This window comes from Hemiscyllium ocellatum, chromosome 46 (assembly GCF_020745735.1).
Source record: "Hemiscyllium ocellatum isolate sHemOce1 chromosome 46, sHemOce1.pat.X.cur, whole genome shotgun sequence".
NCBI lineage: Eukaryota > Metazoa > Chordata > Chondrichthyes > Orectolobiformes > Hemiscylliidae > Hemiscyllium > Hemiscyllium ocellatum.
Window position 1 is genome coordinate 5,063,850 of NC_083446.1, and position 120,231 is coordinate 5,184,080.

The 120,231-nt window shown below is 50.6% G+C and overlaps 1 protein-coding gene across 1 annotated transcript; it reads left to right on the plus strand.

Moving 5' to 3' along the window:
• Positions 1 to 3,804: 3,804 nt before the first annotated feature.
• On the plus strand, positions 3,805 to 111,399 carry dnajc4 (DnaJ (Hsp40) homolog, subfamily C, member 4). Its single transcript, XM_060855509.1, has 8 exons — positions 3,805 to 3,958; positions 12,675 to 12,797; positions 13,004 to 13,130; positions 32,667 to 32,760; positions 50,812 to 51,038; positions 61,228 to 61,395; positions 91,675 to 91,761; positions 110,654 to 111,399. Exons 1-8 carry the CDS (start codon positions 3,805 to 3,807, stop codon positions 110,754 to 110,756), a joined length of 1,083 nt encoding a protein of 360 aa, XP_060711492.1. The 3' UTR covers positions 110,757 to 111,399.
• Positions 111,400 to 120,231: the final 8,832 nt, after the last annotated feature.

Consider the following 120,231-nt stretch of genomic DNA (forward strand, 5'->3'; position numbering starts at 1 on the left):
TGAAGCACCCCAGTGGACACACCATCCAAGGACACCGGAGAGCGGATGTAAGAGTGATAGGCAATTGAGTGTAATGACCTCCTGCAGAGTCTGCTGCCTTGATTAGTCAGTGGTCACCCTGGTTAGGCACCAAGGGCAGCTCCTTGAGGACATCCTCCAACTTGCTCCCCCCTCTCCACACCAGCTGCATCAAGTTTGAGAGCCTGGGACTGAAATGCAAATGAAATTTAAAGCTGAAAATGTGTTGCTGGAAAAGTGCAGCAGGTCAGGCAGTATCCAAGGAACAGGAAATTCGACGTTTTGGGCATAAGCCCTTCATCAGGAATCCTTGGATGCTGCCTGACCTGCTGCACTTTTCCAGCAACACATTTTCAGCTCTGATCTCCAGCATCTGCAGACCCACTTTCTCCTCAAATGAAATTTAAAGCCAGGCCCCCTCCAGAACAAAGCCGTAGGTTCAGGTACATAATTCTTTGAAGTTTGCATCACATATAGATAGGGCGGTTAAGTAGGCATTTAGCAGGCTTGCCTTTATTGCTCAGACCTTTGAGTATGGGAGTTGGGACGTCATCTTGAGCTTGTATACCACTGCCAACCACAGCAATATGCAGACCATTTTCTAAATTAAAATGCCACACCGTCCGAGAGGGAGATAAATGGGAATCTTGCACAAATCCAGCTCTAGGAGAGGCTACTCAGAACAGAGGAACCGAAGAAATAGATGCAGGTATAGGCCAGAAGGAAAGGGAGTTAATTGGTTGACAAGTCGACTTTGATTACCCGAGGCATTGCTATGGAGACAGCAAAAGGGAACTACAAGCACCTCTAGTTGCTCCTGTAGCATGATTTGTTGAGATCATTCAAAATTTGACTTTCTTGCATTTGTCCTGATGAATGTAAGGTAGAAAGCATCTTCGTTATTTTGGCAGATATGTAAACTAGCACATTACATATGGGTGCGCATCCCCTCCTCTGCATAGTTTTGACACGTGTCTTGATTTGGAGTCCAAGACAACAAAGGAAGACTCTGGCCAGTGCCATGTCTACAGCATCTCACCGGCTTCCAATCAAACTGAATCACTCTGAGCCAACAGTTGCTATGTAGCTTGCAAAATATCTTATTAAGTATAAAAATGAATTGCAAGCACTGACTTAGAAACAAAAGGAGGCTATATAGTCCCCCAAACCAGCCCTGCCATACAATTGGATTATAGTTGATTTACAGTCAAACACCCACTGACCCCCTCCTTTTCTTCATATCTATTGCCCCCTAACAAGTTGCCAGTCTGTCTCGAGAGCTTTCCAGCTTTGTGCAGAGTTCCTCCTGCCCTCCATTTCACAAATTCATGCCTCAATAGCCAAGATCTAGTTTTTAAAATTTATTTATGCTTTAATTTCTTAAGCTGGAGTACTGTGAAGATTTCTGGTCTTCTCACTTTGGGGGGAATACACTTGCATGAGAAGCAATATCCTTTCTCAGAGGCACGGCCGCCCATTTGGAGGATCTGTGCATGTGCTGGCGTTACGCAGACCCTTTCACGTCCAGATTCTCCACTCATATAGCTGGAAGAACCAGATAGTCGCTCGAGACGTTAAAGATTAGAAGCAGCTCAGAGAAGGTTCCTGAAATGAAGGAGTTTATCTTATGAGGAACAATTGAGGAGGTTGGGCCGGTAGCCATTGGAAGAACATGAGAGGCAATCTTATTGAGACATAAGATTTTGTCGGGGTTGACAGGGAAATGCTGAAAGGATGAAAACTAAGACTAGAACGGAGCGGACACAGCTTAAAAATAAGGAGTCTCTCATTTAAGATGGAACAAGGAGGAATTTCTTCTTTCAGAGTCTTGAATCTTTGAAATTCTCTTCCCTAGCGAGCAACAAAGGTGGGTCATTGTATGTATACAAGTTTGAATTTGGAGTTGGGGTTATTGGGAGTAGGGGTAACAGAGAGGAAAATGGAGTTGACACCAGAACTAGATCAGTCACTATCTTATCTGAAGGGCTTGATGGGCTGAATGGCCTCGTCTTGCTTATGATCCCCTCTAGACTAGAGTGGTGCTAGAAAAGCACAGCAGGTCAGGCAGCATCCGAGGAGCAGGAAAATCGACGTTTCAGGAAAAAGTCCTTCATCGGGAATAGCTATTCCCAATGAAGGGCTTTTGCCCGAAACGTCGATTTTCCTGCTCCTTTGATGCTCCCTACCTGCTGTGCTTTTCCAGCACCACTGTAATCTAGACTCTGGTTTCCTGCATCTGCAGTCCTTGTTTTTACCTCCTTATGATCCTATACTCAGTCAGATTACTGCTTGATATTCTGAACAAAATCTTGACTCATTCAGATACGAGAAATTCCTGACATTTACATCAAGGCCAGCTATCAGCAACTTCAAATCAGCCCAGTGATCTGAACCTGGATCAGAGAGTTCTTTATCAAAATCAGACAAACAAAACAAAAAAAAAGGTAAATCACTTGGATCTCTTCATCACTGTCTGAATTTTCATTAAAATGAAAGTAGGAAACCAATCTCTGAACAATGATACTATGGCAGAGGAGGGCATTCAGCCCATTGCACCCGTGGTAGTTCTTTGTGATTCAGTTATTCCCATTCCCACTGCTTTGAAAGTATATGCTTTTCCAGTATTTATTCAGCTCCTCCTCCTTTTTGAAAGTTCCGGTTGAATCTGCTCCTAACCATCCGTTCAGGCAGCGCATTCCAGATCACAACAACTCACTGCCTCAGATGAACCATTACACTCGCCTCCTTTTACCGATTCAGTTCATTTTGCAGCCCCGTTACTGACCATCCCTCCACTGAAGATGGTTTCTCCTCCTCCCCCCCCACTCGATCTGCATCGCATACATTATAACCCCTCCAAACATTGACAAAGGGCTAGAGTTTTGCAGAATCTGAAAGACTATACAAATGTTTAAGAATATTAAGAAAGAGCTTGTGAAACTTGAAAGAGTTCAGAAAAGATTTCCAAGGATGTTGCTGGGATTGGAGGGTTTGAGCGACAGGGAGAGGCTAAATAGGCTGGGGCTGTTTTCATCGAGGGTCAGAGGCCGAGGGGTGACCATATGGAGATTTATAAAATCCTGAGGGGCACGGATAAGGTGAATGGTTGAGGTACATGGAGTCCAAACTGGAAGGCACAGGTTTCAGATGAGAGGTGAAGGATTTAAAAGGGACCGGGGCAGTTTTTCATGCAGTGTGGAATGAGCTGCCAGAAGACATGGTGGAGGACGGTAGATTTACAGCATTTAAAAGGCATCTGGATGGGTACATGAATAGGAAGAGTTTAGAGGGATATGGGCCAAATGCTGACAAATGGGACTTGATTAGTTTAGGATATCTGGTCACCATGGAACAGTTGGACTGAAGGGACTGTTTCCATGTTGTACAACATTATGGATGGTGAGTGGGACCTTGCTGAAGATGCTTTACCCTCTGATCTACTACAGGCCACAGTATTTATGTGGCTGGGCTCCAGTTCAGCTGCTGGTCAGTAGTGATCAGACAGAATTACAAAGTGCCCTTGAACTGTGGGTTTGGAATGAATTCACTGGGTCACCAAGTGAATGCAGCAGCAAAATTCATAACCAGGGTAACGACATGGAAATCTAGTGTGCTAGTTTTTAAACATCTAATTCCGGGGAAAACAGGTTACAGACTGAGCCAGGGAACAGGAGGTGGGAATGCTGCTGATTGTGAGCAGGGCCCTCTTGAGTGCATTATTGTCCATGTCCCTTTGTGTGCTGGTTACCCAGGCTGTTGAAGCAGAAGTGGTAATACTGTCCAGCAATGTTGTATCAGAGCTTTGTGCATCGCAGACAGGCACGAGGGGCTCCAATGAAGTCCCCGACAGAAGACGGCTTGTGGTTTCCGCCGGCGGAGCATTGTATCGCCCTGCGGCCTCTCGCCAAGCCAATCGGATGCGAGGACGCGAGCCATTCTGGTCAGGCGAGCTGTTTACCAAACAGACTCCACCAGCCCTTTCGCTGCGGCTCTTTTGTCCTCCCTCTCCTTTCACCGGTCCCTCTCTCTCCTCCTGCACAATGGAAGAGGTCAGCCGTGACGTCAAGGGGAACTCAGAGGGCCGTTTTCCATTTGCAGCTCACGTCGGCAGGCAGGCTGGGGGGGGGGGGGAGGCAGGCTTGTGTTACCTCAACTAGCCCGGTTTCCCTTTCAGCTTTTCAAACCAAGAGTGACAGCTACACTATATAATCTCCCCCACAACTGCCTCCCAGAGTCAGTGACAGAGGACATGTTGGTATGGACCTCTGCTCCCTCGCCATAATTCATATATAATAGTGCTGTGTTAAAGCTGAATTCTGGCGTTCACCCACAACAGGAGATAGAATCAGAAAATGGCCTGAAGTTGGGACTTTTTGGCCCGTTGTGTGCTTTCTGACCCGTCGTATCTTATGCCAGTGCATCTCAGCTATTCCCACCAACCCACACCACTGCCATTCACCCTCCAAACATTCTTTTCTTCCCAGATAATTGTCCGAGTCCTTTTGAAAGGCAGAATTGTGGCTGCCTTCATCATAGTCCCATGCAGCTCCTGCGCGACTGAAGTTGCTGTGCACATAAAGTCTGTTCTGATTCTTTTATCAATCACTTCTAAATGGTTGCTGTTTGGCTACGGTAATCATTCCTGTTCATCCCCGATTTATCCAGATGCCTCATGGTTTTGAGCAACTCTATCAAAAAACAGAGGCATAGACACTAGGAGCAGGAGTAGGCCATTTGGCCCTTCAATATGATCATGGCTGAGCTTCTATCTGCAATGCCATTTTCCTGCTTTCTCTCCATACCCTTCGATGCCTTATACATCTCAAAAAAGATCAATCTCTTACTTGAATAAACTTAGTGAGCTGGCCTCCGTAGCCCTCTGCAGTGGAAGGTTTCACAGGTTTACCACCTTCTGAGTGAACCTGCTTTGTGTCAGTCCGGCCCCAGTTACAATTTTATACTTCCCAACTGGATCCCTGCTCATTTTTCTAACCACTAGTGAACACAGCACAGGCTCAGTGAAAGCAAATTCTCCTCATTCAACAGTCCTGGCCTCACTGATATCAGCCTTGTGAGCATTCACTGACAAGTCAAATCTCCTCTCAACCTTCTCTTCTCCCAAGGTACACCGTCCTGGCTTCTCCAATCTATGTTACTGAATGCCTTTATCCCTTGAACCCACTCTCCAGGACCTTTTCTGCAGTCCCATGAAAACCTTCACATCCCTCCCAAAGTGTGGTGCTCAGAATTGAAGATAATATTCCAGTTGGAGGCTGAATCAGTGTTTTATAAAAGCCCACCATACCTTCCTTGGGTTTTGCATCTAATACTCCCTATATTTAGAAAGCTCCAGAAAAAAAAAGATGAAAATATGATCAACTGTGTCAAGAGATATCAGCTCTCACACAGCTCAGTGGCTAGATCACCTGCTTCAGAGACAGAAGGTTGTATGGGCTCAAGTTACATTCTACAGGCTAGAGCTCAATAGCTTGCAGTGCAAGCAAGGAGGGAGGGGGCATATTGGAGATGAAACCCAGGCTCTCGTCAGCCCCCCCCCCCCCAGCTACTCTGACAGTGCATCATTTACTCAGAACTGACCCTCCAACAGTGCAGTGCTTCCTTAACAACTTACACTGGGTGTATCAGCCTGCATTTTTCTGCTCGAGTGAGGTCTCAGACACACAATCTCCTGACTTAAGGATGAGAGTCAGAAGTAGACCCCGTGGGAAACATGTAGCGAGAATGACATACACAGCGAGAGAAACAGACAGATACCAAAGTAACGCAAGGTTCTGTTGTGGAGCAGTGGAAACAAAAGGCCAAGATTGCTATTTAGGAAACAGAGGGGCCACACTGGCAGGGAAACATACAGTATCAGTGGGGCATTGAGGGAGAGAACAGCATCAAATGTGATGGACCCCAAAGCCAAATAGCTTGCTGACACCTGACGTCATTTGCAACTGTGTGTCAATTTGTAAACCCCGAACATTCTCAGTTCCTGAAACGCTCCAGAGGATTCCAATGACTTCCTACACAAAGGAACTGCACATGTGCAGAAAGAGAGCACACAATCAAAGCAGAGATAAGTGGGTGGAGGGGGTGGTGGGAGAAGTGAGGACAGTGATGAACAACAGGTGGATGGTGACAGAGGGGGGGAAAAGAGACCGCTGCCCCTTGCCCCTGTCCCTCACTTCACAGCCACAACCATGGACACAACCATGCCAAGTCTCAGGCTTCACCCCTTTGTGTTAGTTCATTTTTGTGCCGATTTGAATGCTGCCACTTTTCATACTGGCAGCAACCCCGTTTAATTGTGCACGCCAGTTCTGGCAAATACAAATTCTTAGGTGGCACATAGTTAACATGCATGGCGTGTCGACAGACACAGCCTTGTTTTTAATAGTTCTTCCATTGCTTCCGGGGCTACCTGGAATCCCCCAGCAAACCATGCTGTCCCACCCAGGACTGACCAACCGACTGATTTCAGGTGGAGAGAGCAAGGGACAGAAGCAGGTACTGGACAGGAGCCGTGAGAGATGGTCAGTTCAACGGTGCCTTCGACTCGGTTGGGCACACATTAAGGAATGGGTGGTGCCACATGTCCGTCTGTTCACTCAGCCTCTCCTGCCTCCAGCTATTACTGCAGGGTCAGAGAGGAGAAAGTGAGGACTGCAGATGCTGGAGATCAGAGCTGAAAATGTGTTGCTGAAAAAGCGCAGCAGGTCAGGCAGCATCCAGGGAACAGGAGATTCGACGTTTCGGGCATAAAGGCTCAGAGAGCCAACGACCTGATCCCACTCACCACCTCCACATCCAGTAGACAGGGGCTGATACTGCTTCTGGTCTCTCATACCCCAGATCGAATTGCTGCTCTCCCACTGCCGTCAGTGTTTGGGTTAAGACTGGGGTTGTTGTTTGTTTATCCTGCAGAATGAGTGATCTCTATCAGTGCTCAGCCAGCTCTGTTTGCCTCCCACTTCATCATTGGAACTGCAGAATCACATATCACCTTCCAAAGAACACATCCCCCCCCCCCTATAACAGATCCACCTGCTGATCCTCATTTTTTTTTTAAACAGAGCCCTGAATTTGCCCTCATCGAAGCACCTTTATCTCATGTACACAGAAATGTGATTAGATGCTGTGCCAGGTGAGATTCCACAGTTTCAGAACAATGTCTGACTGTGTATAGGACTCGAAGGCCTGCTGGAACAAGTATGCTGGGGGGAATGGATGTGGTCGGGGGGGGTGGGTGGGATCTCTGCTGGGGGTTATGTCGAATTTTCCAGCACAGAAACAGGCCCCTTCGACACATCAACTCCATGTCAATGCTTCTGCTTTCTCACAGGCTACACCCTTCCCTTTCATCGCCTCACGGTCACTCACGACACGCTGGCTCAGTGGTTAACACTGCAGACTCACAGCACCAGGGACCCGTGATTGATCTCACTCTCTGACAACTGTGCGTGTGGAGTTTGCACATTCTCCCCATGTCTGCGTGGATTTCCTCCCACAATCCAAAGATGTTCAGGCTAAGCGAATTAGCCATGGAAAATGCAGGGTTACAGAGGTAAGGGGGTGGACCTGGGGTGTGATGCTCTTTGCAGGGTTGGTGTGGACTGGATGGGCTGATTGGCCTGCTTCCACACTGTAGGGATTCTATCCTCTGTTCCTTTCTTCCTCACGCATTATCCATCTTCCCTCTTCGACACATCTGTAATGTGTCACACCTCAGCCACTCCATGGTGTGCAGCATTTCATATAAAAGGTGGTGACATACCAGAAATGTAACTGGGACCTCAGCTTGTGATGGGTTCACTTAGGTCACTATAGAATCATAGAATCTCAACAATGCGGGAAGAGGCCACTTAGCCCATCGAGTCTGCACTGACCCTTCAAAGACCATCCCACCCAGTTCCAGACCCCTACCCTAACCATGTAACCCTGCAATTACCATGACCAATCCACCTAACCCGTACACCTTTGGCCCGGAGCAACCAAATTCAAACTTCACCATCTGCCATGATGCTATTAGAACCCTTGTTGCCAGGATGACAGTCTGGGTCCATGAATTACTAGTCTAGGGAGATAGTGATAGAGTGGCAATCTCCCTCCCAAAAGTGAGGACCTGTCCTTTGTCAAATTCTTACTTTGCATCCTTCTCTTGTCTGGGAAAGAGTTGACACTTTTGACAGAACAGTTTCCCCTGCAGAGTGCACTTCACAGACTATTTACAGCACAGTAGGGTGGGGAATAGTTCACCAGGGTGTCCTTCTCAATTAGCCCAGGCTTACCATCTGATTCAGGGTGGCAGTCGGTGAGTCAAAGCTGCAGTGACGTACAAGTTAAGGCCTCAGAACTACCAGCCTCGCTGCATACCTGACAAAGGGTCATCTCAGCCTGATGTGGCTGTCTCCCAGTGGCCTGGTCTAGAGTCCCCTCAGCATGGCATGGTGGTCTCCCAGAGGTACATGGCAGTCTCTTGGCCTAGCATAGCCTCAGCATGCACCTGCAGTCTCAAGCTGATTCCAGAGTTCTCTCCTGGCCTCATGAACTCCGAGGTGAAACCTGGTGCAGCTTGGGGTCATAGCCCGGTGTGGACTGGATGGTAGGTGCCAGTGTGGACCAGGTTGGAAAATCGTTGTTCTGAACATTTTCTTCCTTCCTCCATTTTATAATTTATTCTGAAAATCTACAGTGCTGAACTTCTTACTGCCCTATTTGCCTAAGAATTGTAATTGAAAAAGCTGTACATAGAGACCTGCGTACCCGAGACGGCACCATAAACAGCGACTTGTACACTTTTCACAGTATTCATTTGAGTACATGTGACATTAAAGCTAATACAATTCAAGTAACCAAGGAGGTGTGCTTACAGGTAGGTTTTCTCTTTGGAAAGGTTAATGAGAAACTACCATCTTGTTTGGAGGGCTGGGGTGGAGGTGTGTGATGTCCTCCTCTAGGTCTGCTCTCCCACCCCAGCATATAGCCAGGCCTGCCCAGAGACCTGGCACACATCCTGCCACTAGGTCCCTATACCCTTGTCACTGGAAAGGTCAGGAATTGTTGCCCATCCTTAAGTATCCCTTGAAACGAGAGGCTCACTAACGCCATATCATAGGGCAGTAGGAGAGTCAACCACATTGCTGTGGGTCTGGAACCACGTGCAGAGCAGAGACCTGGCTCGCACAGCAGATTTCTTTCCCTAAAGAACGACAGTGAACAATTGACAATGGTGGTCACGGTCACCATTACAGTGATCAGCTTTACATTCCAGATTAACTAACTGAATTTAAATTCCACCAACTGCTGTCTTGGGGATTTTAATCTGTATCTCCAGAGCATTAGCAGAGCTTCTCAATGATTACTCCAGATTTTCCCCAGAAGGTAACTGGTAAAAGAGCCAAGGTGATTGTTTGCCACTGGACAGGCTATTTCAACCAAGGCTTTTAAAAGAGAATTGAAAAGGATCAGAAGATAAAATACTTGCAGGTCTACATTGCAAAGGCAAAAGATTGGGATGGACTAATTTGTTCTTGAATAAGGATGGGACAAAAATAGTTCCATCTACACTGTAGGCAATCTGTCTAAGCGCTGGGAGGTTAAAACTGAATAAAAGCAAACTAAATGTTCACTGACACCAGCTAAAATTCAATTGAGAAACGTCTGGGTCATCAAAAGCTCTTGCAAACCCTTTTGACTCAGTAAAGTGGATAGTACGTTGTGGTTTGTAGTCCAGCTCCAAATTTGGAATCATAACCCACACCAACAGATTCCCAATGCAGCGCAGAGGGAATGCTGCACACTGAGGTGCCATCTTTCAGTCGAGTTATAGTCAGATCCCCTGAGCAGGACCAATTCGAGAGATCTTTCAAGGAGCCACAACAGTTCACAATGTGCCACACAAGTGTACGAGTGGTGTAAAAGAAGCATTAATTCTTTTGGGTTGTCCTGAAGATTGTGCTAGGCATTAAATATGAAAATAGATTTGTAGATATACATAATATTTACATTCATTTATATTTGATAGAATTCCTCGTCTCCCTCTATCTGCCTCCGTCACCCAAACACAAGGTAATAATAACCAACACAAAGCCAGTGAGGTGAGGGGTGAGTGAGAGGGGGGGGTTAATGCTAGTGTTACATCAATACCAATATTGATGAAAATGGGTTGTAAAATTGTGTTGGGGGGAGAATACTGGTGTACTCCCCTACCTGGTTTTTGCCCCTTGGCAAACTGGATTAACACACAGGAACTGGAGTAGGCCATTCAGTCCCTCAAGCCTATTGCATCAGTCAATGAGTTACTTGGTGAAATCCATATAGCCTTTGGCCCATATCTCTTAATATCTTTGCTGAAAAAAAAAATCGCAGATCTGGCATCAACTGCCATTTGTGGAAGAGAGCTCCAAACATCTACCACACTTTTTGTGTGTGGAAGTGCTTCCTAACATCTGTCCTGAAAACTCTGGTCCTAATTCTCAGGCTATGCCCATAGTTCTAGAATCCCCAACTAGTGGAAATTGTTTATCCACCCTGTGTTTTTTTGCCAAGATCTCAAAAACTTTGATCAGATAACCCTTAACTTTCCAAACTCCAGAGAAAACAGGGTCCTGTGTTGCAGTGGCAGCGATCCTAACCCAGGGCCAGGAGACTTGGGTCTACGTCCGACCTGTTCCTGAGGTGTATAATAACATCTCTGAACAAGTTGATTAGAAACATTTGTATGATCTCTCCTCATAACTTAAGCCCTGAAGTCCAAGTATAATTCTTGTTGTACTCCTGCAGAGGCCAATATCTCCTTCTTAATGTGTGGTATCCAGATCTGCCCACATTACTCCAGTTTTTTAAAAAAATTCACTCATGGGATGTGGGTATTGCTGTCAGGGCCACCATTTATTGCCCATCCCTAATTGGCCAGAAGGCAGTTCAGAGTCAACCACGTTGTTGTATGCCTGGAGTCACATAAAGGCCAGACCAGGTAAGGATGGCAGTTTCTTTCCTGAAAGGGACATTAATGAACCAGATGAGTTTTTAATGACAATCGACAATGGTTTCACAATCATCAATAGATGATTAATTCCAGATTCTTTATTGAATTCAATCTCCACCAACTGCTACGGTGGGATTTGAACCTGGGTCCCCAGAACATTAGCTGAACTCTTGGATTAATAGTCTGGCGATGATTCCACTAGTTAGACCATTGACTCTAATCAGAGTTTTATAGAACTGCAGCGTGACTTTATTTCTTATTCATTCACAGGATGTGGACACCGCTAGCAAGAGCTGAAAATGTGGTGCTGGAAAAGCGCAGCAGGTCAGGCAGCATCCAAAGAGCAGGAGAATCGACGTTTCGGGCATGAGCCCTTCTTCAGGAAGGGCTATTTTACCTGAACCGCCATATTTCTTTGGACACCCACCTTATTTGATTTCAGAAAACCACCCTACATGCCTGTCCAAACTCATCCCTTTCACTTTCAAGAAGAAGGGCTCATGCCCGAAACGTCGATTCTCCTGCTCTTTGGATGCTGCCTGACCTGCTGCGCTTTTCCAGCAACACATTTTCAGCTCTGATCTCCAGCATCTGCAGTCCTCACTTTCTCCACATTGCTAGCAAGGCCATCATTATACTTCTAATCCCAGATTTTTATTGATTCAAATTCCACTACCTGCTGTGGCAGAATTTGAACTTGTATCCCTACAACATTACTTGGGTCTCTGATTAATGCCACTGGGCCATCACCTTCCCTTAAACTTCTGCGTAATTATACTCCAGTCGTTGAGCCATACAGCACAGATACAGACCCTTCGGTTCAACCAGTCCATGTTGGACATAATCCCAAACTAAACAAGTCCCAGCTGCCTGCTCCTGGCCCACATGCCTTCAATTCATGTACTTTCCTATTCATGTACTTATCCAAATGTCTTAAATATTCTAACTCTGCCTGCATCGACCACTTCCTCAGGATGCCCATTCTACCACACAAACCACCCTCTGTGTAAAAAAGGTTTGCCCCCTCATGTCATTATTACAATTTCTTTCCTCAACCATAAAAATGTGCCTAGTTTTGAAATCCCACTTCCTCAGGAAAAGAACACCTACCATTAACCCTATCCATATCCCCCGTGATTTTATAAGTTTCTCTAAGGTCACCTTTCCTAAGCTCCAGTGCAAAAATGCCCCAGCCTATCCTGGTAATTCAAATCCTCCATACGTAGCATTGTCCTGGTAAATCTCTTTTGAACCCTCTCCAGCTTCACAATATCCTTCCTATAACAGGGCAACCGGAACTGGATGCGGAATTCTGTACAACCTCAGCACAACGTCCCAACTCCGAGGTCTACACAATGAAGGCAAGCATACCAAACACCCTTTTAATCACCCTATCTATGTGCAACACAAACTTCCTCTTGATATAAAGGCCAGCACTCCATTACCTACCTTGACTACTTTACCTGAACCGCCATGTTTCTTTGGACACCCACCTTATTTGATTTCAGAAAACCACCCTACATGCCTGTCCAAACTCATCCCTTTCACTATTCCCCTCACCTTACCTCTCTCTGTCCTCAAAGTATTGAGTTTGAACGAGGAGGATTGCTGTTAGGGTTATTCCAGTTGAGAAGATGCTTCTGGCTTCGCCCACCCACTACAGCCGCTCCGCCTCACCACCTGGAGAACGCACCCATGAGCATGCGCAGTCACCGCGACGGGGGGGCAAGACGCATGCCCAGTCGTCGCATTCCGAACCCAACCGCCGGTGGCTTCGGGCGGGAAGGTGGTGGGGGCGGGGGAAAAGTTCGACGCTCCCACTTGAAGTCCAACGGTCGGCCTCCTGACGTCAACTGCGGGGCGGGGCAACTGAAGGGGGCGGGGAGCAGCTCCCGAGAGGGCCTTTTCCATAGGTTCGGCGTCACGGAGCGGGCGGGGCTCGTGGCGGTCGCGGCCCCGCCCCCCCTGATCTTTCCTCTCCGCCGGTTCCAGTTGAGGCCCCGGCCCCCATCCGTCACAAGCCCCGCCCTCAAACCCCAGTTTTCCGCGCATGCGCACGCACGGCGGCGGTTGGAGGACGGGAGGTCAACTGCCCTTTGAAACGGTCAAGCGCCAGAAGGTACCTCGAGCCGTGTCCGCGACTGTGGGGGAAGCGGTGCCGTTTCAATCCCAACTTCCACTTCCCGATGTTTACAAATGACCGCTCGCTTTTTTCAGTTGGAGTTTGGAAGTGTTGCTTATTTCCTCCTCCTTCAGGGATCTTCCTCCTTTGAAGAGAAGGCCCCTGTCTATTGGCCGCCATTTTGGTTCTGACTCCATCATGACCCCTGCCCCCTGTCCCCTTCCTGGGCTGGATCTAAAGGACATGGTTTGGGGGGGAGGTGGGGTGAGCGAACACCAAAATACACGCACACACACACATGGTCAGGTTGGTTGCCATTGCAGTGGGGTGGCATCCAAATACAAATTGAGCTTTAACAGCAACAGAAGTTGCTGGAAAAGCTCAACGGTTCTGGCAGCATCTGTGAAGAGAAACCAAAGTTAAAGTTTTTGGGTCCTGTCCGATGAAGGGTCACCAGAAAAGCTCAACGGTTCTGGCAGCACCTGTGATGAGAAATCAAAGTTAACGTGTTGGGTCCAATTCGATGAAGGGTCACCAGAAAAGCTCAACGGTTCTGGCAGCACCTGTGATGAGAAAGCAAAGTTAATGTTTTTGGGTCCACTTCGATGAAGGGTCATCAGAAAAGCTAAATGGTTCTGGCCAATTCTGCGATAAGAAAGCAAAGTTAAAGTTTTGATGAAGGTTCACCAGAAAAGCTCAACAGGTCTGGCAGCATCCGTGCCGAGAAAGCGAAGTTAACGTTTTGGGTCCGGTGACCCTTCATCAGCCCAGACCCAAAAACGTTAACTTTGGTTTCTCTTCATAGATGCTGCCAGAACCGTTGAGCTTTTCTGGTGACCCTTCATCAGAGCTTTTCTAGCCGCTTCTGTTTTTGTTTCTGATTTACGGTATCTGCAGTTCTTTTGGTTTTAACAAACTGAGTTTCTAATGACTGCCACCTTCCTGCTCCCAAGCATCTTTTTCTTTCTTGACCCATCCCCTGAGTGCCAGCTGGTGTGCCACAAGGATTGGTGCTGGGTCCCCTGCTTTTCATCATTTTTATCAATGATTTGGATGTGAGCATAGAAGGTACAGTTAGTAAGTTTTCAGATGAAACCAAAATTGGTGGTGTAGTGGACAGCGAAGAAGGTTTTTCTCAGTACAATAGGGATCTTGATCAGATGGGCTAATGAGCTGAGGAATGGCAGACAGAGTTTAATTTATGTAAATATGAGGTGCTGCATTTTGGTACAACTTATACACTTGATTGGTAAGGTGTTGCAATGACCTTGGACACAGGTTAATAGTTACTTCTAAGTGGTAGGAGAATTAAGAGACCATTGAGTTTAAGAGTTGGGAGGCCATGTTGCAGTTCTTCAGGATATTGATAAGGCCATTTTTGGAATATTGTGTGCAATTCTGGTCTCCCTACTGTAGAAAGGATGCTGTGAAACTCGAAAGGGTTCAGAAAAGATTTACAAGGATTTTGTTGGGTTTGAAGGGTTTGAGCTACAGGGAGAGGCTGGGGCAATTTTCCCTGGAGCAACAGAGGCTGAGGGGGTGACCTTATAGAGGTTTATAAAATCATGAGGGGCATGGATAGGGTGAATGCACAGGGTCTTCTCCCCAGGGTCAGGGAATCCAGAACTAGAGGGCATAGGTTTCAGATGAGAGGGGAAAGATAAAAAAGAGACCTAAGGGACAACTTTTTCACGCAGAGGGTGGTATGGAATGAGCTGCCAGAGGAAGTGATGGAGGCTGGTAGCATTACAATATTTAAAAGGTATCCAGATGGGTACATGAATAGGAAGGATTCAGAGGGATATGGGCCAAATGCTGGCAAACGGGACTAGACTAATTTAGGATATCTGGTCGGTATGGGTGAGTTGGTCTGAAGGGTCAGTTTCCAGGCTGTATATACTTATGACTCTGAGTTAGGGCTGGGGATTTGTGGGGATGTGCTGAACATGATTTTACTCCTTTTGTTTTAAGAGGAAAACAACAAAATGGTTGAAACAGTCCCTGCTGGAACACTGCATCAAAAATACAGACTAACAGTTCATGGAAACTTGCATTACAAAACTAAAACTTATTAAATTAAAATAATGTTGTCCGAGGTGGTGATGGACCTCAGCCCCTCCGGTGACCTCTGGTACTGGCAATCACCACATCTCTTGAATGCGATACAACCACACAACAGGGGCAATCAGTTGAGTGCAATGAACAGCTTCAGATCATGACCTCTGTTCACCATTTTGATTATGAACCCCCACCCCCCCCACCCCCAAATCCATCCCGCTGGACTCTGTTCTCTCTTTGTGGACGTAGCCAAAACAGCTGAGTATCTCTAGTATTTTTTGTTTTTATAGAAGATTCTTCCCTTTCAAGTCAAGGTAAAGGTTCCTACAACATGATTTTTGGAGCAGAGCAGAGTGGGAGGTCTCCCCAACCCTGGTGTCATTGGGCTGATTATTTATTCACCCATCAATCGCCACAGAAAGTGGGTGAACTGGTATTTTTTGCATTGCTGTTCATGGGAGCTAGCTTGGTCAAGCACTGCATTATGACAGTGCCTATCCTGATTTGATTTGGTTTATTATCGTCACATGTACCCAAGTACAGTGAAAAGTTTTGTTTTGCATACAACACAGGCAGATCATAACAAACAAGGACATGCAGATCACAGGGTGTTTAGACAGAGTGAGGCATACAAGGTTATGGAACAAGAGATGCGGGAAAGCAAGATCATCATTTGCTTTGAAATAAGAGGGTCCATTCAGCAGTTTAAAAGCAATGTGGAAGAAGCTGTTCTTGAACCTGTTGGTGCCTGTGTTTTAGTTTCTGTACCTTCTGCCCGACAGAAGAGGTTGGAAGAGAGCATTGCCAAGGTAGGAGGGATCTATGATGATGTTGGCTGCCTTTCTCTGGAAACTAGAAGGGTAGGTAGCATCCATGGATGAGAAGTTGGCTTCCATGATGCTCTGGGCTGTGCACACAACTTTCCGTAGTTTCTTACGATCCTGGGCAGAGCAGTTGCTGTGCCAGGCTGTTATACACCTGGGCCGAATACTTTCTATGCTGCGTCTGTCAAAGTTGGTGAGGATCCTTATCTGCCGAATTTCCTAAACTGCCTGAGGAAGAAGAGGCCTTGTTAGGCCTTCTTGACCATACTCTTCAAAGTTGTTCCACTTCATTGGCTGTAAAACACGTTGGGACATCTGGGGTGCTCTGGAAATGCAAGCCCTTTCTTCAACAGGAAATAACAGACACTGTGGGCCCTTTTCCATGCTTCAACAATCGATGCGGGTCACCCGTTCCTTCTATCGTTCGGTCAGTAAACAAATCAGATCAAAACTAATCAGCAAAAGCTCTAAAGGGAAGATCAGAAATAATTTCCCTCGAAGAGTTACTGGGATCGGGAAAATTCTGCCTGACAAGCTAGGGGAAGCTGACTTAACGGATAGCCTCAAGGTGGAGTTGGACAGGAAAATACCCTGAGATTTCTCAGGGTAGTGGACAAAATGCAGGCAATGTTGGACTCAGCATGACTGCCTGTTCTAGAAGCCTGGTTGGGCTGAATGGCTCCTCCTTTGTGTTGTCTTCATGAGCACTATAGCTCTTCAAAGACTGCCTTTGGATCATCTGTGCATCCGCCTAGGCAGGTTTGCTCCCTCATCTTGATGAGAAATGTTTGAAGGAATATGGGCTAAGCATAGGCCCATGGGGCTAGATCAGTTTGGCATTATGGTCAGCATGGATTGGTTGGACCAAAGGGTTTCTTTCTGTGCTGTATGTCTCAATGACTCAAAAAGACTCCTGGGCTGGCACTGGAAGGCCAGCCTTGTCTTGGGGTGGTGAGCATCACCATCTTGATTTTCCACAGTCCAGCAGAAGTGTACAAAGTCTGCCATGCCCAGCGACAGCAACTACTGCAGTGACAGGCTGCGAAAACACCATCGTTCCTTCTGATTGAGGGTCGAAGGTGCTAGCAGCAGATTGTCTGCAGCGCTGAGGAGGTGATAGAAGATCAACAATATTGTGAATACCCAAGATTCTTAAATCTCGGTTAGAACAGAGCTTCCACTAATGCCAGTAGGCCTTGATGGAAAACCTGCTCACACGGACACATTAAAGATGGAAGGGCAATCTTTGAAGAGCAGCCCAGTTCACAAGATGTTATAGAATTAGTGACTTCCAAACTGAACTGATAAGTGTTTGTGAGGACTGCAGTGTTTGGCTTGATGTTGCTTCCGAGCCTGTCGTACAATGCTGCTCCCAGACCGGCTCAGACTGCATCGACCATCTTCTATGGTCTACTGAGGGGTAAAATGAGAGAGAATGGTGCAGACCTAAAGTTTCAAGGGGTGTTCCTCAGGGAGAAAAGTGCAGTGTGCGGCCATATTCCTACTGCACGCAAAAGAAAGAAGTCAAATTGTCGGGCTTTGGGAAGAGGAGGAAGGGGAATGGGATGTCACTTTCGAAGGGTCCAGCCCAGACTGTGATGGACCAATGGGCCTGTGGCTGTGGGGGCTGGTCATCCACAGTTCAGTCCCAGTTCTGTGAATCTTCCTGAGCTCAGGGGTGGGGGGTCCAAACCATTCTGCTAATTCAGCTTCACCCTGTCCTCCCATTGACATCTGTTCAAAAGAAGTGGGAGGATGGCATTGCAGGACACAGGAGATGAAGCGGATTTGATTGTAAACTCCCGTTTCCACAAACACATGTCACAGCTCATATGGGGAGAGCCCACAGTTGAGAAGGTTGTGATGGTTAATTTTGAGGCTGTACCTCAGCAAAAACCACCCATTCAGGGAGGGAATGTTAAAAAGCCAATATTTCTTAAACAAAAACGCATTGGTGCCTATGTGGGATAAATATTTGGGTCATTTGACAGTTCCGAGGCCACTCTGCAGTTTGAAGGCAATAGCCTCTGTGTGAATGCCTCAAAGTTATGTCCTTCCGAAACTCCAGGTTGACATGGTTTCTGCCTTACAACATCAATCACTCTTGCTGTTTCAGGCAACCTTAGGCCAGGGAACAGTTTATAGGATTTCCCTGGTCGGACTTCACCATAAACAGAGCCCGTTATCATCTGTCACTTCAGTGAGTACATACGGTTCATGTCATTAACTCCCAACTGGGAGGAAGTGAGGGGGTCAGAAGTTCCATTGATTTAATTTGACGACTGTTTTGCTTTGCTTTCGCGAACACTCCTGTATGTTTTCAAAATTAATTGCGGGTCCCACAGTTGGCTGCAGGAAACCTGGAGGGCACAAGGGGAGACCCTGACATGAGTCAGATGGTCCAGGGGACAACAAGAAGTGAAAAAGACTCTGCGTAATGTGTCCGGCACAGAAACAGGCTGTTCTGTTGGACTGGTCCTGCTGCTGTCAAGCGGTCCCCGGGCTTTCCCCCTCTCAAACTGCTGACTTCAATTTATTTCTTCATTATCTTCACAAGGTTCCATGCATTTAACACCAATGGTATACTTTTTGAAGTATAGTCACTGCCCTTACTGTAAGAAAATGACAGTCAGTTTGTGAACGGCAATGTGCGAATGATTCAAATTAATAAATGTTTTTGTTAACAGTGTCGATGGAGGGATAAGTGTTGGCCTCTGGACACTGCAGTGAGTTCCCCACTGTCCTTCCTCTGATACTCCCACCCAAAGAGAGAAGACAGGGCCTCAGTTTATCAGCCCATCGAAAAGATGGTCACTTCCACAGGATGGAAATCACATGTATCAAATCTCAAACAATGCAGAATGCACATTGACCCTCTGACAATATAACATTCCCTTACTACTGACCTAAAGGCGCTCCTTTAATGCTGATCCTCTGTCGGTTCCCTCAGCATTGACCCTCTGACAGGGCCAACTATCTCAGTACTGACCCTCCGACAGTGCGATGCTCCCTCAGCATTGACCCTCCGACAGTGCAGTGCTCCCTCAGCACTGACCCTCCGACAATGCAGCGCTCCCTCAGCATTGATCCTCCGACAGTGCGGTGCTCCCTCAGCACTGACCCTCCGACAGTGCGGTGCTCCCTCAGCATTGACCCTCCGACAGTGCGGTGCTCCCTCAGCACTGACCCTCCGACAGGGCCCACTATCTCAGTACTGACCCTCCAACAGTGCGATGCTCCCTCAGCACTGACCCTCCGACAGTGCGGTGCTCCCTCAGCACTGACCCTATGACAGTGCGGTGCTCCCTCAGCACTGACCCTATGACAGTGCAGCACTCCCTCAGCACTGATCTTCCGACAGTGCGTTGCTCCCTCAGCACTGACCCTCTGACAGTGCAGTGCTCCCTCAGCACTGACTCTCCGACAGTGCAGTGCTCCCTCAGCACTGACCCTCCGATAGTACTGCGCCCCTTCAGCGCTGACCATCCCAACCGTGTGGCGCCCTCATAGTGCTGACCCTCTGACAGTGTGGCACTCGCTCAGTATTGGTACTGGGGCTGTGTCAGTATAGGTTTTAGTGCTGAGGTCTATCTGAGGCTGGACTCACCCAGGTTTTTTGCTGTCCAGAGCCACCACAACACAGTTCTGAGGTCAGGACCTGAGTTGAGATTAGCTGAATCAGGTGTGAATATGCATTTTCTGTTTCTCCGGTTGAATCAGGAATTGAGGAATGTTTGCAGCCTGCCTGCATTATTATTCTTAACTCTTTTCACGGGCTGCAGATTCAAGGGGTGGCGCAGTTAACTGATTGCCTTCCTGGACTGACATCCTGCCACACACAAGCTGAGCAAGCTATGTATGTTAGTGAGTTTTGAGATTTGTAGCTCAGGTTGAAGTTTTGGATGTAAGTTTGCTCGCTGAACTTGGAGGTTCATTTCCAGACCTTTTGTTACCTTACTAGGTAACATCGTCAGTGGACCTCATGCGAAGCAATGCTGAAAATTCCTGCTTTCTATTTATATGTTTGGGATTCTTTGGGATGGTGAAGTCACTTCCTGTTCCTTTTCTCAGAGGGTGGTAGATGGAGTCTAACTCGATGTGTTTGTTGATAGAGTTCCGGTTGGAATGCCATGATTCTAGGAATTCTCGTCCGTGTCCCCTGGGCCAGATTGGATCTATCCTAGGATCCTCTGGGAAGCAAGGGAAGAGATTGGCGAGCCTTTGGCATTGATCTTCAAATCATCATTGTCTACAGGAATAGTGCCTGAGGACTGGAGGATAGCAAATGTGGTTCCCTTGTTCAAAAAGGGTAGTGGAGACAACCCTGGTAATTACAGACCAGTGAGGCTCATTTCAGTTGTTGGTAAAGTGTTGGAAAAGGTTTTAAGAGATAGGATTTATAACCATCTAGAAAAGAATAATCTGATCAGGGACAGTTAGCACGGTTTGTGAAGGGTAGGTCGTGTCTAATGAATCTTATTGAGTTTTTTGACAAAGTGTACAAATAGGTAGATGAGAGTAAACCAGTTGATGTGGTGTATATGGATTTCAGCAAGGCGTTCAATAAGGTTCCCCACAGTAGGCTATTGTACAAAATGCAGAGGAATGGGATTGTGGGAGACATAGCAGTTTGGATCAGTAATTGGCTTGCTGAAAGGAAACAGAGGGTTGTAGTTGATGGAACATGTTCATCTTGGTGTCCAGTTACTAGCGGCGTACCACAAGGGTCGGTGTTGGGTCCACTGCTGTTCGTCATTTTTATAAATGACCTGGCTGAGGGCTTAGAAGGGTGGGTTAGTAAATTTGCAGATGACACTAAGGTCGGTGGAGTTGTGGATAGTGATGAAGGATGTAGTAGGTTGCAGAGAGACATAGGTAGGATGCAGAGCTGGGCTGAGAGGTGGCAAATGCAGTTTAATGTGGACAAGTATGAGGTGATACACTTTGGCCGGGGTAATCAGAATGCTAAGTACTGGGCTAATGGTAGGATGCTTGGGAGTGCAGTTGAGCAGAGAGATCTCGGTGTCCATGTACACAAATCCCTGAAAGTTGCCGCACAGATTGACAAGGTTGTTAAGAAGGCATTCAGTATTTTGGCCTTTATTAATAGAGGGATTGAGTTCCGGAACCAGGAGGTTATGCTGCAGCTGTACAAAGCTCTGGTACGGCCACACTTGGAGTATTGTGTACAGTTCTGGTCACCGCATTATAAGAAGGATGTGGAAGCTTTGGAAAGGGTGCAGAGGAGAGTTACTAGGATGTTGCCTGGTATGGAAGGAATGTCTTACGAGGAAAGGCTGAGGGCCTTGAGGCTGTTCTCATTAGAGAGAAGAAGGTTGAGAGGTGACTTAATAGAGACATACAACATAATCAGAGGGTTAGATAGGGTGGACAGGGAGAGCCTTTTTCCAAGTATGGGGACGGCAAACACGAGGGGACACAACTTTAAAGTGAGGGGAGATAGGTATAAGACAGCTGTCAGAGGTAGTTTCTTTACTCAGAGTAGTAAGGGGATGGAATGCTTTGCCTGCAACGGTAGTAGATTCGCCAAGTTTAAGTACATTTAAGTCGTCATTGGACAGGCATATGGACGTACATGGAATAGTGTAGGTGGGATGGGCTTCAGATTAGTATGACAGGGCGGCGCAGAATTAAACTGCACTGTAATGTTCTATGTGTCTTTGTTTGGCTTGTTCTAGGATGGATGTGTTGTCCCAGTCGAAGTGGTGTCCTTCCTCATCCATATGTATCACTGGGATCCTCACATACCAGTGAGGAAGGACACAACTTTGACTGGGACAACACATCTATCCTAGGACAAGCCAAACAAGGACACATACAAGAATTCCTAGAATCATGGCAATACAACTGGAACTCTTATCAACAAACCCATCAAGTTAGACCCCATCTCCTACCTTCTGAGAGAAGGAACAGGAAGTGACTTCACCACAGGAAATAACACCACCACAGGAAATGACATCACCAACCCAAACATATAAATAGAAGGCAGGAGTTTTCAGCATTGCTTCGCATGAGAACCACTGAAGATGTTACCTAGTAAGGTAACAAAACGTCTGGAAACGAACCTCCTAGTTCAGCGAGCAAACCTACATCCAAAGGTATGTATGTGTTGGCAGGCTGTTGAACTGCAGGAGGCTTCGCACTCATGATTCCAGATTCCATATATGAGCCATGTACTTCCTTCCCACTTGTCTCGCTCCTCCCCCAATCTAACTCACACACCCCCCACCCTCAACCAAACGCAACTTTCTCTTCATGAAAGGAATGGAAACTGAACCAAGCGATGCCTGTTTTGAAATTGGTGACTACCATGCTTTTGTCACAATAGGATTGCGGGGGGTGGGGTAGTGGCAGGGTTTACCTTGGATGTGTGCAGCTCAGACCTACATCGTGGGGAGTGCTCCCTTGCCCTGACCCAGCAGTCGCTGTGGGATTTCCTTTCTCAGAAGCACCTTTTCCCAAATCCATCACACACTGCAAAGGTCCTTCTACTCCTTTGGGATTCTTGTTCATCCGGCTGCGTCATCTGGTGTGTTCTTTAGCGTTTTACACTTCAGAGTTAATTCCAGGTATCCTGTAGTCTTTCTAAAAACATCCAAGATGCCAGTGTTGTTCTAAATCATCTTGAAATGTTGTCCTGTCCATGTAGAAAGTAGGTCGAGACACCTAAGTTATAAATATTAATTTTAAAATTGTTCATGGGATGTAGATATCGCTGGCTGCCCCATCCCCCCCAACCTTTCATTGCCCTCTCTAATTGCCCTCTCCTAGTGAGACACTGCCTTAAGCTGCCGCAGTCTGTGTTGTACTGTTCACTGTACCCAAAACACGTGGCTGCTGGGACATCACAGCAAGTTCCCCGCACTCTTGTGGCAAAACTATTGGTGTGGCTGTTGACTGTGTGGATGTCACAAAGATTGGGCGGAAAAGAAGCTGTGATGACGATATAGGGGGCTGCAAAGGGATAAAGATTGGTTAAGTGGTTGGGAGAACACTGAAAATCAAGCCCCGGGAGTTGTCCCAGAAATTGAAGCTTTTGAAAAGAATGCCCCAGATAATCAGTCTATCAGCTCCAGGTTCACAGAAACCATGGTCTCGGTTTCTCCACTTAACTGGAGTGATTGTTTCTGACAAATAGACTCTAACTGCGGCTAAACAGTTATGAAGTCGTGATGTATACCTCTACTAGTTGAAACTCAAATCTCTGGATAAACTCCCTCCTGTGTACAGACACACAAAGACAGACATAGATGGGGAAAGACAAAAACATGGGTATTGTGGATGGAGAGATAAGCCAGGATGCAGCTTAGTGGTCCCTGTTCACAGGATCTCCTGAGTTGAATCTTGTACTGATCAGAAAGCTGCTTCTCAATCCTCTTCCTCCTCCATGTGCTTCTAGGATGTGCTGGTTTACACTTAGAGGTCTCTGATACATCCGGTAAAAGTCATAGCTTAAACTAAGTGCTGAAGGGAAAGTAAACGGGTTTTAGTGGTTTTCACAACAGAGAACAGGGTGAATGCCTAAGCTTGCTGATATCTGAAGGCTCCTGTCTACCTGTTTACAGCTCCAAGCTGCATAAAGTTTAAAAGTAAGGAGGTAATGTTGGAATTGTACAGAGCATCGGTCAGGCTTCAGCTGGAGTACTGTGTGCAGTTCTGGTCACCTCACTACAGGAGGGAAATGATAGCATTGGAGGGGGTACAGAGGAGGTTCACCAGGATGTCGCCTGGAATGGAGACATTGAGCTATAAGGAGAGACAAGGCAGGCTTGGATTGTTTGCTTTAGAGTGGAGAAGACTGGGATGACAAGGTTAAAATGTATGAGATTATTAGAGTCATAGAGACGTACAGCACGGAAACAGAACCTTCGGTCCAACCCGTCCATGCCAACCAGTTATCTCAACCCAATCTAGTCCCACCTGCCAGCACCCGGCCCATATCCCTCCAAACCCTTCCTATTCATATACCCATCCAGATGCCTTTTAAATGTTGCAATTGTACCAGCCTCCACCACATCCTCTGGCAGCTCATTCCATACACATATCACCTGCTGTGTGAAAAAGTTGCCCCTTGGGTCTCTTTTATATCTTTCCCCTCTCACCCTAAACCTATGCCCTCGAGTTCTGGACTCCCCGACCCCAGGGAAAAGACTTTGTCTATTTATCCCATCCATGCCCCTTATAATTTTGTAAACCTCTATAAGGTATGCACAGGGAGGATAGAGAGCAATGGTTCCCCTTGGTTGAGAGGTCAGTCATGAGAGGGAAAAGGTTTAGGGTAAAGGGCAAGAGATTCAGAGAGGATTTAGGGGAGAAAGCTTATTCATTTAGAGGGTGGTAGGAATCTGGAATGTGCTGCCTGGGAAGGTAGTGAAGGCCAGAAACCTTACAACCTGCAAAAAGATATTTGGATGAGCGCTTCAGGGATCATAACATTCTAGGATATGGGACAGGTGCAGGAAATTGGGATTAGTGCGTCTTGTGGCAGATATGTCAGTGCAGACTCAATGGGCTGAAGGGCCTTTCTGTACTTCCTGTGTATGGATGTATGAATAAGCTGCTCCGCTATCCAGAACCAATCACATAGTTGTTTGTAATCAGATGTTGGAGCAGGAGTAAAGGGCTTAGTGGCCAACCTCTTGTCCTGTACGTTCCTGTATTAAATGGTCTATACTAAAAATGTGTTGCTGGAAAAGCGCAGCAGGTCAGGCAGCATCCAAGGAGCAGGAGAATTGACGTTTCGGGCATGAGTCCTTCTTCAAGAATGAGGAGAGTGTGCCAAGCAGGCTAAGATAAAAGGTAGGGAGGAGGGATTTAAGGGAGGGGTGTTGGAAATGCGATTGGTGGAAGGATCTCCAGCATCTGCAGTCCTCACTTTCTCCTAGAAGATTTTAACCTACTGTGAATCCTCTTGCAAGGATGCCTTCCTTGAAGAAGCGCTCTTCCTCTCTCTACAAGGACTATCACCCTCTCCTTAACCTCCTTCCACCTATTGCATTTCCAACGCCCCTTCCCCCAAGTCCCTCCTCCCTACCTTCTATCTTAGCCTGCTTGGCACACTCTCCTCATTCCTGAAGAAGGCCCATGCTCGAAACATCAATACTCCTGTTCCTTGGATACTGCCTGACCTGCTGCGCTTTTCCAGCAACAGATTTTCAGCTCTGATCTCCAGCATCTGCAGTCCTCACTTCCTCCTTAAATCGTCTATAGGCATAAATATGTGCACCCAAGGAGGTTCAGGCTCTGCACAGAGATCAACAAATGAATCTTGAGGCTCTTTGCATGCTCTAGACATCAGATCAGAGAGCAAAAGGTTCTCTTGCTCTCATGCTATCTTTCTGCTCTCTCGGGAAAGCTCCAAGGAGATCAGATCCCAGTTCACATCAAGCTCATAGACACTGAGTAAAGCTAAACCTGTTAAGACTCGACTTTATTTCATCGAATAACAAAGAAATTTTCTAGTCTCAGGCATTTTACACTGAGCTATGTATTTCTGAAGTACAGTTTCTATTGGAATATAGGAAGTACAATGCTCAATTTGAACACAGGAGGCTTCCATGACCAGCAATTGAGTAATGGCTGTGGTCGTCCTTTCTTTCAGCAATGGCCGATGTCACAGCAATGCTGGTTCTGGGACACCAGGGAGAGGTACCTCCAGTAGCAACCATCGGGGTAGATAAGGGTATGGCTGGAGTTCCTCTGTTGGTCATTGCCTCTGACAGTCTGCCTTGATAGGAAGGTGCTGAAATCTCCCAATGATTTGCGCTTTATTAAAACTTTTTTTTTGCTGTTTACTGCAGGCAAGGGCAGGAAGCTGTCGGGTGACAGAGTGACATGCTTCTGGGTGCCCAGACCTTAGCTGGCAAATACTGCCTGAGGTACAGCGTGTCTTCTCGGAGGATCTCCACAGCCTTATACAGGTGGGTGAACTGCCCTTGCTGCCATCTGGGGCCACTGCCCACAAGCCCAGAAAGTCTCTCAGCAAGATCCCAATGCATTCTCAACCCAGATTGTGTTCAATTTCTTTACACGTGGGATTTGAGCGTCGTTGGAGTGAGTGCCTCGCTGGCAAGGCTCATCCCCTAATTGCCCCTTGAACTGAGCGGCTCAGTCAGCCATTTCAAGAGCAGGTCAAAGTCAACCACATCAGTGTGGGTCGGGACTCACGTGTAGGCCTGACCAGATAAAGATGGCAGATTTCTGTCCCTAAAGGGCAAGAGTGCTTTCATACGCTACAAAACAAAACTGAAAGAAAGGCATGTGCAGAAAATCAGAAACAATGGGATTGTTTCTGACAATCGACAATGTTTTAATGGTAATCATTAGACCCTTCATTTCCAGAGTTTAATTTAATTCAAATTGCACCATCGGCCATGATGGCACTTAAGCATTGGTCCCCAGAATAATATCTAGGTCTCTGGATTAATAGTCTCGCGATAAGACCATGGTCTCCCCATTATTTTGGTAGTGATGTTGGTTGTCCCTGTTCCCTATGTTTTCTGTCCCAGGGTATGGATTCCATGGCCCTTACTCACCGATGGTCAGAACACCACACAGAAGCCGTGGTGCCAGCAACCGGGTGTTGGTGATAATGGACAGGAAGTCATCTCCCATCATCGTTGGGCGCTTGTTTTAAAGTCAAACAGCGCTAAATGACACCCATCCTTATTTCCTTAAAGTGCCCTGCCTGTTGGCTAGAACTTTGAATGTGCACTACATCCTGGTCTGTGGGACCCTGAATCCTCCTCCAACCGGTCGCGTGGCATCATCTATGTCCAAACACTCCAGAGTCTGTCTGAGCCGACTGTCGGAAGATTCATCACCCAGAAAACATTTGAAGTATGCACTGATGGAGCCTTCCAAACAATGAAGATCTGTGGAGACGGACAAGCCCAGCAGTGTGTCTTTGGGGAGACAGTTGCCTCCTTTCGAAGGAGCCAGGAGCCAGGGAGGCTCGGCTGAAATGCCCAGAGCAAGGAAAGACCTTTTACAGCCTGCATTCCTCAATCGGAATCTGACAGCTCAGACCGAAGTCGATGGGTTCTTTGTTGGACGATGAGTGTTTTCTGTCAGAGATGTTTGCAGCCCCCAGGGTGGCCATTCGGCCCGCTGCCTGTCCACACGCACTGTGACCGACAAGCAGCCACTTTCCACAGCACTTGGCCCGTCCCTGTTGGCTGCGGCTCTTTGAAGGCACCTCCTAGCACTTTGTGAACATTTATGAGGACTTTCAGGCAGTGAGTTCCCGATCCCTTCTGGATGAATCCACTCCTAAATTTATGCCCCTCCCCCCACCTCTGAAAAGGTGCACCTTTAAGCAAGTGGTACATTGCCTTCCTGTTCACTCAATCTAGGTCACTTGCAATTTTGCATACTTCAGTCAGATCTCCCTGCAGCCTTCTGTGTCACAGACTCAAAACCGGGTCCAAAATTGGCTGCTTGGCAGGAAACCGAAAATAATGGGCAATGGATGCTTTTCGGGCTGGAGGAAGGTTTGTAGTGAATTTCTCCAGGGATTGCTGCTTTTCCTGATGTGTATTAATGATCTGCATCTTGGTGTGCAAGGGACAATTTCAAAGTTTACAGATGACATGAAACTCAGGCAGGCTTGTAAGCGGTGAGGAGGACAGTGTAGAACTCCATTGACAAGTTGGTGGTGTGGGCAGATAGGCGGCAGATCGGGATCAGTGCAGAGAAGTGCGCAGTGATGCACTGTCAGAGGAAGAGAATTGAAAGACAATACAAAATAGCGGGTATGATTCTAAAGGAGCTGCAGGAGCAGAGGGAGATGGGTGTATACGTGCACTTATCCCTGAAGGTAGCAGGACAGCTCGAAACACCAGCTAATAAAGTAGAGAATGGCCTTGGCTTTATTAATGGAGGCAGAGTGCGAGAGTAAGGAGGTGATGTTGAATGCGTACGAGCCACTTGTTAGATTTCAGCAGGAGTGTCGTGTCCAGTTATGGGAAAGATGTGAATAGACTGCAGAGAATACAGAAGTGATTCACAAGAATGGTTCCAGCGATGAGAAACTAGGTTGAAGAGGTTGGGACTGTTCACCTTGGAGAGAAGACGACCAACAGGAGATCTGATGGAGGTTTTCAAATAGTAGCTGTTCCCGCCCCTGAATGGAATAAGACGGAGAAGACATAGATTTGGAGTGGTCTGCGAAAGAAACAAAGGCGAAGTGAGGAAAACTGTTTTCACTCAGTGAGTGGCTAGGATATTGTCTGGAAATGTGGAGGCAGGTTCAATTGAGGCAGTCGAGAGATGGCTGTTTGAGAAAACAAACTGTGCAAGGGTTTGGGGAAAAAGCAAGAGATTAGCACGAGGTAACAATGCTCATTTGAAGAGATGGTACACCCACGATGAACTGAATGGCCTCCCTCTGTCTCCTAACAATTGTGTAACTTTGTGAAAACATAGCTGCTCTCTTTTTCTTTCTCTCTGCAAATGCTGCCAGGCCTCCTGAGTTTCTCCAGCACTTTCTGTTCTTACCGTACAGTGTATGGTCTCTCCTCAGTGCTAATGTTCTCAGTTTAGACACCATCCTTGGAAACATCTGTATCCTCTCCAGTGTCATGACAAGGATTTGTATGGATCAGGACACAGCCCCTAAGCCACTCCCTATCCCTGTAACCTCCTCCAGTTCCTACACCTCTCCCTATCCCTGTAACCTCCTCCAGTTCCTACACCTCTCCCTATCCCTGTAACCTCCTCCAGTTCCTACACCTCTCCCTATCCCTGTAACCTCCTCCAGTTCCTACACCTCTCCCTATTCCTGTAACCTCCTCCAGTTCCTACACCTCTCCCTATTCCTGTAACCTCCTCCAGTTCCCACACCTCTCCCTATCCCTGTAACCTCCTCCAGTTCCTACACCTCTCCCTATCCCTGTAACCTCCTCCAATCCCTACACCTCTCCCTATCCCTGTAACCTCCTCCAGTTCCCACACCTCTCCCTATTCCTGTAACCTCCTCCAGTTCCTACACCTCTCCCTATCCCTGTAACCTCCTCCAGTTCCTACACCTCTCCCTATTCCTGTAACCTCCTCCAGTTCCCACACCTCTCCCTATCCCTGTAACCTCCTCCAGTTCCTACACCTCTCCCTATCCCTGTAACCTCCTCCAGTTCATACACCTCTCCCTATCCCTGTAACCTCCTCCAGTTCCTACACCTCTCCCTATCCCTGTAACCTCCTCCAATCCCTACACCTCTCCCTATCCCTGTAACCTCCTCCAGTTCCTACACCTCTCCCTATTCCTGTAACCTCCTCCAGTTCCTACACCTCTCCCTATTCCTGTAACCTCCTCCAGTTCCTACACCTCTCCCTATCCCTGTAACCTCCTCCAGTTCCCACACCTCTCCCTATCCCTGTAACCTCCTCCAGTTCCTACACCTCTCCCTATTCCTGTAACCTTCTCCAATCCCTACACCTCTCCCTATTCCTGTAACCTCCTCCAATCCCTACACCTCTCCCTATCCCTGTAACCTCCTCCAGTTCCTACACCTCTCCCTATCCCTGTAACCTCCTCCAATCCCTACACCTCTCCCTATCCCTGTAACCTCCTCCAGTTCCTACACCTCTCCCTATCCCTGTAACCTCCTCCAGTTCCCACACCTCTCCCTATCCCTGTAACCTCCTCCAGTTCCTACACCTCTCCCTATCCCTGTAACCTCCTCCAGTTCCTACACCTCTCCCTATCCCTGTAACCTCCTCCAGTTCCCACACCTCTCCCTATCCCTGTAACCTCCTCCAGTTCATACACCTCTCCCTATCCCTGTAACCTCCTCCAATCCCTACACCTCTCCCTATCCCTGTAACCTCCTCCAGTTCCCACACCTCTCCCTATCCCTGTAACCTCCTCCAGTTCCCACACCTCTCCCTATCCCTGTAACCTCCTCCAATCCCTACACCTCTCCCTATCCCTGTAACCTCCTCCAGTTCCCACACCTCTCCCTATCCCTGTAACCTCCTCCAGTTCCCACACCTCTCCCTATTCCTGTAACCTCCTCCAATCCCTACACCTCTCCCTATCCCTGTAACCTCCTCCAGTTCCTACACCTCTCCCTATTCCTGTAACCTCCTCCAGTTCCTACACCTCTCCCTATCCCTGTAACCTCCTCCAGTTCCCACACCTCTCCCTATCCCTGTAACCTCCTCCAATCCCTACACCACTCCCTATCCCTGTAACCTCCTCCAGTTCCCACACCTCTCCCTATCCCTGTAACCTCCTCCAGTTCATACACCTCTCCCTATCCCTGTAACCTCCTCCAGTTCATACACCTCTCCCTATCCCTGTAACCTCCTCCAGTTCCTACACCTCTCCCTATCCCTGTAACCTCCTCCAATCCCTACACCACTCCCTATCCCTGTAACCTCCTCCAGTTCCCACACCTCTCCCTATCCCTGTAACCTCCTCCAGTTCATACACCACTCCCTATCCCTGTAACCTCCTCCAGTTCCTACACCTCTCCCTATCCCTGTAACCTCCTCCAGTTCCTACACCTCTCCCTATCCCTGTAACCTCCTCCAGTTCCCACACCTCTCCCTATTCCTGTAACCTCCTCCAGTTCCTACACCTCTCCCTATTCCTGTAACCTCCTCCAGTTCCTACACCTCTCCCTATCCCTGTAACCTCCTCCAGTTCCCACACCTCTCCCTATCCCTGTAACCTCCTCCAATCCCTACACCTCTCCCTATCCCTGTAACCTCCTCCAGTTCCTACACCTCTCCCTATTCCTGTAACCTTCTCCAATCCCTACACCTCTCCCTATTCCTGTAACCTCCTCCAGTTCCTACACCTCTCCCTATCCCTGTAACCTCCTCCAATCCCTACACCTCTCCCTATCCCTGTAACCTCCTCCAATTCCTACACCTCTCCCTATCCCTGTAACCTCCTCCAGTTCCTACACCTCTCCCTATCCCTGTAACCTCCTCCAGTTCCTACACCTCTCCCTATTCCTGTAACCTCCTCCAATCCCTACACCTCTCCCTATCCCTGTAACCTCCTCCAGTTCCTACACCTCTCCCTATCCCTGTAACCTCCTCCAGTTCCTACACCTCTCCCTATTCCTGTAACCTCCTCCAATCCCTACACCACTCCCTATTTCTGCAACCTCCTCTAACCCAATACCCCTCTCTGTTTCTGCCACTCCCTCCATCCCTTACACTCCTCCCTATCTCTGTAACCACCTCCTATCTCTATATCCTCCTCCAGCCCTACACCCCTCCCTAGCTCGATAACCTCCAGCTTCTACACCCCTCCCTATATTAGCTTGTTTCTCTGGATTACTAGTCCGGTCACATCACCACTCATTCCCAAATTAGCCAAATTGTTCTCGAGCTGGCCTTTTAAGATGGTGAAGAGCTACCTGACCTTTCTTCGCCCTTTTCGGTCCCTGAGGAACACCGACTGATTCTTAGCCATGTTCAGGAGAAGACTTACCGTATGAGATTGGGGTGCAGTTTCATCGTTCCTTAAAAGCACAATTGCTAGTAGACAGGGTAGTGAAGAAAACATTTGGTACATTTGCCTGTATTGATCAGTGCCTTGGTGGATAGGAGTTAGGATTTCATACTGCAACTGTACAGGAAATTGCTGAGGCCACTTTTGGAGTACTGTGTTCAGTTCTGGATTCCCTCCTCAAGGTAGGATGTTGTTAAACTTGACAAGGTGTAGAAACGATTTACAACGATCTTGCCAGGGTTTGGAGGATTTGAGCTTTAGAGAGAGGCTAAATAGGCTGAGACTGTTTTCTCTGGAGCGCGGAGGCTGAAGGGAAACCTTATAGAGGTTTATAAAATCATGAGGGACACAGATAGGGCAAATAGTCAAGATCTTTTTCCTAGGGTATGGGAGTCCAAATCTAGAGAGCATATGTTTAAGGTGAGAGGGGAAAGAGTTAAAAAGGGGCAACTTTTTCACGCAGAGGGTGGTGCGTGTATGGAGTGAGCTGCCAGAGGAAGTGGTGGAGGCTGGTACAATGACAACATTTAAAAGGCATCTGGATGGGGACATGAACAGGAAGAGTTGAGAGGGATATGGGCCGAATGCTGGCAAATAGGGCGGCGCGGTGGCACAGTGGTTAGCACTGCTGCCTCACAGCGCCTGAGACCCGGGTTCAATTCCCGACTCAGGCGACAGACTGTGTGGAGTTTGCACGTTCTCCCCGTGTCTGCGTGGGTTTCCTCCGGGTGCTCCGGTTTCCTCCCACAGTCCAAAGATGTGCGGGTCAGGTGAATTGGCCATGCTAAATTGCCCATAGTGTTAGGTAAGGGGTAAATGTAGGGGTATGGGTGGGTTGCGCTTCGGCGGGTCGGTGTGGATTTGTTGCCGAAGGGCCTGTTTCCACACTGTAAATCTAATCTAATCTAAATGGGGCTAGATTAATTTTGGATATCTGGGTTGGCATGGACAAGTTGATCTGAAGGGTCTGTTTCCATGCTGTATATCTCAATGACTCTATATATTGATGGTAGTTGGGCAGAGGACTGTACTTTCTGTGTCTAAGGCCCTGGCCGTGTGGTCCTATTGAAATGCCCAGATCATTGTCCAACCCTTGTAGAATTGCATTACAACAACCCATGGGGATAAACATTGTGCTTTTGTGTTTTCTCTCTTGGCCAGGTCCAGTAGCGAGGATTATTACACCGTCCTTGGCATCAAACCTGACGCGACTCTTAAGCAGATCAAGCAGGCCTTCCTTGACCAGTCGAAGAAGGTAGGCACTGGTTGTTTAAATTTGTCTGGCGCACACCACGTGACTTTTACAGGCCACTGATGGCAATGGCAAAAGGTGACATCCCTCCAACCTGGAGTCAGAACCGTGCAAGCAACTTCCTGGGTTCCTCTCTGACTGCATGGTCCCTGTACCTCATGGGAGGGTGCATCAAATTGTCACTTGGTGGTGCAGAATTCCAGCACTGCTGAAAAAAAGAAGGCACTTTGTCTCTATCATTCCCTCGTTAACTCATCAGGACCGAATCACAAGAATGCCACATCACAAAGGGCTCAGCAATTTATACTGCGTGGGAAAAGGCTGTTGATTGGTTGACATGTGATTGGTAGAAAATGCTACAGGAAGCAGTTCACCACCAAAATTGGATTTAAATTCAAGGTTGGCGCTGATTGGGTAAGGCTGTCACCCAATCACGGTGTGGACATGGCCTTGTTGTTTGCCATGAGCAGTGATGATATGTAGCATGTATAACAGGTCAGCTTGGGGGGGGGAGATGGAAGGAGAGAGCTACAGGCCTGGTGGGGGGGGAGGGAGGCAAGCTACAGGCCTGGAAGGTGAGGTGGGGGGGGCGTTGTTAGCAGTGGGATTTGCTAACTGCAGAATTGCCCGTCTCTGACCTGCTTCAGTTACCATGGTATCCTTCCTCTGTCAAGGAGACCAAAACTGCAGACTGTGCTCTAGGCGTGACCTTACTGATTCAGCAGGTCCACCCTACCCAGCCATTCCATTCCCCTTTCAATAAGGTCATCATTCCATTTGCCTTCCCAGTCACTCGCTGTATCTGCATGTCAACACCTGCATGTGATTCAGGTACTAATACACCCTGACACAGGAGTGCCACCGCAGTGCTGAAGGAGTGCTGCACTGTCGGAGGGTCAGTGCTGAAGGAGTGCCGCATTGTCGGAGGGTCAATGCTGAGGGAGCGCCGCACTGTTGGTGGGTCAGCACTGAAGGAGTGGTCACTGTCGGAAGGTCAGTGCTGAGGGAGCGCCGCACTGTCGGAGGGTCAGTGCTGAGGGAGCACCGCACTGTCGGAGGGTCAGTGCTGAGGGAGTGGGCACTGTCGGAGGGTCAGTGCTGAGGGAGCGCCGCACTGTCGGAGGGTCAGTGCTGAGGGAGCGCCGCACTGTCGGAGGGTCAGTGCTGAGGGAGTGGGCACTGTCGGAGGGTCAGTGCTGAGGGAGCGCCGCACTGTCGGAGGGTCAGTGCTGAGGGAGCGCCGCACTGTCGGAGGGTCAGTGCTGAGGGAGCGCCGCACTGTTGAAGGGTCAGTGCTGAGGAAGTGGGCACTGTCGGAGGGTCAGTGCTGAGGGAGCGCCGCACTGTCGGGGGGTCAGTGCTGAGGGAGTGGGCACTGTCGGAGGGTCAGTGCTGAGGGAGTGGTCTCTGTCAGAGGGTCAGTGCTGAGGGAGTGGGCACTGTCGGAGGGTCAGTGCTGAGGGAGCGCCGCACTGTCAGAGGGTCAGTGCTGAGGGAGCGCCGCACTGTCGGAGGGTCAGTGCTGAAGGAGTGCCGCACTGTCGGAGGGTCAGTGCTGAGGGAGCGTCGCACTGTTGGTGGGTCAGCTCTGAAAGAGTGGACACTGTCGGAGGGTCAGTGCTGAGGGAGTGCCATAGTGTCGGAAGGTCAGTGTCGAGGGAGTGCCGCACTGTCGGAGGGTCAGCCCACTGTATGTGGTAATCTCTCAGTGGCCCCTTGCCCCTGAGGGAACCACATGTATAGTATGCCATCACCACCTCCTCCTTTCATGTCTCTCTAAACTTTTCTCTCGTTTATCCCGCTTTGTGACTGTGACCATCTTGAATTTCCTCCAAAATCACTTCTCAGTCTACATCTATTTCCCTTTCCCCATAATCACCAGAGCATCAATTGAGGCTTGCTCAAAGAATTCCTCTGTTTTAAAATGACCCCCACCTGCTTGTGGTCTGTATTTTTAACCATAACCTTTGTGTCATTGTTATTGGTCTCCAGCGATTCCAGGTAAACTCTTTGTTTTTATTTCACATACCTCAAAACGGATTGTGGTCTCCAGACAGTTTTCACTGTATCTCTCTACATATATGTGACAATAAAAAAAAGACGGACTCTCTGAATCTGCAGCCCAATTCCCGACACGCTTGGATTTTCCTCCTAAACTCAGCTCTAGCTGCCATCCTCCCACTCCCGGGCTTGCCGACCAAGGAAGGCGAAATCATATTGTGGCCCTTCAGATTATGAAGGTGGTGAGCAACTGCCTTTTTGAATTTCTTGAGGTGTAGGGACCCCCACACCGTGCTGTTAGGGAGGGAATTCCAAGGTTTTGACCCAATAACACTGAAGGAACGGCGATATATTTCCCGGTGAGGATGGTGAATGACTCTGACAGGAACTGGCAGGGTTTGGTGTTCCCTGTATCTGTTGCCCTCGTTCTTCTCGATATTCGAGGTCACGGGTTTGGAAGGCACTGTGGAAGAACCCTGTGTGAGTTGCTGCAGTGCATCTTGTGGATGGTATAGCTAGTGCTACTGAGCGTCGGTGGTGAAGGGAGTGGATGCTTTTGGGTGTGATGCCAATTACGCGGGCTGCTTTGTCCTGGATGGTGTCAAGCTTCTTGAGTGTTTTTGGAGCTGCACCTATCCAGGGCAAGTGGGGAATTTTCCATCACACTCCTGGCTTGTAGGTGGTGGACAGGCTTTGGGGAGTCAGGAGGGAATTACTCACTGCAGGATTCCCAGCTGCTCAGGGCTTGTGCTGGCAATCAGTGTGTGTATATGGCAAGTCTAGTTCAGTTTCTGATCAATGGTAACCCCCCCGAAGTGATGGTAATGACATTGAATGTCAAGGGTTGATGGTTAGCTTCGATCTTGTTGGAGATGGCCGTTGCCTAGTGCTAACATTGTACAAATGTCACTTGCTGTACATCAAGCCAGGTCCAGCTGCACATAGGCATAGGTTGGTTCAATGTTTGAGGGGTCAGGAATGATGCCGACCATTGTGCAGACCATCAGTGACCATCCCTATGTCAGACCTGACAGTGGAGAGAATGCTCTGTGCTTCCAGGGTCCAATAGGTTTGTGGTTCCTGACCCCTTTGACACGACCAAGGGAGGTCAGCCTGAGTTGGTGTATCCTGTTACTGCATAACCACGGGAACGTCAATGTTTCAGCATTTAATCCGGGCACGGCCTGCAAACTGGCTCTGCAAACACACACTGCTTCGAAGAGGGATCACTGGACTCCAAACATGAACACTGGTTCTCTCTCCACCAGTGCTGCCGGAGCCTGCTGAATTTCTCCAGGACTCTGCGTGGTCGATCTGTATTGTAACCCGCTGCTTGCTACTACTGTCATTAGGCCAGCAGATGGCTCCACAATGACTTGACTCTTCTGCGCGTTTTTGGAAAATAAGCCTTCATTTCCAGTGAATAATTATTTTTAAAAACTCCTTCCCCAATGGTTTGTTAGCACGCGCACTCCCCAGGGCAGTGCGTATTGAAGGATCAGGAACTCACCCAGTCTCCATGTCAAGAGTCCATAGAACGCAAGCAGGCCATTCAGCCCATCTGCCCTGTACTGGTCTTTCAGCTCCACACGAAACTCCTCCCAACCTTTACCCATCGCCCTTCACCAATTATCCACTGCCCCACATCTCCCCATCTCCTCCTCCACTCCCCAAGGGGGCCCGTTCCATATTCACCCCCCACCCTGTGGTTAAAGAGGGGTCTCCCAGTTGGATTGTTCATGTTGATGGAGGTTGAGTAGCACACAGCTTGGCTCCCAGTCTCCGACCTGCAGGTTCGATTCCCACTCCTGGGCTTGACCAAGGGAGGTGCACTCAGATTGCAGCCAGGCAAATGGGAGTGTCAACTTGTAACTCCCTCCCACATCACAATGGTGTCAGGCAAGAAGTGCAGGAGAGAGATTTCTGCTCAGCCAAGTATTGGAAAGCATTTACTTACAGTGTAGGACTACCACAGTGAATGGTAAGGCCTTGGGGAGTGTTATAGGACAAGGAGATCCAGTGGTACAGTTTCACAGCTCCTTGAAAGTGGCATCACAGGTAGACAGGATGGTAAAGAAGGCATTTCGCACTCTTACCTTCATTGAGGATAGGAGTGGGACATCTTGTTGCAACTGTACAAGAGATTGGTAACAGCACATTTAGAATATTGCATGCACTTGTCATTGTCCTAGTGTAGATAGGATGTTATTAAACTAGAAAGAATGCAGAAAAGATTCACCAGGATGCTGCCTGGACTGGCAGGGTTGAGTTGTAAGGAGAAGCTGATAGACTGGGTCTTCTTCCCTGGAACATAAGAGACTGAAGGGTGACCTTTATAGAGGCCTACACAGTCGTGAGAGGCACTGATAAGGTAGTTGGCAACAGCTTTCCCCAGGGTGGGGGAGTCTAAAGCTAGAGGGCAAAGGTTTAAGGAGAGAGGGGAAACATTTAAAAGGGACCTGAGCATCACCCTTTTCCTACAGAGGGTGGTGAGTCTGCCAGAGATAGTGGTGGAAGTCAGTACAATTCTGTTGTTGAAGAACCATTTGGACAGCTACGTGGATGGGGTAGGTATGGACCAAAGCAGGCAAGTGGGACTAGATTAATTGTGAAAACGTGGACAATTTGGGCTAAAGGGTCCTGCTGTTTCCAAGCTGAAGATTTCTGTGTCTCTATGGAAGTCTCCTCCATCCTTCTCCATAGCGCCAGGCTGCAACATTGAAGTAAAGGTGTATATTGTCCCAAGCTCCTGTCTCCTCCAGGGGTTTTCAACCCAAACAAACTCCATTCCCAATTTATCGAGACACTGCTCAGCTCAGTCTTCAGCTGCCTGTGTCCCACAGCCTGTTCCATTTCTGACTCTCCGACAGTGTTGTACTCCCTCAGCACTGACCATCCGACAGTGCGGCGCTCCCTCAGCACTGACCTTCCGACAGTGCGGCGCTCCCTCAGCACTGACCCTCCGACAGTGCGGCGCTCCCTCAGCACTGACCCTCCGACAGTGCGGCACTCCCTCAGCACTGACCCTCTGACAGTGCTGTACTCCCTCAGCACTGACCATCCGACAGTGTGACACTCCCTCAGCACTGACCTTCCGACAGTGCCAGGCACCCTCAGCACTGATCCTCTGACAGTGCGGCACTCCCTCAGCACTGACCCTCCAACAGTGCAGCGCTCCCTCAGCTCTGACCTTCCGACAGTGCGGCGCTCCCTCAGAGCTGACCCGCTGACAGTGCAGCGCTCCTTCAGCTCTGAGCCTCCGACAGTGCAGCACTCTCTCAGCACAGACTCTCTGACAGTGCGATGCTCCCCCAGAGCTGACCCTCCGATAGTGCGGCGCTTCCCCAAAGCTGACCCTACGGTAGTGCGGCGCTCCCTCTGCACTGACCCTCTGATAGTGCGGCGCTCCCTCAGCACCGACCCTCCGACAGTGCGGCACTCTCTCAGCACCAACCCTCCGACAGTGCGGCACTCTCTCTCAGCACCGACCCTCCAACAGTGTGGCACTCTATCAGCACTGACTCTGGAGCGGTGTGGCACTCCTTCAGTACTGACCCTCCAAATGTGCAGCACCCTCTCTGGTCTGACTCTGGCCCTGTCTGCTTCAGTTTTCGAGCTCAAGCCCTGGAGTGGGACTTGAATCTGGAACTTTCCCGTTCAGACACAAGTGAGCAGTGTGCAGATCCACAGCAGATGCTTAAGTGTTTCTATATTTAACAAAACTTTGGAGATACAGATGTCATAAAAGCAGGGAGAGCTGGTCAAACTCAGCAGATGTGGCAGCATCTGTGAACAGTCCACATTGTGAATCCAACATGAGGCATCTTCGAAGATCCGGAGAAGAATCACTGGACTCACAACATTGGATGTGTCTCTCTCCACAGATGCTGCCAGGGCTGCTGAGATTCTCCAGTTCTCCCCGTTCATGTCCCTAGAGTCGCTGTAACCCTTTACAATGAGAATGCAGCACAGAGAACTGTTCACAAAGGGAGGTGGTGGTGGTGGTGGACTTGTAATGTCACTGGTGTCCCAGTGCAGGGTCTGAGGCTAATATTCAGAAGGCATCAGATCAAATCCCACCCTGCTGATGGTCAAATTCAAACTGACCAAAATTAGAGTCTGGAATTTTTAAAAGATGGTCCAGTCACAGCGTGCTAACTGCTGCCGATTGTAATAGAAGCCTTTCTGGTTCACCAGTGTCCTCTCAGCGTAATAACTGCCATCCTCTAGGATCATGTTTTGACTCCAGATGGGCAGCAATGAGTATAACCACCTCCTGAAATGAAGCTGGCAAGTCGTTCAGTTCAAAGGCCAGCTCCCGACGTGGACACCCAATGTTACCTTCACTGGTGATGTGCATGCCCTACGGCACGCCCTACGATTTTTAAAGATGCACATCATGCTGTGATGCTTCGTGCCCTGTCAGGGCCAGGTGCCCAGTAAATGGCTGGCGCCAGAGCGATGCAGACTCCAGGCAGCCCTCGGTTGGCGCACTCTCGCCACGCAGGATGCCAGCTCAGCTCCTGCACTTGTGGCATGGTTACTGCAGGCTCGGTCCGAATGCATCTCTTAATCAGTTGGCTGAGCAGGGAGCTGCAAAATGTAAAAATCACTGTGTTTACACACTGTGTAATAACTCTGCTTGTTCCTGATAAAGGCCGAACTCATTTGCTGAGGAATGTTATGATTGGATCGGGTCTGCTGTTGAACCCCAGATAAAAAAAAACAACCAATTTGCAGCTCTCTCTCTCTCTCTCTCTCTCTCTCTCTCTCTGTTCCGTGCAGCATCACTCAGTGAAAACAGCAAATGTGCTCTCCAGCAAGTGAGTTTTTATATTTTTTGGTTTGTTTGGCATGAGGAGTCACGGGAATCCTCGTCAGGGTGAGAAGGATGGCTGAGGTGAGCTTCCGAATGGAAGCAAAACTGCCTGCAGGAATCAGGAATTCCACGCAGCCGGAATGAACCTAAAAGGCCTTGGGCTGCACTGGAAGTAAGAGCAAGGGAAGGCCATTCGACCCCCTCAATTCACTTGACCATAGCTGACCTACCTCACCTGTTTTCCTGCACTGTTCCTCGATATCTTCAACATTGAGAAACCTGTGATCACTGTGTCAGACATTCACAATGACTGAGCCTTCACGGCCCGCTGAGGGAGAGAATTTCGATGATACAGCACTCTCTTGAAGAAATTCCTCCACTTCTCAATCCAAAATGGCCGACCTACTGGCTGAGTGAATAAAGCTCTCCTCAACTCTCCTCTCGTCCTCCTTCCTCTGAGCTTCAATCTATTCCTGTTTTTTAAAAAATATTCGTTTGTGGGATGTGGACATCGCTGTCTGGCAAGCGTTTATTGCCTGTCCCTAGTTGTCCTTGAGAAAGTGGTGGTGAGCCACTTATTGACATATTGACTAATGGGAAAATGTGCCTTCATGTCCACCCTATTCAAGTACCTCACAATCTTATATATATCGCCAGGTTGGTTCACTGTTGATGAATGCTATATCTGGGATTCTGCATTAAAGAATCTCACTAATTTCTCCATCAGTTTCCACAGCTTCAGAACAGGAGGTGATGATAAACCCAGAATTAGAGGAGCACAGAGATCTCAAAGGGTCATAGAGTCATAGAGATGTACCATAGGAACTGGAGGGGGTTACAGAGATAGGGAGGGGGTGTAGGGGCTGGAGGGGGTGACAGAGATAGGGAGGGGGTGTAGGGGCTGGAGGGGGTGACAGAGATAGGGAGGAGGTGTAGTGGCTGGAGGGGGTTACAGAGATAGGGAGGGGGTGTAGGAGCTGGAGGGGGTTACAGAGATAGGGAGGGGGTGTAGGGGCTGGAGGGGGTTACAGAGATAGGGAGGGGGTGTAGGGGCTGGAGGGGATTACAGAGATAGGGAGGGGGTGTAGGGGCTGGAGGGGGTTACAGAGATAGGGAGGGGGGTGTAGGGGCTGGAGGGGGTTACAGAGATAGGGAGGGGGTGTAGGAGATGGAGGGGGTGACAGAGATAGGGAGGGGGTGTGTGGGCTGGAGGGGGTTACAGAGATAGGGAAGGGCTGTAGGAGCTGAAGGGGGTTACAGAGATAATCAGGGATATAGGGGCCAGAGAAGCTAACAGAGAGAAGGAAGGGATTTAGGGACTGAAGGAGGTTACGGAGTCAGGGAGGAATGTAGAGGCTGGAGGAGATCAGAGAGATTGGGAGGGCAGCATGCTGGCTGAATGTGTGTTGGAGAAATGAGGAAGGTGTGAGAATGTGGGGCCCTTCACTGAGGGCCAGGGTTATGAAGGAAGGGTTCGGGGATTCTGAAGGAGCTATAGGTGGGCCTGCCCATGAAGGTGCTATCAGAACCACCCCTCCTTCCTGTAGGTAAAGGGTGGGGCATGGCAGTTGGACCACTTTTGCCTTGGCAGGGGTGGAGGGGAGCACACATTTGTGTTGGCATGTCCGTGGCGCTGGCACACCTTGGTGTCCCCCCCCCCCGCATTTCCCTGCTGTGAGGGGCCATTGCGAGAGGTGCATGCAGCAAGTTCCCGAGTCCGGCACGACAGCTGATGAGCTCAGACTCCTTTCAAACGCTGTCTTCCCCAACCCCCCCTCCCCCCACCCAGTAGTCTGTCAGAGCAGGCTGGGCATGTTGTGAAACCTTATCTGAGGCTCCTTTGAAATGGTCATTTGGGTGATTCAGCGTGGGGATGGGGGACCATTGTTCCTGGCCCTGCCGCCTCCCTGTGGGCTCCTGATCAGCAGCCGCAGATAGCGGCACTCAGCGCTGCCTTGTCACTGCGCCAATCACCTTGGCTCCTTTCAAAAGGGCTGAGGCAGCAGCAAGTCTCTATTGTTCACCCAGCGACGGAGGGCAGAAACATGCTCACCGTCCGCACCCACCCCCCACTTCAGAAGCCACATTCCCCAGCCTTTTGTATGGGAGTGTAATGAGGTACATCCACAGTGTTGACACACCAACCCCAAACAACAGCAGAAGGGCTTTCACAGTCCACGTCGTGCTTCACATCCCTTCAACGGGATGGAATTCCTGCGCTGTGAAAGGATTGTTCTCCGATCAGACCAGGCGCTGTTTAACCCTTCGAGGGACTGAGCTTCAAGGGCAATCCAGGTTCCACAGGAACCTACTAGACCCAGCCATTGATCATCCCTGAGTCCTCACTACAAGACAGTCACCGGCAGGGTCACCGCTACCTGCCTGCCAGCAAGAAATCCACTTAAAAGAAACGTCACCCCCCCCCGCCCCCACCCAAATGAAAGGGAGCTCAGGGGTGTGGGAGGTGGGTATCTGGGATTCGCTCCCTCAAAGGGTGGTCAGGGTGAATGTGGAAAGCTAGATAAACACACAAGGGAGGAATGGAACCAGCCACTACATGAGCACGGTCAAACAGACTGGACTTAGAGAATCTTATAGAATCCCGACATGTGGAAACAGGCCCTTTGGCCCAACAAGTCCACACCGACCCTCCAAAGAGTAATCCGCCCAGACCCATTCCCCTACTATCCTATATTTACCCTTACTAATGCACCTAATCTACACATCCCTTAACACGATGGGCAATTTACCCTAACCTGCACATCTTTGGAATGTGGGAGGAAACCCACACAAATACGGGGAGAATGTGCAACTCCACCCAGTCAGTCGCCCCGTGGTGTTGTCGTGGTCGGTTCGCTGGACTCTGAACCCACCCAGGGTAATGCCGCGGGTTCGAATTCCACTTCAGTAATGGGAGGAATTTAAGTTCACGAAAGAACGTTGGCAAAAGCTTTGTGGTATTATCGCGAGACTATTAATCCAGAGACCCAGGTATTGTTCTGGGGACCCAGGTTAAAATCCCGCCACGGCAGGGTTGCCGTGAATTCAATATTGAACTGAATTTTTAAAATCTGGAATTTAAGAATGGAATGATGACCATGAAACCCTGTCGATTGTTAGAAACATTAGACTGAACCATCTGGTTCTGGTCTCCAAATTTGAGGAAAGACATTCTGGCTATTGAGGGAGTGCAGCCTAGGTTCACGAGGTCAATTCCTGGAATGGCGGGACTACCTTACACTGAAAGACTGAAGCGACTGGGCTTGTATACCCTTGAGTTTAGAAGGCTGAGAGGGGATCTGATTGTGACGTATAAGATTATTAAAGGATTGGACACTCTGGAGGCAGGAAGCATGTTTCCGCTGATGGATGAGTGCCGAACCAGAGGACACAGCTTAAAAATACAGGGTAGACCATTTAGGACAGAGTTAAGGAGAAACTTCTTCACCCAGAGAGTGGTGGATATATGGAATGCTCTGCCCCAGCAGGCTGTGGAGGCCCAGTCTCTGGATACTTTCAAGAAAGAGTTGGATAGAGCTCTTAAGGATAGTGGAATCAAGGGTTATGGGGATAAGGCAGGAAGAGGATACTGATTAAGGATGATCAGCCATGATTACAATGAATGGTGGTGCTAGCTCAAAGGCAGAATGGCCTACTCCTGCACCTATTGTCTATTGTCTGGCTAAAATGGGACTCCAGACCCACAACAGTGTGGTTGACTCTTAACTGCCCTCTGGGCAATTAGGGATGGGGCAATAAATTGCTGGCCTGGCCAGCGACGCCTCATCCTGTGAATAAATCAATCTGGAATTGAAAGCTAGTCTCAGTAAAGGTGACCAGGAAACTGTCATCGATTGTGTTAAGGTCTCATCTGACAAACTGCCCTTTAGGGAGGGAAATCTGCCATCCTTACCCGGTCTGGACCTACACATGGCTCCAGACCGCACAGCAGCGTGGTCTGCCCTGGGAACCGGCCCGATGAGCCACTCAGCCTCAAGGGCAGTTAGAGACGGGTGACACTACTGGGCCTTGTCCCCACCATCCACCTCCCATGAGAGATTCAAGAAGACCAAATCTCCCTCAGAGAGAATGGGCCAGACATGAAGAAAGACTTGCATTTCTCTAGCACCTTTCACCACCTCAGGACATCCCTGTAGCACCTGACCAGCTGATCGAGTGCTTCTGAAACTGGGAAGCCAACTTGTGCACAGCGGGCTCTCACAAGCAGCTGCGATATACGGACCCAGGTCATTGCTTTTGTAAAATCAGTTCAGCGAGAAGTCTCGGGAGAAGCGAGAGACACACACACACAGAGACAGACACAGGCACACGCGCACACAGACACATACACACACAGATGCACACACACACAAACAGGCACACGCACAGACACACTCAAACAGGCACACGCACAGACACACACAAACAGGCACATGTACACACAGACCTACACACACAGATGCACACACAAACAGGCACACGCACACGCAGACACATAAACACACAGATGCATGCACACACACACACAAACAGGCACACGCACAGACACACACACACACAGACACACCCCTCCAGCCCTGGAATCGTTTAGATGGGTCAGATGGTGCTCGTCCGAACAGCCAATCCTGAGACATTGCTGCACTCCCTCCACAGTGGGCAGCACAGGTTCTTGTGGGAACTCTGGTACAGCGGGGTAACCTGGCCAAAGGAAAAGAGAGTTTTCTAAAATGTGTTGTTTTTCCGGTGGCTGGTGGTTCCTTTGTGCTTGACAATCTGCGCCTACATCAGCAAAAGCGTGACAGCTGCCTGTGTGCAGGCTCTTTCAGTCAGGCTTGATGGCGGACGGTGATACAGGCTGTGAGGCCTCTCTCTGGGATCTTGGGGCCTCCTCACACCCGCAAATGCATAAACACACGCACGCACACGCACACACATATGCACGCACGCGCACACACATACATACACACAGCCACACGCACACGCACACATACATACACATGCACGCACACACACACGCACGCACACACACAGAGCCACAGCCACACACACACACACAGCCACACACACACGCGCGCACATACATACACACGCGCACACGCACACACACACACGCACAGGGAGTGTCTGAAGCAATTTGCTCAGCTCCCTGAGGGAATGTGGGGGGGGGGGGGGGGGGGAGAGAGGGGAGACTTAAATCTATATCCACAAGGACTCTGCCCCCACAGCTCCCTGTGGCAAGGAGTTCCAAAGACCCTCAGAGAGGAAAGAAACTCTTCCTCATCTCAGTCTTAAATTGATGCCCCTTTCAGTAACATCGTACTGCAGCGCTTGTAGCTTCAATCCCACCCTCCCACCAGTGACTCCCTTGTTAGTCAGAATCCGCTCCGACCAGGGTGAGGAAGGATTTCTTCACTCCGAATCTCTCAAATTCTATCCCCCGGGGAGTCCGGAATCTTGAATACATTCCAGGCTTCTAGATGGACAGACTTCTGATCAACAAGGAAGTCAGAGGCTGTCGGCTGAGATACGGGATGGGATTGGGACAAGGAGGCTGGACAGCAGAGTTAATCACACTAGACAGGATCGTATTGAATGGTTAGGCAACAGAGGAGATGATGGCTCATCATCTCAGCCAGTGATCTTACTAGCATTCCCATTGGTGGGCTAGCTCTGATTCTGATTGCAGTGTGGTGCTCCTGACTATGTAATACTCCTGTCGGTGTTGTCAGTGCTAGTGAAGTGGCTGTTTGTGGCAAACTGTGGGTGACTGAGTGTGTCTGTGTGTGACCCTGTGTATCTGTGTGTGTGCCCATGACTGAATATGTGTGTGTATTCAGGTCTGTATATGTGACTGAGTGTGCCTGTACATGTGTGTGTCTGTATGGGACTGAGTGTGCCTGTACATGTGTGTGTGTGTGTACCTGTGTGTGTATGGGATTGAGTATGTCTGTATATCACTCTTGTATCCACGTGTGTATGTGACTGAGTGTCCATGTGTGTGTATGTGATGGAAACAGACCCTTTGGTCGAACCAGTCCATGCCAAACATAATCCCCAACTAAAGTAGTCCCACACCTGCCCACTCCTGGCCTGTATCCCCTCAAACCTTTCCTATTTGTGTATCTATCTAAATGTCTTTTAAATGTTGTAATTGTAGTCACATCCACCACTTCCTCAGGAAGTTCATTCCACACATAAAACCACCTTCTGGGTAAAACAATTACCCCTCATGTCTTTTTTAAATCTCTCTTCCCTCACCTTAAAAATCTGCCCCTTTGTCTTGAACTCCCCCATCCCAGGGAAAGGACACCTGCCATTTACCCTATCTACGCCACTCATGATTCTATAAGGTCACCTCTCAACCTCCAAGACTCCAGCCTTTCTTTCTAACTCAAACCTTGTATACCCAGCAACATCAGTGGTTTCGTTCTATCGCAAGGGGTGGCTGTCACTGGCAGCACCAGCATTTGTTGCCTGTGCCTAATTGCCCCTGGAGAAGGTGGTACTGAGCTGCCACCTTGAACCCCTGCAGCCCTTAGGGTGGACATCAAGTTTCTTGAGTGTTGTTGGAGATGTGTTGTTACTCATCCAAGCAAGTGGGGAGTATTCCTTTGCATTCCTGACTTGTGCCTTGTAGGTGGTGAATGGGCTTTTGTGGGGGGTATGGTGGAGCCAGGAGGTGAGTTACTTGCTACAAGATTCCCAACTGCTGACTTGCTGTTGTAGCCACTGCATTTATATGGCTGGTCCAGTTCACATTGCCAGGACAATGAATTCAGTGGTGGTTATGTGATTTTAATCCCCACCCAATTTCCCAAATTCTCTTCATCTCAAACCAGCCCATCCTTCTCTTACTTCCTCCCTGGTGTGTTGATCCAGTTTCTCCTGCAAACGTCTCCATACTATCCTCCTCAAACAATCCCTGCGGGAGTGAGGTGCACCTTCTCCTCGAGCTCTGGGGAAAGATATTTCTCCTGAGAGAGGATGTTAGTGACTGTCCAGCACTTTAGTGACCGGCCCAGTGGATCAGGCTCTCTCTGCATTCTCCCCCTCCTTCCCCAGAGAGTTTGCCGCTGAGCTGCAGAGAGACAGTTTGCACTTCAGGAAATTTGGCCAGCTGGCCGATTCAGACGGGAAGCATCTTCTCCCACTGTTTTGACAACTTAGTGACAGACCCAAATATTTATCTGCTGTGCTGAAGAGACCGGCAGATACTTTGAAGCTGTTTTCTCCGTCAGTCACGTTGTCAGTGTAGCACAGGGTGTTTTGAGCGTGTGCCTTTGCCCATGTCGCGTCTCACCCTGTCAGGGATGGTAACCATACCCCCGCCAACACCTTGCCAATTGCAATCATTCTGACACTGGCAGCCTGGGGCTCGAAGCTCCCAGACCTCTCTGTTACCCATCTCCGCCCCAGGGACGCTTATTAAAACGGACTCCCTTGACTGAGCATTCATCACCCGAGGAGAAAGTGAGGACTGCGGATGCTGGAGATCAGAGCTGAAAATGTGTTGCTGGAAAAGCGCAGCATCCAAAGAGCAGGAGAATCGACGTTTCGGGCATGAGCCCTTCTTCGGGCATGTTTCCTGAAGAAGGGCTTATGCCCGAAATGTCGATTCTCCTGCTCCTTGGATGCTGCCTGACCTGCTGCACTTTTCCAGCAACACATTTTTCAGATTTCATCACCCGACCCTACTATCTTTTTGTGTGGCTCAGGGAGTACTGTTGTGGTTAGACAATAGGTGCAGGAGTAGGCCATTCAGCCCTTTGAGCCAGCACCACCATGCATTATGATCATGGCTGATCACCCACAATCAGTATCCTGTCCCTGCCGTATCCCATAACGCATGATTCCACTATCTCTAAGAGCTCTATCCACCTCTTTCTTGAAAGTATCCAGAGACTTGGCCTCCACTGCCCTATGGGGCAGAGCATTCCATATATCCACCACACTCTGGGTGAAGAAGTTTCTCCTCAACTCTGTTCTAAATGGCCTACCCCTTATTTTTAAATTGTGTCTCTGGTTCTGGACATAGGGTTGACACACAGCCCGAGCTCTCTGACTGTGTGTAACCTCAGCTCAGCCAGAACTGCTTGGTCGACACGACAGGCGGTCAGGTAGTCTGACATGCGTCACACTGGGAGCAGCGTTTTCTGGTGAACTGCAGCGGTTCAAGAAGGCAGCTCACCCCCACCTTCTCAAGGCAACTAGGGATGGGCAATAAATGCTGGGCCCAGTCAGTGACACTCCCTTTCCACGAATTTTTAAAAATTCCTTGCCTCTCCTGACATTCTATGTGGAATAGAGAGCATCATATGACCAGGAAAAGCAGTCAGCATTCCATACATGGGGATTGCCAGGACTTGAGATTCTTCTTGCTCTCAGACTGTCAAATTTCAACGACTTGTACTACCGGAGAAAAGGCTTCTGATTGGCTGGAAGGTGAACTCTCATTGGCTGAGGCGAGTCCCTGACCAGTCAGAGCAGACCTGGCCATTCAGAGATTGCAGACTGACGGTTCGCAATCCCTGCTGTAGTTCTGTCACATGCCTTAGAAATTGGGATGTTTGTGTCTGTTTCTTGCATCCTGGTCCAAGATGAAAATACTTCAAGGGTTCAGAATAGATTTACAGTACGAGGATGTTGCCAGGTTTGGAGGGTTTGAGCTGACTAGGCTGGGGCTGTTTTCCCTGGAGCTGAGGGGTGACCTTATCGAGGTTTATAAAATCACGTGAGGCAAGGATAGGTTGAATAGACAAGGTCTTTTCCCTAGGTTGGGCAGTCCAGAACTAGAGGGCATAGGTTTAGGGTGAGAGGGAAAAGATATAAAAGAGATCTAAGGGGGAACTTTTTCACACAGAGGATGCTGTGGGTATGGAATGAGCTGCCAGAGGAAATGGTGGAGGGTACAATTAGAACATTTAAACCTTACCTGGATGGGTATATGAATAGGCAGGATTTAGAGGGATATGGGCCAAATGCTGGAAAATGGGACTTGATTAGTTTAGGATATCTGGTCGCCATGGAACAGTTGGACTGAAGGGACTGTTTCCATGTTGTACAACATTATGGATGGTGAGTGGGACCTTGCTGAAGATGCTTTACCCTCTGATCTACTACAGGCCACAGTATTTATGTGGCTGGGCTCCAGTTCAGCTGCTGGTCAATAGTGATCAGACAGAATTACAAAGTGCCCTTGAACTGTGGGTTTGGAATGAATTCACTGGGTCACCAAGTGAACGCAGCAGCAAAATTCATAACCAGGGTAACGATATGGAAATCTAGTGTGCTAGTTGGACCAAAGAGTCTGTTTCCATGCTGCACATCTCTATGACACCTTGTCTCTTCTAGTCATACATAAGTATTTTATTGGCTGGAAGTTGCTGTGGGAGCACTCTGAGGTCATGAGAGACCTTTATAAATGCAGAATGCTTTTTTAAATTGCCACTCAACCTATTCAGTACGATCATGGCTAATCATCCAACTAACTGTCTCCTGTTCCTAGTTTCTTCCCCATATAGATTAGATTGGATTACCTACAGTGTGGAAACAGGCCCTTCGGCCCAACAAGTGCCATCCACCCCGATCCATTTCCCTCTGAATAATGCACATTTTGATCCCTCTAGCCCTAAGAACTGTATCTATCTCCTCCTTGAAAATATTCAGATTTTCAGTCTCAACCACTTCCTATGGTAGGGAGTTCTGCAGGCTCCCTACCCTCTGGGTGAAGACATTCCTGCTCATCTCAGTCTGTAATCGTCAGACAGTGACCCCTTGGTGCAGCATGTTGGCTCAGTGGTTAGCCCTGCTGCTTCACAGTGCCATAAACTCAGGTTCGATTCCAGCCACAAGCTGCTCTCTGTGTGGAGTTTGTACAAATCCCCTGTGTCTGTGTAGGTTTCCTCCAGCTCTGGGTTTCCTCCCACATGTGCAAGTTTGGTAGACCGGCCATGTTAAATTGCCCATAATGTCCAAGGGGGTCCAGGCACAGTGGATTGGCCGTGCGTGCTAAATTACCACCTGGTGTCCAAGGATGTGCAAGTTAGGTGGGTTAGTCATGGCAAAAACGCCGTGAGGTGGGAGGGTCGGGTCTGTCTGTGAGGGTCAGTGAAGACTCAATGGGCCGAATGGCCTCTTTCTCCACTGTAGACGTTCTACAATTCTATTCTATAGCTCTGGTCTTCCCTGGTCATCGGCAAAAGTGAGGACTGCGGATGCTGGAGATCAGAGTCGATAGTGTGGTGCTGGAAAAGCCCAGCAGGTCAGGCAGCATCTGAGGAGCAGGAGAATCACCATTTCAGGCAAAAGCTGTGAGAGTATCCCCACCCCTCATTCTTCAGTGCAGCAGCCTGCCACGTACTGGAACGCTTAGGCTTGTACTCCACCCCCACTCTGGCCCTGCTATTTACCCTGGAGGAGTGGTGACTGGGGTTCCTTTCAAAGTCCAGTCACTCCATACTGAAACAAGGCAGCCATTTTAGGGTCAACAAGCTCATAATGTGGCCTGGTGAACTAAAAATAAAGGCTTGGGTGGTGCTGAGAGCTAGGGATTCAGGTATATAATTCTGTGAAGTTTGTAGACAGGGTGGTTAAAAAGGTGTCTCACACGCTTGTCTTCATTGTGCAGACCGTTGAGTGTGCGGGTTGGTGTGTGCAGGATGTTGGTGAGACACTTTCTGGGATACTGTCCAGTTTTGTCACTCTGCTATAGGAAGGACACTGTCAAACTGGAGGGGGTTCAGAAAAGATTTACCAGGAAAGTTGCTGGGAATGGAGGGCTGGAGTTATACAGAGAGGCTGGATAGGCTGGGACTATTTTCACTGAAGTGTAGGGGGCTGAGGGGTAACCTTATAGAGGTTTATAAAATCATGAGGGACATGGAGAAGGTGAATGGCAGGTGTTTTTCCCTTGGGGTGGGGGATTTCAAGGTTGAGGGCACATATTTAAGGTGAGAGGAGAGAGATCTAAAAAAGACACGGGGGCAACTTTTTTACGCAGAGTGTGGAAAGAACTTCCAGAGGAAGTGGTGGATGTGGGTACAGTTGCAATGTTTAAAAGACATTTGGATAAGCACATGGATAGGAAAAGGTTTGGAGGGACATGGGCCAGGAGCAGGCAGGTGGGACTAGTTTGGTTTGGGATGATGGTCGGCACAGACTGGTTGGACCGAAGGGTCTGTTTCCGTGCTGGATGACTCCGTGACTAACTGTGTGAAACCGCCTTGTCTCCTCAGCTCCATCCTGACATTGATGTGACCAACCCGGAGCTCCACACCCAGTTTGTGCGGCTGAACGAGGCCTACAGTGTGCTGAGCAAGCCCAGCAGCCGCCGGGAGTATGACTCGAGGCTGAGACTCCAGCGTCACGGCGCGCCTGCAGCCGCTGGCAATGCCGCGGGGTGTGATGGTGACCATGGCGACCCCTTCTTCTACAACAACATGAACTCGGCACCACGCTATGGGTAAGAGTCCTGACTCATAGCTCTCTGCCCTCTGGAAGGTAGGGGGCCCGAGGAGATGAGCTTGAATTGGTGGGGGGGAGTACGGGTGTGAAATGGATCCAGATCCAAAGTTGGCCTCCGTGAAGTACAGGTATTGTCAATGGTCAAGTCGGTCTCTCACTCGCTTCTGGGTCACAGTAGGTCATTCTGCCCATCAAGTCATTGCATGAAATCATCTCCGATCTGGTCATCCACCACTCCAATTCCCTGCCTTTTTCCCCATCACCCCTCTATTCTCTTCCTGATTAAACATCTCTCTCCCTCAGCTTTGAAAAGACCCGAATGACCCAGCACCAACAGCCCTATCTGGGAAAGGATTCCGCAGATACACCACTCTCAGAGAGAAGAAGTTCCTCCTCATCTCTCTCCTAACTGGGAAAACTCTTATTCTGAGAGTTTGTCTTGTTGGCCCTGGACTCTCCCACATGGGGAAAACAGCCTCTCCACAGCTAGATAAAGTTAAAAACTTTTAAACTTTGTCCACCCTGGTCCAATGGCCAGTACCTCCCCACCACAGCTAGGTAAGACAGAGGAAAGCTGGTTTGCTGTGGTGCAGGGACACATTTGAGGTTATAGGTGATGGTGGGGTTTGCATTTTGACACAGTGAGTGATATAACTGGGAACGTGTTGCCCAAAGTAGTGTTGGGGGGGTGGGTGGTGGTTGGAATCTGAATGATTTTGGACAGAAAGTGGAGAGAACCTGGAGGGTGACGAAGTGAGACTGCAGGGTTGGGGAAAGCTCAGCAGAGAGCTGGCATGGACTCAATGGGCCGAGCAGCCGCCTGCCGCACCATAATGACTCTGGTCGACAATCTGACAGCCGCCTAATCACAGAAGCCCAGTCTGTTACCGGGAGGTCTGCTTTTAAACCGAACACAGTCATTACAGTGCCCCAAGTGGGATTCAAAATCATGGTCCTCTGGGGTTGAGTGTCCAGGCTTCTCGATGGCTGGCTCTTAAAAAAACAGCCACTGAGCTCCATCCCCATAATGAATCAACACTTCCTCCCGTACAAACGCATGCCAGAGAAACAGTTGCGGATGTGACTGCATGGGCTGATGTGCCACTGTGAATCACGCTTGGCCATTCAGTCTGACGCAGGGACGTGCTGGTTTCTCTGACTGTCGACACCCAAGCTAAGCAGCATCTTTGTCAGTGCCCAGACTGAGGGATTGCCAAGTCCCGGTCTGCTGGCCTAACAGAGGAGGGAGTTCTGGTCAGGTTCAAACAGCTCCACCCTGCGTTCAGCTGAGCCCACCTTTGCCTCCTTCACCTGGGGCCGGGGTTGGGGCTGTCGGTGGCTGCCTGCATGTTCAGCCGTACCTGGCTGCCACGGAAATCGGTGTCATCCCATCAACGCTCGTCCATCCAAAACCAGGATTCAGATTCGGGTTTCAGACCTGAAGCCCTCTCTATACAAAAGAGAAGGTCAAAATGTTGGTTTTGGGGGATGCTAATTGACGCTTTTCAATGCACCGAAAGGTTTTGATTGCGGCCAATGCCACTTTGCATTCAAACTGCACCATCGATGTCATCACAAGGCCACGGAGTGTTCTCGAGTCACGCATGTCAGGCCTGCTGACCAATCTCTTTCTCAAAGAGGCCAGTTTTAAGACATGCCCAAAAGCACAGCAGCAGCAGGGCCATTCGAAGCTTTCGAGAGGGAATCGGACCATCCTCTGATGAAGGTTTACAGAACTGCAACTCACAAAGGCAGGGCAGTCACGCCAGTTGTGCAGTGTGCTAGCACAGACAGACTATGCCGAATGAAACACTCCAGTCTTCTCAGGGAAGAATGTGAGTGCAAGAGGCAGAGTGGCAGAGCGATGGGTATGCTGTGCTTAGGCTCCAGTGAGTTGAAGGCACAGCTACCAATGGTGGAATGATGGGAATGGGGGCCTACTCAAGAGGCTGGAGTTAGATGGATGTTTGAATTGGCAGTGATGCAAGGGCTGGAGGGGGTGACAGAGATAGGGAGGGGGTGTAGGGGCTGGAGGGGGGTTACAGAGATAGGGAGGGGGTGTAGGGGCTGGTGGGGGTTACAGAGATGGGGAGGGGGAGTAGGGGCTGGAGGGGGTTACAGAGATAGGGAGGGGGTGTAGGGGCTGGAGGAGGTGACGGAGATAGGGAGGGGGTGTCGGGACCAGAGTGGTTACAGAGATAGGGAGGGGGTGTAGAGGCTGGGGGGGGTTACAGAGATAGGGAGGGGGAGTAGGGGCTGGAGGGGGTTACAGAGATAAGGAGGGGGTGTAGGGGCTGGAGGGGGTTACAGAGATAGGGAGGGGGTATATGGGCTGGAGGAGGTGACTTAGATAGGGAGGGGGTGTCGGGACCAGAGGGGTTACAGAGATAGGGAGGGGGTGTAGGGGCTGGAGGAGGTGACAGAGATAGGGAGGGGGTGTAGGGGATGGAGGGAGTTACAGAGATAGGGAGGGAGGTAGGGTCTGGAAGGGGTGACAGAGATAGGGAGGGGAGGTAGGGGCTAGAAGGGGTGACAGAGATAGGGAGGGGGTTTCGGGCTGGAGGAGGTGACAGAGATACGGAGGGGGGTAGGGGCTGGAGGGTGTTACAGAGATAGGGAGGGGGTGTAGGGGCTGGAGGAGGTGAAAGATGGGGGGGTATAGGGGCTGGAGGGGGTTACAGAGATAGGGAGGCAACGTAGGGGCTGGAGGGGGTTACAGAGATAGGGAGGGGGTGTAGGGGCTGGAGGGGGTTACAGAGATAAGGAGGGGGTGTATGGGCTGGAGGGGGTTACAGAGATAGGGAGGGGGAGTAGGGGCTGGAGGGGGTTACAGAGATAAGGAGGGGGTGTAGGGGCTGGAGAGGGTTACAGAGATAGGGAGGGGGGTGTAGGGGCTGGAGGGGGTTACAGAGATAGGGAGGGGGTGTAGGGGCTGGAGGAGGTGACAGAGATAGGGAGGGGGTGTAGGGGCTGGAGGAGGTGACAGAGATAGGGAGGGGGTGTAGGGGCTGGAGGGGGTGACAGAGATAGGGAGGGGGTGTTGGGGCTGGAGGGAGTAACAGAGATAGGGAGGGGGTGTAGGGGCTGGAGTGGGTTACAGAGATAGGGAGGGGTTGTAGGGGCTGGAGGGGGTGACAGATAGGGAGGGGGTGTAGGGTCTGGAGGGGGTGGCAGAGCTAGGGAGGGGTTGTAGGGTCTGGATGGAGTGACAGAGATAGGGAGGGGGTGTTGGGGCTGGAGGAAGTTACAGAGATAGCGAAGGGGTAATTAAGGTGTGCAGTATAATATATGATTTGCTCCTGCAGGGGGTGGGAGGAATGTGGGACTTGCTTCCATGGGGAGGGATTGAGATAAATGAATTGAATTCATGAGGAAACTACGAAACACTTGAGGGAGAAAGGGATAAGAGTGATAGGGTCACAATGGGTGTGAGGTGGAAGTTCTGTGAAAAGTACTTAGTAACACAATGCAGATGGGCCAAATGGCCTGGTCCTGTGCTGGGAACGCAGTATCAGTTTATATAATTTCAGATGTGCTCAGCCTGGTTTTGAGCTCTTCAGCACCTACCCTTGTGGGGCAGCTGGCTGTGCATCTGTATATCTGTGGGGGCAACAGTGGAACCCATTGATAGCAGACACACAGCTAGCTCAGCAATCCTAGCGACAAAATGAGCTGGAGCAGCCGAGCCAGACACAGTCTTATCCCACTGCCCATGGCTGAGGCACTGTTGCAGCTGCAGTTACTCGCTCCACTCCCAGAGCTCTGGCAGAAGCTCTGCTTCCCTGGGTGGGGGTGAATGCACTCGGTGGCAAATGGCTTCTGGAATGCAGGGCAGCGACCAACACAAGTGGAGTCTCTCCTTCCTTCCCCACACTCCCTCAGAGCTGCTCTGAGGCTGGGAGCCATTTATAAGGGGACGGTAAACTTCAGTTCATTTACCTGTTGTAGCACAACTAGGAATCAGACTGCTCCTCACTCTGGGCAGTGTTTCCAGCTACCTCTCTGCAGCTTGATGCAAACCCCCCACATTTCAAATCTAATGCTGCTTTTGCATTTTGTTCACCTTCCTTGCAGCTATAACTGTGTATTCCTCGCTCTGTTGTAGCACCCTACAATCTTGGTGTGTTATGATCTGCCTGTACTGCTCACAAAACCAAACCTTTCTCTGTATCTTGGTACATGTGACAATCATCAATCAGACCTGCGACATCCTGTGAAATCACTTCCCCTCCCGTTATCCCTTCCTTTGTTTGCTTTGGCACCATTGCCATTTTAATAACCCAGGCACAGCAAGATGGATTGGCTGTACTAAATTGTCCCATAGTGCCCAGGGATGTGCAGGTTAGGGTGGATTGACAGTGTTATATTGCCCATAGTGCCCAGGGATGTGCAAGTTAGGGCGGATTGGCCGTGCTAAATTGTCCCATAGTACCCAGGGATGTACAGGTTAGGGTGGATTGGCTGTGCTAAATTGTCCCATAGTGCCCAGGGATGTGCAGGTTAGGGTGGATTGGCCGTGCTAAATTGTCCCATAGTGCCCAGGGATGTGCAGGTTAGGGTGGATTGGCCATGCTAAATTGTCCCATAGTTCCCGTAGGCGGATTGGCCATGGGAAATGCAGGGAGAGAGTTGGAGGTGGGTCTGAGTGGGATGGTCTTTGGAGGGTCAAGAACAAAGAAAATTTACAGCTCAGGACCAGGCCCTTCGGCCCTCCAAACCTGAGCTGATCCAAATCTGCTGTCTAAACCTGTCGCCCAATTCCCAAGCATCTGTATCAATCTGCTTCCCACCTACTCATGCATCTGTGCAAAGAAGCTAAGTGTGGACTCGATGGGCCAAATGGCATGCTTCTACACGATATTATTAAACTGGAGAAGGTTCAGTAAAGGTTCACCAGGAAGTTGCTGGAATGGAGGGTTTGAGTTATAAGGAGAGGCTGGGACTTTGTTCACTGGAGCATCGGAGGCTGAGGAGTGACATTATCGAGGTTTATAAAATCCTGAGGAGTGTAGATAAGGTGAAGAGCCAGGGTGGGGGGAGTTCAAACCTAGGGAGCATGTTCTTCAGGTGAGAGCAGAAAGATCTAGAAAAGACCCGAGGGACACCTTTTTCACAGCGAGGGTGGTTTGTGTGTGGATGCAGATACAGTTACAACGTTTAAACCCATTTGGATAACAGACGTGAATAGGAAAGGTTCGGAGGGGTATGGGCCGGGAGCAGGCAGGTGGGACTAGTTTAGTTTGGGAATGTGGACTGGTTGGACCAAAGGGTCTGTTTCCATGCTCTGTGACTCCATTAAAGTTATCATTTCCTGGGAGGGAAGGTATGCTTCAGTGATACCAGTCATTGGTGAGGGTACGGCTGGAGTAATGTGAACGGTATTGGTCTCTGTTTTTAAAGAAGGATGTAAATGCATCACAGACAGTTCAGAGAGGGTTTACTAGACTGGAGTGGGCAGGTTGTCTCATGAGGTATGGTAGGGCTGGCGAGGCTTGTATCTGGTTTAGTGAAGAGGTGATTTGACTGAAACAGAAGACCCTGAGAGGGCCTGACTGGGTGGATTTCTTTTTATGGGAAAGTCCAGAACCAAGGGTCGCTGTTTAAAAATCAGGGGTCTCCCAGACAGATTCTTGATAAGCGAAGGTTATCGGGGTCAGTCGGAGAATGCAGTAATCAGATCAATCTTATTGGGTCTTAATGAATGGAGCAGCAAGCTTGAAGGGTCGAGTGGCCTGCTGTGCTCCTCAGTTTGTTTGTACAGTAAGGGAGTGCACTGAGCAGGCACACTTGCATTAATAGTGTACCTTGAGCACAGCAACGTTGCGAGGGCTTCAGAAGAAATATTTGGGACAGATGTCGAAGTGCTGACTGAAAGGGAGAGTTTTCAGAGACAGAGGGGAGAGAATTCCTGAGCTCAGGATCCTGATGAGCACCAAATCAATGTGGTTGTTTTTCTTAGGGCGGTCAGAGGCTGCCAGGAGGAGGATGGAGGGTGGGAAAACGGAGTTAACACCACAATCGGATCAGCCATGAGCTTACTAAACAACGGAGCAGGCGGGAAGGGCTGAATGACCCACTCCTAATCTCTTGGTTTCGAGGGTGTCGATGAAGCTGATATCATTGAGCTGAGTGATTTGCTCAGGCCATTTCAGAGAGCATCATCGTCCCACCACGTTTTGGATTCCCTCCTGTCAGCCCTACTCCACACTCTGACCAACCCGACTCTTCACATCTGCAGTAATGCCATTGCAGAGTTTTGTTGAAGGCCTGGTGTCATGACTTGGCCTTCCAGTGAGGGCCTGATCTTGCCAAGCGTGAAGGGTACCAGGATTGCTGTCAATGCTCCCTCATGCCCCACACTCGGAACCCACCACCTCCAATGCAGTTAAAGCTCCAGCCAAAGGCGCTACATTAATGAAATGCCAAACAGCCTCGCTGCACTCCGAGCCCCCCATGACCAGCAGCCTCTGAAATGCAGTGATGAGATTGCACTAGCCAGAAGCTGGATGAGCGAAGGAAGGCATTTGGATAAAATTGCAATTCAGAAGAGGTTCACTCGATTAATTCCAGAGATAAGAGATTGTCTTATAGAGAGAGAGAGTAGTTTAGGCCTAAACCTGCAGGAGTTTAGAAGAATGAGAGGAGATCTAACAGAGGTATATAAGATGGTAAAGGGGATTGACAAAGTAGACATAGGGTGGATGTTTCCTGATGAAGGGCTTATGCCCGAAACGTCGAATTTCCTATTCCTTGGATGCGGCCTAACCTGCTGTGCTTTAACCAGCAACACATTTTCAGCTGTTTCTTCTTATTGGGTCACTTAGAATGGGTACAGCCAACAGATTGAACCGAGACCATAACCTTTAACTGAGTTTAAACCTTTTAAACTGGAACAAGTAGGGGCTAGCAGATTTAAAACAGAGATGAGGAGGAATGACTTCTCTCCAAGGATCGTGCATCTGCGTGATTCATTCTCCCCCGGACATTGAGGAGGAGATAGACAGATGTGTAATTAGTGAAGGGTTATGGAGAGGGGCGGGAAAGTGGAGTTGATGGGCCGAGATGATGTCAGCAACTTTGGTGTCAAACGGCGGAGCAGGCTGGAGGGGCTGAATGGCCTGCTGCTGCTGCTCCTCGTTCGAACTTGGCTGATGTGAAAAGGGTTTTGTGTCACCGCTCAGTTTGGAAAAGGCCGAATGCAGCACTAGAGGGAGAGATAGCACAAAAGTGAGCATTCTCTCTGCCCCCTCCCCACCCCCCAAACAGCCAAAGGAATTCGGATCCACGCTTGACGTGCCACTTCATCCACACCTTGTGTGCAAAGCCATCGGAACGCGTGGCGAGTGAAAGACGCAGCCTGGACTTGCAGGCCCCCTATCTATGCCAGTGAAGCGAGAAGCTCACATTATAATCCCCAGCCAGCTTTATAAAGAGAGGGTTAAAAAAAAAACCCACCACCCTTTCATCCCTTTTCTTTCCCCTTCATATTTACAATTCCCGACCTGTCAGTTCGCCTGCATCCCATCATTATGCCGAGCTGACAGCTTCTCTCCACTGCTGAGCAAGTCTGAGCCCCACAGCAACCTGGAGAGAAAGGCAGCATCTGATCCACTGACAGCCAGGATTGTCAGTCATTTCGCTGGAGCAGTGTGTTTGAAAGAAGGCTCCCTTCTCATCCACAGCTCGCTGTGTTGACAGCCCCCACCCGGTTCCCTGTTGGGGCGGGGGGGCAGCTAACTGCGTTTTCAGGTCCTTTTACTGCATTGTTTATTGATAAGACACGCCCGCCCCCGCCCCCGCCCCCACCTCCTTCACCTGTTCGCCAGGGAGTCGAGGTCCTTTATCCCAGTCCAGTTCACCACGCCTCCTCACTGCTCAAGGTGGATGAGGAACTCCCAGGAGACCACTGACAACTCAGTCAGTCCAACAGTCCTGTCCCTTTTTCTTAGACTGATCCCAATAACCTGCTATCACTCACTGTGCATTCCTCAAGGGACTATCTTACGAGGAAAAATTGAGTGGGCCTGTCCTCGGGCCTGTGTCTTCATTGGGCCTGTGGGCCTGTTCTCATTAGGCCTGTGGGCTTGTTGTCATTGGGTCTGTGTTCTCATTTGGCCTGTGGGCCTGTATCCATTGGGCCTGTATTGAGTGGGTTTGTGTCCTCATTGGGCCTGTATCAATTGGGCCTGTACTCATTTGAGACGTTAGTGAAACATAAAATTCTTCGAGGACTTGACAGGGGCGATGCAGAAAGGTTGTTTTCCCTTGTGGGAGAGTCTAGGACCAGAGGGCATCATCTCAGAGATGAAGATGGAGATGAGGATGAAATGTTTCTCTCAGGGCAGTGAATCTGTGGAAGTCTTCACTGCAGAGGGCAGTCGAGGCTGGGTTCAGTGAGCCGAGGTTCAATCTGCTGAAGACAGATTTTTAATCAGAAAGGGGATTGAGGGTCAGGAGGAGAAGGCTGGAAAGTGGAGTTGAGGATGGTCAGATCAGCCACGGACTCATTGAATGACGGAGCTCCCTTCTCACAAGTTGGAAACTGTGTCAATCCCACTGCCAACGTCCCCATGTAAAGCTCCTCACTGGTCTACAGAGTGGCCTTTCCTCACTGCCACCCCTTTTAAAAAACAGCAAACCAAACACCAGATTATCCAGCGAGAGGAATAGAATTGTATGATCATAGAGTCCTGGCATGGTAAGAGGCCCTTCAGCCCATTATGTACGCTCTGGTCTTCAAGCGCCTATTAACTAGTTCCATTTTCTAACACTTGACCCAGAGCCTTAAATGTCACGCTACTCCAAGTGATCATCAAAATATTATGTATCCCACTTCCACCATTCTTTCAGGCAGTGAGTTCCAGATTCCCACCATCCTCTGGGTAGAAAAGTTCTTCCATAAATCACTTCTAAATCTCCTGTCCCTTAGCTCAAATCTCTGTCCACAGATTATGAATCCCCGCACTAAGGGGAAAGGTTTGTCTCCGACCTACCCGATTTGCACCTATCTCACTTTTCTCCAGCTTGTAGAAGGGGGAAAACACTGAAGCTGAATCAAACTTTGATTAGACTGCACTTAAATCCTGTCCGAAAGTCTTCATTATTATAAAGAGGATATATCAAGGCCCTGGAGAGGGTGCAGAGGAGACTGAAGAGGACAATACAGCAATGTTGGGGGGACATGGATCAGGAAAGGATTGAGGAGCTGGAGCTTGTAAAGCCAAGGCTGAGCAGTGACTCATTCGAGGCCTGTGGGAAGGTTTAGATCAAGTGCACGTAGAGAGAATGTTCCCTGTTGTGGGGAAAAGCATCAGCAGAAGGCGTCAATGTGTGGCAGACACCGAGAAATCCGATTGGGAGTTCAGGAGGACAGCCCTGACCCAGAGAGTAGGAAGAATGTGGGACTCACTCTCACAGGGAGTGGTCAGGGTGAGTCAGGCAGACGCCTTAAAAGGGAGGAAGAAATGATGAGAGGGTTAAGATGGAACAGAGTAGAAACACCAGCATGGATTGCTGGGCCAAATGGCCTGATTCTATGTTGCGTATCCCATGTCATTGGCGGCCTTCGCAGGCTAGAGTCATTCCTGTCTGTACTGAACAACAGGGGCTGCTTTGCTTCAGAATGAGTTGAATCAAAGGGAGCTGTGCGTGAGCAGTCTCTGTAACTAGTTCCCTACCGATCTGAGGGGACCCCAGTGCTCATGAGCGAGAAGTTTAAGGATATGCTGTGTTTTAATCAGTGAAACAGGGAGTGTATAGTTTGTTAAATTATGTGTTGCTGTTCAGACTTGGGTCTGAATCGCTCTTCTATGCCTCTTGTTTCAGCAAAGTAAATGAGGGCCTTCTGACCTTTCGCTTGCGCCAGAGGAGTAAATAGCTTATTTAGGATTTATTTTGCTGGGCTGACACAACCCAGCTGCTGGATATTCTCATTCTGTCCAAACAAAAAAAATCACACTCTGGGTCGCTGTGCAGGCTAAAACAGACAAATCGAATTTACTCAGGAGATCTGTAATTATAGGGAAGCAAATCGAATATAGCTGACCACTCAGCAAACAAATCCCCCCTTTCCGAAAAAGAAATTTGACTTCAGTTTTGTTTGTTCCAGGGGAAGGTTTTGTTGAATTCAGCTTGGCTTTTCTTGGTTGGTCTGTTCTCACCCTTGTCTATTCTCCACTTCCCCAAAGGTATGAGAAATCCAAGCAGCAGCGGTACTGGGAGCAGTTCCGGTACCCCACACCAGAAGATTATGCAGACTTTCACAGCAGCAGGAAGCGCAAGAGAAACATGAAGGTTTTTGGCTACTGTGTCTTCATTATGTTGGCCGGAGTATTTATCCACTATGTTGGTTTCAGGTAGGTGCTAACTGTTCACCGTGAACATGTGTCCATTTGTTAAAGGTGTATGAATGTTGGGGCAGGAAGGTGTTCCACACACGCTTTGCTATTGACAAACCTTGCGAGAGAGGAAGAGGAAAATGACAGAAGCAACTTATGAGTAAATGGCTGTACGTCACTGTTCACTGTGAAATTCACCACATGCTCCGAGGGTCTACTGTACCTACTGTTGTCTTTGAATGGGAATGCTTACGGGAGCTGAATAGATCTGATTTGCGAGTGTAGAGGGAGCAATATTCTGTACCTCAATTCCTTGCTGTCCCTGTCCTTGGGAGTGTTTGATGGGGACAGTTTAGAGGGAGCATTACTCTGTATCTAACATCATGCTGTCACTGGGTTGTGGGTGTGTTGATGAAGAATGTGTTGAGAGACATATACTTTCTGTTTAAAAGAGTAGACGCAATTTACTCTGTATCTAACCCTGTGCTGTATCTTGGGAGTATTTGATGTGGACAGTGTAGAGGGAGCTTCACTCTATATCTAATCCCATCTGCTAGTATTGAGGAAGCACCGTACTGTAAGAGGATGAGAGTCAATGATATGCTGCACTGTCAGAGGGTCAGCACAGAGGGAGCGCCTCGCTATCAGAGGGTCAGCGCTGAGGGAACGCCGCACTGTCGGAGGGTCAGCGCTGAGGGAATGCCGCACTGTCGGAGGGCCAGTGCTGACGGAACGCAGCACTGTTGGAGGGTCAGTGCTGAGGGAGTGGGCACTGTCGGAGGGTCAGTGCTGAGGGAGTGGGCACTGTGGGAGGGTCAGTGCTGAGGGAACGCCGCACTGTCGGAGGGTCAGCGCTGAGGGAATGCCGCACTGTCAAAGGGCCAGTGCTGAGGGAACGCAGCACTGTTGGAGGGTCAGTGCTGAGGGAACGCCGCACAGTCGGAGGGTCAGTGCTGAGGGAGCACCGCACTGTCGGAGGGTCAGCGCTGAGGGAACACCGCACTGTTGGAGGGTCAGTGCTGAGGGAGTGGGCACTGTCGGAGGGTCAGTGCTGAGGGAGTGGGCACTGTTGGAGGGTCAGTGCTGAGGGAGCACCGCACTGTCGGAGGATCAGTGCTAAGGGAGCACCGCACTGTCGGAGGGTCAGTGCTGAGGGAGCACCGCACTGCCGGAGGGTCAGTGCTGAGGGAGCACTGCACTGCCGGAGCATCAGTGCTGAGGGAAGACCGTACTGTCGGAGGGTCAGCACTGAGGGAAGACCACACTGTCGGAGGGTCAGCGCTGAGGGAAGACCGCACTGTCGGAGGGTCAGCGCTGAGGGAAGACCGCACTGTCGGAGGGTCAGTGCTGAGGGAAGACCGCACTGTCGGAGGGTCAGCGCTGAGGGAAGACCGCACTGTCGGAGGGTCAGCGCTGAGGGAAGACCGCACTGTCGGAGGGTCAGCGCTGAGGGAAGACCGCACTGTCGGAGGGTCAGCGCTGAGGGAAGACAGCACTGTCGGAGGGTCAGCACTGTCGGAGGGTCAGCGCTGAGGGAAGACAGCACTGTCGGAGGGTCAGCACTGTCGGAGGGTCAGCACTGAGGGAAGACAGCACTGTCGGAGGGTCAGCGCTGCGTGTCATTATCACATCGGCTGTTTGTGAGGGGATTGATCGAACCAAACTCTGTTATACCAATCAGCAGCTCGCAGCTGAGTGGTTGCAGCATCCCATGGGAGGCACAAAGGGCACTGAGAAATTCAGAGGTTCGCTGGGAACAAATAGCCATGGCGGGAAATTTACTCACTGGCTAGGGCAGTGTTTGGGTAAAACATTGACATTCTCTCCAGAGAAAGTGACAGCTCCACCCAACACGCTGTGAGGCTGGAATAAACTGGCCAGGTATTCAGTTCTTTGCCACAACATCATTCCCTGAGTCGAGTACATGCTTCCAGTGGAAGTAGCTGGTCAACAAGGGGGTGCCTCAGTTCAGAGCCTGTGATATCCCAGGCTCCTGCATGCGGCCGCAATCCCCTGTTATGTTGCAGAGTATCCAGACACATGTATCTGCCTTGTTCTGCTTCCTGGAGCCAAGTTATTATCTGAGCCTCTTAGGAAATGAGTTGGCAGCAGCTGGGAATTGTGACGGGATGGGATCCAGGTTTTTTTGATCTCCCGAGGAGCGTTAGCAGTTCACTGGGGCAAGTGCCAGACTGGGACTGCGTATTAGATCACTAAAGGATAGGCCCTAGTGAAGACCAGAGCCAGGAGTGGTTGCAATGTTAGATCATCATCGAGAAGTCCAACCAGGAATTTGGGCAGATCGTTCTGTGCCCAGTGGACAGGGAGAAAATGGAACTTGCTCCCACTGGCAGGAGGTGAGGTGAATTGTGTCAGTGTGTTTCCAGGGGGGAAGCTGGATAAACCCACCAGGGAAAAGGGAATAGGATTGTGTGGTGGGGTAAGATGATGAGTTGGGAGGTTAGTGGGGAGCAGATGGATTGAAAGGACTGATTGTGATCAGGAATGAGGGGACATTCCAATCACCCTGTAAGCTTCCAGTTGGGGAGTGAGTCACTGTTCTGAGTGCCCAGCTGGTGCATCTGTGTGAATGAGGAGAGACGTGCACAGGCAAACACGTGCTCACAAACATGCACGTGTGCTCTCGAACTCTCAAACATTTATACACAGACACACACACACACACATGCACTCACAGCAGTACACACACATGCACTCACAGCAGTACACACACTCACATGTGCACACACATTCTTACAGACATGCTCATACAGATGCACTCAGTTGCTCATAGACTAAACACATGCACTCACGTACACAGACGTGCTCACATGCATTCAAATACTCTCAGGCACATGTTCACATATAGATAGATACTCGTTCTCACACACTCAGACACAGGCACGCACATGCATGTGGATACATGTATTCACCACACACGTGTTCACACAGACACAGGCACATGGATACATGAGTTCACACATGCTCACACACAGACACAGGCACTCACATGCACATAGATACAGGTGCTCACGCACACACATGATCACACCCAGACACACGTGTTCACTCCTTCAGTTTGTGCCTCTCAGTGAAATCACAGTCAGGCATAATTGTCCACCTCATTGATGAATGATGGGATGGTGTGTGTCAGTATTCAGTTTGTTTGTTTTGTGCTTAATAATCCACAGTGCTGGTCAGCAGTGTGAAGTGATTGAGACGTGAACTCATAACGTCAATCCATTTGCAGCAACCTCTCCTTCTGCCCGTCCTCGATATAGAGAATGTAATTCCGCAGTGGCCCCTAACTGGCTCTCATTACTTCTGGGAAAATGACACTGAGTGAGGAGAGAGGGTGAAAAAACATTTGCACGGAAAACTCAGAGTTATCCCAAAGCAAGCTTTTCAAAACAAAAGTTCGGAAACACCAGCCTGTGGAAATAGAAAACAGGAACAGGTGTCGGATTTTCAGCCCTCCAGGCTTGCCCTGTGTTCAGTATATTGGTAGCTGATCCTCTATCCCAGCGCCAGACACCCACGTTCTCTCCCTACCCCTTTCTGCCTTCAACGTCGAGTGATCATCAACACAGAGCTGTGCGTGGGGTCTTGCTGTGACTGCACTTCAGAATAAAAGACATTCTGACGTTTTCGGAGGCAGTGGAAAAGATCTATTGATTCTGTGCATAGCCAGTTAACAGATGAACAGCGTGGCTCGCCCTGTCCCCACGTAGGCACCTTATTTTGGTGTGAGCAGGCTGATTCAGTGTGGCCCATAGTCTTGCCTGTTTCAGACAACCTAAAGCATTGTGTGATTTGATTCGCTTGCCTGGTCCCCGGGACATGCAGCCAATGTAAGTGGCATTGCCCAGCTCTGAAATTCACCCATGGCATTGCTCAGTTTGACAGTGGTCGGGGTACACCGATGTTTGGCACTGCTTCCCGCTCTTTCCGGAAATGCTGCACAGTGGCAGCGAGAGAGAACTCCCTTTATTCCGTTGTTCAAATATTTGTGACACTTGGACTTTCTGGGAGAATTGGAGGCAGAGCAGCCATTTCTCAGGTCTAACTGCAGCACCATTCGGTTCGTTTGTGAGTTGGTGTGACACGCCTGCGGTTAAATACAATGGGACAGGACTTGCCCAATAATCTCGACTGTGTTAACAGTGACACTAACAACCAATTGAAGATGATCATTTGGATTTATAACTGTGGCCCATTGACCTGAGCACACACTTAAATACAGAAACCCATTCTGCAAAGTAAAGAATTCTGGTTTACTGTCATATCTTTTTGAATTACTTGGCAGCTTGCAGTGCCTTTAGTGCCTCTTTGCAGTCTCCATGGCAACACACTGACCAATCAGACATGACTTGCCAACAAAGCTTCCCCCCCAATAATATGAGCTGTTTGATTGTTTGAGATTTAGCATCCTTGCTTTAGTCCTGATGAGTGCAGGGATCCATAATCAAATGTTAGGAGTGTTTAGAAGGTCAGGCAGTATCTGCAGTGAAAGGGACAACATTGCCATTTTTGGATTACTTTTGAGGAATGTTTGGAGGAAAGGCCATCGATTGGCAATGAAATGTGAACTCTGTTTCTTGCTTCCGGCTGATGCTGCCTGATCTGCAGCCTCTTTCACTGTTCTCCTTTCTCACCTGAAGAATCAACCCAGTGAACTGACTATCTCTCCAACACCATTTCTGTATCTCTGGTTCTTGCCCCCAAACCTCGTTCATGCCAGTTGTATTTATCTCTCTCTCTCTTTCTCTCTCCCTTATGCAGGGCGTGTCTCATTTGTGATAGGTTCCGCTCTTGATTGGCGTATCTTGTTCTGCAACTCTCTCTCTATCTAAGAGTGCAATGCCCTGTTGGGGGATCAGTGCTGAGCGAGTGGGTACTGTCAGACAGTCAGTGCTGAAGGAATACTCACTGTCGGAGGGTCAGTGCTGAGGGAGCACTACACTGTTGGAGGGTCAGTGCTGAGGGAGTGCCATGCTGTCGGAGGGTCAGCGCTGAGGGAGCGCCACGCTGTCGGAGGGTCAGTGCTGTCAGAGGGTCAGTGCTGAGGGAGCACTGCACTGTTGGAGGGTCGGTACTGAGGGAGTGGGCACTGTCGGAGGGTCAGTGCTGAGGGAGCACCATACTATTGGAGGGTCAATGCTGAGGGAGCACCACACTATTGGAGGGTCAGTGTTGAGGGAGTGCCACACTATCGGAGGGTCAGTGCTGAGGGAGTGGACACTATCAGAGGATCAGTGCTGAGGGAGCACCACACTATCGGAGGGTCAGTACTGAGGGAGTGCCACACTATCGGAGAGTCAGTGCTGAGGGAGCACTGCACTGTCGGAGGGTCAGTGCTGAGGGAGTGGGCACTGTCGGAGAGTCAGTGCTGAGGGAGTGGGCACTGTCGGAGGGTCAGTGCTGAGGGAGTGGGCACTGTCGGAGAGTCAGTGCTGAGGGAGTGGGCACTGTAGGAGAGTCAGTGCTGAGGGAGCACCGCAGAGTCGAAGGGTCAGTGCTGAGGGAGTGGGCACTGTCAGAGGGTCAGTGCTGAGGGAGCACCGCACAGTTGAAGGGTCAGTACTGAGAGAGTGGGCACTGTCGGAGGGTCAGTACTGAGGGAGCACCACACTATCGGAGGGTCAGTGCTGAGGGAGCTCCACACTGTCAGAGGGTCAGTACTGAGGGAGTGCCGCACTGTCAGAGGGTCAGTGCTGAGGGAGCTCCGCACTGTCGGAGGGTCAGTGCTGAGGGAGCTCCGCACTGTCGGAGGGTCAGTGCTGAGGGAGTGCCGCACTGTCGGAGGGTCAGTGCTGAGGGAGTGCTGCACTGTCGGAGGGTCAGTACTGAGGGAGTGCTGCACTGTCGGAGGGTCAGTGCTGAGGGAGCTCCGCACTGTTGGAGGGTCAGTGCTGAGGGAGTGCCGCACTGTCGGAGGGTCAGTGCTGAGGGAGCTCCGCACTGTCGGAGGGTCAGTACTGAGGGAGTGCCGCACTGTCAGAGGGTCAGTGCTGAGGGAGCTCCGCACTGTCGGAGGGTCAGTACTGTGGGAATGGGCACTGTCGGAGGGTCAGTGCTGAGGGAGCACCACACTATTGGAGGGTCAGTGCTGAGGGAGCGCCGCACTGTCAGAGGGTCAGTGCTGAGGGAGCGCCGCACTGTCGGAGGGTCAGTGCTGAGGGAGTGGGCACTGTCGGAGGGTCAGTGCTGAGGGAGCGCCGCACTGTCGGAGGGTCAGTGCTGAGGGAGTGCCGAACTGTCAGCGGGTCAGTGCTGAGGGAGCGGGCACAGTCGGACGGTCAGTGCTGAGGGAGCGGGCACTGTCAGAGGGTCAGTGCTGAGGGAGCTGGCACTGTCAGAGGGTCAGTGCTGAGGGAGCTGGCTCTATCGGAGGGCAGTGCTGAGGGAGCGGGCACTGTCAGAGGGTCAGTGCTGAGGGAGTGGGCACTGTCAGAGGGTCAGTGCTGAGGGAGTGGGCACTGTCAGAGGTTCAGTGCTGAGGGAGCGCCGCACTGTCAGAGGGTCGGTGCTGAGGGAGCGGGCACAGTCGGAGGGTCAGTGCTGAGGGAGCGCCGCACTGTCAGAGGGTCAGTGCTGAGGGAGCGGGCACTGTCAGAGGGTCAGTGCTGAGGGAGCGGGCACTGTCAGAGGGTCAGTGCTGAGGGAGCGCCGCACTGTCAGAGGGTCAGTGCTGAGGGAGCGGGCACAGTCGGAGGGTCAGTGCTGAGGGAGCGCCGCACTGTCAGAGGGTCAGTGCTGAGGGAGCTGGCACTGAGCGTTTATGGAAATGATCCTTGGCTGCTTTTAGAAGAAGAGTGGGTGTGGGTGTGGAGGGTTCTACCCTGTCTCCATTGACTGATAGGTAGCCCTCAGTAAACATTACTGATAGAGAAATGGAGGATCTGGTTTTGTGCTGGAGGTTGCTGTCGGCAAATTGGCCCATGCTTCTCCGACCCTACAACAGTGAGTGCCCTTGAATAAAAACCTCTGTGCCTGGGCAGCTTAGTGGAGGCACTAGAGAAATGCACATCCTTTTTGTAAAAGTTGATCATTTGAAGACTGCAGGGCGGGTATTTTGATAAATGCTGATGAGTAATTTCCTGCGACTGTCCCCTGGGCTCTGAGCTGGGAACTGTCCTGTGGCATTCGTAAACATCCTGTGCTGGGAAAGTCACCATTCTGGCTGCACTGTCAGCTCTGTTTTGGCCAAGTTCACTTTCCCCTGGGTCTTCCTGGACTCAGCTGTACCTGGGTCAGCCCCTGGGTCCCAGCTTTGACACACACTCAGTACATGACACTTCTGTAGCACCTTTCACCCCTGCAGCTCCAACAACACTCAGGAAGCTCGACACCATCCAGGATAAAGCAGCCCCCACTCGATTGGCACCACTCCCTCCAACATTGATGATTGGTAGCAGCAGTGTGTACCATCTAGGCTCCTTAGACAGTATCTTCCAAACCCACGACCACTACTAAAAAGATAAAGACAGCAGATACATGGAGAGACCATCCAGTGCATGTTCTCATCCAAGCAATTCACCATCCCAACTTGGAAATATACCGCCGTTCTTACACTGTCGCTGGGTCATAATTCTGGGATTCCCTCCCGACTGCGGGTGTCCGTACACCACATGGACTGCAGCAGTTTCGAGAAGGAAGCCACCCAGCTCAAGGGACAATTAGTGATGGGTGATAAATACTCACTTACCAGGAACCCCAGCCTCACCAGCATTGTCCACATCCTCTGAAGAAATAAGTAGAGTGGCCAGGCCCATCCCTAATTGCCCCTTGAGCTGGGTGGCTTGTTCAGCCATTTCTGAGGGCAGTTACGAGTCTACCACGTTGCTGTGGGTCTGGAGTCACATGTAGGCCAGACCAGGTAAGGATGGCAGCTTCCTTGGGTTTTTCCGACAATTGACAACGGATCCATGGTTGTCATTAAACTTTTAAATCCCAGATTTTTATTGGATTCAAATTCCAACATCTGCCATGATGGAATTTGAATCTGGGTTCCCAGAACATGACCTTGGTCTCTGGAATAACAGTCCGGCGATAATTCCACTAGGCCGTCACCTGCCCTCTCCACAGCTGCTGCCAGACCCTGTCTGGATCTTCGATGGACCAGATTCAATAAGGATGGCAGATTTCCCACCCTAAAAGGCAATTTTTTCAAACGACAATTGAGTTATCGTCACTGAACTAAAACCGGAGGGTGCTGGAGGAACCCAGCAGGATCTGGAAGCATCCATGGAGAGAGAAACAGAATTCACATTTCCAGTCGGGTTAGTTCTTCCTCAGAATCCCTCGCTGATCCCTTCAGGACCATTACTGAGGCCTGCCTATCAGTTGCTGACTTGCTTTAAACATTGATTGTTTTCGTTTGAACCCAGCCAGCTGGCGTGCTGGGGGTTTGAACCAGTGAATTACTCAGGGGGCTTGTGGGTATTCCCACTACATCATTGTTTTGCCCCTGGTGCAGTTGAGTTTCTTCATTATCTGAAAGGACCAGTGTGGCCTTTCACCGTTTCAGTTCCTGGAGTGTTTTGGGTGGATTGACAGAGATATGCAGTCTTATCGGATAATCACTTTATAGCTAGCCACCCATTGTCATGCTTTCAGGAATCGGGCAGTGAACCAGAATTTGACATCTAGATATTGACTTGATAAAGGCAGCCAGGGCCCGGTTTAATTTGGCTGAAAGCTTCTCCTCATCCAAAGTGTGATTGCCGTACAGTCCGGATTGGAGGGGAGGGTCTATTCGGGGGAGCTGATAGACCCACACTCCAATTCAGTGAACTATCATCTCCACACAAGTTCAGTTACGATCTCTGTCTCTGCGGATATATCAAGGCAGGTTCGACAGACAGGGCTGGCAAGAAGGAGAGGTTACCTGAGGTGGGGTGCACTGGGGGGTGAGGAGGGGGCAATGATGAACAGTGACTGCGAGATCCTTGGTCCAGGCACCTCCCACTTCCCTGCATCCACCTCTTGCTGTTATTCTCTTCAGGGTGCGGGGCAGGTGCCAGGCAGAGCAGGGGTGCATTTCTGTAGCCTCAGGACGTCCCATGCTGCCTTCCAGCCAAGGGAGTAGTTCTGAGGGAGTTGGTGAGGGGGAGTTGGGGGGTGCGTGGTTCCATCGATAGCGCCATTCCCATCCCTGTGAGGCATTTCCCCGGTGGGGGGAGTGGGTTGGGCATTATCAGGGGGTCCATGCACACGGATCAGTGAGTATTCCAGGCCCAGGCGTCCCTGCCAGCAGCAGGAAACACTGGGAGGGAAGGTGGCTCAGAGCAGAAGTTTCTCACCTCGGGAACCTTTCTCCTAAGCCTCTCTGCACTCTCTCCAGTGCAGTTGCTTCCTTCTGAAAGTGGCCTGTTGTTTGTCAGTACAGTGTGCACCGTGGTGTCGCTGCTTTCTGTTTGTTTTAGAGGAGCCTGAAACAACGCCAGCTTCAGCCAGCAAAGCTGTGTGAACAGGCCTCACCTTAACTCAGGGTTAAGTGTGTGCACTTTGATTATCCTATTAGTCTAAAGGACTCTCCTTCATGGGGATTAAACAGGTATAGGATTACTGTTTCTCAGTGGAAGCGGCAATGCTGTTATCCTGAAAGCCAAGCAATTTAATTTCACTCACAGTCACCCACAATATGATGAATGTGCAGTGAGCGTTACACTTTATCCCACAGAGCGTTAGCCTGAGAGAGCAAAAAGAGATGGCACTCATTTCTTATAGTTCCCTGCAAAGCAACCACCCTCTCTTATCGGGAGCCCCCTGACCGGTTGAATTCAGACAGTGCAGCTGGGTTCCTCTGATCAACTCCCTGTCCAAAAATTGTCCCTGTTGGTTATCTCCACTGCGGCTCAATTTTACCAGAACAGCATCGATGTTCTGGGAGCTACCATAGACCAGAGACTGAGCTGGACCAGCCGTGTAAATCCTCAGGTCAGAGGCTGGGAATCCTCTCCCCCCTCCCCCTCCCCACCGACTCCCCAAAGCCTGTCCGTCCTCTACAAGACATGAGTCAGGGGTGTGATGGTCTGCAGAATCGTGTTATCATAATATAGTAAAGGTAGCAGCCAATTTGCACACAGCAACATCGCACAGACTGCAATGTGATCCTGACCCACTGCACTGTTTCCTCTCTGAAATACATGCCTCCTGTGGGGCACTGGGAAAAGCCCCACCCCAGCCACTGGGCTCTTCTTATAAATTACAGCTGTGGGATTTAACCCCCACTTACAAAAGGCAGATGGGGGTTTAGCTTACATGTCTTAGTTCTGACCCTCTGACAGTGCAGCGCTGGCACTCCTTTGGCGGTGACCCTCCCACAGTGCGGTGCTCTGTCAGTACTGACCCTCCGACAGTGCCCAATCCCTCAGTACTGACCCTTCAACAGTGCAGCGCTCCCTCAGTGCTGACCCCCCTACAGTGCGGCACTCCCTCAGTGCTGACCCTCCTACAGTGCAGCGCTCCCTCAGTGTTGACCCCCCCTACAGTGCGGCACTCCGTCAGTGCTGACCCTCCTACAGTGTGGCACTCCCTCAGTGCTGACCCCCCTACAGTGCGGCACTCCGTCAGTGCTGACCCTCCTACAGTGCGGCACTCTCTCAGTGCTGACCCTTCAACAATGCAGCGCTCCCTCAGTGCTGACCCTCCTACAGTGCAGCGCTCCCTCAGTGCTGACCCTCCTACAGTGCAGCACTCCCTCAGTGCTGACCCTCCTACAGTGCAGCACTCCCTCAGCACTGACCCTCCAACAGTGCCCACTCCCTCAGTGCTGACCCCCCTACAGTGCGGCACTCCCTCAGTGCTGACCCCCCCTATAGTGCAGCACTCCCTCAGTGCTGACCCTCCTACAGTGCGGCACTCCCTCAGCATTGACCCTTCAACGATGCAGCACTCCCTCAGTGCTGACCCCCCTACAGTGCGGCACTCCCTCAGTGCTGACCCTCCTACAGTGCAGCGCTCCCTCAGTGCTGACCCTTCAACAATGCAGCGCTCCCTCAGTGCTGACCCTCCTACAGTGCGGCACTCCCTCAGCACTGACCCTCCGATAGTGCGGCACTCCCTCAGTGCTGACCCTCCTACAGTGTGGCACTCCCTCAGAGCTGACCCTCCTACAGTGCGGCACTCCCTCAGCACTGACCCTCCGATAGTGCAACGCTCCCTCAGCATTGATCCTTAGACTGTGTGCTGCTCCATCAGCACTGACCCTCTGACAGTGCGGCACACTGTTCATGTGTCATATAGCAGCATCTCTATGGTAAAGCATCCAAAGTACTTCATGAGATGGTTCTCAGCCACAGACCTGTACTGATTGTGCTGAGGTGTTTCACAGAATAAAAGGTATACAATCCTGAGGGGTCTTGAAATGGAGAGGATGTTTCCTCTTGTGGGAGAATCGAGCACTTGGACTCAGTATTTGTAAGTAACGGGTCGTCCCTTTAAAACAGAGCTGAGATCATTTTTCATCTTCACCAAAGACTGAATCCTCAGAACTCTCTGATGGCAAAGCTGGTGAATGCTTGACTATTTTGAAGGCAGAAAGTTGGCATATTGTTGTTGGGTAAGGGTTTGGAAGATACCCAGGTGTAGACTGGATTGCAGATTTGTGGTTATTGAGCTGTGAGCTTATTGGGCAGCCTCGATGGGCTGAATGGTCCCCTGCTGCTGATTCATGTGGGATATTAGGGACAGGTGACCGAAAGATTTCAGCCTGAAGGGAGTGCCCTAGATGGGGTGGGGAGAGAGAGGTGGAGGTGGAGGAACAGAGCTCTGGAGGTTAGAGCCCTTGATGGAGTAAAGGAGATTGGACCAGAGCTGGAAGGAGGGCAGCGATCTCAACCTGGCAAGATAGTTTGACCAGTTTTTAAATAGCGGCTGGTTCCCCAGATGGATTGGGCACGTGGAGCGATTGAGTCCTAACGTTTGCGAAGAACCACCATTTTCATGTATGCTGGTCCTGTTTCCTGTTCCTGCTACCAGGGGAACCAATGTGAGAGCCCTCCCTTCAGCCTCCATTCACATTGTTCCTCCTGGGCAGGGACGTGGTTAGCTGTTTGAAGCCTGACCCTTAGTCTGCAGGCATGAACATTTGAAAGCAGGTACCTGAGCCAACACACTATGACTGCTGTCCGGACAGGCGGAGGTGAGAGCAGCTCAGGAAGCTGAAGTCTTTGTCTTAAAACGAGGGTGTTACAGAAATGGGGAGAGACACTGTTTTTAAAAAAAATAGCTGTGATACTCAGAAATCAATGTACTGGAGATGAAACAAAATGGTGGCACGAATTTGCACATTTTCCCTGCTGAACGATCCTTGTCTGTGTGCTGTGTGCTGCTCAGGGAAGGAGGTAAGGTCCCCAGAGTTCTCAGGGAGCATGGGGCAGTGAGGTGGCTAGCCGTGACCAACACGAGATTCCTCAAGCAGGTGCTCCACTCCCCAGCTCTGAAACTGAGGGGAGCCCCAGGAAGTTCCTCAGGGATACCCTCCAGGCCTCACTGGGCAAGTGCAGCATCCCCACAGACACCTGGGAATCACTGGGCCAAAGTGGAGGAGGTGCATCTGGGAAGGAGAATTGCAGCGTTTAAAAGGCATTTGGATGGGTATATGAATAGGAAGGTTTGAGAGGAATATGGACCGGTTGCTGGCAGGTGGGATTAGATTGGTCAGCATGGACGGGTTGGACCGAAGGGTCTGTTTCCGTGCGGTACATCTCCATGACTCTAAGGTGTTGAGCACTGTGACCTGTGCTGTTGGGAAAAAGCAGATGTCAGGTGTGGGAAGCACACTGCCCCACTAATGTCCTTCCCACCACCACCACCTGTCCCCAAGTGTAACAGAGCCTGCGGAAGCCTCATCAGTCTGTACAGCTACCTACAGACCCCCCCGCTGAGAGCGGGAGAGAGTCAGCCTCGTCTGTGAAGGACCACCGATGAATGAGAGAGGGTCACCGTGCCTCAGGTGAGGGACGACGTTGAGAAGGAGAGTCTTTCACAGGAATCTCAGCGGGTGTGGGACTTGAACCCACGCTGTCGGCATCACAAAACCAGCCACAGTGCCGGCCCTTGCAATCGCAGAAGCACCTGCCTGTTTAACCTCCTCACCCCCTAAGGATCCAGGCACACCTTCCAGGGGAAGCAGTGATTTCCTGGACTTGACTCAATCTAATCATCTGTATTTGCTGCTCACAACATGGCCCCCTCGGTTTTGAGGGAGACTAAACGAACCTTGCAGCTCAGTGAGCAAGCCTACATCCAGAACCTCAACCTGAGCTACAAATCTTCTCAAACCTCGCCAAGACTAAACACAGTCTAGGTGACCACTCTTGCAGAACAGTGACGCTCTGTTGGCAAACATGACCCTGAAGCTTGGTGGGAATGGCAAAAGTAGGGACCTGACCACCCTCTGCAGCAGCACGGGTATGAGGCTAGAAGCTCATCCCGGGGTCCCAAGAAGCCAGCCGCCTTCCAGTAGTGCCCTTCGCCATCCCAGGATCTCGCACCATGTTCTGTGAAGTGGAGCAACTGTCTTCCCGGAGGAAATCCACCGTGCACACAGCAAGATCCCACAAGCAGGCGTGAGATCATGAGCGGACAATCAGAGCTCATTCTGCGTCCGTGTCGGGGTTGCGGGTGGGAAACAACACGGCTTTTCTTCCCGTGTCTCCAAGGAACAAGAGACTGGAATTATGTGGATCGATTGGAGATTGGGGACCCTCTGTCTTGGGAATGAGAAGACCCAGAGGAGATTTAAGGCGTTCAAGAAACTGAGAGATCTGGACACAGTAGATCAGGAGAAATGAAAGAACAGGCGTGCATGGATTTGAAATGTTTGACAGCGATGGCAGGTGAAAAGGGTTGTTGTTTTGACCTGGGACCCGGTATGGAGCTGGGATGTGCTCGCTGAGAGAGCAGGAAGTGGAGGTTTCATTCCCTGAGACATTAAAGAGGTTGCAGGGCACCGGGGAAAGGGGAGGTGGGAGGACTGAGGCAGAGTGCAGCGAGAGAGCCTGCACAGGCCAGACGGGCTGAACAGCCACCTCCTGAGAAGTAGCAACAATGGAAGGGAGCACAAGGCAGTTTGGTCTGTTGACCCTCCCAGGTGAACCGAGCTGCGTTGCTGCTCTGAGGACAGGACAAGGGAAAGGATCTAATTGAAAGCACATTTGGCAAAGCAGCAAAGAGGCCTTTGAACTCCTGGAAGGATAATAGAAAAGCCAATATTTGTACACAGTAGGGCTCGTGTGTCAACAGCTGCAGTGAACCGCCGCTGGTATGAAACCACAGCATCAAGGCCACACACGGAATCTCACTGTCCATTTCTGGGCTTCCTCGGAGGAATGACTTCACACATCTGCAGCACTGATCTCTCGATACATTCCGATGCCGGACCGCGAGGGAATCCTCTGGCCAGGATTTCCATCCCTTTCCCACGCACGTGCTCCTGCCCACGTACCTTTCCAGCCTGGCAAAGGTGTGTGGGAGGGTGCCCCCAAGGCCGCATTGACCTGTTGACGCCTTCCAAGTCAATCAACTGAGCTGGTGCGATTGGACAGCAGCTGCTGGACGCGGGGGTGGAGGGGAGGGTTGAATGGGTGTGCTCTCGGAGTGCAGGGTGCCAGGGAGATGCCTAACCAGCTGCGGGGCCCTGAATGCATGAAAGGCCCTGTTAGCAGGCTGACAGCTGACAGCAGGCTGGCCAGGAGGCTTCATTGCCGGTCACCTCTCTGCCTCAGGAAGGTTTTCCTTCACCATTCAGAGGATGTGAGCATCTCTGGCAAGGCTCCGCATGTATCACCCATCCCTAATTGCCCCCTGAAGTGCTGCACTTGTGCTGCAATGCTGGCAGGGACGGCGTTCCAATGTTTTGCCTTAAGACTCATGGTCTTCCATGGGGTGCTGTGGGCCATCAACAACAACAGAATTGTACTTCAGCTCAATCCTGCAATCTCATGGCCAGGCATATGCCCGAATCAACCATTACCATCAAGGCAGGTTCAGTGGAGAGTGCAGGAGGGCATGCAGCACCAGGCAGACCTAAGGCTGAGGTGTTGACCTGGTGAAGCTACCAAACATGGAAAACGTTGGTAATCATATACCAAGCAGCATAAGCAGCAAGTGAGAGACACGTGTGACAATACAATGGCTTTAAGAGGTATATTTTCTCCTGTTGTTTCATGAACAAAGGTTGAGACAGAGGTGTCGAGCAATCTGCTCAAAGCCAGTAAACACTTTACTGTGAATCCTTGGGGTTTTTTAAAAAGTTGGAACAATAGAAGCAGCCTGAATGGGTGGCGTCAGGCTCCCACAGAATCAGGATTTTTAATTCTAGCTTTCAGTAGCAATTGCTGGGGTCTTGAAGCTGGATGTAGAAGCTCTTATTGCTCTCTCTGTTACAACTGAAAGCTGGGGTTCTTTCCCCGCTGCTAGAATTGCATGTACTTTACTGAATTTGCCTTTGCCTAGGGTGTGTTTGTGGGATGTTACTATATTAGAGCAGTTAATTAGTAGTAGTTAATATATATTACTTTGTTAAGCATTTCAATAGCGTTACAGTTAAGCCAATGTTCTTTACTTTTATTTTGACTGTATTTTAACTGTAGTGTAGAAAGAAAGTGCGGTTTGCTTAAAGTTGAGTAGTTTGACCAATTGAATTGCATCTGGACTGCAACACCTTACACTTACCTGTAAATAAAGAGAAAAGCTAGGGTCTAAGCTATCTTCTTAATGTATTTTGAGGCAGTTTGGTCTGGTCCATAATACAGAGCTAAGCGATCCCACAACCAACAGATCAGATCGAAGCTCTGTAGTCCTGCCACATCAGGCTGTGCGTGGTGGTGGGCAATTGACCAACTCACTGGAGGAGGAGTCCTCACAGACATTCCCATTCTCAATGATGCAAGAGCCCAACACTTTGGTGCCAAAGGATAAGGCTGAAGCATGCGCAGCAAATTTGATGCCAGTCCAGCAGCTGCTTTTGTCCTGGATGGTGTCGAGCTCCTTAGGTGCACCAATCCAGGGCAATGGTGGGGGGTTATTCCATCACAGTCTGAGGCTACTGCACCGTATCTTGGGCTTGGTACCCACTTCAGTGGTACTGAGTTCCTGGGAGATCGCCCTATGTCAGTTGAACTAATTCATTCATTCATTGGTGGCCCCTCACAGAGGAGGATGATTCTGTTCCACACTCGAGGTGAGTCCGTAGGCGGCTGATGGGGCGACCGCAGGTGGGCTGGGTGGGGCAGTTGGTGTGGTAGGGCGATCCTTTCACCTGGCACCCACTTCTCCCCAATGGCAAGTCCCGAGGTGCCTGACACCTTCTCCTCCACTTTGGACAGTGTTCGGCCAGTGATTCCCAAGTGTCCATGGGAATTCTGCACTTTGCCGGTGAGACCAGTCCACGTGGGGCTCGCCTGCTGTTTCAGCTGGGAATAGAGCACCTGCTCAGGGAATCCGGTGTCAATCACACCAACGATGTGCCCAGCCCATCACAGCCGATCAAGGGGCGTCAATGCCTCTGTACTGGGGCTGTCGGCCTGGTGAAGGACACTGCATCTTTCTTCCCGGCAGATTGACAGGATTGGTGGGGCTGCTGCTGTGCCTTGAGGTGCCTGCTGTAGACAGTCCATGTCTCAGGGCCACCACAGCTTGGTGTCGGATCTGATGTTGTCCTCAAATCCCCTTTTCCTCAAGGGGCTGAAGGCTATATGCTCACACTGGAGCCAGTGCTGGATCTCTTCATTAATAGTTGCTTCTCCACCCTGGAAGGCATTGAGCTTCTCCAGTGCTGATGTGCTGGCTTCCTATCTCTGACACGTGGGATTGAGATCCTCTCCAGATCCATAAACCCGCTGAGAGTGTGGGGTTAGTGCTGCAGTGTCAGCAGTACCACCTTCCAAGTGATTGTTCGAGCCAAGACCCCAGGTCCCCTCTGGAACAGATCCCAGAGTCCACGTCAGGCAGGTGGGGCGAGGCCAGTCCTCCCCCACATCTTTGGGGCCAAAATGGAGGCTCAAGGAGCACACCTGCTGGGAGGTTATCAGTTAGCTGTTTGTGGGGGCTTGCTGTGTAATAGAGGCAGAACAAGAGAGCTTCGTTGGCTGTGAAGCGATTGGAGGCGTCTAGAGGTCGAGAGAGGCGCTACAGACATGCGAGATTGTTCAGCTCTTGCTGCATCCACAACACACATTTTGCCAAGTCAGAAACTCTCTAGGAGCTGTCCTCCAGCTGCCAACACCATCCCTTTTCAAAAATCCTTTTGCTCTGATAAATTGAGTAGATGTCTTCATTTCCAGATCTGCTGGCCAACTAAAAATGTCCTGAGGGGTTTGATTAATGTTTCGCGTCACAGCTCATTACACCACTGCCTCGGTTACCCACTTCCCACCGGATCGGAGTTTGAGTGAGTGTTGTTTTTGTACAAGACATTTCTCCACCATGAGGTCTCCCCGTGTTATATTGTTCATCCTTTCCTACCTTCAGGTTCCCTTTGCTATGTCCCTGATTGCATCCCATCAAACACTCCCCAGGACAGGGACAGCACGGGGTTAGATACAGAGTAAAGCTTCTTCTATACTGTCCCCCATCAAACACTCCCAGGACAGGGACAGCACGGGGTTAGATACAGAGTAAAGCTGCCCCTACACTGTCCCCCATCAAACACTCCCAGGACAGGGACAGCACGGGGTTAGATACAGAGTAAAGCTGCCCCTACACTGTCCCCCATCAAACACTCCCAGGACAGGGACAGCACGGGGTTAGATACAGAGTAAAGCTTCTTCTATACTGTCCCCCATCAAACACTCCCAGGACAGGGACAGCACGGGGTTAGATACAGAGTAAAGCTTCTTCTATACTGTCCCCCATCAAACACTCCCAGGACAGGGACAGCACGGGGTTAGATACAGAGTAAAGCTGCCCCTACACTGTCCCCCATCAAACACTCCCAGGACAGGGACAGCATGGGGTTAGATACAGAGTAAAGCTCCCTCTACACTGTCCCCCCATCAAACACTCCCAGGACAGGGACAGCACGGGGTTAGATACAGAGTAAAGCTCCCTCTACATTGTCCCCCATCAAACACTCCCCAGGACAGGGACAGCACGGGGTTAGATACAGAGTAAAGCTTCTTCTATACTGTCCCCCATCAAACACTCCCAGGACAGGGACAGCACGGGGTTAGATACAGAGTAAAGCTCCCTCTACACTGTCCCCCCATCAAACACTCCCAGGATAGGTATTACACAGAGTTAGATACAGAGTGAAGCTTCCCTCAATACTGTCCCCCATCAAACATTCCCCAGGACAGGGACAGCACGGGGTTAGATACAGAGTAAAGCTCCTTCTATACTGTCCCCCCATCAAACACTCCCAGGACAGGTACTACACAGAATTAGATACAGAGTAAAGCTGCCTCTACACTGTCCCCCCATCAAATACTCCCCAGGACAGGGACAGCACGGGGTTAGATACAGAGTAAAGCTACCTCTACACTCTCCTCCCATCGAACACTCCCAGGACAGGTACTACACAGAATTAGATACAGAGTAAAGCTGCCTCTACACTGTCCCCCATCAAACACTCCCAGGACAGAGACAGCACGGGGTTATATACAAAGTAAAGCTGCCCCTACACTGTCCCCCATCAAACACTCCCCCAGGACAGGGACAGCACGGGGTTAGATACACAGTAAAGCTCCCTCTGCACTGTCCCCCCCATCAAACACTCCCAGGACAGGGACAGCACAGGGTTAGATACACAGTAAAGCTCCCTCTGCACTGTCCCCCCCATCAAACACTCCCAGGATAGGGGCAGCACGGGGTTAGATACAGAGTAAAGCTCCCTCTAGACTGTCACCTCCCCCCCTCCCCCATCAAACACTCCCAGAGAAGGTACCCACACAGAGTTAGATACTGAGTAAAGCTTCCTCTACACTGTCCCCCATCAAACACCCCCAGGACAGGGACAGCACAGGGTTCAAACCAAAGTAAAGCTCCTTCAATAAGTCTACCTTGTTGTCAATCAATCCCAGTTTAATCAAGTGCCTCAGTGTTCTGTTCCGATCAGACTGGAGTCTCCTGGGAGGGTATATTAATGGGAGTTTGGAAAGGTTTGGTAGCCGAGTCCCATGCTGAATTGGATCAGGGTTATGAAGGCCAGTTGTGGGTGGTTTGAGCTGAATGTGAATGTTGTCCAGGAGAATATCTTGCTTTTCCAAAAAATGTGGCGTGTGATCCTTCATGTTCGGTTTCACAAGGCGGCAGGTCCTGGCCTCATACCTGAGCCACAGGACAGCACCTCCAGCATTGCTGCATGTTTCTGTACCAAATACAGGGTCTCCCAGGCGAAGACAGCTTTTGCATTTGCCTAGCACCTTTCACAACTGGAGGACCATCAGTGTGTGTGTGTGTGTGTGTGTGTGTGTGTGTGTGTGTGTGTGTGTGTGTGTGTGTGTGTGTGTGTGTGTGTGTGTATACACACTAAGCTTCCGTAGACAGCACCAATGAGTCACATGTTTGGTTTTCTGAGGGAGGTTGAGGAATAAATACTGCAGAGAGCGCCCAGCGACTGTCCTTCCAATACAGGACCTGGGAACTTACAGCTCTGCCCGCGAGCTGGACGTGCAGGGATGTAATCTCTGAAAGACAGCTTCTCAGAGAGAGCAGCTCTCCCGCAGTAGCGTCAGCCTCTGGGAGATTATCCAGAGGCAATTCGGAGGGAGCCAGAGAGTAGAAAGGTGGAAACTGTTCCCAACAGCAGGAGGGTCCATAACGAGAGGGAAACAGATTGAAGAGAAATGGGAAACTCTGAGGAGATGAGAATGTTTTGTTTCAGGTGGCGAGTTCTGGAATGTGCTGCCTGAAAAGACAAGGGGAGCAGATACAACAGGAACGTTCGCAGTCAGAGGGGGCAGGGGGAGCAGGTACAACAGGAACGCTCACAGTCAGAGGGGGCAAGGGGAGCAGATACAACAGGAACGTTCGCAGTCAGAGGGGGCAGGGGGGAGCAGATACAACAGGAATGCTCACAGTCAGAGGGGGCAGGGGGAGCAGATACAACAGGAATGCTCACAGTCAGAGGGGGCAGGGGGAGCAGATACAACAGGAACGCTCACAGTCAGAGGGGGCAGGGGGAGCAGATACAACAGGAACGTTCGCAGTCAGAGGGAGCAGGGGGAGCAGATACAACAGGAACGCTCACAGTCAGAGGGGGCAGGGGGAGCAGGTACAACAGGAACGCTCACAGTCAGAGGGGGCAGGGGGAGCAGATACAACAGGAACGCTCACAGTCAGAGGGGGCAGGGGGAGCAGATACAACAGGAACGCTCACAGTCAGAGGGGACAGGGGGAGCAGATACAACAGGAATGCTCACAGTCAGAGGGGGCAGGGGGAGCAGATACAACAGGAATGCTCACAGTCAGAGGGGGCAGGGGGAGCAGATACAACAGGAACGCTCACAGTCAGAGGGAGCAGGGGGAGCAGGTACAACAGGAACGCTCACAGTCAGAGGGGGCAGGGGGAGCAGGTACAACAGGAACGCTCACAGTCAGAGGGGGCAGGGGGAGCAGATACAACAGGAACGCTCACAGTCAGAGGGGGCAGGGGGAGCAGATACAACAGGAACGCTCACAGTCAGAGGGAGCAGGGGGAGCAGATACAACAGGAACGCTCACAGTCAGAGGGGGCAGGGGGAGCAGATACAACAGGAACGTTCGCAGTCAGAGGGGACAGGGGGAGCAGATACAACAGGAACATTCGCAGTCAGAGGAGCCAGGGCTGGCCGTCCGATAAGTACTGGAATGGAAGAAATGTGCAGGCTGGCAGGGTGGTGAAGGGAACGGATTGGAGAGCTCAAAGAGCCGACACAGCGATGAGAGCATGAATGGCGTCTTGTTGCATTGAGCAGTTCTCATATTGCAGCCCTGTTCTCAGCTCCTAGCATCCTTGTACTCTAGAGAAAGAGGAATGGAGGGCCAACTGTCCCGTACTGTTACGGAATGCACATTAAATTGAGGACACTGTTGGAAAGTGTGTGGAGAGGCAGGACGGGGAATGGTTCTGGATCAATCCCTCCACTTCCCACACGAACACAGCTGGCTGCCGAGACTCGAATGATAATCTAAATATTTGGAATCGGCTTGCAGGCCCCCCCTCCCCTGTTGAGATGGAGAAGGGTAATAAGCTTGTTATTGGTGTCTGTGTCTGAGGGGGTTTAATGCGTTTCACAGCTGTGTGTGCGCTGTCACATGAGGATGTGCTGTCAGTGTGAGCATCAAAGGCTGCAGAGCTCCCCACAAGCAAAAGACCAACAAAGGTCGGGCCTTTCTGGAACTTGCGTGCCACTGTTTCCCAGTGTCTGACACTCTGCAGGAATGTGTGAGGTTTCGACAGCTATGCCGGTGCTACTGCCACCTTCCCTGATGGTTTCTGGATCAGAAAAAGCCCACAGTCACTCCTCTGACGAGGAATCACTCCATCCTCACACCTTCCAAGACCTGGACCGTGTCGAGACCCAGGCCTGACAAATGACAGTAATTTGTGCAGTAATTTGACATGGGTGCCATATGACGGCCCCTACACAGGAGCCTAAACGTTTTACCGTGGCACTACCATTGCCAGCGTCACCCACTGTCAACATCCAGGGCTTCCCCTTGACCAGAAACTGAATGAAATAAGCTTGAGAAAGACCATGGCTACAAAAGCATGTCACAGGCTGGGAATCCTGCAGCGACTAACTCCCCAAAACCTTTCCCATCATTTACCAGGCACAACTCAGGGGGGTGAGGGATTATTCCCCACTTGTCCCTGGACGGGGGCAGCTCCAACAACACTCAAGAAGCTTGACACCATCCAGGGACAAAGCAGCCCCCACTTGACTGGCACCACATTGACTCCATGTACCACCGACATTCAGTAGCAGCAGTGTGTATGATCGACAAGATGCACCGCAGAAATTCACCAAAGATCCTTAGGACAGCAACTTCCAAATCCACCACAGAGAGGGACAAGGGCAGAGGTACATGGGAACACCAAGTTCCCCTTTGAGCCATGCACCACCCAGACTTGGAAATATATCAGGTATTATTCCTTCCACGTTGCTCAGTTAAAATCCTGGAGCTCTCTTCCTAACAGCACTGTGTCGATGTACCTACAGCACTTGGACTGCAGTGGTTCCAGAAGGCAGCTACCCCTACCTCCAGGGATGGGCAATAAATGCAGGCCCAGCAATCCCCATGAACATGCTGATTATTAGTTTGAGTGAATATGGAGTCATAGAGCACAGAAATGGGCCCTTCTGCCTGACGTGTCCAATGCCGACCAGGTTTCCTAAGCTGAACGAGTCCCATTTGCCCTCGAAACCTTTCCTATCCATGTACCTGTCCAAATATCTTTTGAATGCTGTAACTGTACCCACTTCCTCTGGCACCTCATTGCATATATGCACCACCCTCTGCGTGAAAAGGTGGTGCCTTGTGTCTGTTTTAAAGCTTCCCCTTGCACCTGAAACCTCTGTCCTCTAGCTTTGGACTCCCCCACCCTGGGGGAAAGATCTTGGCTCTACACCTTATCCATGCCCCTTCATGATTTTATAAACCTCAATAACATCGTCTGGGAAAGACTGTCCCAGCCTTAGCTTAGAATGCAAACCTTCCAGTCTCAGTAATGTCCTTGTAAATCTTTTTTGCACCCTTTTCCAGTTTAATCACATCCTTCCTCGAGCAAGGTGATCAGAATTGTACACAGTACTCCAGATGTGGCCTGAACATCCCAACTCCTGTACTCAGTGCTCTGACCAATGAAGGCAAGCATGCCAAACGCCACCTTCACCACCCTGTCTACCCTGTCACACTGCTCTGAAGGAACTATCTCCCTCCACCCGAGTTTTCCAGTGTCTCAGTGATGATGTGAGTTAGAGTGCTCATTTCCATGTGTTTCCTTGGCTAGCCGTTCCTCGTGTTCACCTGTGCTTCACACATCGAGGAAGCTTCAAAACACTCTCATTTTCTCCTTCCACCACTTTGAACCTCGAGTTCCCTGATAGCTGTCAGCCTGAGGCGCGCCCATCCCCATCCCGAACGTTGGCATCCAGTTCTGTATGTTAGAAATAGGACCCTTGAGAATGCTGTGCCGTTCAAAGCCACACTCCTTGTCCTCTTCAAGAAGACTGAATGAGAACATTCCTTGACTGACCCAGCTCAGTAACGGATTGGACTCTGTTCCCTTTCGGGTGGCACACTGCTGCCTGACAGCGCCAAGGACCCAGGTTCGGGCGACTCTCTGTGTGGAGTTGGCATGTTCTCACCCAGGTGCTCCGGTTTCCTCCCACAGTCGAACGATCCGTATGTCGGTGGATTGGCTGCACTAAAGTGCCCATAGGGATGTACAGGCTGGGTGGGTTAGCCATTTGAAACACAAGGTTACAGGGATAGGGGAGGGGATTGGGTCTGGATGGGATGCTGTTTGGCGGGTTGTTGTGGACTCGCTGGGCCGACTGGCCTGATTCCACACTGAAGGGGTTCGATGAAGTGAGCCGGTTTGGAGTGGTTGAGGAAATGGGGTGTGCTGCTTCCTTTGTGAGTGAAGCACTGCTAACTTAACCGCAGGACTGTACCATGCAGAGAGCGCAGCAGCCAGCTACCACAAACCACAACGTGATAATGAAGGGATAAATACTAGGCTCAGGATACCAATGGAAACACACACCCCCAACCCCACTGCACTCTCATACTCGACCACATACTCACCCACACACCCCCTCATTCACACATTCACTCACACACACTCTCCCCCCCCACACACACTCACCCACACACACCCTCGTTCACACATTCACGCACACACTCTCCCCCCCACACACACACCCACACACCCCCTCATTCACACATTCACTCACACACACTCTCCCCCCCACACACACTCTCCCCCCAACACACACTCACCCACACACCCCCCATTCACACATTCACACACGCTCTCCCCCCGCACACACACTCACCCATACTCACCCTCATTCACACATTCACTCACACACACTCTCCCCCCCACACACACTCACCCACACACCCCCCATTCACACATTCACACACGCTCTCCCCCCGCACACACACTCACCCATACTCACCCTCGTTCACACATTCACTCACACACACTCTCCCCCCCACACACACTCACCCACACACCCCCTCATTCACACATTCACACACACACACTCTCCCCCCCACACACACTCACCCATACACACCCTCGTTCACACATTCACACACACTCTCCCCCCCACACACACTCTCCCCCCACACACATTCACCCACACACCCCCTCATTCACACATTCACACACACACACTCTCCCCCCCACACACACTCACCCATACACACCCTCGTTCACACATTCACACACACTCTCCCCCCCCCCACACACTCTCCCCCCACACACATTCACCCACACACACCCTCATTCACATATTCACACACACTCATACACACACACACACACTCTCCCCCCCCACACACACACACACACACACACCCTCATTCACACACACTCTCACACACACACCCTTCCCCCCACACACACTCACCCTCATTCACACATTCACACACACTCACACACACACACCCTCCCCCCCCCACACACACTCACCCACACACCCTCACCCACACACCCTCATTCACACATTCACACACACACACACACACTCTCTCCCCCCCCCACACATACACCCACACACCCCCTCATTCACACATTCTCACACACACACACTCTCCCCCCCACACACACTCTCCCCCACACACACACTCACCCACACACACACTCCCACGCACTCTTACACACACACACACACTCTCCCCCCCCCACACACACCCTCATTCACGCACACTCCCACGCACTCACACACACACACACTCTCCCCCCCACACACACTCACCCACACACACCCTCATTCACACACACTCCCATGCACTCACTCTCACACACACATACTCTCCCTCCCACACACACTCACCCACACATACCCTCATTCACACACATTCCCACGCACTCACACACACACTCCCACGCACTCACACACACACACTCTCCCTCCCACACACACTCACCCACACACACCCTCATTCACACACACTCCCACGCACTCACACACACACTCCCACGCACTCACACACACACACACACACTCTCCCCTCCACACACACTTACCCACACACCCACACACACCCTCATTCACACTCTCCCACACACTCTCTCTCTCACACACACACTCACCCACACACTCCCCGTTCACACACACTCCCACACACTCTCTCTCACACACACACTCTCCCCCCCCATACACATACACACTCACCCACACTCCCACGTAGACCCTCATTCACACACATTCCCCTGCACTCATTCTCACACACACACACTCTTCCCCCCCACACACTCACCCACACACTCCCACACACTCTCTCTCACACACTCTCCCCCCCATACACACTCACCCACACTCCCACACACACCTTCAGTCACACACACACACACACACACACACACACACACACACACACACACACACACACACACACTCCCAAGCACTCACTCTCACACACACTCTCTTCCTCCCCCACATACACTCACCCACACTCCCACACAGACCCTCATTCACACATTCACACACACTCCCATGCACTTCCTCTCACACACACACACTCTTCCCCCCCCCCACACACTCACACACTCACTCATACCCACTATCACACTCTCTCACAAAAAGACACATACACTCTGTCTCTCTGACACACTCACTCACACACGATCACAATCTCTCTCACGCAAACACACTCACTACCACATTCACACACACACTCACATTCACACACACACACTCACTCACACACTATCACATTCTCTCTCACACAAACACACTCACTACCACATTCACATACACACACTATCACACTCACTCACGTAAACACACTCACTACCACATTCACGCACACACTCAGTCACACACTATCACACTCTCTCTCACACAAACACACTACCACATACACACACACACACACTCACACACACACAATCACATTTACACACACACACTCACTCACTCACTCACACACTATCACACACTCTCACACACACTCACTACCACATACACACACACTCACACTCTCTCTCGCACACTCACTCACACTCAACACCCCCACCCTCCCCCGCTGTATGCTGTATGATAAGGTGCTGCAGAAAATTCTGTTCTCCCTTCGACAACCAAAACAGGCAGGGCCTTGGTATCAGCAGCAATTGGACAGTAAGAATCACAGAAACAGAGAACAGTGACAGGCACAAAGGAGGCCATTTGGCCCGTTGTAGCAGTGCTGGCCTTCTGATTCACCATGTACCATTCCCTGCCCCACTTCCCCACCCCAGTGCCCTGCACGTGCTGCTCCAGCTGATTGAACTGTGATCAATGGCCACCTCGAAACAATGTGAAGCCAAACATCTCCCATGTTTTAATCTTTCTCAGCGCCGATAGGCCTTCATAGTGTGTGCCTGAGAAATGCTGTCTCTGGTGTGTAGCTGTTACAGAAACTGGCTCAGCTCTGTGTGAACATATGTCGTTTATCAGCAACGATGTGAACTCCCAGCAAAGAATGAAAATGTAATTAACATTTGCTTACATTAGGGCTGCATGTTATATACAGATTGCAATGCAGTAATCTGGGAGTTTAGGTCTGTCCCCTGGATGTTGGCCCACATCCCGTGGTATTCCTTCACTCCACAGTTACTAAAGGCCCACAGGGTTGGCCAGAGAGTTGGGAGTCCGGTCAGACCGCAAGCATTTCTCATTCCACCCCAGTTGCCGAGAATCGGAATTTGCTTCTCAGCCGTTTTGTGACGTAGTGAAGACCCACCCAGCTAGCTCCCAATAAACAGCGAGGTGACACAAAGCAGACCATTGGTACTCCACCACTGTGGGGGGGGGGCTGTTCACAAGGGGGGGGCACCCTCCTGTCTGTACACATTTGAGACCTTCCCAATGCACCCCCAGGAGCTTTCTCAGTCAGTTCAGATTATATTAGTGACACGAGCCCCAAGAGCTGAGGCATCTAAGAGGAGGAGAGACTTCGAGGGCATCCACCCTCAGACAGCTGAAGGCACAACCACCAATGGGGGAGAGACTGAAATCCAAGGCAGGAAGCCAGCATTAGAAAGGGTGTAGAGCTGGCCCAAGAGTTGTAGGGGCTGGAGGGGGTGACAGAGATAGGGAGGGGGAGTAGGGGCTGGAGGGAGGTGACAGAGATAGGGAGGGGGAGTAGGGGCTGGAGGGGGTGACAGAGATAGGGAGGGGGAGTAGGGGCTGGAGGGAGGTGACAGAGATAGGGAGGGGGAGTAGGGGCTGGAGGGAGGTGACAGAGATAGGGAGGGGGAGTAGGGGCTGGAGGGAGGTGACAGAGATAGGGAGGGGGTGTAGGGGCTGGAGGAGTTGACAGAGATAGGGAAGGGGTGTAGGGGCTGGAGGGGGTTACAGAGATAGGGAGGGGGTGTAGGGGGCTGGAGGAGGTGTAGGGGCTGGAGGAGGTGACAGAGGTAGGGCAGGGGTGTAGGGGCTGGAGGAGTTGACAGAGATAGGGAAGGGGTGTAGGGGCTGGAGGGGGTTACAGAGATAGGGAGGGGGTGTAGGGGGCTGGAGGAGGTGTAGGGGCTGGAGGAGGTGACAGAGGTAGGGCAGGGGTGTAGGGGCTGGAGGAGTTGACAGAGATAGGGAAGGGGTGTAGGAGCTGAGGAGTTGACAGAGATAGGGAGGGGGTGTAGAGGCTGGAAGAGGTGACAGAGATAGAGAGGGGGTGTAGCAGCTGGAGGGGGTGACTGAGATAGGGAGGGAGTATAGGCGCTGGAGTGGGCAAGCTGTGATTTGAAATTAAGGGTTTTGATATTTGAAAATAAGAATTTTAACTATGAGGTGTTGCTCACCTGGGGGTCACTGAGAGTCAGCGAGTGGTTGGGGGTGATGGGTGAACAGGGAATGCTGTGAATTGGGATTTGCCTACTCGGGAGTGTGCTGTCCTCAGGCCTATATGGGAACATTGTTTATACTGGGATGAACTCAGGCTTCAAAGAGTCTTCTCAGCTTGGCTGGAGTTCAGCATTTCCTAATCTCTCTCAGATATTCCTCATTCCTGTTTTTAACCCTCTTTCTTTCGAGTGCTGATGGATTTTGTGTCCCCTGGGCCCAGACTGTCTCACAAGGATGTTATTGGTGGGACCATACATTCCACTCCTGCAACGCTTGGTCTTGAGCAACCGCTGAACAAGGTCAGAGTGCCCTGGCCCACTCACTGTGCACTGTGGTGCATTGTATCCAGACCTCAGACTGACACCAGCCCAGACTTACTACCCAGACTGCAGTCCCTGTCACTGAGCGCCTGACCATAGAACAGTACAGCACAGGAATATGCCCTGCAGCCCACAATGTTGCTCCAAACATTACGCCCAGTTCAACTCATCCCTTCTGCCTGCCCTTGCTCTATATCTGGAGAAAGTGAGGACTGCAGCTGCTGGGCATCAGAGTCCAGAGAGTGGTGCTGGAAAAGCACATCAGGACAGGAAGCATCCAAGGAGCAGGAGAATCAGTGTTTCGGGCATAAGCCCTTCTTCTTTCCTGATGAAGGGCTTATGCCCCAAACGTGGATTCTCCTGCTCCTCAGATGCTGCCTGACCTGCTGTGCTTTTCCAGCACCACTCTCTCAACCCTTGGTCCATTTCCCTCCATTCCTTGCATATCCACGTGCTGATCAAACACACTGATTGTATCTGCCTCCACCGCCACCCCATGCAGTGCGTTCCAGACTCCCCTCACTTTCTGTGTAAAATAACTTGCCCCCCAACATCCTGTTTGACCTTTCCCCCTCTCACCTCAAATGCGTGCCGCCTAGTTTTAGACATTTCAATTCTGGGAAATAGATCCTGATCGTCAGCCCTGTCTGTGCATTTCATAATTTGATAGATTTCTATCAACCTCCAGAGAAAACAGCCTGAGTTTTTCCAGCCTCTCCTTATAGCTCCTACCCTCTAATCCAGGCAGCTTCCTGGGAACCCTTTTCTCCACCCTCTCCAAAGCTTCCACATCCTTCCTGTAACGTGGCAACCAGAATTGAACACAATACTCTGAGTGCGGCCGAACCAGAGTCTTATAACACTGCAACATGACATCCTGACTCTAACACTCAATTGAGACCAATGAAGGTAAGCATGCGATACACCTCCTTTACCAAACCTATCTACTGGCAGGGCCACCTTCAAGGAACTATGGGCTTGAATCCCAAGATCCTTATGTACATCAATGCTGTTCAGGGTCCTGCCATTAATTATATCGTTTTCCTTAACATTTGATCCCCCAAAGTGCAGCATTTCACACTTTTCCCGGATTAAACTCCATCTGCCATTTCTCCACCCATATCTGCAATTGAAAATGAGCTTCGAATTGGTCAGCACAGCATCATGGGCTGAAGGGCCTGCACTGACTGTCATATTCGATGTTCTATGATCCATATCCTTTGACAACCTTTTACACTACCCACAACTCCACCAAGTTTTGTACCATCTGCAACCTTACTAACCAACCCATTACTATCCGAGTCATTTATATATATATGTGTATATATATATAAGTGCCGAGGGGTTTTTGGAATTGAATCTGGACCATCAGGAACACTCAGTGGACCTCCTGTTCTCCCTCACTCTGTGCCGTCTCTTTTATTTGTTCATGGGAGCTGGGCCTTACTGATAAGGTATATCTTGCACATCTCTCATTGCCTCTTGAGGAGGAGATGGTGACTGCAGTCCATGGGATGTGGGTGCACAATGCTGTTGGGGAGGTGGAATCGGGAATTTTGATGCCGTGACAGTGAAAGTCTTCATCAAGCTGAGTGTGAAGGTCGTCGCTGGGTGGTCCGTCTGGTTTTACTCCCATTCGCACAGGGGTTTGATGCAGCCAAGTGGTTTGCAGAACCTTCAGCAGAGGTAGCTAAGGCTGTAGACATGGAGTTTGCTTCTTTATGTTGGCCAGACTGCGTACAGTTGGCAGATTTGCCTCCCTGAATCCCATTGCAATCTGGCAGTATCACAGTGACTATGCCTGTGGACTGCCTTTACCCTTCCAGAGTTAAATTTAAATTGTGCCGGAACCCTGGTGCAGATTTATACAAGTCCAGGAGACCCCCCCCCTCAGCATTGTTGTATTGGAGCAGTGCAAATGGTGGGAATTGTGACCAGTGAAACACCACCTTTGTAAATCAGAGCATCTTGTCTTGCAGGAAACTGGAAGAATTCCACAGAAGTTTTATGGCCGACAAGGACCGAGCCATCACGGAGATCTACAACAAATCCAAGGAGCAAGCAAGGTAACTGTCCCACATCAGGCAAAAGCTGAAAGCTAGAGACCTGAGAGTACACAGACAGACACACACACACACACACACACACACACACTCTCACACACACACACACACACACACACACACACACACACACACACACACACACACACACACACTCACCCACAGACACACACACACTCTCACACACACACAGACATACACACACACACACACTCACACAGACACACACACATAGACACACACACAGACATACACACACAGTTAGACAGACACACACACACACAAGTGCACACACATACACACACAGACACATACACACACACATTCAGACACACATACACATACAGACACACACACAGACACACACACAGACATACACACACAGACACACACACACACAGATACACACACAGACAGACACACACACACACAGACACATACACACACACATGCAGACACACATACACATACAGACACACACACAGACACACACACACACACACACACACACACACAAACAGAGACAGACAGACACACACACACACACACACCAGCCCTCCCCCTGGGCTGGGTTTGAATCTCCACACTCCCACCATGTTGAGAGCGGGCCCCCCCAGCCCAGCGGTGGTGGCTCTTTGGAAGGCCAGTGTCACGAGCCCCCACTGTGTCCCTGAACCCTGCACCTTCTTGTTTTCCTCTTTATTGTGAGTCTAAGAGCCCCCCCAGCTCTGCAACCTCTCCTTTCAAATTCCTTGACCAAGTCCCCTTGGAGACAGTGAGGTCTGCAGATGCTGGAGATCAGAGTTGGGAGTGTATTGCTGGAAAAGCGCAGCAAGTCAGGCGTCCCCTGTCCATCGGACAGCTCCCAGCTTCTGCAGTTGCCCTCATTTCACCCCCCCTCCCTCCATCCCAGCATCTCACCTGCTTCCCCCTCTTCCCCCACCCCCACCCCAAACATCTTCAAAGCACTGACTTCCCATCTCAGATTGGGGCTGGGGTGGGGAGCTGAAAATGTGTTGCTGGTTAAAGCACAGCAGGTTAGGCAGCATCCAAGGAACAGGAAATTCGACGTTTCGGGCCAGAGCCCTTCATCAGGAATGGAAGGCTTCGCTGAGCCATGTGGACAAGCGAATCTGTGCCTAGGAGTACACGAGCTGCTGACAACCTCCAACGTCACTTGTGGGTCTGACAGTCAGCTCAGGCTCCATCGGAACTGTCAACACACTTTCTCCCCAGCACGCCATCTCCCCACTGCTACTGCTGAGATGCTGTCCCCCTCCACCCTTCCTGGCAGCTGTGATGAAAAGTCACCAGGACTGGGAACGTCAGCTTGCTGTCTTTCTCCCCCCAGCTGCTGCCTGACCCGCTGTGATGCCCAGCATGGTTTTGTTTTCCGTACAGATTCCAGCATCTACAGTTATTTGCTGCTAGCTAAAGCTGCTGTGATCCAGCCGGTCACAGCGATCGGAGAGTGCTCATGTCCGTGGCATTCCTCCTTTCACTTTGCCCTCATTGGAGGGGGGAGGGGGATTTAGCCTCCGTGGGTTAACTTTTATTCATTCATGAAACGTGGGTGCCGCTAGCTGTGCCCAGCGTTTATTGCCCATCCCTAGTTGCCCCCCCCCCCCTTGAGAAGGTGATGGTGAGCAGCGTGTTTGAACCGCTGCAGTTCCCCCGCTGGGATTTGACCCACAATACCCTCAGAAGGGAATTCCACCATCCTGACCCAGTGACAGCGAAGGAACGGCAATATGTTGGAGAGGAACTCTGCAGGGCGTGGTGCCCCCATGTATCTGCTGCCCTTGTCCTTCTAGACAGAAGTGCTTGTGTGTTCGGAAGGTGCTGTCTACGGAGTTTGGGTGAGTTTCTGCATCGCATCTTAGAGGTGGCACACACTGCTGAGCGTTGGTCGTGGGAGGAGCGGTGGGGGTAGTGCCAATCAAGGGGGGCTGCTTTGTCCTGGACAGTGTGGAGCTTCTCGAGTGCTGTTGGCGCTGCCCCTATCCAGGGGAAGTGGGGAGTATCCCACCACTCTCCTGACGTTGTGCCTTGTCGATAGTGGTCAGGTTGGGCGGCGAGGTCCTGGCTGCAGGATTCCTGTGTTTACAGTGCTTCCCCGCTGGGGAGATGCTGAGCAGTTGGACAGCGCAGCCATGGCTGTCTTGTTTCGGAGTGAGGAGTGCGGGCTTTGTCTGGTCCCTCAACAACAGAGGTGTCCAACGGGCAGTGCCCGTTCCGCCTGTGCCCACACCCTCTGTGCACACACACACACACTGACAGCCCATGCTGACTTTGCCGAACCTCACTTTGTAGTTGATAGGAGGGTCTCGGTGCTATCCTTCAACATAAAACAGGAGGAGGCCTCTCACCCCCTCCAAACCTGTTGTAGACTGGCAGCTCGATCACATTTACCTCCTACCACCCACCTTGGCTCAGCAGCCTTCAGCTGCCCCTGCCCGACCAGAGACCTGCCGGTAGGCCAGCGGTTGGAAACACAGTTTATCAAGGTCAGGCGACCTGAGGGTGAGACGTATGAGATTCTCAGATGTTTCGACAGAGCAGGGAGAAGGAGCAGGGTGGCAAGCCGGTCAGGGCAGGGTGAGCTCCCACCATTCTGAGATGAGGGGCCAGCCATTTTGTCTGGGAGCAGGAGCAATCCCAAGACTTGGCGGCGCAGCGAGGGGTGAACTTTTGGAATTTTCTCCGAACCCACAGTGAGAGCTGTGGATTCTCGATATATTCAGGATGGATTTTTAGCCATTAGAGGATTAAGGGATTGAGTGGGAAGGTGGAGGGGAGAGATATGATCAGTCACGAGCCCATTGTGAAGCAGTGCTGCCTCAGGGGGCTGAATGGCCTCCTCCTGTTGTTTCATTCTGAAATCTCAGAAAGGTTCTTCCCTGGGCAAGACTGGTGTTTAAATAGGGCATTCTGGGAAGTTGGGTCATTGAGTGAGCGTGTGTGAGTAAGTGTATGTGTGTGTGAGAGAGAATGTACATGTGTAGACGTGTGTGTGTGACAGTGAGTGTGTATGTATGAGTGAGAATATGTGAGAGCGAGTATGTATGTGTGAAAGAGTATGATAATGAGTATTTGTGTATGTGTGTATCTGAATAAGAGAGTGATTGAGTTGTGAATGAATGGTGTGAGACTGTGTGAGATAGAGTGTGTATGTGTGTGTGTGTATGAGGATATGTGAGAGAGAGTGAGTAATTATGTGCCTGTGAGTCTGTGTGAGGGAATGTGTGTGAGGGAATGTGTATGCGTCAGAAAGTGAATAAATGTGTGTGAGGATGTGTGGTGAGTGTTTGTGTCTGAGTGAATAAGTGTGTGTGAGTGAGTGGGAGTGTGTGTGTCTGAGTGAGTGAGTGGGAGTGTGTCTGAGTGAGTGAGTGTTTGTGTCTGAGTGAGTGGGAGTGTGTGTGTCTGAGTGTGGGAGTGTGTCTGTCTGAGTTAGTGAGTGTGTGTGTCTGAGTGTGGGAGTGTGTCTGTCTGAGTTAGTGAGTGTGTGTGTCTGAATGTGGGAGTGTATGTCTGAGTGTGGGAGTGTGAGTGACTAAGTGTGTGTGAGTGAGTGGGAGTGTGTGTGTCTGAGTGAGTAGGAGTGTGTGTGTCTGAGTGAGTAGGAGTGTGTGTGTGTGAGTGAGTGGGAGTGTGTGTGTCTGAGTGAGTAGGAGTGTGTGTGTCTGAGTGAGTAGGAGTGTGTGTGTCTGAGTGAATGAGTGGGAGTGTGTGTGTCTGAGTGAGTAGGAGTGTGTGTGTGTCTGAGTGAGTAGGAGTGTGTGTGTGTGAGTGAGTGGGAGTGTGTGTGTGTGAGTGAGTGGGAGTGTGTGTGTGTGAGTGGGTGGGAGTGTGTGTGTCTGAGTGAGTAGGAGTGTGTGTGTCTGAGTGAGTGAGTGGGAGTGTGTGTGTCTGAGTGAGTGTGTGTATGTGAGTGAGTGGGAGTGTGTGTCTGAGTGAGTAGGAGTGTGTGTGTCTGAGTGAGTGAGTGTATGTGAGTGAGTGGGAGTGTGTGTCTGAGTGAGTGAGTGTATGTGAGTGAGTGGGAGTGTGTGTGTGAGTGAGTGAGTGTATGTGAGTGAGTGGGAGTGTGTGTCTGAGTGAGTGAGTGTATGTGAGTGAGTGGGAGTGTGTGTCTGAGTGAGTGAGAGTGTGTGTGTGAGTGAGTGAGTGTATGTGAGTGAGTGGGAGTGTGTGTGTCTGAGTGTGGGAGTGTGAGTGGGAGTGTGTGTGTGAGTGAGTGAGTGTATGTGAGTGAGTGGGAGTGTGTGTGTCTCTGAGTGAGAGTGGGAGTGTGTGTGTCTGAGTTAGTGAGTGAGAGTGTGTGTGTGTCAGTGAGTGAGTGTATGTGAGTGAGTGGGTGTGTGTGTGTCTGAGTGAGTGAGTGTATGTGAGTGAGTGGGTGTGTGTGTGTCTGAGTGAGTGAGTGTATGTGAGTGAGTGGGAGTGTGTGTGTCTGAGTGAGTGGGAGTGTGTGTGTGAGTGGGAGTGTGTGTGTGAGTGAGTGAGTGTATGTGAGTGAGTGGGTGTGTGTGAGTGAGTGTATGTGAGTGAGTGGGTGTGTGTGTGTCTGAGTGTGGGAGTGTGAGTGGGAGTGTGTGTGTCTGAGTGAGTGGGAGTGTGTGTGTGAGTGGGAGTGTGTGTGTGAGTGGGAGTGTGTGTGTCTGAGTGTGGGAGTGTGAGTGGGAGTGTGTGTGTCTGAGTGAGTGAGTGGGAGTGTGTGTGTGAGTGAGTGGGAGTGTGTGTGTCTGAGTGAGTGAGTGGGAGTGTGTGTGTCTGAGTGAGTAAGTGCGTGTGTCTGAGTGTGTGTGTCTGTGAGTGGGAGTGTGTGTCTGAGTGAGTGGGAGTGTGTGTGTGAGTGAGTGAGTGGGAGAGTGTGTCTCTGAGTGAGTGTGTGTGTGTCTGAGTGTGGGAGTGTGTGTCTGAGTGAGTGGGTGTGTGTCTGAGTAAGTGGGAGTGTGTGTGTCTGAGTGAGTGGGAGTGTGTGTCTCTGAGTGAGTGAGTGAGAGTGTGTGTGTGTCAGTGAGTGAGTGAGAGTGTGTGTGTGTCAGTGAGTGAGTGGGAGAGTGTGTCTCTGAGTGAGTGTGTGTGTGTCTGAGTGTGGGAGTGTGTGTCTGAGTGAGTGGGTGTGTGTCTGAGTAAGTGGGAGTGTGTGTGTCTGAGTGAGTGGGAGTGTGTGTCTCTGAGTGAGTGAGTGAGAGTGTGTGTGTGTCAGTGAGTGAGTGTATGTGAGTGAGTGGGAGTGTGTGTCTCTGATTGAGTGAGTGAGAGTGTGTGTGTGTCAGTGAGTGAGTGTATGTGAGTGAGTGGGAGAGTGAGTGTCTGGGTGAGTGGGAGTGTGTGTCTGAGTGAGTAAATGTGTGTCAGTGAGTGGGAGTGTGTGTGTCTGAGTGTGGGAGTGAATGTGAGTGAGTGGGAGTGTGTGTGTCTGAGTGAGTGGGAGTGTGTGTGTCTGAGTGAGTGAGTGTATGTGAGTGAGTGGGAGTGTGTGTGTCTGAGTGAGTGGGAGTGTGTGTGTCTGAGTGAGTGAGTGTATGTGAGTGAGTGGGAGTGTGTGTCTGAGTGTGGGAGTGTGTATCTGAGTGTGGGAGTGTGTGTCTGAGTGTGGGAGTGTATGTGAGTCAGTGGGAGTGTGTGTGTCTGAGTGAGTGAGTGTGTGTATCTGAGTGTGGGAGTGTGTGTGTCTGAGTGAGTGAGTGTATGTGAGTGGGTGGGAGTGTGTGTGTCTGAGTGTGGGAGTGTGTGTGTCTGAGTGAGTGAGTGTATGTGAGTGGGTGAGGGTGTGTGTGTCTGAGTGTGGGAGTGTGTGTCTGAGTGTGGGAGTGTGTGTGTGTCTGAGTGTGTGTGTCTGAGTGAGTGAGTGTGTGTGTCTGAGTGTGGGAGTGTGTGTGTCTGAGTATGGGAGTATATGTGAGTGAGTGGGTGTGTGTGTGTCTGAGTGAGTAAGTGTATGTGAGTGAGTGGGTGGGTGTGTGTCTGAGTGAGTGAGTGGATGTGAGTGAGTGGGAGTGTGTGTGTCTGAGTGTGGGAGTGTGTGTGTCTGAGTGAGTGAGTGTATGTGAGTGGGTGGGAGTGTGTGTGTCTGAGTGTGGGAGTGTGTGTCTGAGTGAGTGAGTGTATGTGAGTGGGTGGGAGTGTGTGTGTCTGAGTGAGTGGGAGTGTGTGTGTCTGAGTGAGTGAGTGTATGTGAGTGAGTGGGAGTGTGTGTCTGAGTGTGGGAGTGTGTATCTGAGTGTGGGAGTGTGTGTCTGAGTGTGGGGGTGTATGTGAGTCAGTGGGAGTGTGTGTGTCTGAGTGAGTGAGTGTATGTGAGTGAGTGGGAGTGTGTGTGTCTGAGTGTGGGAGTGTGTGTATCTGAGTGTGGGAGTGTGTGTGTCTGAGTGAGTGAGTGTATGTGAGTGGGTGGGAGTGTGTGTGTCTGAGTGTGGGAGAGTGCGTGTCTGAGTGAGTGAGTGTATGTGAGTGGGTGAGAGTGTGTGTGTCTGAGTGTGGGAGTGTGTGTATCTGAGTGTGGGAGTGTGTGGGAGTGTGTGTCTGAGTGTGGGAGTGTGTGTGTGTCTGAGTGTGGGAGTGTGTGTGTCTGAGTGTGTGTGTCTAAGTATGGGAGTATATGTGAGTGAGTGGGTGTGTGTGTCTGAGTGAGTAAGTGTATGTGAGTGAGTGGGTGTGTGTGTGTCTGAGTGAGTGAGTGTATGTGAGTGAGTGGGTGTGTGTGTGTCTGAGTGAGTGAGTGTATGTGAGTGGGTGGGAGTGTGTGTGTCTGAGTGAGTGAGTGTATGTGAGTGAGTGGGAGTGTGTGTGTCTGAGTGTGGGAGTGTGTGTCTGAGTGTGGGAGTGTGTGTGTCTGAGTGTGGGAGTGTGTGTGTCTGAGTGTGGGAGTGTGTGTGTGTCTGAGTGTGTGTGTCTGAGTATGGGAGTATATGTGAGTGAGTGGGTGTGTGTGTGTCTGAGTGAGTAAGTGTATGTGAGTGAGCGGGAGTGTGTGTGAGTGAGTCTATGTAAGTGAGTATGAGAGAGTGTGGGACTGCGAGTGTGATTGTGTGTGAACGTGTGTGTGGGATATCTTTATGTCATTGGTTCTCTCACACACACACACACACACACACACACACACACACACACACACACACACACACTGCATTACCAGATGTTCTGTGGCCAGCATGCTGTTCCCTCGCTCCTCAATGACAGGCAGCAGATTGTTCACTTCCTCCAACAGTATTGAAAGTGACTGGACAGCTCACAGGAGGGCTGGGCAGGCGCTGGGTAAGTGCTACCCAAGGGTGATGCAGTGTCAGGGCAGGAGGCGGACACACTCAGCAAGGGGACACCCTGCAAAGGTTGCGATGTCGTTGGGGGGACCGATTTGAGAATTTTAGGCAGAATTGGCAGGAGCAAAGGTGTGATCCGGCTTAGCCTCAGCCAGACGCTGAGGGTCCTGCAGGCAAGCAGTCATCGAGTGGGAGGCAGTTGTGGGGGTGAAGAGGGCTGTAGATTCCCAGTCTCTGATGCTAAGGCTGAGCAGGTGGGACAGAAAAGGTTGGAAGGGTATGCCAGTGAAATAATTTCACATTTATCCCTTGACAGTTACTTCAGAAGAGAAAATCTGTGGCTCAAAGTCTCTGTGCTGTTTGTGGCAACTTCCTGTGCACAAATTGCCAACTGAGTTTCCCACAACAGCGAGTGCATTTCAAAAATCACTGCAAGGCTTTGGGATGCCAGAGGTGCTAGCCAAATGCAGTGTGCTTCCTTCAGGTTGTGCTGCAGAAAGGGTGAGAGACCCGGGGTCAGCTGACCCCACGGATGTGACTGAAGCCTAGACCTTGCTCCTGCATATCAGGGCACCTGTTTCCCCACAGCTCACTGCTGCTGTGAACTTCACCAGTCGAGATAACATCGGCTGCAGCTTGCCAGTCGAGACTGGCCCACTCCTGTTCCGCTTCATGGAAACTTTAACCAAACTTGCTGTATGACTCAGCTTCTCACCTGCGAATGCAACATCATTTCACGGTGACTTTGAACTCTCCGTTTTCCTTATTGTACCTGGGAGTGTGTGATGGGGACAGCATACAAGCTGCTTTATCTCCCCTACTCTTTCAGTTTGAAAGGAGGAGAGAGAGCTTTACCCTGCATCTAGCCCTCCCCTTCGAGTGTTTGATGGGGACAGTGTAGAGAGAGCTTCACTCTGTATCTAACCCCATGCTGTCCCTGTCCTGGGAGTGTTTGATGGGGCCACAGTGTAGAGGGAGCTTTACCCTGTATCTAACCCCGTGCTGTCCCTGTCCTGGGGAGTGTTTGATGGGGGGGGGGACAGTGTAGAGGGAGCTTTACTCTGTATCTAACCCTATACTGTCCCTGTCCTGGGGAGTGTTTGATGGGGCCACAGTGTAGAGGGAGCTTTACCCTGTATCTAACCCCGTGCTGTCCCTGTCCTGGGGAGTGTGTGATGGGGGGACAGTGTCAAGGGAGCTTTACTCTGTATCTAAGCCCGTTCTGTCCCTCTCCCTGGGAGTATTTGATGGGGGACAGTGTAGAGGGAGCTTTACTCTGTATCTAACCCTGTGCTGTCCCTGTCCTGGGGAGTGTTTGATGGGGGACAGTGTAGAGGAAGATTTACTCTGTATCTAACCCCGTGCTGTCCCTGTCCTGGGGAGTGTTTGATGGGGGACAGTGTAGAGAAAGCTCTACCCTGTATCTAACCCCGTGCTGTCCCTGTCCTGGGGAGTGTTTGATGGGGGACAGTGTAGAGAAAGCTCTACCCTGTATCTAACCCCGTGCTGTCCCTGTCCTGGGAGTGTTTGATGGGGGACAGTGTAGAGAGAGCTTTACTCTGTATCTAACCCCGTGCTGCCCCTGCCCTGGTGATTGTTTGATGGGGGACAGTGTAGAGGGAGCTTTGCTCTGTATCTAACCCTGTGCTGTCCCTGTCCTGGAGAGTATTTGATGGGGGACAGTGTAGAGGGAGCTTTACTCTGTATCTAACCCCATGCTGTCCCTGTCCTGGGGAGTGTTTGATGGGGGACAGTCCTCGAGGAACTATTCTGTTGAATTTTCCTTCAGACTGTTGAAGATGTGTGCGCGACATACATGAACCTGCAGCTTTTGTTTGTAGAAAGTGAACACATTGAGCATGCATTCTGGGAACTATCGCAGACCATTCCCTCATCGAGCACATGCCTGCTCTTTGACAGATCTCCCCAGTCAGTGTGTCTGACCTCGCCTGTTGGCCTATACTACTTGTTCCTTTTCAAGGTTAAGAAAGCCCGGTAGTCTAGGGAAGAATGCCAGCACAAGTGTTTGAGGGGTCACCAGTGGGCACAGCATGATCCCAAGGTTACTAATCCTTGTTGACATCCAGGGAACATCCATGCCCTTGTGAGAAAAAAGCTCCTCAAAATCTGAGCTCAATGACAGGAACAATTGCCTATCTTTGATCCCCCCTCTGCCACACCACTGAATGAGTGAAAATTACCTCTCTGAATCTTTGGGACAACCCTAGATAATTCAGTGCAGAATGTTTCCTGGTCACCTCTGGCCTGAGACTCTGCAGTGAGGTTGAGTGTAAGACTTTAGAGTCATAGCGAACAGACTCTTCACTCCAACTCGTCCATGCTGACCAGATATGTTAAATTAATCTAGTCCCATTTGCCAGCACTTGGCCCATATCCCTCTAAACCCTTCCTATTCATGTCCCCATCCAGATGCCTTTTAAATGTTGCAATTGTACCAACTTTCACCACTTCCTGTGGCAGCTCATTCCATACACGCACCACCCTCTGTGTGAAAAAGTTGCCCCTTAGCTCCCTTTGAAATCTTTCCCTTCTCACCTTAAACCTGTGCCCTCTAGTTCTGGACTCCCCTACCCTGTAGAAAAAAAAGGCTTTCCACCCTATCTATGCCCCTCATGATTTTATAAACCCCGATAAGGTCTGTCCTCAAGTTCCAGGAAGAACATGCAATCGGATCAAAGCCACAGACAATTTGGCCTATCTGCTCCATGCTGGTTTTTCGACTCCACCTGAGCCCTGCTCTTTACCACCTTGCCAATCTTCTGTTCAGGTCCTTTTGTCTCTCCCTTGTGTGTTTGTCCTCCGTCTCCCTTTCCTCCCTCGCAGATCCATGTGCGTCCCTCCACCACAGGCGTCTCTTCAAAATGGCTGCTCGCCAGCTCTTCCCCAGGGTCACGGACAGCGAGTGCTGAGACCAGGCAGGGACACTCACCAGCTCCGAAAGAATTAAATAATCGTGCAAGGAGGTAAATTAGAAAAGCTAATGGAATCATTGATTCTGAGAGGAATTGAAAGCAAGAGTAGGGAGGTAATGCTTCAGTTATACAAGGCATTGACAAGACCACATCTGGACAACTGTGTACAGGGTTGGTCTCTTCATTGAAGAAAGGATGTAAGTACATTGGAAACTGTTCAGAGAACCCTGAGGTGGGGGAGTCCAGAACTAGAGGGCATAGGTTTAAGGTGAGCGGGGCAAGATAGAGGGTGGTATGTGTATGGAATGATCTGCCAGAGGAAGTGGTGGAGGCTAGTACAGTTACAACACTTAAAAGACATCTGGGTGGGTATATGAATAGGAAGGGTTTGGAGGGATGTGGGCCACACACTGGCAAATGAGACTAGACTGGGTTGAGATATCTGGCCGGCATGGAGGAGTTGGACCGAAGGGTCTGTTTCTGTGCTGTATATCTCCATGACTCTTAAGTTTTACCAGACTGATACTTGGAACTAGAATGGTGCTAGAAAAGCACAGCAGGGCAGGCAGCATCCGAGGAGCAGGAAAATCGCCTGACCCCCCTGCTGTGCTTTTCCAGCACCACTCTAATCTGGACTCTGCTCTCCAGCATCTGCAGCCCTCACTTTTGCCTGATACCTGGAATTGGAGGGGGGGGAAAACAAAAAATGCTGGAGATGACAGCGGGTCAGACAGCATCCAAGCTGAGTCATCACAGCAGGGTCAGCTCGACTCGAAATGTTAGCTTGCTCACTGTCTCGGCACGGATGCTGCATGACCTGCTGTGATTTCCAACATTTTTCTTGTTTTCGGTAAAGATTCCAGCATCTGCGGTAATTTGCCGCTGGAATTGGTGGGTTGTTTTATTGAGGAAAGGCCTTGATTGAAACATGGAAGATCCTGAGGGACTTGACGCATGGAGGCCATTTCCTGTCACGGGAGAATTTCGAACCGGTGTGGGGGAGAGGCAGGGGGTGAGGTCACTGTTTGTAAATGAGGGCTCACCCACTTCAGACAGAGATGAGGAGAATTTCTCTCCCACAGAGAGGACCCGTGGAAGTTTCTTCCTCAAAAGGTGGTGGAAGCAGAGTCCTTGCAGATTTTTAAGGCCGAGGTAGATAGCTTCTTGATAAATAAGGATGAGGGAGGGGAGTGGAAATGTGGAGTAATCAAATCAAGCTCGAGGGGCCAAATCCGCTTCCTGATGCATACGTGAGAAAGAAACACGTGTCCTGTTCACCTGATGGGAGTGACGTTCTCCCCATTCCCTATGGACAGACATTTCCCCTGAATCCCCAATTGTATTGTGAGTGACCATCTCCTTTCGGTGGTTGGAGAGGATGCAGATACGGTGTACAAGGATGTTAGCAGGGCTGGACGATTTAGGGTAAAAGGAGAGAATGGATAGGCTGGGACTTCTGTCTCTGGAGAGTAGGAAGTTAAGGGACAGAGATGTACAGCACAGTAAAAGACCCTTCGGTCCAAGTGTGCATACTGACCAGATATCCTAAATGAATCTACTCCCGTTTGTCAGTCCATATCCCTTCCTAATCATGTACCCAACAAGATGGCATGCAGAGGGTTACCTTATCGAGTTTGTCAGTCCATATCCCTTCCTAATCATGTACCCCAACAAGATGGCATACAGAGGGTAACCTTATCGAGTTTGTCAGTCCATATCCCTTCCTAATCATGTACCCCAACAAGATGGCATGCAGAGGGTTACCTTATCGAGTTTGTCAGTCCATATCCCTTCCTAATCATGTACCCCAACAAGATGGCATACAGAGGGTAACCTTATCGAGTTTGTCAGTCCATATCCCTTCCTATTCATGTACCCCAACAAGATGGCATACAGAGGGTAGCCTTATCGAGTTATTGAGACAATAATGAGCAGCACAGATAAGGTAAACAGCCAAGGGTAGGGGGAGTCCAAAGCTAGAGGGACCAGGTTTAAGGTCAGAGGGGAACAATATAAAAGTGACCTGCAGAGGGTGGTTTGTGTGTGGAATGAACTGTCACAGGAAGTGGTGGATGCAGGTACAGTTCCAACACTGAACACTGAAAAGGCATTTGCACAGGTATGTGAATGGGAGTTAGAGGGGGATGGGCCAAACGCAGGCGAGTGAAACGAGGTTCATTTGGGAAACTTGGTGGGCACGGACGGGTTGGACCGAAGGGTCTGTCTCCATGCTGTACTACTCTAAGTGATGCCAACACGTTGCACCAAGTTATCTTCACTTGAAAGCTCAACATTGTCCCTCATACAATATCCAGTCCATCGAGCTGTGAGGAAGCTGCTGATAGAACTGTATCTCTGCCAGTGTGCAACAGCAGCCCTGCCCATCTCTCTCTCCGGGATACAATAGACATACCATGGCTGCTTCCTTTAGATAAGGTGGCTCGGACAGAGGGGTTAAAGTTCAGTTTGGACAGGCAGTCGGGCTGATTTATTTACATTGAAACAGCTTTCTCCCAGGCATTGGTAGTTTTGGAATCAGGTCAGCCCGTGTTCCAGGGACTGATAACCCGTCCGGCAGCCTCCAGTTCAGAGCCACCGCTGGGGAGGTCTGCCCACCTCGCCCCCGTCACTCAGCAGAGGACGGCATTGAGTTGCAAAGAGTAGAGCCACAGCCACTTGGTTGTACACAGGGCTGCTGAAAAGGCAGACAGTTTACCAGAGGTTTTTGTCTTGCATTCGTAAGGGGCAAAATCCGAACAATCCCAATATTCGAGACAGTGGGAAGGTATGGTGCTTTCTGACCATGGTGTTGTCAAGGAGAAAGGAAGGACGAGCTAAGGGCCAGGGGGATTTGAGAGAGGTGCTAGGGTCAAGCATGTTCCAGATGGTTGGTGTAAATGTACATCGCTTCCACCTAAACCGCACATCTTTCCTCCCACAGTCCAAAGATGTGCGGGTCAGGTGAATTGGCCATGCTAAATTGCCCGTAGTGTTAGGTAAGGGGTAAATGTAGGGCTGCGGGTCGGTGTGGACTTGTTGGGCCGAAGGGCCTGTTTCCACACTGTAAGTAATCTAATCTAATCTAATCTAACGTACCAGCGTCTCATTGTGAGTTCACCTGATGACCTTGCATTGGTTGTGAGTGTAGTTGTCGGACTCTGTCCTGCGGTGGAATCACATCTAATGGTAGCTGTTTCCCTTTGGTTGGGGGCCGGTTGGACTTCCCCAACAAGCAGAGGGGACAGAGGGGACAGACTGAGTGGCAGGACAGCCGGAGGAGTTCAGTCTCTCAGCTCAGGTGTTAGCCTAGGCAACACCAGCGCCCCACCCCAGGAGTCTGGTGATGATGAAGGCCACTGTTCAGAGAGGGGTTGGAAATCAGGTGTCCCACAGGGGGCAGCGTGGGGCATGATCTGTGGTTTAGTCCGTCATCCTCAGGACCACTCCCTCCGTCAGAGCCACCAGGAGGAAAGCAAACAGCTCTGACCACTCCTTCTCCCAACATCATTCTAGCAAATTGCTTCACCTCCTGCAATGGCATGTTGCTGTGGACAGGACAGTTACAGAATCACAGGGTGGTAACAGGACAGAGGAGTCTACTCGGCCCATTGTGTCTGTGCTGGCTCGCCACGTGAGCAATTCGCCTAGTGCGACCCTCCCCACCTCTCTATGCCCCTGCACATTATTACTGTCTGTCTATTTGTCCAGTTTCCTCTTGACAGCCTTGCTGGAAGCTGTCTCCACCTCAGCCTCAGGCAGCCTGTGCAGACTCGAGCCCCTCACAGTGTGAGAATATCTCCCCTCTGGTTATTCTCTCCATCACTTTAACCTGGTGACCTCTCGTTCTTCATCCTGTCTCTCCTGTCCAGCTGGAACACTCCAAAAATCCTCCCCTCAACCTTCTCTTCCAAGCTAGAGAAGTATAGAAACAGGAGTGGACCATTTGGGCCTTTAAGGTAAAAACAAGGACTGCAGATGCTGGAAACCAGAGTTTAGATCAGAGTGGTGCTGGAAGAGCACAGCAGGTCAGGCAGCTTCCAGGGAGCAGTGAAATCGATGTTTCAGGCAAAATCCCTTCATCAGGAATAAAGGCAGTGAGCCTGAGGGGTGCCGAGATAAGTGAGAGGAGGGTGGGGGTGGGGAGAAAGTAGCATAGAGTACAATAGGTGAGTGGGGGAGGGGATGAAGGTGATAGGTCAGGGAGGAGAGGGTGGAGTGGATAGGTGGAAAAGGAGATAGGCAGGTAGGACAAGTCCGGACAAGTCATGGGGACAGTGCTGAGCTGGAAGTTTGGAACTAGGGTGAGGTAGGGGAAGGGGAAATGAGGAAACTGTTGAAGTCCACATTGATTCCCTGGGGTTGAAGTGTTCCGAGGCAGAAGATGAGGCATTCTTCCTCCAGGCGTCTGGTGGTGAGGGAGCGGCAGTGAAGGAGGCCCAGGACCTCCATGTCCTTGGCAGAGTGGGAGGGGGGAGTTGAAATGTTGAGCCACGGGGCTGGTCCACCATCCACATGGCCGACCATGCACCTCAGTACCCTGTTCCTGCTTTCTCCCCTGTCCCCTGAGATCCCTCTTCTACACACAAAGCAGTCCCAGCCTCTCCAATCCGTCCAGTTATGCCTGAAATGCCTCAGCCCTGGAAGTGTTGCTGTGAATCCTTTCTCTGAACACCTTCACATCTTTCCAATAGTGCACTTTCCAGAACTGGATGCCCTCCTGCAGCTGAAACAAGTTCAGCACCAACCCCTTTCCTCATGTGCTGAGTGCCCTGATTAAACACACCCTGGGATGCTCACACATCCTGTCCCGGCACCTTCAGTGCACCCAAGTCCCTCTGCTCCTGCAGCACCTTGAGAATTGCCCCCTTGGACCTGAATGTCCTTCTACATCACAGCTCCGATCCGGTGCAGAGAGACGGGGCCGGATCTCTGATCCCGAAGCGTCAATATGGAACTGCACTGGCACACCCAAAAGGCCAAGGACCAGATGCCCATCAATTTTGACAGGCAGTGCCCGAGCTTGTGGTGGTTGTTGGAGGGAGATCAGCATTTTGAAAAGACACGAGAGCGCTGCTCGTGAGGCAGGAACTGTCGGAGGTCACGTTCGCTCAGGGGAGAGAAGGCAGAGGCAGGAAGCGAGAGCTAGCCACTCATCTACGTGTGGGAGTGCACACACACTCAGTCCCAGCGGGGAGCGAAGCTGCTCAGACTCCCTCCCACCTCGATTGACGTCTCAGAGGAGATTGTGTGTACACTGAGATGAGACAGCTTTCTCTCAGTGTACACCCGGGCTCTGCAGCTCTGTTGTTGCAGGTTACGCCTTGGCGGAAGCATTCATGTTTTCTATTCATCCCTGCTGAATGGGGAATGTGATACCCAAAAGCAGGCGAGATGCTTTCACACAGCAGTGAGCTCTGTCCGCTCCCAACTCCTCTCCCTCCCTACCCCCACCGAATGGCAAGTTCGGAGCACATCGTCTCTGCTGACGAGAACGCTCTGCTGTGTCTGTCTCTCCAGCCCCAAACCCCTCCCTATCTCTGTAACCCCCTCCAGCCGCTACATCCCTCCCTATCTCTGTAACCCCTACACCCCCTCCCTATCTCTGTCACCCCCTCCCGCCCCTACACCCCCTCCCTATCTCTGTAACCCCCTCCAGCCCCTACACCCCCTCCCTATCTCTGTCACCCCCTCCAGCCCCTACACCCCCTCCCTATCTCTGTCACCCCCTCCAGCCCCTACACCCCCTCCCTATCTCTGTCACCCCCTCCAGCCCCTACACCTCCTCCCTATCTCTGTAACCCCCTCCAGCCCCTACACCCCCTCCCTATCTCTGTCACCCCCTCCGGCCCCTACACCCCCTCCCTATCTCTGTCACCCCTTCAGCCCCTACACCTCCTCCCTATCTCTGTAACCCCCTCCAGCCCCTACACCCCCTCCCTATCTCTGTCACCCCCTCCAGCCCCTACACCCCCTCCCTATCTCTGTAACCCCCTCCAGCCCCTACACCCCCTCCCTATCTCTGTCACCCCTTCAGCCCCTACACCTCCTCCCTATCTCTGTCACCCCCTCCAGCCCCTACACCCCCTCCCTATCTCTTTCACCCCCTCCAGCCCCTACACCCCCTCCCTATCTCTGTCACCCCCTCCAGCCCCTACACCCCCTCCCTGTCTGTGGGATGGATTGCTGCTACCATGTCTTGTCCCAGTTCTGATCCCCACCTACACCCCTCCCCCATAACTTGTTAAAGAACATCCTACTGTGTGAGACCCCAGCCCTCAGTCCATCAGTGAGTTAGGGAGCTGCTCTGTCTCATTGTGCTGTCTCACCGGCTGCTCGTGTGCAGTCATGACCGTCCTTTCCCTTTAGTACCTCTGCACAAGCCTCCAGTTCCTCAGAATGTGTTGGGGGATGTGGGCACCACAGGCTGTGCCCAGCATTTATTGCCCATCCCTAATTGCCTTTGGGATGGTGCTGCTGCAGCCCACGTGGTACTGGGTCACCCAGGTAATGCTGTTTGGGAACAAGCTGCAGGATATTGACCCAGCGACACTGAAGGAACGGTGACATATTTCCAAATCAGGGTGGGATGGGAGATCTGTGCAATGGGGGAAGATGATGTTGCCCATTACGGTTTGTTTCACTAAATTGTTTACCCCTGGCGTATTCCAGCTTTTTGGTTCTCTTTGACTGTTCCAACAACGTGGGCCAGTGCATTCCTGTCTAGTTCAATTCCTCCTCACGTTTCCCCAGGCCCGATGATCTCCGACTCAGACTCTAGTCTGGGTTTTCGTGTTGGGAACCAGTCAGCTAGGAATCATTACTCACCAACAAACAGACCAAATGTTTATTAACAACACCAAACTTACACAAAGACGCAGGAATCATTGACACAAATGTGGATTATGCAAATATATATCTGTCCTTCTAAACAAGGAACTGAAACGCACATCTCAGGAGAAACAAAGTTCTGTGGCACGTTAACTTTAAAGTACTTTAGCCAAGTAACAGATACAGTCAGGAGAAAATGCATAAGCCCTGGATGATCTGATTCTGTATCTATTCAGCGCGCGCGCGCGCACACACACACACACACACACACACACACAGAAGATGCAGAGACTGGGCTGTCTTCCTGAAACTGTTGCTCGTGCCCGAGTTCCCTTTGCTTCTGGTGTTGGAGTAGGTGGCAAAGTATTCCCCCCGAGTGCTGAAGATGACTTCCCGTGGGTTTTCAAAGAAAGACCGAGGGAATAACGGTGGGGCGCTGCTCACTAATTCTCTTTCTGTCCCATTGCAAAAATCCAATAATCTTATTCCACCCCCATCCCCACTTCCCACAAAGTGAGCCCCCTCTCCGAAAGGCCTCCAGACCGAATAACGTCCAGACATGTGATCCCCTCCAGCATTGCTTTGGAACTTCCACAGTACACAAGAGATAGGAACAGTCGACCATTCGGCCCGTCAGTCCTGGCCATGCTGTTCAACCCGATCCTGGCTGAACTTGAGGTTCAGTCCTGCTGTCCCGCCCACTCCCAATGTCCCGAGAGACAGACAGTGGGCCCATCCCAACCCTCAAATGCCGTAACGGAGCAGGGCAATCTGGAGGAGGCCATTCGTCCCCTCTGCCTCTGTGCTATCCCTTTTTAGGAAGAGGCCGACACCCCTGCCCACTCCTCACCAGAATGTTTCTGTTTTATTAAAACGAAACGTTTTTGTCTTTGGGCTTTTCTCGATTTTAAAGATGGCGGGGAATGGGGAAAATGGAGCTGGCGGAGTCAGGCTGGCCAAGATGTAGCAGCAACCAGAGTGTGTGGGGGCAGCTGGGTGTGCCACAGGCAGCCAGAACCCTGGGGGGGGGATTAACTCAAACTCACCTCTATCCTCCCCCCCCCACCTCTCCAAAACTCTTCCCTATTGTGTGGACAAGCCCTGGACAGGGATTGTGGATGGAGTCCCCAGGGCAATGGCTCACTTGTGTGACAGGGAGTCACAGCCATAAGTTGGCACCTCCCATCTGCCAGCCTGGGTTTAATTCATGGACCCTCCCAATACCAGCACCCCACACACACACACACACACAGACACACACTCTCTCACACACACACAAATACACACGCACACACTCTCTCACACACACAAATACACAGACACACACTCTCACACACAGACACACAAATACACACCCACTCGCTCACAGATACTCACTCTCTCACACACACACACAAATACACATGCACACACTCTCTCACACACACAAATACACAGACACACAAATACACACACAGACTCGCACAGACACACTCTCACACACATACACACACACTCACCCACTCGCTCACAGACACACACTCTCTCACACACACACAAATACAGACACACACACACTCTCTCACAGACGCACGCACACACAGACACACACTCTCTCACACACACACAAATACAGACACACACACACTCTCACATACGCACACACACACAGACACACACTCTCTCTCACATACGCACACACAGACACACAAAGATACACACAAATACCCACACAAACACACTCTCACACCACACACTCTCACACCACACAGACACAAACTCACACACAAGCACATACACACACGTACACACACACGTACACAGACACGCACACATGTACACAGACAGCCACCTGCCCCGTTCACCACCTCTCTCTCTTCACAGGCTGAACGGCTTCAAGAAGCAGCAGGAAATCCTGCGGCAGAAACACGCTGTCTTCATGGAGAAATACAGGCTGAAGACACGGGGAGGGGGCAGCGATGAGTGAGAGGCCGAAACCCCCACCCTGCCCGCCCTCGCGACTCGGGAAGTAGGCGTTGGCACTGCCCATCCACCCCCCCCTTTCCCCGTAGGGCTGACTCCTGAAAAGACGAGAGAGCCCAGTCTGCTGTTTTGTGTGCATTCACTCCTGGCGGTTTGGGGGGGTGGGTAACGATGAAAGGAGGGGAAGCCTCTTGTTGCAGACCCCAGTCGGACCAGCCCGGCCTCCTCGCAGCTTTGTAAGGTGTATTGTTTTCTCAGGGTTCAGGACACCCTCCACCCAAGAACCAGTGTAGAGTGCTCATGGGGCACCGGGATCACATACCTCATGTTCCCGTTCCCCACTGAGATCTGCTTTTGACCTGCACCGAGTGGGAGAGTGAGGATTCAAGGAGGGGACCCCTCATCGATTTCAGGTCAAGCCACTAGATGCTCACCCCTCACCTTCACCTCCCCCAAGACCCTGTGTTTCATCGCCACCCCCGCCCCACCCACCCTGGACCTCCGCATACCAGCGAACCAAGTGGCATGAGGTACCAGTGCCAACGTTTCTTATTTTACTGACACCCGCGGACTCACCTTGTCCTGCTCAGACATCGAGTCTCCACGCCTGTGTTTTACCCACCGAAATAAATTTCATCAGGGTGCAATCCTCTCCTTGCTCCTTCTGCAATGCTCCCCTGCCCGATACAAAGGGGAATGGGTGTGAGGCTGGCAGATCCAATATCCAGTGCCTGATGGACGTCAGTCTGTATACTCTCTGCTGTAGAGAAAGTCTGAAAACCAGGCTTTATTCCCACTGGAATTTAGCGGACTCCTTTCCGTCTTCCACTTCCCTTTCTGTGCATCTGGATGTCACAGGAACGGGTGGAGGCCATTCAGCCCCTCAAGTCTGTTGCATCATTCAATGCACTCATGGCTGATTTGTGGCCCAACTCTACGACTGTAATTGCTGGAGGTCAGTCATCTCAGCTCCAGGACATCTCTGCAGGAGTTTCTCAGGAAAAGTGTCCATCTTCAGCTACTTCATCAATGACCTTCCCTCCATCATAAGGTCAGAGGTGGGGATGTTCTCCAATGATTGCACAGTGTTCCGCGCCATTCACAACTCCAGATGCTGAAGTACTTCATGTTCAAATCAAACAAGATCTGGATAATATCCAGGCTTGGGCCGACAAGTGGCAACTAACATTTGCACTGCACAACTGACCATCACTCCTCGGCATTCAATGGTTTTACCATCACTGAATTCCCCACTGTCAACATCCTGGGGGTTATCACTTCCATCTAGAAGGACAAATGCAGCAGATATATGGGAATGCCACCACCTTCAAACCCTCTCCAAGCCCCTCACCATCCTGACTTGGAAGTATATTGCTGTTCCTTCCCTGTCACTGAGTCAAAATCCTGTTATTCCCTCCCCAATGGCACTGTGGGTCACCCCACAGCCTGTGGACTACAGTTCAAGAAGGCAGCTCTCCCCCCCCACCACCCATCTGCTCAAGGGACAACTAGGGACTAGGCCCAGCCAGTGACGCCCACGATTCCTGCAAATGAGTTAAAAATATACCTGCCTTGGCCCACATGCTTTCATGTCTTTGCTTAATAAAAACAATTGTAGCTTTCAGATTTAAAATTAACAACTGATCCAGCATTCACTGCCATTTGTGGAAGAGTACCAAACTTCTATCGCCTTTGTGCTTGGAAGTGCTTCCTGTCATCTCTCCTGAATGATCTGGCCCGAATTCTCAGACTATGCCCCTAGTTCCAAATCCCAACCGATGGAAACAGTTTATCTTCATGTACTCTGTCTTTTCCTGTTAATACCTCAAAGACTTTGACCAGATCACTCCTTAACATATAAATTTGAGAGAAAACAGGCCTAATTTGTATAATCTTTCCTCATAATTAATCCCTGAAGTCCAGGAACCATTCTAGCAAATGATATCAGGTTGCGTTTGGTATATTAGAGTGGGGCAGCAGGAAATACTGTCCTTTTCCCCAGTTTAAGGATGAGCAAAGCACTGATGACCTAGAAGCTGACTCTGAACCGTCCGCAGCCTCACTCCTGAGCGTGCTCGCCAGCGTGATGTAGGAATTGACCATTTGTATTCATGCAAATTCCCACAAGCAGCAAGGCGAGACTGACTCAGATCGTTTCTGTGAACATGATGCTAGATGAGGGATAAATGGCTGAGGCATTCCCGAGTGGCACTCCAAGCCCCAATTCCCAGCCTCACATCTGAAAGGACTGCCATGGCAGTCTCTGAGCTGCCCTGGGAACAGGGAGGAAGAGGAGGCAGTCTACCCGCCCATGCAATCTGTGCAAGAATTGATCTCTAACCCAGTGCCAATTCCAGGCAGTGAGTGAATTCAGCGTTGGTGCTGATAACAGGGCTGTTTATAACCTGCTTGAAGATTACGTGCAGTACAGCCACACTTCAGTGACCTTTTCCTCTCCAGGCAGATTAAATTGCTACCTGTGTCCCAACAAAGAGGCTGCTGTCTCTGAGTAACTTCTACAGCAGGTATCTGCCCTCGATTGAGTCCCCATGTGATGCTAGGCAACGTGTTGGCAGTGTTTATGATCATCAAGGTTGATCTTCAACCATGTGACAACAGCAAAGCAATAGATTCCCCATCTCTCTCTCTCACCCTGAGGAGCAGGGACCCTGTCCGATTACCCCCTTCTCTCAGATCTTGGGGATCACTAAACAGTGGTCAGGAGCAGGGACCCTGTCTGATTCCCCCTCTCTCTCTCTAACCCTGGGGATCACTGGACTGTGATCAGGAGCAGGGACCCTGTCTGATTCCCCCTCTCTCTCTAACCCTGGGGATCACTGGGCAGTGATCAGGAGCAGGGACCCTGTCTGATTCCCCCTCTCTCTCTAACCCTGGGGACCACTGGACAGTGATCAGGAGCAGGGACCCTGTCTGATTCCCCCTCTCTCTCTAACCCTGGGGATCACTGGACTGTGATCAGGAGCAGGGACCCTGTCTGATTCCCCCTCTCTCTCTAACCCTGGGGATCACTGGGCAGTGATCAGGAGCAGGGACCCTGTCTGATTCCCCCTCTCTCTCTAACCCTGGGGACCACTGGACAGTGATCAGGAGCAGGGACCCTGTCTGATTCCCCCTCTCTCTCTAACGCTGGGGATCACTGGACAGGGATCAGGAGCAGGGACCCAGTCTGATTACCCCTCTCTCTCTAACCCTTGGGATCACTGGGCAGTGATCAGGAGCAGGGACCCTATCTGATTCCCCCTCTCTCTCTAACCCTTGGGATCACTGAACAATGATCAGGAGCAGGATTTCTGTTCAATTCTCCCCCTCTCCTTCCCTTAAGAGGCACTGAGGCCGGATAGAGTATTGTTACCTTCCCATCTATCTGCTCCACCCTCCTCTCTGACCTCTCACTTTCACCCCCACCTCCATCTACCTGTCACATTCCCAGTTATTCCGCAGCCCCATGCCCTCCCATTTATCTCTCAGCCCCCTGACCCACATGCCTCGTTCCTGATGAAGGACTTATGGCCGAAACATTGATTCTCCCGCTCCTTGGATGCTGCCTGACCTGTGTGCTCTTTCAGCACCACATGCTTGACTGTGATCTCCAGCATCTGCAGTCCTGACTTTCTCCTCGAGTATTGTAACCAGTTGGAATCAGATCCCTGAGCTGCAAGGAGATAAATAAGCATCTGTTGCCATCTTGCCAATCTTCACTGTCAGTGGTTGGCATGGAACAGAAATCATTCACCAGGCACTGGTTCTTCAAGGCAGATTCCAAGAGTGTCCAAATGTCAAGCTGACTTGTGGAATTATACAATGCAAAGGAGACCATATCTGTACCATACTCTCTCTCTCTCTCTCTCCATGTGTCAAATGGTAGGATATGGTGGAATTCAGGGAAACTGGCTTGCTGAGTGACTGTTAAAATGTGAGGGTGTCAGAGCTCCAACTCAGGACCACTGCTACAAATGACTGGGCCTGCTGAATACTACCAAGGAATCTACATCTGATCACAGCTTCCTCACCCTAAAAGGAAAGGATTACACCCAACACAAGGTGCTCAAATAACACAGCACCCTGAAGGGGTACCACAAATAATTAACCATAAAACATTGCACCACCTTCAGAGTTTGAGTGCCTCATTGATGTTCTCAGGGTGACCTGTCATCACGGTGGCCTGTTCTCATAGTGACCTGACATCACGGTGACCTGTCCGCACGGTGACCTGACCTCACGGTGACCTGACATCACGCTGATCTGTCTTCACGGTGGCTGTCATCACGGTGACCTGTCCTCAGGGTGACCTGACTTCACGATGACCTGTCATCATGGTGACCTGACCTCACGGTGACCTGACATCACGCTGATCTGTCATCACGATGACCTGTCCTCCGGGTGACCTGTCATCACGGTGACCTGTCCTCACGGTGACCTGACCTCACGATGACCTAACCTCATGGTGACCTAACCTCACAGTGACCTGTCCTCACAGTGACCTGCCCTCACGGTGACCTGACCTCACGCTGACTTATCCTTATGAAGTATGTCACTTGCTGAAGACTTCCATGTTAATCAGCTTCTCACAGTTGCAGTGTCGAGTAAGCTTTACTCTGTATCCACCCTGTGCTGTCCCTGTCCTGGGAGTGTTTTTTGGGATCAGTGTAGAGGAAGCTTTACTGTATCTGCCCTGTGCTGTCCCTGTCCTGGGTGTACTTACTGGGATCAGTGCAGAGGGAGCTTTACTCTGTATCCGCCCTGTGCTGTCCCTGTCCTGGGAGTGTTTTTTGGGATCAGTGTAGAGGGAGCTTTACTCTGTATCCGCCTTGTGCTGTCCCTGTCCTGGGAGTGTTTAGTGGGATCAGCAACATCCTTGTATATCTTCTTTGCACCTTTTAATAACATCCTTCCTATAGGAGGGTGACCAAAATTGTACGCAGTGCTCCAAATGTGGTCTTACTAATGTACAGCCACAACATAACAGCCCAACTCCTGTACTCAGTGCCCTGACCAATGAAGGTGAGCGTACCAAATGCAGTCTTCACTGCTCCGTCTACCCGTGACACCACTTTCAAGGAGCTATATACCTGAACCCTTAGGTCTCTCTGTTCAACAACACTGTAATTAACTGTGTAAGTCCTTCCTAGTTTGTTGCACGAAACTGCCACACCTTGGCATTTTTCTGCATTATATTCTGTCTGCCATTCTTCAGCCCACTGGCCCAGTTGGTCAAGATCCCGTTGTACTCTGAGATGACCTTCTTCACTGTCCATCATGCCACCAATCTTGGTGTCATCCGCAAACTTACTAACCACGCCTCCTATCTTGTCATCCAAACCGTCTGTGGAAATGAGAGAAAACACAGTGGACCCAGCACTGATCCCTGTGGCACGGTGCTGGTCACAGGGCTCCAGTATGGAAAGCAACCGTCTACCATCACCTTCTGTCACCTAGCGTCAAGCCAATTTTGTAACCAATTCTCAAACTGCCCCTGGATTCCACGTGATCTAACATTTCTAACCTTGTCGAAGGCTTTGCTAAAATCAGTGCAGTCAGTGAATGATTATAGGATCTGTCGTCTGCAACTGTAGAGGACCTCTCTTTCGACACTTCCTTTCAACACTCACCAACGGCTTCAAAGGAAGAAGCAGTTGCATTTCTGTAACGCCTTTCGCACCTCAACGCCATGGTCATTGAAGTATTTTGAAGGTGTGGCCAATATTGTCGTTACAGGAAATGATCTGTACCAGTCAGTTCCCACAAATAAGGATGTGATAAACAATCAGATAATCTATTCCTTTCATACGTTCTGATCAGAAGTCATTGACCTGAAATTTTAATTCTGCTTTATCTCTCTCACTGTCCTGAATGCTGTGTATTTCCAGCATTTTCTGCTGTGTTTCAGATTTCTAGCTTTTATACTATTTTGCTTTTATTTTAGTCCTGTTGTTTGAGGGATGAATGTTGGCCTGAACTGCAAGGGGATTACACTGGTTTCCTTAAAGTGTGGCATCTTGAGAGGGTGGGGAAGGGCCTCTGTTTAATGTCTCATCTGATAGATGTTACTTCCAGCATCGTAGCACTGGTCTGGACGGCAGTGTCCCAGACTCTGGAGTGGGTGAGAGCGAAGTTTGGGTGACAGTGTATGTTGTCTTTAGCATTACCAAAATCCCAGGGTGGTTAACAATTCACACAGAAATACTGAAGCAGTCCATCGCACTCTGGCACTGTAGCCTATGGTTCTGAGATGATCATTCTGATATTTTGTTAGTCTCTACACCAATCTGAACACCAGAACCAAAGATCTGGCTCCTACACCAGTGAACATCCTGGCTGTTTCTCCCTATGCCAACTTGGTCTCAACTTGAGTCAGAAGGTTGTGATTTCAAGCCACACTCCAGAGACTTGACAATGATGCCCATACCAATGATGCAAACTGTTTAAACATGATTACTATGGAAGCGGCGCACTGTCAGAGGGTCAGTGCTGAGGGAGTGCTGCACTGTCGGAGGGTCAGTGCTGAGGGAGTGCTGCACTGTCGGAGGGTCAGTGCTGAGGGAGCGCTGCACCGTCACAGGGTCAGTGCTGAGGGAGTGCTGCACCGTCAGACAGTCAGTACTGAGGGAATGCTACACCGTCACAGGGTCAGTGCTGAGGGAGTGCTGCACTGTCGGAGGGTCAGTGCTGAGGGAGTGCTGCACTGTCGGAGGGTCAGTGCTGAGGGAGTGCCGCACTGTCAGAGGGTCAGTGCTGAGGGAGTGCTGCACTGTCGGAGGGTCAGTGCTGAGGGAATGCTACACCGTCACAGGGTCAGTGCTGAGGGAGTGCTGCACTGTCGGAGGATCAGTGCTGAGGGAGTGCTGCACTGACGGAGGGTCAGTGCTGAGGGAGTGCTGCACTGTCGGAAGGTCAGTGCTCAGGAAGCGGGCACTCGGAGGGTCAGTGTTGAGGGAGTGCAGCACTATCGGAGGGTCAGAGCTGAGGGTGTGCTGCACTGTCGGAGGGTCACAGCTGAGGGAATGCTGAACTGTCAGAGGGTCATTGCTGAGGGAGTGCTGCACTGTCAGAGGGCCAGTGCTGAGGGAGTGTCACACTGTCAAAGGGTCAGCGCTGAGGGAGTGGGCACTGTCAGAGGGTCAGTGCTGAGGCAGTGCTGCACTGTCGGAGGGTCAGTGCTGAGGGAGTGCTGTACTATCAGAGGGTCAGTGCTGAGGAAGTGCTGCACTTTCGGAGGGTCAGTGCTGAGGGAGTGGGCACTGTCGGACGGTCAGTGCTGAGGGAATGCTGCACTGTCGGAGGGTCAGTGCTGAGGGAATGCTGCACTGTCGAAGGGTCAGTGCTGAGGGAGTGGGCACTGTCGGAGGGTCAGTGCTGAGGGAGTGGGCACTGTCGGAGGGTCAGTGCTGAGGGAACGCTGCACTGTCGAAGGGTCAGTGTTGTTGGCACCACATCCACAAACACTCACTCCCTCCACCATCGACGATGAGTGGGAGCAGTGTGTAGACCATCTACAAGATGCGCTGCAGAAATTCTCCAAGGCTCCTTCACACTCACGACCCCATCACAGAAAAGACAAGAACAGCTGATGCATGAGAACACCATCCCTCTGCAAGGTCGATCCTTCTTTGGGAAATATTTTATCATTCCTTCATTGTCGCTGGGTAAAAATCCTGGAACTCCTTCATTAACAGCACTGGGTGGGTGTCCCTACAGCACATAGGCTGCAGCGGTTCTGGGAGGCAGCTCACCATTACCCTCTCAGGATGGACAATATATGCTGGCCTCACCAGATGCTGTGAATGAAGTTTACAAATCATGGACCCGATTACCAGGGTGGAAAAGAGATTGTATCCCCGTTTGGCCAACTCCCAGAGATGGGTGTCCAGCTTGTAGGCACCGCTCATCCCTTAGTAACACAAGGCCTTGTGTTTTCAAGCCCCACCTTGGAGACATGAGCTCAAAATGTCAGACTGACACTCACAAAGCTGGGGCTGAAGGGGAGTAGCAGTATCGGAGATGTCATGCTTTCAGTCCCAGAGTGGCAGGGAATCTCATCATGGCTCCACAAATGAGCATCTTGACTTCAGGCCGTAGTCCTGCCCTTCCTCCCTAATTCTGCCTCTTGTTCCGATGGAAATAACCATCTGGAATGATTGAATCTGGCTCTACCACACTTTACAGCAGAGTAATCCTCACTGGGACCACTCACTGTGTGATGAGGGTTCTCTTTTACCCCACTCAACTCATGTCTGCTGCTTTTACATAGAACATAGAAAAATACAGCGCAGTACAGGCCCTTTGGCCCTCGATGTTGCGCCGATCCAAGCCCACCTAACCTACACTAGCCCACTATCCTCCATATGCCTATCCAATGCCCATTTAAATGCCCATAAAGAGGGAGAGTCCACCACTGTTACTGGCAGGGCATTCCATGAACTCACAACCCGCTGAGTAAAGAATCTACCCCTAACACCTGTCCTATACCTACCACCCCTTAATTTAAAGCTGTGTCCCCTAGTAACACCTGACTCCATTAGCGGTAAAAGGTTCTCAGTGTCGACTCTATCTAAACCCCTAATCACCTTGTACACCTCTATCAAGTCACCCCTAAACCTTCTTTTCTCCAATGAAAACAGCCCCAATTGCCTCAGCCTTTCCTCATACGATCTTCCTACCATACCAGGCAACATCCTGGTAAACCTCCTCTGCACCCGTTCCAGTGCCTCCACATCCTTCCTATAGTATGGTGACCAAAACTGCACACAATACTCCAGATGCGGCCGCACCAGAGTCTTATACAACTGCAACATGACCTCAGGACTCCGGAACTCAATTCCTCTACCAATAAAAGCCCAGTACACCATATGCCTTCCTCACAGCACTATTTACCTGGGTGGCAACTTTCAGAGATCTGTGTACATGGACACCAAGATCCCTCTGCTCATCCACACCACTTTAGCTCGGTGCCCTTTTGTTTCCAAGTGGGAACGGTTGTTCCCTGTCTACTCTGCCCCAGCCGGGATCAGTTTTTGAAAACTTCGCTTGAAATTCCTCAGGTTCCTTCTGCCTGAGGAGAACCATCCCCAGGTTCTTCAGTCTATTCCGAAGTTTCTCAATCCCAGAATCATTCTTTCCAATGTACACGATACTCCAGCTGGGGTCTAACCAGCGGCCCGTACAAGTTCAGCACCGGCTCCTCACTCTTGTACTCTCTTCCCGAAGCCTGGAATTGTGATTGCACTCTCCAGCTAATCTGTGGAGTTGCCTTGAAGATGGACTCACAGGTAGACAGGGCAGTTAGGAGGTCATATTGCGGCTGTGCTGAACATCAGTGAAGCCACTGCATTCGGTTCTGGTCTCCCTGCTATAGGACAGATGTTGTGAAACTTGAAAGGGTTCAGGAAAGATTTGCAAGGATGTTGCCAGGGTTGGAGGGTTTGAGCTGCAGGGAGAGGCCGAACAGGCTGGGGCTGTTT

Coding starts and splice junctions, on each gene's coding strand:
- dnajc4 (XM_060855509.1), top strand. CDS start 3,805: ATGTTGTATCAGAGCTTTGTGCATCGCAGACAGGCACGAGGGGCTCCA. Junction 12,798..13,003: donor CGGTGGCTTCGGGCGGGAAG/GTGGTGGGGGCG, acceptor CGCCGGTTCCAG/TTGAGGCCCCGGCCCCCATC. Junction 13,131..32,666: donor AAACGGTCAAGCGCCAGAAG/GTACCTCGAGCC, acceptor TCTCTTGGCCAG/GTCCAGTAGCGAGGATTATT.